Raw genomic sequence first — 105,813 nt, 5'->3', positions numbered from 1 at the left:
CTCACTACACCACGTTCATAATCCAGAAACACCCCTACGTGTCCTAGAGGTCTTTTTACACACTGAGGTAAGAGTGGGGACGAGGTAAAGAGACTGTACTGATTGTTCTCTTTGACACAAAAAAGTAGAAAAATTCCCTCGGAGCTAACCAGCATGTCATTGCTCATTGTCCAAGAATCATTACAAAGTCCAATAACCCCGTTCCAACAGGGCCCCACATCCACCTCCCAGTAATATTTGCCAGATATAAAGGTCTGGGCTCCCCAGGCAAGAAAACTCTTAGATCTTGTTGAATTGTGGTCCACATCGAGATGATCACCACTAAAGACCACACGTCTCAGATCTTCAAACACGGGAACATGGCTAGTGACTATTTCATGGTCCAAGGAAATATGAACTGCAGAAAGAAAAAAAAAAAACAGTTACCAAGTCCTGAAGGACAGGGACTTTACATAGTGTCTTACTTTTAGTGGCATATTTCATTCGGATGATTATGATTGATTACTGTGTAGATACCCCAGTAACACAGTGCTGTGGAATTGATTCCGACTCATAGCGACCCTATAGGACAGAGTAAAACTCCCCCACAGAGTTTCCAAGGAGCGCCTGGCATATTTGAACTGCTGACCCTTTGATTAGCAGCTGTAGCACTTAACCACTACACCACCAGGGTTTCCAGCTTATTAGAAAGTATCATATTTGGCTTTTCCTCAGATTTTATTTAGCTTTTTCTAAAATGGAAATTTTGATTCTAAAAGTTTCCTGAAATGAAACCATAGATGCAGTAATGGAGAAAAAGGACCCGGAGGTGCTATTGCACCAAAGGGCTGTCTGTTACCTTGGAAACGAGTGAGCCTGTTTATCAATCCAGTGATGGGCCACGAACTGATCTCTGGGTTCACCGGCTGGGGCACGTGCAGCTGCACCAACTCACTCCTGCAAAGAAGAAGACTCAGTTACTGTTACTGGGCCCAGAGTTTTCATCCCAGTGATTATGTCAGTGTTCCACTAAAGATGCTTCCTCAGAATCCTCACAATTATGTTCCCTGAATGGGGGAGATGCTGCAAATGGGAATTTATTTTCTGAAAATAAGATCTAATCCCACTAAAATCGAATCTGCCATTCAGTCCTGGTATACAATTACCTCTCAGTCATGACTGTGTCTGGTTACTTCCTCCCAACTACAGGGGTTGGGTGTGAAAAATGACCTGATGACCAGGAGGACATACTGCACAAGAATGCTGTGGTTTTTAATCCACACCAGTCACCCCTGACATGTGTTTATACTTGTGAAAATCATAAGCAGCTATGGAATTGTCATCATACAACTTCTTTGTAGACACCTGCAATTAACACCACCACCCCGCTTCTTCTTAGGCTAGACAACCAAGCCTTCTCTACCTTTTGAGAAAGATAAGTAGACTCTGAGATTATATTATTAGAATAAATAAATTATGCTCCCACTCAGTATAATCACTGTCACAATTCTTACAACTAAAATATAGGTGCAAGCTTACCTTTTCATCAGGTCTGTGAAATGTTGCAAAAGAATAAAGAAAGTTTTAGTATTTATTTAACAAGATTCATAGTGTTCTCACATAAAACCCTATTCCAAAGGATAGGGTAACCCAAACATGATGGCAGTGTTTATCAAAGACATGGAAACAGAATAAGAAAATATATTGTATAGATTCCCAAATTTGTTTCTATTGTCAAATCAAGATACAAATGTAAATATATTAAAATAAGGCTCTCCGTTGTAGTTTTTCAGTCATTGAATGCATATTAGGAGAATTTTTAGAAGAGCACTTTCTCTGGGGTGGTAATGCCTACTTTTTTTACAAAGCTTCACTGGTCCTGAATGAGGCAAGATTGACCCTTGATCTGCAGTATTACTTGGATAGACAGTATCCTTATCGTGTCATCAGAGAGCACATTCCAAGCCAATGATGGAAGACAAAGAGAACGCGGACATCATTTCCAAGCAGCGCCTTGACTCCCCTTCCTTTGTCCTTACCTGGAGCAGTTCCATGTCTGGTTTATGGCACATTTCCTTCAGCTCCTCATACATTCCCCGTACGAGTTACCCCTTCAGCGCCATAGTGTTTTCACTTTCCTGGAGTTGTTGAAAAATCTCTTTGCTTTCCTTTTCTAGCCTCTCTAAATATTTTTGCTCCTCTTCATAGAACAATAGATGCACCTTTCGATATTCAGCATGGATCATCTTCCTGCGTAGATTCACATAACCCTGAATTGGTAGTGAATACATGGAATATTTACTAGGTTGTCTTCGTCCATGTCTTCTAAGCTACTGTTTTGTCTTCTGTCAATTTGCTACGTTTATTAAACCAAAAATTTGGGGGTTTCTTTTCTTTTTCTTTTCTTCCACTTAATTATTTTTTTAATTTCAACAATAGTAATATCTCCAACCACTTCCCTCAAATGTCCACATTTTCTTTTAAAAAAGGAATTTGTGGTTTTATACTTAATTGTGTTATATAATATACTGTTGTTACCGTGTGCCCTGGAGTCTATTCTGACTCATTGAGACCCTACAAGGCAGAGTAGAACTGCCCATAGTACTTTCAAGGCTGTGATCTTTACAGAAGCAAATTGCCACATCTTTTTCCAGTGGAGCAGCTGGTGAGTACAAACCTTCATCCTTTTGGTCAGCAGGTCAGAGTTTAACCGTTGTGTCACCAGGGCTCCTATACATGTAACATACTAAAACCTGCTTACTACTAAGAGTTTTTAGTCTCCTTTATCCTCACATACTCTGTAGAGTAACTCTTCACTTTCAAGAATAGCCAATATTACATCATAGGATAAGATGTGACCTTTCTAAAAATTTTACCACCAGGTCCACAAATTGCATACTAACCAGAACCTTGTCTATCTCTATGTGTTCAATTTGCTCTTTTTATCCAAGGTCACACATGCCACTTAGCCAACTTCCATAGGGTCCTTAGAGGCATTGTTCAACAGACAACCCCCTTTCAGTATTAATTCCCTCCGTCTTATGTTCAGTTTGTTTCCTTACTTTCCTCCCAACTTTTCAAATATGCTTTATTTATGCCGATTGTGTTGAAACAAATCAAAACATCTAATATTGACCACATGTGTATATTTAGTGTACTCATTTGTGAAACTCTGGATCTTTCATCAGTTCAATGAAATCTCTCTTCCATTCCCAACACTTTACTGAAACCAGACTTTTCATCTCATCAAGATCCTCCTTTGTTGAATCCAAACATTTATTTCCATATTACTAAGGCTTTCCTCACAGTTTACCAACCCTTCCTTGTATAAAACCCATGTAACTAGTCTTCATACAAATCCTTTGGTGGTTTTCCTCTATCAGTCCACTTTTACCAGTTCCCCTTTCCTAGCCGGACACATCAGCACAGGGAGTCCTCAAGTTATTTTTTTTCTTCCACCTGAAAAGTTTTTTCTCTCTAAAAATTCTCATCGTGTGGTATCATCTACTCCAAAACCTAGAATATACTGATGATAGTGAAATATCCCGGTCCAGACTCAATCATTCTCATCCAATTGCTTACTACATATTTCAACTTGGATAGCTCACAAAATCTTAAAAGCTAGCACGTCTCATCCTAAATTTATTATCCCACCAAATCCAACCCAGCTTCACCTCCTCCATTACTAACCTCAGGTTGCCTCAGTTTCAAAGCCAAATATGTCACTCATTCTTGATTTTACCCTTTTAACATTGTGCCTCAAACAAATCACTGTTTTCTGGTATTCTCTATCAAGAATCTCTCTTGAATCCTTTCACTTCCCATTGTTGGTGATCAATTTATTTCTGGTCTTTTCTATAAGGATTCTTGCAACTACTTCTACTTGCTTTCTTGGCTTACATTTTGAAATTTTCCAATCCTGTCTCTCTAAACTGCAGACTGAATGAACTTTACAAAAAATAATCCTGATCATATTTGTTTATTTAAAATCCTTCAGAGGAGTTTATTTGTACTCAGAATATACATGAACTTATTAGTATATGCTAGGTGAACTTGCAGTATATGGCATGAACTTATCTTTGTCTCTTAATCTGGGACTCGATTGATCCTCTCTCTTTATACACTCCTGTCATATTAAACTTAAGGCTCCCCAATAAGCAAGCAGTCTGTCTCCTTTTTTTCTGTCTCCTTGAGTCTGGTTCATTCCACGTGCAATTCCATTCATCTGGCATGCTTATGTTAGTATATTTCTCATAAAAAAGTCACACTCAAATTTCACATCAGAACTCAGGGCCTTTACAATAGAGAAGGAAAGGCAAGTTTGGGGCAGGAAAATACATTTAGTTTGAGACATGTTCAATTTCATTCTCTCTACCACATAGGTACCTGCCTCTGTTTCTAACCTCTTAGAAGCCAACAGATATTATGATTTTAGCTCAATGTCTTACTGTATAATTACAATGTGTCCCAAGATGGTTCTGAGGTAAAGAGTCCCTTGCTTATCTCCCAAGTTCTGATTTTGCTGGTTTCTCTGTTAAGATTTCTCTGATTTTCTTGTGTCTTTTCCCATACAGCCCTCATTTGTTTGAGGAGCTTTTGCTGCAAAAAAAACCATGAAGGTGGGCATTAAAGAAGCTAATATTGAAGATGTTGGATCCACTGATGGAGAGGGTCAGAAATGTGAAGTAAATGAGCACTGAAGAGCTCAGAGGAGCTCCTGCATTTTCACTGCTTAATTGTCAAATCTTGGAAACTTTTTTCTAAGTGTAGAATAACGATCTTATCGTGTTAAGGGTCTTCTACCACTGAGATATCTGGCCCTCAAATTTTATGTCCCCTGACCAAGTTTCCTAACTGAATCTTCTTTTCAGATTTAGTTGTCTGATGCTAGTTCTTGCTTCCTTCTCTTGTAGCTTTTAGCTATAAACCAGAGTTTCTAAGTGGATTTCATTAGATTAGGCTGTTGGCAATCATGGTTATAGTTACTAATAATGATAAATGGAATTTAAGGATTTGTTCACCTCAGTCTTACAATGGATTATCATAATTTCAACCACCACCAACATCATCATCATTATTAACACTAGTTGTAAGATGTTAAATGGTAAGAATTTAAGCTATATAAGATTGGTGACAATTTTTCTTTCCTCATTTATCCCTAGTGACTTGCATATAAACCCAAACCAAACCCACTGACACTGAGTCGATTTCAACTCATAGTGACCCTATAAGACAGAATGGAACTGCCCCATAGTGTTTCTAAGGAGTGCTTGGTGAATTCCAACTGCCCACTTTTTGGTTAGCAGCCATAGCTCTTAACCACTATGTCACCAGGATTGGTGACTAGGGCTCAGTAAATATGTATGTTACATGAATGACTAATAATTCTGTTCACTTTCTTCTTCCTAATGTCTCAGGTATGGGATGCCCCAGGTTCAACCTCCTTTGACATCCATTGCTTACCCGGTATTCCTCAGCAGTCCAATCAATGGAACAGTGTCTGTGAGCCTTGTGCTCCTTAGACTTGCAGCAGAGCAAGCAGAGTATGTCTTTGACAACTTCACAGAAGAAGTTCTTTGTTTTCATGTGTATCCCACACATCTGTTGTGCAGAACTTGGTAAGTAGGAGAGTCTTGCTCTTCTGGCGAGGAACACTTGTGTCTTCAAAACTATGTTGGTTTTAAAGCTCATTTCGTATGATGATTCCATGCACACGGGGCAGCAAGGAGGATTTGGGGCTTCCTCCCAGCGGATACAGAGACAGGGCCTGCAAAAGCTGTGCCCACAGCCTATGGTGACTGGATCTATGAAATAACTCATGCAGATGGAGCAGAAGAATTCATTCTGGAGGAAGTTGGAATACTTGTTTCTGAGGAGAGAAAAGAAAAAAAAAGACAGAAAATTATTTTCTAATGGTTTTTTAAAGCAGTGCATTGTCAAAATTGTCCATAATACTCCTGAGCGTGAGATTAGTGTTAATATATTATATAAGACAGAAAACAGATGCTGGGGAACAGAGATTCTTCATGATCTTCAGCTAACGTTAATTTTTCAACCATGGTCTTTACCACCATGGTTCCAGATCCCTAGTAAAATTCCATTTTTGTTTATTTATGTCGTCTACTCTAAATGGACATTGGAATCGGTAATTCACTTCTAGTTCCCACCAACAGAGGGTGGGTCCCATTCTATGTAACATAATCATAACGGTCCTTCTGTCAGTGATTGGTTATAAGGGTCATTTGAGTCTGTTTTCCGCAGTATGATATGGAAGGATGAGTATTAGGAGAATTCTACAAGAGGTTTCCTTGCTTCTAAAAAGAAACTCTGTCCAAAGACAAATGCCTCTGGACGGTGTTTGTATATGATGCCTGGAACTGACATTTTGTGACACAATGTTCACCAGCCTAGAGTCAAAAGCAAACACCCTGATGATAACAGAGAATTGAGAGAACCTGGGTCTTTGACAATGTCCTGGAGGCACTAAATAAACCATCTTAGGCGATGACAGTAAATGTAAGGTGACTTATGGATATGGAAAATTATTTTACAACCCCCATAACGTTAATAATCATTTATTGGGGCAAGAATCATCGGTTGCTGTGAAAATCATTGGGTGAAAAAGTATTACCTCCAACAACTCCTTGTTAATAAGTACCTCACTTTGAAGCACCATCAAGTAATATATTGAATTCATTTTTTTAAATAAAGAAATACGTGCTTTCTGTTAAAATAATTTATGACTAAAAGTTTTGCTTTAATTGCTGGGCTATCATCATCTGAGAAATTGAATGGGAAGAGCAGCATATTTCCAGGGCTGAACACTTACTGTATGGTCCTTGAAGTAAACAATTGCTTTACTGAATAATCATAAACCCAGATTTAATATACCACTTTAAAAAATGGGTAGCAATGTGGTAACCATAACTGTAGGTATATTTAGAAATTAACATTTGTGAGATAATTTATGAACTTATGCATTGAGAACCATAAAATCTTAAGTGATATCAGATATAAAGCCATTTACATAAAGGGAGAATGCCTGAAATGTGAAAGAAGGTTTGAGGGACATGGGAAAAGTTTAAATTAGCTCTCTGTGGAATAGATAAGGCACTGGCCAAGAAGTCATTATTAATGTGGTATTATCTGTATTGACAACATTAATGATGATAACTTTAAAAGGATAGTAGAAGCCGATATTTATTGTTTACTAATTAGAGGCATTTCTCTGATCCCTTTAATCTGGGTTACCTATTCTAATCCTCCCAATGATACTATTCATTCATTTTCTATCCTTATCAACACTTTATAATGAGAAATCTTGACACAGTGTGAATGAATTACTTGTCTAACATCATACATCAAATTAAATTACTGATTCAGTATTCAAATGTAGGTCTTATTGAAAGTAAAAATAAATTCAAATTTTAGTGTCCAATATTAACATTACATCAATCAACATTTACTGATTTCTACATTTTATAGACAGTACTCTCTTGTGCAGATACAATGGTAAATAAGACAATATTCTGGTACTCAGTGGCTCACAGTTTTGTGGGTGATAAAAAATAAGTAAAAAAAAGTAAAAAGGAATTGTTGGGTGAATTCAGAGAGCCCTCACATATCCATCACTTGTTTACATTCAACATTGTTAGTTTTCTGCAGTCCTCGATAGTTTCCAAACACTTTATAATCCATGTCTGAAAACTAAAATTCATATCTGAAAACTGAAGAGACATCATTTTAAACATTCTTGAAGTTTTCAAAGGTTTCATTTTCCTTGGATCCACAAACAACACCCATCGAAGCAGCGGTCAAGAAATCAAACGATGTATTGCATTGGGCAAATCTGCTGCAAAGACCTCTTTAAAGTATAAAGAGCAAAGAAGATGTCATCTTGAGGACTAAGGTGCGCCTTACCCAAGCTACGGTGTTTTCACTCACCTCATATGCATGCTAAAACTGAACATTGAATAAGACAGACCAAAGAATTGATGCATTTGAATTGTGGTGTTGGCAAAGAATGTTGAATATACCATGGACTGCCAGAAGAATAAACAAATCTGTTTTGGGAGAATTACAGTCAGAATTCTTCTTGGAAGGAAGGATGTCGAGACTTTGTCTGACGTACTTTGGACATGTTATCAGTAGGGAATTGTTAAAGAAGAAGGATGTGATGCTTGGTAAAGTAGAGGGTCATCAAAAAAGTAGAAGAGGAGGTGGGGCCAAGATGGCAGACTAGGTAGATGTTACCTCGGGTCCCTCTTGCAACAAAGACTTGGAAAAACAAGTGAATCCATCACATACATAACAATCTACGAACCCTGAACAACAAACACAGATTTAGAGATGGAGAATGAACAAATGCGGGGAAGCAGCGACTGTTTTCGGAGCCTGGAGCCAGCGTCCCAGTCAGGTAACCTTGGCGCCGGGCTTAGGTCTGGGCCAGGGGAGCTGAACTTAAAATCTTGCGATAGCCCAAACAAGGGGCGCAGCTCTACCCCCATGAACTGACCCGGGAGGGGGCCCAGCCGGTCTGCGGAGGCAGCATGGCTACGGGGCTGGAGGGACCAGAAGTCCCCAGGAGCCAGCAAGTGATTTTGGAGCTGGGAGTGCAGCGTCCCAGCAGGGGAACCTTGATGCTGGGCTTTGGACTGGCAGCAGAGGATCTGACCGCGGTTTCAGCGGGACAGACCCTCGGGGGCAATCTCCACACAGCCAGCACACACATAAGTGACACGCCCCTCGGGAATCTCAGATAAAATTGTCATTCCAAGTAAGATAAGCAACTTTGGCTATATTCCGAGGTTCTACTCTCCTATTTCTCTGAACCCTCCCCCACCCTTCCCAGGCGGCTTCATTAACATTGGAATTTCCTGAGCCAGAGGGAGAACGGCTCTGGCTCCACGGCAGCTTGCCTTTTCCCTTTTTTTTTTTTTTTGGTGTTTTCCTTACCCATTCTTCCGGCCTGAGAGAAGGAACCACAAAAAACCCAGGGACCAAAAATCCATCCCTAATTGGACTAAAGACACACAACCAGCTCCAGCCAAGCATATATGATCCAAATCTCGGACTTTCATCCTTACAGGGAACAAGGTGTCGGTACTAATCCTAAGGCAGTTCTGAAAGGGATCTGACTGCATATTTTTTTTAGTGGATTTTCTGGAAAAACAAGTTTCCCAGGTCTAATATCTCTGCTTATTCAACAGAGCCCTAACTGACCCACAACAGGGAACTGAGGGCTGAAGCTCCCCCCAGACCACCTAGCCTCTTGCCTTAGGGGTCTAAGGAGGGTGACACCTACCAATCAGTAGAGGTACTTGCATTGGGGCCCTAAGGTACAGCTGCAGTGCCCTCCCACCAAGGTGCTATAGGAATAGAGACACACCTACATCACTGACACTTGGGGGAAGCCTGTCAGCATCCTGCCCCTCCGGAGGGTAAACCCCAGCTGCTAATAGAATCTGGTGCACACAACTATCACCCCTACTTCTCGAGGTGGATAGGTGTTAGGGTGCAGCACACACTTGATGACCCAAAATCAGATTCTACTCAAGAATAGTGAATAGACTCAGGCATATATATCTGGCAACAGCTCAAACCACCTGGTAATAGGTCATAAGTAAGTCAAGGGCTACAACAAACAAGACAGCACAATCTAGTAGTCCATCCACGTATATTGAAAGAAAACAAAACAAGATAAGTCTCAGTGAGCCCATATAGAATAAACCACGATGGCTTGGAGACAGCAGTCGATATCAAACCACATAAAGAAGCAGACCATGACACCTTCTAAAACCCCCCAAACAAAAGAATCAAAATCTTTCCCAAATGAAGATACAATCCTGGAATTATCAGATACAGAATATAAAAAACTAATTTACAGAATGCTTCAAGACATCAGGGATGACCTCAGAAACGAAATAAGGCAGACTGCAGAAAAAGCCAAGGAACATACTGATAAAACAGTTGAAGAACTCAAAAAGATTATTCAAGAACATAGTGGAAAAATTAATAACTTGCAAGAATCCATAGAGAGACAGCATGTAGAAATCCAAAAGATTAACAATAAAATTACAGAATTAGACAACGCAATAGGAAGTCAGAGGAGTAGACTTGAGCAATTAGAATGCAGACTGGGAAATCTGGAGGCCCAGGGAATTAACACCAACATAGCTGGAAAAAAATCAGATAAAAGAATTAAAAAAAATGAAGAAACCCTAAGAATCATGTGGAACTCTATCAAGAAGGATAACTTGTGTGTGATTGGAGTCCCAGCACAGGGAGGAAGGACAGAAAACACAGAGAAAATTGTTGAAGATCTGCTGACAGAAAACTTCCCTGACATCATGAAAGACAAAAGGACATCTATCCAAGATGCTCATTGAACCCCATTTAAGATTGATCCAAAAAGAAAAACACCAAGACATATTATCACCAAACTTGCCAAAACCGAAGATAAAGAGAAAATTTTAAAAGCAGCCAGGGAGAAAAGAAAGGACTCCTACAAGGGAGAATCAATAAGAATCAGTTCAGACTACTCGGCAGAAACCATGCAGGCAAGAAGGCAATGGGATGACATATACAGAGCACTGAAGGAGAAAAACTGCCAGCCGAGGATCATATATCCAGCAAAACTCTCTCTGAAATATGAAGGCGAAATTAAGAGATTTACAGATAAACACAAGCTTAGAGAATTTGCAAAAACCAAACCAAAGCTACAAGGAATAATAAAGGAAATTGTTTGGTCAGAAAACCAATAATATCAGATAGCAGCACAACACAAGGTCACAGAACAGAACATCCTGATATCAACTCAAATAGGGAAATCACAAAAACAAATTAAGATTAATTAAAAAAAATGCTCATAACAGGGAATCATTGAAGTCAATATGTAAAAGATGACAGTAATCAAAAAGAGGGACTAAGTACAGGTGGCATAGAACTGCCATATGGAGAGGGATACAAGGCGATACAGGACAATACAAGTTAGGTTTTTACTTAGAAAAATAGGGGTAAATATTAAGGTAGCCAGAGAGAGGTATAACAACTCCACAACTCAAGATAAAAGCCATGAAAAACGTAACACTAAACAAACATAAAGTCAAACACTATGAAAATGAGAATCTCACAATTTACTAAGAAAAACGTCTCAGCACAAAAAAGTAAGTGGAAAAATGAAATTGTCAACAACACACAAAAAAAGGCATCAAAATGACAACACTAAACACTTATTTATCTATAATGACGCTGAATGTAAATGGACTAAATGCACCAAGAAAGAGACAGAGAGTCTCGGACTGGAAAAAGAAACACGATCCGTCTATATGCTGCCTACAAGAGACACACCTTAGAGACACAAATAAACTAAAACTCAAAGGATGGAAAAAAATATATCAAGCAAACAATAAGCAAAAAAGAAGAGGAGTAGCAAGATTAATTTCTGACAAAATAGACTTTAGACTTAAATCCACCACAAAGGATAAAGAAGGACACTACATAATGATAAAAGGGACAATTGATCAGGAAGATATAACCATATTAAATATTATGCACCCAATGACAGGGCTGCAAGATACATAAATCAAATTTTAACAGAACTGAAAAGTGAGACAGACACCTCCACAATTATAGTAGGAGACTTCAACACACCACTTTCGGAGAAGGACAGGACACCCAGTAAGAAGCTCAATAGAGACACAGAAGACCTAATTACAACAATCAACCAGCTTGACCTCATTGACTTATACAGAACTCTTCACCCAACTGCTGCAAACTATACTTCTTTTTCTAGCGCACATGGAACGTTCTCTAGAATAGACCACATATTAGGTCATAAAACAAACCTTTGCAGAATCCAAAACATCGAAATATTACAAAGCATCTTCTCAGACCACAAGGCAATAAAAGTAGAAATCAATAACAGAAAAACTAGGGAAAAGAAATCAAATACTTGGAAACCAAACAATACCCTCCTGAAAAAAGACTGGGTTATAGAAGACATCAAGGAGGGAATAAGGAAATTCCTAGAATGCAACGAGAATGAAAATACTTCCTATCAAAACCTCTGGGACACAGCAAAAGCAGTGCTCAGAGGCCAATTTATATCAATAAATGCACACATACAAAAAGAAGAAAGAGCCAAAATCAGAGAACTGTCCCTACAACTTGAACAAATAGAAAGTGAGCAACAAAAGAATCCATCAGGCACCAGAAGAAAACAAATAATAAAAATTAGAGCTGAACTAAATGAATTAGAGAACAGAAAAACAATTGAAAGAATTAACAAAGCCAAAAGGTAGTTCTTTGAAAAAATTAACAAAATTGATAAACCATTGGCTAGACTGACCAAAGAAATACAGGAAAGGAAACAACCCGAATAAGAAACGAGAAGGGCCACATCACAACAGACCCAACTGAAATTAAAAGAATCATATCAGATTATTACGAAAAATTGTACTCTAACAAATTTGCAAACCTAGAAGAAATGGATGAATTCCTGGAAAAACACTACCTACCTAAACTAACACATTCAGAAGTAGAACAACTAAATAGACCCATAACAAAAAAAGAGATTGAAACAGTAATCAAAAAACTCCCAACAAAAAAAAACCCTGGCCCGGACGGCTTCACTGCAGAGTTCTACCAAACTTTCAGAGAAGAGTTTACACCACTACTACTAAAGGTATTTCAAAGCATAGAAAATGGCGGAATACTACCCAACTCATTCTATGAAGCCACCATCTCCCTGATACCAAAACCAGGTAAAGACATTACAAATAAAGAAAATTTTAGACCTATATCCCTCATGCACATAGATGCAAAAATCCTCAACAAAATTCTAGCCAATAGAATTTCAACAGCATATCAAAAAAATAATTCACCACGACCAAGTGGGATTTATACCAGGTATGCAAGGCTGGTTTAATATCAGAAAAACCATTAATGTAATCCACCACATAAATAAAACAAAAGACAAAAACCACATGATCTTATCAATTGATGCAGAAAAGGCATTTGACAAAGTCCAACACCCATTTATGATAAAAACTCTCACCAAAATAGGAATTGAAGGAAAATTCCTCAACATAATAAAGGGCATCTATGCAAAGCCAACAGCCAACATCACTCCAAATGGAGAGAACCTGAAAGCATTTCCCTTGAGAACAGGAACCGGACAAGGATGCCCTTTATCACCGCTCTTATTCAACATTGTGCTAGAAGTCCTAGCCAGAGCAATTAGGCTAGACAAAGAAATAAAGGGCATCCGGATTGGCAAGGAGGAAGTAAAATTATCTCTATTTGCAGATGACATGATCTTATACACAGAAAACCCTAAGGAATCCTCCAGAAAACTACTGAAACTAATAGAAGAGTTTGGCAGAGTCTCAGGTTACAAGATAAACATACAAAAATCACTTGAATTCCTCTACATCAACAAAAAGAACATCGAAGAGGAAATAACCAAATCAATACCATTCACAGTAGCCCCCAAGAAGATAAAATACTTAGAAATAAATCTTAGCAAGGATGTATAAGACCTATACAAAGAAAACTACAAAGCTCTACTACGAGAAATTCAAAAGGACATACTTAAGTGGAAAAACATACCTTGCTCATGGATAGGAAGACTTAACATAGTAAAAATGTCTATTCTACCAAAAGCCATCTATACATACAATGCACTACCGATCCAAATTCCAATGTCATTTTTTAAGGTGATAGAGAAACAAATCACCAACTTCATATGAAAGGGAAAGAAGCCTCGGATAAGCAAAGCATTACTGAAAAAGAAGAAGAAAGTGGGAGGCCTCACTCTACCTGATTTCAGAACCTATTATACAGCCACAGTAGTCAAAACAGCCTGGTATTGGTACGACAACAGGCACATAGACCAGTGGAACAGAATTGAGAGCCCAGATATAAATCCATCCACATATGAGTAGCTGATATTTGACAAAGGCCCAGTGTCAGTTAATTGGGGAAAAGATAGTCTTTTTAACAAATGGTGCTGGCATAACTGGATATCCATTTGCAAAAAAATGAAACAGGACCCATACCTCACACCAAGCACAAAAACTAACTCCAAGTGGCTCAAAAAACATAAAGACTAAAACGATAAAGATCATGGAAGAAAAAATAGGGACAACCTTAGGAGCCCTAATACAAGGCATAAACAGAATACAAAACATTACCAAAAATGACGAAGAGAAACCCGATAACTGGGAGCTCCTAAAAATCACACACCTATGTTCATCTGAAGACTTCACCAAAAAAGTAAAAAGACCACCTACAGACTGGGAAAGAATTTTCAGGTATGACATCTCTGACCAGCGCCTGATCTCTAAAATCTATATGATTTTGTCAAAACTGAACCACAAAAAGACAAACAACCCAATCAAGAAGTGGGCAAAGGATATGAACACACACTTCACTAAAGAAGATATTCAGGCAGCTAACAGATACATGAGAAAATGCTCTCGATCATTAGCCATTAGAGAAATGCAAATTAAAACCACCATGAGATTCCATCTCACTCCAACAAGGCTGGCATTAATCCAAAAATCACAAAATAATAAATGTTGGAGAGGCTGCGGAGAGATTGGAACTCTTATACACTGCTGGTGGGAATGTCAAATGGTACAACCACTTTGGAAATCTATCTGGCATTATCTTAAACAGTTAGAAATAGAACTACCATACAAACCAGAAATCCCACCCCTCGGAATATACCCTAGAGAAACAAGAGCCTTCACACAAACAGATATATGCACACCCATGTTTATTGCAGCTCTGTTTACAATAACAAAAAGCTGGAAGCAACCAAAGTGTCCATCAATGGATGAATGGGTAAATAAATTGTGGTATATTCACACAATGGAATACTACGCATCGATAAAGAACAGTGATGGATCTGTGAATCATTTCATAACATGGAGGAACCTGGAAGGCATTATGCTGAGCGAAATTAGTCAGAGGCAAAAGGACAAATATTGTATAAGACCACTATTATAAGATCTTGAGAAATAGTATAAACTGAGAAGAACACATACTTTTGTTTTTATGAGGGGAGGAGGGAGGGAGGGTGGGAGAGGGTTTTTTACTGATTAATTAGTAGATAAGAACTGCTTTAGGTGAAGGGAAGGACAATACTCAATACATGGAAGGTCAGCTCAACTGGACTGGACCAAAAGCAAAGAAGTTTCCAGGATAAACTGAATGCTTCAAAGGTCAGAGGAGCAATGGCGGGGGTTTGGGGACCATGGTTTAAGGGGACTTCTAAGGCAATTGGCAAAGTCATTCTATTATGAAAACATTCTGCATCCCACTTTGAAATGTGGCGTCTGGGGTCTTAAATGCTAACAAGCGGCCATCTAAGATGCATCAATTGGTCTCAACCCACCTGGATCAAAGGAGAATGAAGGACACCAAGGTCACACGACAACTAAGAGCCCAAGAGACAGAAAGGGCCACATGAACCAGAGACCTACATCATCCTGAGACCAGAACTAGTTGGTGCCCGGCCACAATCGATGACTGCCCTGACAGGGAGCACAAGAGAGAACCCCTGAGGGAGCAGGAGATCAGTGGGATGCAGACCCCAAATTCTCATAAAAAGACCATACTTAATGGTCTGACTGAGACTAGAGGAATCCCGGCGGTCATGGTCCCCAAACCTTCTGTTGGCACAGGACAGGAACCATCCCCGAAGAGAACTCATCAGACATGAAAGGGACTGGACAGTGGGTAGGAGACAGATGCTGATGAAGAGTGAGCTAATTGTATCAGGTGGACACTTGAGACTGTGTTGGCATCTCCTGTCTGGAGGGGGGATGGGAGGATAGAGAGGGTTGGAAGCTGACAAAATTGTCAGGAAAGGAGAGACTGCAAGGGCTGACTCATTAGGGGGAGAGCAAGTGGAAGTAGGGAGTAAGATGTATATAAACTTATATGTGACAGTCTGCCTTGATTTGTAAACGTTCACTTGAAGCTCAATGAAAGTTAATTAAAAAAAAAAAGTAGAAGAGCCTCAGTGAGGTGGACTGACACAGTGGCTGCAGCCATAGGCTCACACATAGCAAGGATTGTGAGAATGGTACAAGACTGTGCAGTGTTTCATTCTGCTGTACACAGGGTTACTATGAGGCGGCCTCAACTCAAAGGCACCTCCCAACAACAACAATCTTACAATGGGTATTTCTTAATTCAACACATCACATAGACCAACAATATATATAGTCCTGTTATACAAACAAATACACAAAGGGCCCTGTTGGTGCTCAGCTGAGAACTGAAAGATTGGACATTTGATCCCTCCCAGTGGCACCTTGGGAGAAAAGCCAGGTGATCTGCTCCCATAACAATTACAGAGAGGAAAATCCTACAGGGCAGTTCTACTCTTCCTCTAGGGTTGATATGAGTCAAAATTGACTCCACAGCACCAAACAACATCAACAACACAAGGATTGCACCAGCTGAAACATTGCAAGCTACCTGGAGATAATTATCTAGTCACACTCACAATATACGCAGACAATCAAGTAATATATAAACTAATAGAGCAAAAATAATTTATCTTATTAATTCATAAAATATATAGGAAGAAGAGACTGCATGTCTTTGGGTGGTACAAATGGTTAACTTGCTCGACTGTTAAACCGCTAACTGAAAGGTTGGAAGTTCAAGTTCATCCAAGCATCCCTCAGAAGAAAGGCTTAGAAATCTGCTTTCCAAAAGTTTCAGCCATTGAAAACCCTATGGGGCACAATCTACTCTGACACACATGAGATTACCATGAGTAGGAATTGACTTGATGGCAGTTGGTAAGTTTAAAGTAATGAAATCATTTCTAGCTACTAAATTCTTAGATTGGCAGACAGGCAGATGAATTAAAATTCCGATTTTTTAAGAGAAAATAGGAGAAGTTGAATTTGTGGAAACTGATTACTCACCTGTGTGCACTGGTAATGGGTTTTCACATTATCGTTCAATGAATTGTTGCTGTTAGGTGCCGTCAAGTTCAAAAGTCCAGCTAAATTCACTTCAGGGATTAGGTGGTCATCTATGGTAGCAGTCAATTTCAGAAGTCTCCACGGCCGAGGCAACTCAAAACACAGTGGATCTGAAGAAGAATGAGTTTGCCTCCTTGGATGATGTTTTATAGACCCTCTGAAGGCCACACCCATTTTCTCAAACTGATTGCTTTTATCAAGCTTTCAGAAAGGGATTGGTGTAGATGATTAGATTTTGTTTTGCATAATAGAGAAACACTCTGATGCCAATGATTGAATTAACTACTTTTCAATCTGCTTAAACAAACTGCCACACTCAATGTCTAGTAGGAAGTCATGCCTTGAGTCAACCTGTGAAAGTCATGAATTTGTTATTTTTTAAATAAATGAACCCCAGAATATGGACTTCAACTCTCTGAACCTACATCCATTCTTTTCTTAATATTTCTTCAGAAAATTTATACAAATTGGCAATTGAATGCTTGCATGAGGGTGAACAATGCATCATCCTCCCATCATCATAGGTATATTGTTGTGGTACCGGGAGTGGGGTGTTGCTCTAACAGATACCTAAAATGTGGAAGTGGTTTTGAAACTGAATGGTTAGAGGGTTCAGAAGAAAGTGAGGAAAACTGTTTACACTGGAGACAGGGCAGATGGTGAGGAGCGGCAACAAAGAACTGGCCAGCAGCAGAACCAGGAGACCAATGCCAGACAGTTCTGGAGCCAACCCACAGAATGAGAGAGCTGAGTGCCTTTGTACAGCAGGCTTCCTGGCAAAGTGTGGTGCCTCTGGGCACTGACTGGTGGAGCTAGGCTTGCCAACCCACAGAGCATGAGAGTTGAGTGCCTTCTGGCTGAAGTTTACTGGCAGAGTGGGGTGCCTCCAGGCACTTATCAGTGGAGCTACAGTGTTTTTGTACACTTGCCCCAGTAGGGCAGATGTGAGAGTAAGGCCCGAGGTGGGAGAGGCCAAGGAACCACGCAAACAGGGCACCTGCAGTGGAATCGGGACAAGATGGTGGACAACGTTGCTGAAGAGAAGATTTTGAAGCCAGTGGCAGTCTCTACTGCCCCAATACCTTTCCACTTCAGACACATCTCCACCCAGAGGTGGGTGGTGGGCCTTAGAGACAGCGTGAGGGCCACCCTGTAGGAGAAATTTTTCTTCAAGACTGTGAAAGGGAGGAAGCTGCAGAATGTGAAGCCCTCAGAAGCCCCAGAATGTGAAGCCCTCAGAAGCCCCCAGGGAATTTGTCATCATCTTGATCCAGAACGGACATTGCAGGCAGCTACTGACCCAGCCACCTGGAGCATCCAGAGATGCTGAGGCCTTGGTGGTTGGGGTGGTAATGTCCCAGGCCATGAAGAAGCTCATTGAGGAATCTGAGAAAACTCTGGAGGAGACAGAGAATGAGGGTGTCAACTCCAGGCTCACTGTCTCCATGATTCAGAAAGGATGCATCCTCAAAGGAGAGGAGGCAGACAGTGAGGAGGCAGATTACGAGACAGTGCCTGTGGAGGCCTATGGGCTAGCCATGCTGCGGGGCATGGACCGGAAACCTAGTGAGGCCATCGGCCATACTTTCAAGCAAGTGGTGAAGCCTTGTGTCAACTCAGAGAGGCCCAAGTCACTAGGCTGGATGACTCAGATGGAGACTGACCTCTGTGACCCATTCCAATCTCCCAGTCTGTTCCCAGTTTTGTACAGTATAAAAAACTTGTTTTCAGTAAGACTGGAATATTATTTTTGAATCTACCTCTTGCAAGTGCAGTATTGATATAGGAACAAGGACAAAGATAAATGGGCCAGAAACAATGCTAGAAACAAACCCCAATTCACCAAAATCATTTCAAATTAGAAAAAAATTAACTTTTCATCAAATGAACCCCCACATACCAGCTTTATAAATTTTTTTTTTTTAACTAAGGATTTTTATTTTTAACAGTTTAAAAAAGGTAGAAAAGACGATGTCACTAGTTTATGATTCTAGCAAATGTCTTGGAAAATTTGGAAATGTTTTGGCTGAGGTTGGCTTTAGGAACAGTTGTATTTTAGTTATTGATTTTATTTTTTCATTTCAATGCAAGAATTTTATGTAAGGCCAGCTTTGACCACCACTACAGAATGGAGATTTCTTTTGCCCTGCGGACTCCAGATCAAGCCTCCAAGGTCTCAAGAACTAGGGTAGGGCCCGGATTCTCTGTCTGGCAGTATGCATCCCAACTCAGGAGAAAGAGGAATGAAAGGCTGAGAAGCCCCAACTCAGGGGGACCTCTTAAACAGGGAAGAGAAAGAGTTGCGTTCAGGTAAATTGGATTTTATTTCTACTTGAAAAGGTGATAATGACAGGTTTATGTCTCCAATCCATTTAGTCCACTATCGATGGGGTGAATTGAGATACAACCTTGGATCCTTGAGAAACCCTCCTTCTTTTACTATTGAATCCAGATACCCTTTGTGGGGTTCAGGAAAGCCAAGCTGTGGATCTGGAGAAGCAGCTCAGAGTGCTTAAAGCATCTCCTCGTGGACACAGAGATTCTGGGGCCCACAACAGCCTGAGCCAGATGAGAGATGGAGAGAGGCTCTGAAGAGCAGAAGTTACCGTCAGGAAGAGAGAGGGAAGGAGGGAGCCCCAGTTTCCCCGATACCCCTTTCATATGTTCAGGAAGCTCTGTGAGCACCCAGAAGGACACCAACGCTTTGCTTTAGTCCTCTGAAATCTTGGATTTTCCCTGAATTGAGCCTTCCGGGAATAGGACAAGAGGCGAGGTCCAGCTCTGGGGACAGAGGGCAGAAACTCAGCAGGCAGAGTGTATCTGCATTAAGGGGACCAGGTAGGCACATGTCTGGCTGCATAGGGGATGGGGGTAGGAGGGTGGGAAGTGACCTTTTGGGACCTGCAAGTCCCAGGGATCTCCTGATCCTCCAGCACCAGTGGATAGAACCAGTCAGATGGGGGAGGGGTGATCTGAGGGAAGTCTGGGAGGAGGGAAATGCATGACTGAAAATCATAGGGAAAAGGGAGCTATTTATTTCTCGAGACCGCTAGACAGAAGAAACTCTCTTTGCTCCAGAAACAAGCAATGGCTCCACCAGAAAGACAAGATTGCCCTTGCTCTGAGGCACCAGCTCCCTGTACTCTTCTTTGAAATACCTTCCTGTTGCTGTTTTTAGGTGCCCTTGAGTAAGCTCCTACTCACAGGGACCCTATGCACAACAGAACAAAACCCTGCCCAATAATGTACTGTCCTCATCATTTTTGCTATGTGTGAGCGCATTGTTGCAGCTGCTGTGTCAGCCCATTTTGTTGATGGCCCGCATCTTCAGGCTTTCTCAAATTCCTGTGCAATGGAGAAAACTTGTTTATGGTTCTTTAATGACGGGGATTCATCTGATTTCTGATAACGTTATTAAGACATCATTTTCTTATTTTAAACCTTATCAACGTTCACATTATTTATCGCGCTTTCTTTTGTACTGAAGGGATTTTGCCAGGTTGGGAGGGGAGCAACATAAGCCTCAGAGGCTGGAGACCAAGGAAGCTTGATCCTGCCCAGTCATCCCTCTCTGAAGCTCATAGTCAAGAAGAATCAGTGAGTCTCGATTTGTTTGTTGTTGTTTGCTGTGCCACAGATTGATTTTGTATGCCCTTTCTTGTCCTGGCTTTGTAACTCCCGCCTAAGTGATTCGGTGGGACTGTGCAAATGAGGATCTCAGAACTACCATGAAAGGATAGCCAGGAGTGGAGCAAGTCCTTTGGACCAGGAATCCCTGTGCTGAGACCCTCCCAGATCCAGGAGACATAGAGAAGGCTTTTGAAGTGAAACGGCAAGACAGTGAGAAGCAGCAACAGAAAAATATCGGCAGTACAGGCAGCAGAACCAAGAGACTGGCAGGAGATCTGCAGGAGAAATTCATATACATATAATATGATATACATATACATATGATATATACTTGGAAATGATAGTATATATATAAAAATGTACTATACATGTTGTATATATACACAGATAAATATGTACCTATGTGTGTATATATATCTATATATACTATATGTAGAGTATATACACTATAAGTATGCTGAAGGTGAGAGTCAGTTGCACCCTGAGCAGCAGAAAGTAGATGGGATTTCTTCCCAGAATAAATGCAAACATTGCCTGGAAAACTAGTGCCCCAAATAAGAGGGCACTGATTGTATGGAGAAGCTCATTCAAATGAACCAGTTAAGTACTAATTTTTAATTTTTATTTTTTGAATTCAGAAATAGAAATAACATTGAAAGCTATGAGTTAAATATACAGACATAAATACTGCAGCCCACATGACTCTGACAACTACTAGGATTGGAAATGACCAACTCCTTCCCTCAAGGAGTGGGTGAGAGAGATCCTAGGAGTTGGATAGTTTCCTTCACGGCACCTATCAAATATTTCTCAACCCAATTGCAGTGCAGGAATTCAGAGAGCTCAAAAGAGAAGGTAAAGGTCCACCTCAGACTACTTCAGCAGCTCCTCAGCCAGGTTCTTATAATGGTCCTTCAGGGTCTGTGGGATGTGCTGCCAGCATCTACCAATCTCCACCCTGCGCTCTCTCATGGGCTCCCTACTCAACCACATATCCTGGTAGAACTTGCGGTATCCATCCATGGGGGGTGCTTTTTGTACTCTCTGTGGAATTTCAACTCCTTGTGAAGTGACCAGTCTCCAGAGAAGACCTCATTTTGTTCACATTTCTCTGAGAACACTTTTGGGTTTGAGTCTGGCACTTCTTGGGGGCATCGGATTTCTTGCAGTTCTGGATGAGATCAGGGTGGTCTTTCTGATATTGAGCCAGTTTTTCTTCACATTCCTTTCTCTCCTTCTCGAAATCTTGAACATATTTGAGTTTCATCTTCTCTGGGAGCTCTTTAAATTTCTTGGATGGAACCTTGGCCAGCTCCTGGTTGCTCAGCTCAGGGTGCATTTGGGAGTACTGGGAACACTTCTTGGGGGAAGTCCGGATGTTTCTTATATTTTTTCATTTTGGAGAGATTTTTAACATGTTCCTCAGCTTCCAGGACTAATTATTTCAAAGTACTAGACTTCCTTAAATTATAAGAAATCTCCAACCCTGTGTTTTTGTACATTTCTCCAGAAAAAACTCTGAAAGCTACCATTTTCCCAGTTCATATGTGACTGAGTTGTTTTGAACTTTTGCTTATCATTAGGAGGGAGGTTATTCTCCACACTTTCCGGTAACATTAGGGCATCTTCTTCAGACCAGTGATCTTGGCCTTTAGGCAACGACATTTTTAAGTCTTTGGGCCACTTTTATGATCCTAGATATCCAGAAACCTCAATAGGAGCTCAATCTTCTTCACTTTCAAGATTCAGCAAGTGAATTATTTCTTGAAGTCCTACAGTGTTTGTGATACTATTGTTCTGAAGAGAAAGAGAAAAAAAAAATTATTCTCTTCCTGGAATGAATGAGAAAAACTCACCCTACTTGAGATATATTCCTTGTGTGATTTAGTTTAACCTTACCGAGAAAACCGAGTGCCGTCGAGTCGATAATTTAGCCTTAGCAATATAAATAAAAATTTGCCCAATCTCTGAGTTTAAATTTACACTTAGTTTTCAGATGCTACATCTGCACTTATCCTCTTATCCCAGCCGACCTTCTATCCAATCTCACCAGAACTACCTTAATTAGAAGCAAGAAAAAAAGATTGGCCACTTATTCAAGAGGCTTGGGATAAGGGGAATTTTCAGGGGAAGGAATAAAAACATTAAAATAAGAGAAATAGCTAAAAGAGAAGTGACTTTCAGTCCATAGTGCCCTGAGGGTGGCCAGCTTCTATTTGGAGCCAGGTAGCCCTCCCTCTCCTCCCAGAAAATGCATGCTGTTGTAAAATATTTTTATGAGTTGCATATCAAAACCTGAACCTGAATTAAATGACTGATTTATGGATTCTTTTGGACCCTGCGCTTGGGAATAAATGCTTTCTGAGGAACCAAACTGATTCTTCCTTCAAATGGAAAGGATTCAATGAGAATTATGTAACATTTAAAATATTTCTCTGGTTAACTGTTACTCATCTTTAAGCCTCAGCCAAAGTTTTACATCCTTTACAAAACCCCATCAAAATACCTGACAGTTACTGGAGAGTAAACAAATGTCAGATCTGATTCCTCCTATTTTTCCTCATCTCAGTGTATCCAACCAGTTACCAAAATAAAATTGAGAGAGTAAAATAGCAATTAAGAGGTTGTAAAAATAGATGTTATCAGTGAGGAAAGTGGGAAATACCCTATAAAAAGGGAGTTTAAGAGATTTTAGTGAAGGAGCTCCTCACAATGTTGTGTGAAAGGTGAAAGGAACCAACGATGGGACAAAGCCCTCGAAGTCTTGCAACATGAGCACATTTCAATTTTATATTTTTGGTTTACCCGAGTATTACATGTAAATCACCAACATTTTGTGAAACACAGAAAAGCAAAAGAATAAAATGAAGTCAGTTTAATCCCGTATTTCCTAAAGAACCTGTATGAATATTTTGGAATGATATTTTATTATTAAATACGTATCTCTTACTTCAGAACAGAAAGGATAGTACTAGGAAAGTTGGTTAAGAAATAAAAAGAAATCCTTTCGGGTGTTTTTAAAAACTGTGGGCCCCCTATGAGTGAGTAGTTGTGCTTCGGAATCTAAGATCACTTTTAAAAGCAGAAGCGTAAAGCCTTACTTGCTGTGTCCTTTAACATTTTCGCCGTAGAATCCTTCAGGATTGAAGCTTGAGGCTTGAATTGTTTCTTCATTTTTTTCAGCTTGAGAAATGCTGAGTGTGTTCTTCTCTTTTGGTTTTCTATTTCCAGGTCTTTGCACATGTCATCATATTTCTTTACTTTGTCTTCTTGAGCCAGCAATAACAACAAAGCCTTACTAGCATCATACTCGAAATATCTGTACATGTATCATGGAAGTTTTCAAAAAATCAAACCCTGTGTGCCATCGAGTTGATTCTGACTCATTGTGGCCCTATAGGACAGAGGAGAATTGTCCCATATTGTTTCCTAAGCTGTATTCTTTATGGGAAATGATCAGCACATCCTTCTCCGGTGGTGTGGTCAAATGCCTGCTGGGTCCACACCGAAGACCTTTTGGTTAGGAGCCTAGTACTTAGCCACTGACCCACCAGGGCTCCTATGCAAGGTTTAGAGGCCAGGTGGTTCCTTGTCCTTCTAAAATCTCTGTATCCCAATCACTAAAACTTTTGTTGAGACACACATTAGGAGAGGAAGGCATATAGGTTTGATTATCAAATTTTAGCAAAATTGGAATATGAGTTATTTATTCTTCAAATATTTTTTCTGTGTCATTTTTTCCATCATTTGGGTTTTGTTATAATGAAAGTTATAAACTAAGTCATAAAAAGAGAGAAAAGTGATCTTTAAAGATGCTGGCCTGGGAATGGGAATATCACTGGCATAGAGCTGACATGATTGGCCCTGGGAAAAAAACACACCAGGGAGGAAATCCTGGGTGGCCACTGATTTAGGGAGGGAATTCTGGGGTCTGGGCCACCAGGAGGCCCTCTAGGATGCAAGAAGCCCTGTAGACCTCTCTGTCTGTGTGGTTGGGCTTAGCTCCACAGAGGGGCAGAGAGAAGAGTTCTACTTCCTTTCTTCCAGAGCACGGGAACTCTTCCCTGGGCAGCCATTGCTTGTTTCTGAAGCTAACAGGGGAGCATGTTCTGTCCAGCGGTCACAACAGAAAAACCACCTCTGCCCCTTTGCAACAGCTATACCCCCCCACCCCTTGCAACATCTAATCTTTCACTTTGCAGGAATGTCTTACTCTGGACATCCTTGAGGCTTGCAGGTCCCAAAAGCTACTCCCAACTCTACCCTCCTCACGCATTTGTTCCCCATGCACCCAGGCACAGGCCCAGCTCTGTCCCTTTCCCATAGGGACACTGTCCTTGCTAAATCCCTACTGTCTGACTCCAGAGCCAGACCTCACCTATTGTCCTATCCCTGGAAGACCGAAACCAGAGAAACTGTAAGAAATCAGAGGAGTCAGACAAAAGGATGGTGGCCTCGTAGGTGCCTACCCAACTACTCACATACTGCCTCCTCCTGGCAGTTCCTCCTACTTCTCAGAACCTCCCTCCATCTTTTACCTGGCTTAGGCTGATGCCAGGTCCTAGTGTCTCTGCACACAAGGCATTGATCTAGAAACTCTTGGGAGGGAGTCTGAGCTGCTTCTCCAGAACCTATCGCAGGGAACTAGCATCAGTAGAGGAACTCTGGTGCCACAGTGGTTAAGCTCTTGGCTGCTAGGCAAAATGTTGACAGTTCGGCCCGCCAGCAGCTCCGAGGGAGAAAAGACCTGGCAATCTCCTCCTATGATTACAGCCTAGGAAACCTTAAAAGACAGTTCTACTCTGTCCTATAGCATAGGTATGAGTCCCAATCCACTTGATGGCACACAACAACAGCATCAGAAGACCCAAATTCTGTGGAAAGATATTTATCTCAAAATTTGCCATGTTACATAAAATTCTCATTTGTCAGTTTCCTTAGGCAAATAATGATACCAAATTTTGTGATTCTACAGCTTGCAATTTCCCAGATTTGATAATTAGTTTACTGGTATGTTTGAAAATCTGTCCAAATCTAGTGCCCTCTTGTTACTTTCTTTTTTTTTAATTTTGGAAACTTCCTGTCTGCCTATTTTTTATTCTTATGAATATTAGTAATACATAAGTAGTGGTATCCTTTTTATGGAAAAATAATTGGGTTTTGTGTATTTACATTGCTCCTATCTTTGTTGTTGTTGGAGGTGCCATTTATTCTATTCTGACTCATAGCGACTCTATATACAACAGAAGGAAACACTCCCAGTTCCTGAGCCATACTCACAATCATTGCGATGTTTGAGCCCATTGTTGTAGCCACTGTATTAATCCCTTTCAAGGAGGCTCTTCCTCTTTTTTGCTGACCTTCCATTTTACCAAGCATGATGTCCTTCTCCTAGGACTGGTCCCTCCTGATAACATGTCTGAACTATGTGACAGGAAGTCTAGCCATCTTTGCTTCTGATGAGCATTCTGCCTCTACTTCTTCCAAGACAGATTTGTTCGTTCTTCTGGCAGTCTATGGATATCGGATATTCTTCCTGAACACCATAATTCAAAAGCATCTATTCTTCTTTGGTCCTCTTTATTCACTGTCCAGCTTTCACATGCATATGAGGCAACTGAAAACACCATGGCTTGGGTCAGGCTCACTTATTCCTTAAAGTGAAATCTTTGCTTTTTAAAACTTTAAAGAGATCTCCTACAGCAGATTTGTCCAATGCAATGCGTCATCTGATTTCTTGACTGCTGCTTTTGTGGCTGTGGATTATAGATCCAAGCCAAATAAATTCTTGAGAAGTTCAATCTTTTCTCCATTTATCTTGATGTTGCTTATTGATCCAGTTGTGAGGATTTTTGCTTTATGTTGAGGCGTAATCCATACTGAAGGATGTGGTCTTTTATCTTCTTCAATAAGTGCTTCAAATCCTCTTCATTTTCAACAAGCAAGGTTGTGTCATCTACATATGTCAGGTTGTTAATGAGGCTTCCACCAATCCTGATGCCTTGTTCTTCTTCATGATCCAGTTTTTCAGATTAATTGCTCAGCATACACATTGAATAAGTATGGTCAAATGATACAGCCCTGATGCACACCTTCACTAACTCTAAACCGTGCAGTATCCCCTTGTTCTGTTGGAACACCTGCTTCTTGGGCTAAGTACAAGTTCCCCAAGGGCATAATTAAGTCTTCAGGAATTCCCATTCTTGGCACTGTTATCCAGCTTGAACTTGAATTTGAGCAATTGATGTTCCATTCCTCAGTGGACCTCTGTCTTGTTTGGACTGATAATATTGAACTTTTCCATTGTCACTTTCCACAAATGTAGTTGATTTGATTCCTGTGAGGTCCACATGTTTAGTCACCATTTCTGTTGTTGAAAAAGGTATTTACAATAAAGAAGTCATTGGGCTACCAAAATTTGATCATGTGATCTCCAGCATCATTCCTATCACCAAGGCCATATTTTCCAAGTACCAATCCTTCTTTGCTTCCAACTTTTGCATTTCAATCACCAGTAATTATCAATGCATCTTGATTGCATGTTTAATCAATTTCAGACTGCAGAAGTTGGTAAAAAATATTCAATTTATCTTTGGCCTTAGTGGTTGGTGTGTAAATAGTCCTATTAACTAGACTTCCTTGTATGCTTATGGATATTATCACTGACAGAGTTGTACTTCAGGATAGATCTTGAAATGTTCTTTTTGACAATAAATGTGACGCCATTCCTCTTCAGTTTGTCATTTCTGGCATAGTAGACCATATGATTGCCTGATTCAAAATGTCCAATACCAGTCCATTTCAGTTCACTAATGCCGAGGATATCCAGCTTTCTGAGTTCCATTTTAGTTTTAATGATTTCCAATTTTCCTAGATTCATATTTTGCACATTCCATGTTCTGATTATTATTGCATGTTTGCAGTTGTTTCTTCCCATTTTGAGTCCTGCCACATCAGTAAATAAAGGTGCTGAAGCTTGACTCCATCCGTGTCATTAAGGCAGACTCTACTTTGAGGACGCAGTTCTTCCCCAGTTGTATTTTGAGTGCATTCCAAACTGTGGTGCTCATTTTCCGGGACTATATCAGACAATGTTTTCCTGTTCTTCATAAGGTTTTCACTGGCCAGTTTTTTCAGAGGTGGACCCCCAGGTTCTTCCTAGTTTGTCTCAGTCTAAAAGCTCTCCCGAAATGCACTAACCACTAATGGCAAAGATGAGGAAATTGAATATTTTTACCAACTTCTGTGGTCTGAAATTGATCAAAATTATCAAGATGCATTGATAATTACTGCTGATTGAAAATGGAAAGTTGGAAGCAAAGCAGAAGGATCAGTAGCTGGAAAATACGGCCTTGGTAATAGAAATGATGCCAGAGATGACGTGATAGAATTTTGAAAGACCACCGGCTTTTTTTGTTGTTGTTATTCTTTTTTTTTTTTAATCAAATTTTAGATGAAGGTTTACAGAACAAACTAGTTTCTCATCAAACAGTACACACATTGTTGTATGACATTGGTTAACAACCCCATGACATGTCAACACTCTCCCTTCTCAACCCTAGGTTCCCTATTACTAGCTTTCCTGTTCCCTCCTACCTCCCAGTTCCTGCCTCAGGGTTGGTGCACCCCTTTAGCCTTGTTTTGTTCCATGGACCTGTTCAATCTTTGGCTAAAGAGTGAACCTCAGGAGTGGCCTCAATACTGAGCTGAAGGGGTGTCTGGGGGCTGTACTCTCAGGGTTTCTCCAGTCTTTGTCAGGCCAGCAAGTCTGGTCTTTCTTTTTCACTTGGTATTTTGTTCTACATTTTTCTCCAGCTCTGTCCGGGACCCTCTATAGTGATCCCTATCAGAGCAGCCAGTAGGCACCATCTAGTTGTACTAGACTCAGTCCGGTGGATGCCGTGGTAGATGTGGTCCATTAGTCCTTTAAAATAATTTTTCCCTTGTATCTTTAGTTTTCTTCATTCTTCCTTGCTCCCCAAGGGGTGAGACCAGTGGAGTATCCTAGATGGCCACTCACAGGCTATTAAGACCCCAGATGCTACTCACCAAAGTAGAATGTAGAACATTTTCTTCATAAACTCCGTTATGCTAATTGAGCTAGATGTTCCCTGAGACTATGGTCCCCACAGCCCTCAGCACAGCAATTCGGTCACTCAGGGAGTTTGGATGTGTTTATGGAGCTACCATGGGCTTGCCTTGTACAGGTTGTGCTGGCTTCCCCAGTATTGTGTACTGTCTTGTTCACAAGTTCACAAAAGTTGCTGCTTGTCTATCGTCTATTAAGCATTTTTCCCTCCCCACCCCTCCCCTCCCTTGTATCCATCAAAAATTATTGTTTTTATGTATACACCTTTTCATGAGTTTTTACAGCAGTGGTCTCATACAATATTTGTTCTTTTGTGATTGATTTATTTCACTCAGCATAATGTCCTCTAGGCGCATCCATGTTATGAGATGCTTCACGGATTCATCGTTGTTCTTTAGTGTTGCATAATACTCCACCGTGTGTATGTACCTCAGTTTGTTTATCCATTCATCTGTCAATGAGCATCCAAGTTGTTTCCATCGTTTTGCTATTGTGAACAATGCTGCAATAAACATGGGTGTGCATATGTCTATTCGTGTGACAAATCTTAATTTCTCTAGGATGTATTCCTAGGAGTAGGATTGCTGGATCATATAGTATTTTTATTTCTAGCTTTCTAAGGAAGTGCCATATCATTTTCCAAAATGGTTGTATCATTTTGCATTCCCACTAGCAGAGCACGAGAGTTCCAATATCCCCGCAGCCTCTCCAACATTTGTTATTTTCTGTCTTATTCATTTGTGCCAGTAATGCTGGGGTGAGATGGTATCTCATTGTGGTTTTGATTTGCATTTCTCTGATGGCTAGAGATCTTGAGCATTTCCTCATGTGTCTGTTGACAGCTTAAATGTCTTCGCTGAAATGTCTGTTCATTTCCTTTGCCCATTTTTTGGTTGGGTTTTTTGTCTTTTTGTTGTAGAGGCATTGGATTTTCTTGTGGATCTTAGAGACTAGATCTTTGTCTGGTTTGTAATAGCCAATTTTTTTTTTCCCCAGTCTGTAGGTTCTCTTTTTACTCTTTTGGTGAAGTCTTTTGATGAGCATGACTGTTTAATTTTTAGAAGATCCCAGTTATTGAGTTATCCTCTGTAGCTTGTGCGTTGTTGGTTGTGATTTGTATCCTGGTAATGCCATGTATTAGGGCCTCTAGTCTTGATCCTGTTTTTTCTTCTATGAACTTCACAGTTTTTGGCTTTATATTTGGGTCTTTGATCCATCTTGAGTTAATTTTTGTATATGTTGTGGGGTATGAGTCCTGTATCACTTTTTTTCAGATGGGATATTCAGTTTTGCCAGCACCATTTGTCTTTTCCCTATTTGGTGGACTTTGGGCCCTTGTCAGAGATCAGGTGACCATATGTGGATGGAATTACATCCGGGTTCTCAATTTTGTTCCATTGGTCAATGTATCTGTCATTGTACCAGTACCAGGCTGTTTTCAGCAGGTTCTGACGTCTGGTAGTGTGAGCCCTCCTACTTTATTCTTCTTCTTCAATAGTGCTTTACTTCTTTGCGGCCTCTTCCCTTTCCACATAAAGTTAATGATAAATGTTTCCATCTCTTTAAAGAATGTTATTGGTATTTGGGTCGATATTGCATTGTATTTGAAAACCACTTTGGGTAGAATTGTCAGTTTCACAGTGTTGAGTCTACCTACCCCTGAGCATGTTTTTTCCATTTATGTAGATCTCTTTTGGTTTCTTGTGGTAGTGTTTTGTAGTTTTCTTTGTACAGGTCTCTTACGTCCCTTGTTAGATTTATTCCCAAGTATTTTATTTTTTTAAAAAATGATAATTGCTATTGCTTTCCTGATTTCCTTTTCATCATTCTCTTTATTGCTGTATAGGAATCCAACTGACTTTTGTGTGTTGATCTTCTATCCTGCTACTCTGCTGAATCTTTCTATTAGTTCCAGTGGTTTTCTCATGGAGTCTTTTGGATTTCCTAAGTATGGTGTCATATCATCTGCGAATAGGGACAGTTTAACTTCCTCATTACCAATTTGGATGCCCTTTATTTCTGTTTCTTGCCTTATTGCTCTCGTTAGAACTTCCAACACAATGTTAAATAGGAGTGGTGATAAAGGGCATCCTTTTCTTGTTCCCGTTCTGAGAGAGAATGTTTTCAAACTCTGTCCATTGAGAATGATGTTGGCTGTTGGGTTTGCATAGATGCCCTTTATTATGTTGAGAAACTTCCCTTCTATGCCTATTTTATTGAGAGTTTTTTATGAGGAAGGCGTGTTGGACTTTGTCAAATGCCTTTTCTGCGTCGATTGAGATGATCATGTGATCCTTTTCTTTGCTTTTATTTATGTAGTGGATTACATTGATTGACTTTCTAATGTTGAACCATTCTTGCATAACTGGTATGAATCCTATTTAGTCATTTTTTTTTTTTTTTGATATGATGCTGAATTCTATTGGCTAGAATTTTGCGGGGAATTTTTTGCATTTATATTCATGAGAAATATTGGTGTATAATTTCCTTTTTTTTGGTGTCTTTCCTTGGTTTTGGTATCAGAGTTATGCTGGCTTCATAGAATGAATTTGGAAGTATCGCTTCCTTCTCTATGATCTGTAATAGTTTGAGTTAAACTGGTATAAGCTCTTCTCTGAATGTTTGGTAGAATTCTCCAGTGAAGCCATCTGGGCCAGGACTTTTTTTTGGTTAGGAGTTTTTTTTAATTACTTTTCCAATCGCATCTCTAGTTATGGGTATGTTCAGATTTTCAACATTTTGTTTTAGTTTCGGTAGGTAGTATGTCTCTAGAAATTTGTCCATTTCCTCTAGGTTTTCAAATTTGTCGGAGTATAGTTTTTCATAATACTCCGTTGTGATCCATTTTATTTCAGTTGTGCCTGTTGTAATGCCCCCATTTCCTTTCTTATTTGGGTTATTTGCATTCTCTTCTGTTTTTTTTTTTTTTTAGTTTGGCCAGTTGTCTGCCGATTTTGTTGATCCTTCCAAGGAACCAACTTTTGTTGATTCTATTGTTTTTCTATTCTCTGTTTCATTTATTTCTGCTCTGATCTTTATTATTTCCTTTTTCTGGTGGCTGTGCATTGCTTTTGCTGTTCTTTTTCTGTTTGTTCAAGTTGTGTAACTAATGTTTTGATTTTGTCCTTTTCTTCTTTTTGATGTGTGCATCTAGTGCTATAAATTGACACCTAAGGACTGCCTTTACTGTGTCCCAAAAGTTTTGGTATGATATGTTTTCATTCTCATTTGATTCCAAGAACTTCGTGACTCCATCTTTGATTTCTTCTCTTACCCATTGGTTTTTAAGCAGGGTGTTATCCAGTTTACATATAATTGATTTTTTCCCCTTACTTCTCCTGTTGTTAATTTATATTTTGATGGCATTGTGGTCAGAGAAGATACTTTGTATTATCTCAATGTTTTGGATTTTGTCGAGGGTTGCTCTGTGGCCTAAGATGTGGCCTGTTCTGGAGAATGATCCATGTGTGTTGGAAAAGAATGTGTACTTTGCAGCTGTTGGGTGGAGTGTTCTATATATGTCTCTGAGATCAAGTTGGCTGATTGTGCTCTTCAGCTCTTCTGAATTTTTATTGATTTTCTTACTGGATGTTCTGTCCTTTACTGAGAGTGGTGTGTTGAAGTCTCCTACTATTATTATGGCACTGACAATTTCTGTTTTTAGTGCTGTTAGAGTTTGTTTTATGTATTTTGGACCCATCATTGGGTATGTAGATGTTTATTATGGTTAAGTCTTCATGGTGGATCAACCCTTTAATAATTATATTCCTTGTCTTTTATGGTGGATTTTGTTTTCAAGTTTATCTTATCTGAAATTAGTATTGCCACTCCTGCTCTTTTTTTGGTAGTTATTTGCTTGATATATTTTTTTCTTTCCTTTGATTTTTAATAAATTTACATCTTTGTTTCTAAGGTGTGTCTCTTGTGGATAGCATATTAATGGATCTTTTTTTTTTTTTTATCCATCCGTCACTCTGTGGAAGACCAACGGCTTTTTTATTACAAATAACTTTTTACAACATAAACCATCACTATATGCATGGACCTTGCTGGATGAAATACATAGGAATTAAATCTACCACATTTGTGGAGAGACTATGGAGAAGCTCAATATCATCACTTAGAACAAGGCCAGTGGCAGACCACTGAACAGGCCATGAATTGTACATGTGCAAGCTCAAGGTGAAGCTGAAGGAAATTAAACAAGTCCATGAGAGGCAAAGTAAGATGGTCAGAATCCCACCTGAATTTAGAGACCATATCAAGAATACATTTGGTGCATTGAACACTAATGACTAAAACCAGAGAAGTTATGGGATGACATCAAGTGCATTATACGTGAAAAAAGCAAAAGGGCATTGAAAAGACAGACAGAAATAAAATACGAAAAGAAGATTTCAAAGGATGTCTTGAGAAGACAAAGTAAAGAATTATAATGAAATATGCAAAGACCAGGAGTTAGAAAACCAAAAAGGAAGAACATGCTCAGCATTTCTCAAGCTGAAAGAACTGAAGATAGAATTCAAATCTCTAGGTGTGATACTGAAGGCTTCTATGGGAGAAATAATGAACCACTCAGGTAGCATTACAAGAAAATGGGAGGAATACACAGAGTCACTGTACCTGAAAGAATTGGTCTACAGTCGACTATTTCACGAGGTAGCCTATGTTCAACAGACCATAGTACCGAAGGAAGAAGTCCAAGCCGCACTGAAGGGAATGGCAAAAAACAAGGCTCTAGGAACTGACAAAATACCAACTGAGATGCTTCAACAAACGGATGCAGTGCTGGAAGTGTTCACTCGTCTATGTTGTGAAATTTGGAATAGTTTCCTGGCCAACCAAATGAAAGAGATCCATATTTGTGCCAATTCCAAAGAAAGGGGATCCAACACACAAGTAAAATTTTGCTGAAGATCCTTCAAAAGCAGTTCCAGCAATACATCCACCGGGAACTGCCAGAAATTCAAGCTGGATTCAGAAAAGAACATGGAAAGAGGGGTATCATTGCTGCTGTCATATGAACCTTGGCTGAAAGCAGAGAACACAAGAAAGATGTTTACTTTTGTTTTATTGACTATGCAAAGGCATTTGACTGTGTGGATCATGACAAATTATGGATAACACTGTGAAGATGTGGAATTCCAGAACACTTAACCATGCTTATGAGGAATCTGTACATAAACCAACAGACATTTGTTTGGACAGAACAGAACAAGGGATTCCTGTGTGGTTTAGAGTCAGGAAAGGTGTGGGTCAGGGTCGTATCCTTGCAGCATATTTATTCAATTTGTGTGCTGAGCAAATAATCCCAGAACCTGGCATCAGGATTGGAGGAAGGCTCATTAACAACCTGCCATGTGTAGATGACACACCCTTGACTGCTGAAAGTGCAGACTGCTTGAAGCACTTACTGATCAAATACTATAGCCTTCTGTATGGACTGCATCTCAGATTAAGAAAACAAAAATCCTCACAACTGAACCATTAAGCAACAACATGATAGATAAATGGAGAAAGGATTGAAGTTGTCAAGGATTTCAGTTTACCTGAATTCACAATCAATACCCAAGGAATCAGCAGTCAAGAAATCAGATGACATATTGCGCTGGGCAAATCTGTGGCAAAAGGCCTCTTGAAAGTGATGAAAAACTAGGATGTCACCTTGAGGATTAAGGTGCTCCTGACACAAGCCACAGTATTCTCAGTTGCCTCATATGCATGTGAAACCTGGACAATGAGTAAGGAATACCAAATAAGAATTGGTGACTTTGAATTATGTCATTGGAGAAAAATATTGAACATATCATTGACTGCCAGAAGAAAGAACAAATCTGTCTTGAAAGAAGTACAAGAATGCTCCCTAGAAGCAAGGATGGTGAGGCTTTGTCTCAAGCAGTTTGGACAAGTTATCAGGAGGGATCAGCCTCTAGAGAGGGACATCGTGCTTGGTAAAGTGAAAGGTCAATGAAAAAAAGTATGACCCTCAAGGAGATGGATTGACACTGTGGCTGCAACAATGGGCTCAAGCACAGCAAAGACTGTGAAGTTGCACATGACTGGGCAGTGCTTCCTTCTGTTGTACACAGGGTTGCTATGAGTCAGAGTCGACTTCCTGGCACCTAACACCAACAAGGGTGAATTGTTGAGTATGATTTTACTAGATCATGATGAGGGGGTAGAATATTTCAGACTGACATTTGCACTGTGGATAACCAAGTTTCCTTATGATGGAAACACTCTGTGTTCCTGCATTAAACTGTTCAGATAGAATCCCAGTCATATACTCTTGTAACTCTAGCCAACTCACAAAGTAGGTGAATAAAAACAGTATGTGTTTCAGGAAAATGACCACGGGACTTGATTTTAATTGAAAGAAAATTAAGCCAACCAATTTTGCATTGCCACACCAGCTTTATAATTACCAATGATAAAACAAAGTTACATTAAAATGGAACAACCTAAGGGAGAGTAAAGTATGATTGATCAGCTTCAACTGAGACAGGCTCCTTCACATATGGAGTTCCCAAGTTCCTCATTTCTCCATGATCATGTGTGGGCTCCTTCAGATATGGAGTTCCCAAGTTCATCACTTCTCCATGATCATGTGTGGCCAGTGCAAAAAAAAGGCCAGAGCGAGTAATTGAAGGAGTAAGCGGGGTATTCCCATATGAGGGAATTTTTGGCAACATTAACAAAACTCACACTTCCACTGTTAAAATCAACAAACACACCAACCTTCCCCAGAGGTTTCTCTATGTACTGAGAAAGCACTGGGGAGGTGGTGAAAAGATGGTAACCATTATCCCCCTTCACACATAAAAGAAGAAATGTGTCCCCAGATTCAATCACTGAGCAGTTCTTCCTTAGCCAAGTATCCTTACAGACCCCTATAGCCCAGTCCCAAGAGCTGTCCACATGCATCTCCCAGTAGTGTTTTCCAGAGCTGAAGGCCTGGGCTCCCCATGTAGCAAAGTAGTTGGATCTTCCAGATGGAAAAGGCACCTCTCGAAGGTCATGTCTAAATATCAAACTTCTCACGTCATCAGACAGCATGATATCGTGACTGCTTGTTTCATAATTCAAGGAAATGTTCACTGCGGAAAGAAGAGAATATTCCAGTCAAAATCAGTTTTTAAAGTCTTACGAGATCTAGAGTGTCATTGGAAAACCGACCAAGACTTTAAGTGCAGCTTGGTTGGAAAATGTCATTAGATTCAGGGGCTACCAGTATATCTGCAGAATTAACAAATACCTAATCTCAATGGAAAAAAATCACAAAGATTTTTTACATTTCACTTCCCATTAGAAACAGAAGACCTTCCCATAAGGCCTAGTCATTGCTATGAAATTAACTTCAGTGCCCCTCTTCAGGGGAAAGATCCTTAGAAATAAATAATTGGTGATCACTTTGCCAGGCATACTATGATACTCCAGTTAAGGAAACAAATTCCAATTAAGAATAAAAAGATCTAAATACATCTTCTTGGAAGAAGTTTTCTACTAAGAATTTTCTGGATTTTACTCCTGGTTTCACCTCAGGCTTGGTCTTCATCTGCATGCCAGTCTAACCTCCCTGGTTTAGGTCTACTATGGAATTCTGTATACTGTCTCATCAACCACCAACTTGTTTTACTGTTGTTCTTCCCAAATTCTTATTTTATGCCTTTCATTATTTTATGTTTATGGACAAAATTTTCTAGCTATATCAACTACAATGTGCATTATTACAAATTCAATTACTAAGAAGCTTTACAGCAAAAATATTTAAAAAATTACAATTTGCCAACTGTTATGGGTTGAATTGTGCCTCACCAAAATATGTGTCGCAAATCCTAACTTCTATGTCCGTGTTTATAATCCCACTTGGGAACGGATTATCTTTGTTGTGCTAATGAGGCAGAATTACTGTAGGATGTCTTGAGTCAATCTTTTTTGAGATATAAAAGAGATTAAAAAGCAAGCCAGCAAGCAGAGGTGGGAGAGGAAAGACACCATGCCAAATGAAGATCACCAAGGAGCAAAGGAATAAGAACTTCCCCAGAGCAAACAGAGGGTAAGCCTGCCCTTAGATCCAGCACCCTGAATTCCAACTTCTAGCCTCCTAAACTGTGACGAAATAAATTTGTATTTGTTGAAGCCCCTCATTTGTGGTATTTCTGTCATAGCAGCACTAGGTAACTGACATCAATCCTATCACCATAACTAACTGTACTTTAGTTAAAACTTGAATGCCCTAACTAAAAATGGAGTTCTATACCACTAAATGAATGAATAACTGGTATTTTATCTCAGAAAGGTTCTAGGAGCCCCCCCTTTTTTTTTCAGAGTTTAAATATATATTTAATTTTTTTTTCTACTGAACATTTTTTTATTGTACTTTGCCTGAAGGTTTACAGAACAAGCTAGCTTCTCATTACACAGTTAGTACACATATTGTTCTATGAAATTGGTTAACAAGCTCACGACATGTCAACATTCTCCCTTCTCGAACTTGGGTTCCCCATTACCAGCCTTCCTGTCCCCTCCTGCCTTCTAGTCCTTGTCCCTGGGCTGCTATGCCCCTTTAGTGTCATTTTGTTTTATGAGCCTGTCTAACCTTTGGATGAAAGGTGAAACTTCAGGAATGACTTCATTACAGAGCTGAAAGTGTATCCAGGGGCCATACTCTCAGGGTTTTTCTCCAGTCTCTCTCAGACCAGTAAGTTTGGTCTTTTATTGTGAGTTAGAACTTTGTTCTACATTTTTCTCCAGCTCTGTCCAAGACTCTCTATTGTGATCCCGGTCAGAGCAGTCAGTGGTGGTCTTCAGGTACCATCCAGTTGTACTGGACTCAGTCTGGTGGAGGCCATGTTAGTTGTGGTCCATTAGGCCTTTGGACTAATCTTTCCCTTGTGTCTTTAGTTTTCTTCATTCTGCCTTGCTCCTGAAGGGGAGGGACCAGTGGAGTATCTTAGATGGCCACTCACAGGCTGTTAAGACCCCAGGTGCTACTCATTAAAGTAGAAAGCAGAGCATATTCTCTACGAACTGTGTTATGCCAGTTGAGCTAGATTTTTTCCTGAGACCATGGTCCCCACAGCACTAGGAGCCCTTTTTGATTGTTTCCTGTCTCTCGTTGTCTAATTTATTACAGGCATGAATCACATTTATCCTTTCACCAGCTTTCATTTAGATTTTTTCATGTTATCCCAGGGCAACTATGACTATAAATGTCTCTTAGGAGGCTGTTCTCTCCTAAATCAAGGGTTAATAAAAAGGGCATAAAAAACGAAACCCATTACTGTCAAGTGGATTCCAACTCATAGTGACCCTACAGGACAGGATAGAACTGTCCCACACTGTTTCCAAGGAGCTGCTGGTGGATTCCAACTGCAGACCTTTTTGTTAGCAGCCAAGCTCTTAATTGCTCTGGCACCAGGGCTCCATATTATCCAAAGAAAACCATTATTGAAGGACAATGCATGGGGTCCCATCATTGGGCTACCACTCACCTTGGAATTGGTTGAACCTGTCTATCAGTCCAGTGATGGGCCTGGCACTGAGCGCTGGGTTCACAGGCTGGGGCATGTGCAGTTGCACGGACTCACTCCTACACGGGGAAAGATTCAGGTAATCTTTCAGGTGCCAAAGGGGTCATCACAGTATGTACAAAAGATGTCAGCATTCAACGGAATAATATGTTTCATCAGAATTCCTTTCTGATATTGTAGTGTACCTCCATGTTCCTGGGATAAGACTGTGCAATTCTAAGGGATTCTTTCTTTTCTTCTGTCCCTGCCTCCACCCCCTTCTTATCATAGATGCCTGCCTCTCCTCTAACGCCTGGAAAAGCTAGTCCATGCACTTTTATATGTTAATGATTTTGAAAACTAAAATCATGCATAGCTGTTTTCTAGTGACTTCTGTATTGAACCCTACAATGTATACCTCCATGAGCACAGAAAGACAAAACAAAACTAACTTCTGATAGAGTGGGATAGAAAATTATATTCAGTAAAACACACACAGATACATGTGCTCACATAAATACACATGCACACAAAGATTTACTATCTCAATAACTTCATTTTGGTAGAAACACTTTGATCTCTTTACTAGCTCTCAAGGTGCTCTAGTTTGCATTGAAGGCCAAACTTACCTCTAGTTTGCACTGAAGGCCAAACTTACCTTGTCAATGTGTCTTCCAAATTCTGTAAAGAGATAAAAAAAAGAAAAACTCAGAATTCTTCAGAAATTCTTTTTTTTTATGCCTAATCAGTCTTTGGATTTGGGAAATTTCAAAAAAATATCAAACCTTCCTTTCCTTCCCCCCCGCCCCCCGCCCCGGATTTTATAAATTTCTTTTACTTTTCCTCTTTAAAGGAAAATCAGAGTACCACGCATTGACAGAAAATAAATTCTCGATGGCTAAGGGCTCTGAGGGTGAACAAAGACAGAGCAGGACATGAGTAGGGACTGCATTACTACAACCATCAGTTGTCTTCAAGGTGGTCTTTTCACAGGGCTTGTTTCCAAAGGGTAATGTGCCTCAGAACAAGCACAACTCAAGCCTAGGACTTCCAAACAGAAGGAGGACATGAATGCTAGCTTTTCCTCTTCCTCACACTGCCGACCTGGAGACAAAAAGGTCTACAAAGAAGTTGTTCCTTTCTGTTGGATAGAAAAGTGAATTAAATAAAGAGAATTGGGAAGGGAAACTACTCTCACAATTCCTCAAAGTTTTGTTGTTCCTGGTTAGGATAAGAGTTGAAGTTTATATCATATTCACTTGGACAATAATAGTCTGGACAGGAGCAGAAGATGCAGAAATAGGATTTTGGTTTGAAATATGTAATGGAAGTCAAAGATGTGAATTTGAACTAATATCCTCATTTCTTACCTGGAGCAGCTCCACGTCTGGTTTATGGCACAAATTCAGCAGCTCCTCAAACATTTCTCTTAGGTGGTTTTGTTTTTGAACCATTGTGGTTTGACTTTTCTTGAGTTGCTGTAAAATCCTTTTGCGTTCACTTTTCAGTCCCTCTAAATGTTGTTTTTCTTCCCTGTGGAGAACTGGATGCAACTTCCGATACTGATCTCTGATCATGTCTCTCTGTAGGCATATATAATCCTGCAGGGACATGGATTTCCTAGATTACACACCCAGGCTGCCTTTATCCTTCACCACTTAAACCTCACTCATTTCTCTTTGATTCATGATCATGTAATCCACCAACCACGTACATACATGTTAAATTCATGTCTTTCCACTTAACAGAAACCATGCTCATCCCTCTTTCCTTACTTTATTTTTCATTCCGTGTTAACTACAGAAACCCATTCTTTCCTCTAAACACTATAATTCACTTCTTAAGTTCCTGAAATTCTGTAGAATTTTTTTTCAGAGTTAATTTTTAAAATACGTTGTTGTTGTTAGGTGCTACTGAGTCAGTTCCAACTCACAAGGACACTATGTACAACAGAATGAAAAACTGCCTGGTCCCAAGCCATCCTACCCTAATGATCTTTTTTATGTTTAAACTTATTGTTGCAGTCACTGTGTAAGTCCATCTCATTGAGGGTCTTCTTCTTTTTCCTGACCCTCTGCTTTACCAATATATGTTCTCTAAAATATGAAAGATTACATGTAAAAAGATAAATTTATGCTTGATTATTTAATACTCTGATCTGTTACTAATTTAGCCTCTCATCTCAAATCTCCTCAATCCTAGCCTGATGATTCACTCTTAGCAGAAATGTTGCCTACTAGTCTGAGGATTAGAAATCATCAGACAAAACCTCCCTAAAATTCCTAATCCCATACCCTCAATCTGATTTCTCCCATCACTATCCCTTGTGGCCATGGATGGGATTCCTTCCTGGTAATGCGTTCTTAAGACTTCAGGGTCTCATTTTGTCTTAACATTACAGGAACATTAACCCTTACTCCATTGCATGACCCCTGCCAATACCCACGTATTCATTCTCTCCTCACCAAGTCCTTTTCTTTCTCTTTTCCCCCAGTTTTACAACATGTTGAAATTTCTCCCAGTTGATCCTATATCATTCTCTAGCCACTACATTATCGCTTTTCACTATCACAGGTACACTTCCTAAATTGCTATTTAAACCTTTTTCTCCCCATGGCCGTCTTTATACTAATCAGTATGACATCCCTGTAGTTCCCCATTATGTACTGTTTAATTTCTGGATTTCACCTTAGTCAGAAATCTCTGCTTGAAATGGCCATGGATTTTTTACACTTGTCCTTTAAAACTCAAATTGATTGTGAACCTCTCTCCAAAACTTTTTCTCAACTCCTGACCAACGGTTTTTGAACTTCTCCAAATCCCTGCATGTGCCTCCGTTTCAGCACTTTTTGCACTTTGTTCTGATGGCCTTTTTCTCCCTAGTCCCTGGTGTACTGAATTCTAGAAATTCTAAGTGTCCTACTCTCCTACATAAAAACAGCAGATCCTTTTTCCTACTGATGAGCTCACTCACGGAATCTCCTGGCAATGATGATTAAAGCTCAAGTTCTTAGTAGGTAAGGTCCCACCATGTCTGTACCAAGCTGGTTATGAGGAAAACGTGGTCTCAGGCTTACCATCCACAGGTTGATTATTCTGCACTCCTCGTTTAGATTTCTCTGATTTTCTTGGATCTTTCCCATAAAGACCTCATTTGTTTTAAAAGCTTCTCCTGTAAAAACAAAAATACTGAATTAAGCACCAACAGAACAAATATTATAGATTTCAGACCCTTACTGACAGCTAAAGACCAGGGATGTTAGATGAACATACTTTCGGGCAAGTGGAAGGGTCATGTTTCACTGGCTACCCGATAGTCATCCCTTCTGGGAGTTTCAGGCTATAGAGCCACATAAAGTAATGAAACAATTTTCCTGAGAAAACTGTCAAATAAAGGCTTTATGTAATGTAATTAAATTTCCTATAAATATCTTGCTAATTCTCTATACTATTATCCTACATGTTTGTCCAGTATTACTAAATATGCTTCCAGTAAAAAAAAAAAAAAAAGCACTTGTTAAACATGTAATTTTTATAGCCAGGGGCTATTTCTAAAAATGTGAGTGTTATGGTGTCCTGTGCTTCACTTTGCATAATCAAATTAATAATAATCATTAAGCGAATTGCCCTGCCACTCGAATACACCCTCTGCGAAAGCAGATTTCCTTACCTATTTTATTCACAGCTTTACCCTTCCCACCTAGAACAGTACCCAGCACATATAAGACTCCCAGTGATGAGTGAATTAATCATAATCATGGTACTCATCTTCCTTATACTCTCTTAGCTCTATTATTCTCCAGCTTTCAAAGGCTTTCAGAAGCATCACTTACCCGGTACTTCTCAACAGCGTATTCAATGGAACAGTGTCTGTGAGCCTCGTGCTCCTGAGAGGAAGAACAGAGCAAACAGAGTAGGTTCTTGCTCTCTTCACAGAACATCTTCTTTGTCTCCTTGTGTGTCCCACACATCTGATCCTCAGAGCTCAGGAACTGGCAGAGACTGGCTTGTCTGGCAAGGGACACCAGATTCTTCACAAGAATATTGGATTTGATGTCTGTCTTCTTTGATGTTTCCCCACATAGAGGACAACGGGTAGTTTTGGCTTCTTCCCAGGAAATGTATAGACAGGGCCTACAGAAGCTGTGCCCACAGCCTGTGGTGACAGGGTCTGTAAGGTAGTTCAAGCAGATGCAGCAGGTGAGTTCCTTTCGGAAGGCTTGGGAGATGTTGGAGTCCATTTTCCTGAGGGAAGAAAATCAGGAGAGTTTGTCATTTGCCCCAGAGAGACAAAAGACTAAGCAAACTTTTATTCCAATTGTGATTCAATACTATACTTACCTCTAGGCCTGATATAGTTTCTTTTGCTAATGACAAAAACTGGAAACTGACACAAGGACAGCTCTAGAGCTCTGTTGAAAACTTGGTTGGCTTCCTGATTAACATGATCTACACCATCAACTCCATGTCTCCTCCATAAAGAACCTGTTTGTGTCCTTTCCTTCTTGGGCTTGTGCTTCAATAGTTTGACTCAATCTCTAGTATTCTGATTGGTGGAAAAGCCAATCATAATGTTCCTAGTGACTGATTGGTTTAGCAAAGCTCATGCGACTAAACTTTTTACCTTTACTATTTCATTTAATTGACAAAACCATCCTATAAGGATGACTAATCCAAAATCATACCGACAGTTAATGTTGGAGCCAAAACTCATACCTTTGACTAAAATTAAAATCTGCTAACCGTTACTCTCCAAGATACCATACAGACAGAATCAAGCAGCCAGGTTCTTATCAACTATTTTAATTTAAGCGAACAGTTCTGGTATTTTTACTCACCAAGACTGTCTCTGAAGTAGGGTTATAATTCTAATACAAAATCCTTAAAGAGAGAATAAAAGTTGAAAATAATAAAACACAGTAATGGGCAGAATGCACATTTGTCTCCTGCCCCTCACCTATAATACAGAAAGTGTCTTTCTTGAAACTCACTGTAAAAAATGCATTAGAAATATGTACATGAAAAACATAGTCACCAAATCAAAATTTCTTCTTTGAAACTCTGTTAATTCAAACAGAATGTAACAAAAATTCAATTTCGGAATACAAAAGTGTTAATAAGAATTTAACAAAGCTTTGTAAAATTGGGAAACTCTGCTGGTATGGTGGTTAATAGCTTTGGCTGCTAACGAAAAGGTCGCCAGTTCAAGTCCACCAGACACTCCTTGGAAACTCTGTTGGGCAGTTCTCCCCTGTCCTGTAGGTTCGCTATGAGTCAAAATCAACTCAATGGCAACAGGCTTTTTGTTTTGTTTTCTTTGGTTGTAAAATTGGATCAGATTTCAGTCAGAATCTTTATATATGAATATGTATGAAGAAGCCCTGGTGGTGCAAAGGGTTAAGCCATGTTGGTGGTTCCAATGCATCCAGTGGCTCCTTAGGAGAAAGACCCAATAATCTGCCAGGAAAATCCTATGGGGCAGTTCTGCTGAGTCATGTGGAGTTACTACATGAGATAATCTACTCATCAGCTCCTAACAACAAGCGTTTAAAAACATCCTTTTATCTACACTAGGCATCTAAAGAAATCAAAAATTAAAGAGAGTAGCAATATCTTCCGCACCCTTTCAAACTATTAGCAACCACCCCTTCACACTGTGAAAAGATGAAAGTATCATGCAATAGTGAAAATCAGCACAAAATAACAAACTGTGCTTTTTAAAATTGATTTAGCTAAAACATTGGGTTCTCATCTTTACACTCAATGAATATAGACGGCAGTCACATTTCTGATATTCCTGCATGGTAACCAGTAACAATTTTCTGCCCAAACATTTCCTGGCTTCTTAAAAATTTATATCAGTAAACAGAATTTTCTAAAGAGACACCAGTATCAAAAAAATTTTTTTTTTTTGTCCAAACCATTCATTGCATTATATACTTATAGTAGAATAGTCTTTTTACGCATTGACTTATGCACTACATTTAGACTACTACATTTATCAACTTCTTATAGAATTAAGTACTTCTATTCCTTTTTCTGAAACCCTGGTGGTGTAGGGGTTAAGAGTTTGGCTGCTAACCAAAAGGTAAGCAGTCCAAATCCACCAGGCGCTCCTTGGAAACCTTATAGGGCAGTTCTACTCTGTCCTATAGGGTTGCTATGAATCAGAATTGACTCATCGGCAGTGGGTTTGGTTTTTTATTCCTTTTTCAGGAACCACACAAAGTACAAAATTACAAGATACCTGGCTACTACTTTCTTAGTCCTTATAATCCATATAAACATTCAAGGCATACATAAAAATAAGACAAAATGCAATCACCCTATTAAATCTAATATATAATAATATTGACAAAACGGATTAATTCATATGTACGTTAAGGAAAGGACTAATTTTTGCAAAGTAGACAAATGAAATCATTTCATAGAAAAACACCTCAATTTCCTGATTGATAAACTAAAATTATTTTTGGTTTGTTTCGGTTTGGGAAAGTAGCGGGAACTCCCCTTCTGTATATTGTACACTCACCTAAGTCACCTAAGGAATATGTGAAGGATTTCGCGAACGCTTGCTGTAGAAGTAGTGTTACGGAAGTCAGTTCTGGGTTCAACTCCTTCCGATGTGGTCACAGGAGCTTTCAGAAGACTCCGCAGGCAAGACAGATCCAAAGGCACTCTGTCTCTTCTGGAGAAGAGTGAGCGTGGTTTCTTGGGTGCCTTTTATTGAGCCCAGAAGACCACGCCCAGCTCTTCCCAGTGATTGTGTTCAGTGGGTCTTCTAATAGGTGTTACTGAGAATGATTAGATTTCTTCAAAACAAAAGAAATGATTTATTTAACACCTTAACACCCTCCATAAGTAAACAAACCTCCACAAACATCATCTCATCAAGAAATATGTATTAACTTTTGGCAAACACAGCACAGGCCTGCAAAGAGGGACAAGATGGCAGATGCTGACACTGAAGAAAATGTTCCCGGCGTGCAGCAGTGTCTACCACCCCAGTTTTTTTCCCCTTCATTTGCATGTCCACCCAGAGGCAGGTGGTGGACCTGTGAGACAGTGTGAGGGCTGCCCTGAAGGAGAAGGATTTCTTAAAAACTGTGGAAGGGAGAGAGCTGAAAAGTGTGAAGCCCTCAGAAACTCCCAAGGAGTTTGTCATCCCTTTGATCTGGAATGAATACTGCAGGCAGCTACTGACCCAGGCCCCTGAACATCCAGAGATGCTGAGGCCTTGGTGGATGGGGTGCTGATATACTAGGCTGTGAAGGAGCTCATTGAGGAATTCAAGTAGTCGCTGGAACACAGAGACAATGAGGGTGTCGATTCCAGGATCGCTATCCCCATGATCCAGAAAGAATGCATCCCCAAAGGCGAAGCGGCAGACACCGAACACCAGGCTTACTGCCAGGGGAGGCAGATTATGAGGCCATCCCTGTGGAGGTCTATGAGCTGTCCATACTGCAGGTCATGGGCTGGAAACCTGGCAAGAACATCAGCCGAACTTTCAGTCAAGCAGTGAAGCCCCATGTCAATTCACAGAGGCCCAAGGGGTTAGGGGTAGGTGCCAGCCCGACCCATGCCAAGGCCCCCACCAGCCCCCCCGACTGCCAAAGCCAGATGAGGTACAAGAGGAGAAGGAAGAACAACCTCACTAACTGGCGCCTTGAGGAACTGTACTGGTCCTGTTTGGCCTCCACTGAGGCTTCCATTGGAAGGTAAAATGCCTCAATCCTGACAATGTTTGGGCCATGGTTCTGGCAGCGGAGAGCCAAGTGGTGACCGTTTGTTAGTACTGCCTGCGGCCTGTCTCCTTGCATAGGTTTGACAAGAACCTCTTGGATCTTAGCCAAGTGAGCAAAGCTTCCTCAGAACAACTGAAAGGAACTGCCTTGTTATGGAAGGCCTTCAGGGATAAAGACCTACATGTTCAGCAGGAGGACTCCGAAAGAAAGCAGAAACACCCTCTGGAGTGACAAGAAGGAGAAAGCAGCCCCCGGGAGCCATACTATTTTCGCAGAGACCTGGGTGTGTGGGTTGTGGACAAGCTACACAAGGGCAGCAAATATTACAACATCCAGATGAGAATTGAAGACATCCTGAGCCCAGATACTTGTGTGTGTCAGACCCTGATTTCCAAGGTCAAGGGAAACTGTGTGATGGTGGTGCTGGGACCATAGGCTGGAAGGGTGGGACGTCTGCTCGGCCAGGACACACAGCAGAGCCGGGCTTTAGTAACAGCCGTGGACAGAGAAATCAGTTGGTCGAGCTTCACTCTGATGCTGTCTGCTGGTACATGGACCCCAGTGATTCAGATGGAGTCTGACCCATGTGACCCACTCCAGTCCCCTAGACTCTTCCCAGTTCTGTACAGTATAAAAAACTTGCTTTTAGTAAGATTGGAATATAATTTTTTGCATCCACACTTGCAAGTGCAGTACTGGTACAGGAACAAGGACAAAGATGAATCGACCGGAAGCGATGCTAGAGACAAACCCAATATTCACCAGAATTTAGTGTATAAAAAAAATCATTTCAAATAAAAACGAAACATTTTTTCAGCTATGAAACCCCACATCCTAAATTTATATATAATTTTTCTTAACTTTTATTTTGAATTGTATAAAAAAGTAGGAAAGAGGATGTCATCAGTTTAGGATTTTAGCAAATGTTTTGGAAAATTTGGAAATGGTTTGCCTGAGGTTGCTTTAATTATAGCCTTCAGGTAGGAACAGTTTGTATTTTATTTACTGATTTATTTTTGTATTTTAATGCAAGAATTTAATGTAAGGCCAGCTTTGGCCTCCACTCCAGAATGGAGGTTTCCCCCACCCTGCACACTCCAGATCAAGCCTCTAAAGGCTCAAGAACAGCAGGAGGACCAGGATTCTCTGTCTGGCACTTCCCATCCCAACTCAGGGAAAACAGGAAAGAATGGCTAGGAAGCCCCAGCTCAGGGACCCATGAACAAGGATGAGAAAGAGGAATCGGGTTCAGGTAAATTGGATTTTATTTCTACTTGGGAAAGTAATAATGACAGGTTTATGTCCCCAATTCATTTAGCCCACTACTGATGGGATAAATTGAGATGCTACCTTGGACCCTTGAGAAACCCTCCTTCTATTATAATTGTCACCAGATATCCTTCCTGGGGTCTGCGAAAGCCAAGCTGTGGATCTGGAGAAGCAGCTCAGATCTCTGCACAAGAGTGTTTAAAGCACCTCCTTGTGGGCACAGAGATCCTGGGGCCCACAACAGCATGAGCCAGCTGAGACATGGAGAAAGGCTCTGAGGAGCAGGGGTCACTGTCAGGAAGGGAGAGGGGACGTGGGAGCCCCAGTTTCCAGGATGCCCCCATTGTGTGTGCAGGAAGCTCAGTGAGCACCCAAAAGGCCACCAAAGCTTTGCTTGAGCCTTCTGAAATCTTGGGTTTTCCCTGAATTGAGCCTGCCAGGGATAGGGCAAGAGGTGAGGTCCAGATCTGGGAGAAGAGACCAGAGGTTCAGCAGCGACAGTGTATCTGCATTAAGGGGACCAGCTAAGCACATGTCTGGCTGCATAGGGGGTAGAGGGAGTAGAGAGGGGAGTGACATGTTGGGTCCTGTGTCTTAGTTGTCTAGTGCTGCTACAACAGAAATAAAAGTGGATGGCTCTTAGAAACAAGTTTATTCTCTCACAGTCTGGGAGGCTAGAAGTCCAATTTCAGGGTGCCGGCTCAAGGGGCAGACTTTCTCCCTCTGTCTGCTGTGGAGGAAGGTCCTTGTCATCAATATTCCCCTGTTCTAGGAGCTTCTCTCACAGGAACCTGGGTCACAACTTTCTTGGTGGCATGTGGTCCCCCTGTCTCTCTGCTGGCTTATTTCCTTTGTGTCTCGAAAGTGATTGACTTAAGACAAAACCTATTCTTGTAGAGTGAGTCATTCCTCATTAACATAACTGCCTCTAATCCTGCCTGATTAAAATCATAGACGTAGGATGTACAACACATAGGAAAATCTCATCAGATGACAAAAGGATGGACCATCACACAATACTGGGAACCATGGCTTAGGCATATTGCACACATTTTGGGGGGGACACAATTCAATCCATAACAACTAGCAACCCCAGTGATCTCCTGATTCTCCAGCACCAGTGGATGGAGTCAGCCAGATGGGGGAGGGTTGGTCTGAGGGAAGTCTGGATGGAGGGAAATGACAGAGTAAAAATTACATGGGGAGGGGGGAGGCTATTTTCTCAAGACCGCTGGTTGGAAGAAACTTGCCTCTTTGTTCCAGGAACACGCAATTGCTCCAGCAGGAGGGGAGGTTGCCCTTGCTCTGAGGCCAAGGCAGTAGAACTCATCTCTCTGCCCTCCTCTGGTGGCTCCCAGCCCAACACCACAGGCAGAGAGAGGTCTGCTGGATTTCCTGCTTTATTGGAGTCCTGGTGACACAGTGGTTAAGAGTTACACTGAGCTATGTTTGCTAACTAAACGGCTGGCAGTTTGAATCCACCAGCTGCTCCTTGGAAACTCTGTGGAGCAGTTCTACTAAACTGACTCAATGGCAACAGGGTTTTTGGTTTTATAATCCTTCCTGGTATCCATACCCCAGAATTTCCTGCCTAAATCAAGGGCTATACTGGCTTTTCTCTCAGATCTGTTTTCCGCAGGTCAGACCATGCCAACAGCACTCCAGGCCAAGGTCTAAATTCCAACTCAGCCTTCCATGTCATTATGAAGGTACATAATATTTCTCAGAATGGAAGGATGAGATATTTATTGACAGTTTGTTAACAAGAGTTAGACATTTTCAATAACTGGACAAACCTACAGAAATGATTATATAATAACAATAAATATTAATGTACAAATATATACATGCTACTCACCATTACATATAACAATAAATATGAATGTATAATTATATGCATTATTTATTGTTATTATATAATAATTTTTGTATATATACTAATTACAAAATTATTAATAAAATATATTTTATTCCAAAATATTGATATTCTCTAGGAATGATAAGATTAAATTGATTTCATTTTTTTCTGTATTTTATAAAATGTTGGTGAGTAGCATGTGATACTTATGCATACAGAATATAAAATGTAAATGTATTGGGTGTACCCTTTGTTTGACGGACAAGGGAATGGCTGATCCTCATACTGGCCACCTTGCTGAGGCAAGGATACACAGCTCAGAGCTCAGAAAAGCCTAGGTGACCAGAACTGGTAGAGCTGAGTTGTGGAGAGAGGGATGTATGAAGACAAAGGGTCACAGAAATCTGTTGAATGCTTTGTCTGTTAACAGATTCTTTCTTTCTTATTTTTGTTTTTGAGCATCTTGAAACTTTTTCAGAAGGCCAGTAATCTTGGGTAAAACATGAGAGATTGAGATGGTGTTTTATGCCCGAAAGCAGGCTTGTTTTCCCCTACAGTAGGCCTTGTGTATGTGGAATGGGAGGGGTATGACTTAATCTAGCCAGCAATGAGTTTGTTTATGGATTTGTTGATCCTATAGTTACTTTCAAGGATCCCTGTTGGTGCAGTGGTTAAAGCACTCAGCTGATGACCAAAAGTTGGACAGTTCAAACCCTGGAGAAAGATGTGGCAGTCTGCTTCCATAACGATTTACAGCCTTGGAAACCCTATGGGCCAGTCCTATTATGTCCTATAGGGTCACTATGAGTTGGAATCTGTAGGCAATAGGTTTGGGATAGTCACTTCAGGTGCACCAAATGTTTTATATTCTCCTAGGGTTGGATGGTTCTCCAGCCAGGTTTTCCTCAATGACTGCTCCCCACTTAAGTCTTCCTTCCATACTTTTTCTGGTCTCCCAACAGAAACTGCTTTTAAGTGTTGTTGTTGTTAGGTGCTTTTGAATTGTTGTGACTCATAGTGACTCCATTCACAACAGAATGAAACACTGCTCCGTCCTGTGCCATCCTCCCAATTGCTGCTGTTTGAGCCCATTGTTGCACGGCTCAAGCATACTACTGTTGATTGAAACTGGTTTCCAATTTGGGGCTATTCTGAGGAGTGATGAAAAGACAACATTTTGCATAACTTTGACTGAGTATGTGTAGGCATTTCCACCAGGAGTACACAGGCATACCTCAGAGATACTGAGGTTTCAGTTCCAGACCATTGCCATGAAGTGAATATCACAATAGAGGCACACGAATTTTTGTTTCCCAGTGCATATAAAAGTTGTGCCTACCCTATACTATAGTCTATTAAGTATGCAATAACATTATGTCTAAAAAAAAAAGTACATACCTTAACTAGAAAATAGTTTATTGCTAAAAAATGTTAACCATCATCTGAGCCTTCAGCGAGAGTCTTAATCTTCTTGCTGGTGGAGGGTCTTGCGTCTATGTTGATGGCTGCTGATTGATCCAAGTGGCGGCTGCTAAAGGTTTGGGTGTCTGTGGCAATTTCTTAAGGTAAAATTACAAGGAAGTTTGCTGCAGCGGTTGACTCTTCCTTTCACAAAAGATTTCTCAGCAGCATGTGATGCTGTTTAATAGCATTTTACCCACAGAAGAACTTCTTTCAAAATTGGAGCGAATCCTCTCGAACCTGTAGCTGCTTTATCAAATAAGTTTATGTAATATTCTAAATCCTTTGTTGCTCTTTCAACAGTGTTCACAGCATCTTCACCAGGAGCAGACTCCATCTCAAAAAGCCATTTTCTTTGCTCATCCATAAGAAGCAACTCCTTGTCCGTCCAAACTTTGTCATGAGACTGCAGCAATCCAGGCACATCTTCAGGCCCCGCTTCTGATTCTAGTTGTCGTGCTATTTCCACAACTGCAGTTACTTTTTCCACTAAAACTCTGGACCCCTCCAAGTCATCCATGAGAGCTGGAATCAACTTCTTCCAAATTCCTGTTAATGTTGATATTTTGACCTCCTCCCAGAAATCACAAATGTTCATAATGGCATCTAGAATGGTGAATCATTTTCAGAATGTTTTCAAATTACTTTGCCCAGATTCATCAGAAGAATCACCGTCTATGGCAGCTACAACCTTACAAAATGTGTTTCTTAATAAGACTTGAAAATTGAAATTATACCTTGATCCATGGACTGAAGAATGGATGTTGTATTAGCAGGCATGAAAACAATATTAATCTCCCTGTACATCTCTATCAGAGCTCTTGGGTGACCAGGTATGTCTCATTGTGATCCGCATCTTTCGTTGTTGCTGTTAGGTGCCATAGAGTTGGTTCCAACTCATAGCGACAGGATATACAACTGAACAAAACAGTGTGTGTTCCTGCACCATCCTCACAATCATTGATATGTTTGCTCCCACTGTTGTAGCCGCTGTGCCAAGTGTCTCATTGAAGGTGCTTATCTTTAGACTTTTTCAAATTCTTATAAAATACAGAAAACTTGTTTATGGTTCTTTTATGATGGGGATCCACCCAATTTCTGACAACTTTATTAAGACAGTATTTTTCTTATTTTAAACATTATCAATGTCCACATTATTTACCTTATTTTCTTTTATATTTATATTAAAGGGTTTTCACCAGATTAGGACTCCTTTCTTCAAAATATCCACTGGAGCAACTTAAGCCTCAGGCTGTGGGGGCCAAGGAGGCTTGATCCTACCCTACCATACCTCTCTGAGACTCACTGTCAAGAATTAGTCAATCTCAATTTATTTGTTGTTGTTGTTTGCTGTGCAATGGATTGCTTTTGTATGGCCTTTCTTGCCATGGTCCTGTAACTGCCACCTAGGTAATTGGGTTGGACTGTGTAAATAAGGTAACTGCGTCCACCAAGGGGATTGGTCAATTTTGATATCTGGCTAGGCTTAAAGTGAGCCATCCCAGAGGTGGAAGATAGATCTCAAAACAACCACGAAAGAGTAGCCAGGATTGAGCAAGTCCTTTGGAACTGGGATCCCTGTGCTGAGAACCTCCCAGACTCAGGAGACAGAGAGAGAGCTCTAACCCTGAAGGCGGCAAGATGGCAAGCAGCAGCAAGGAAATGTTAGCAGTAGAGGGAGCAGAACCAGGAGCCTGATAGGAGACTAGCAGGGGAAATTCATATATATATATATATATATATATAATGCTAAGGTTGAGATTCACTTCTACCTGTAGCAGCAGAAAACATGTGATTTCTGCCCAGGGTAAACACAGATGTTTCCTGGAAACTAGTGCCGAAAATTAAAGGGCACTGATTTTATGGAGACGCTCATTCAAATGAAACAGTTAAGTTCTTATTTTTAATGTTATTTTTTTAATTCAGAAATAAAAATACATTGACAGCTATCAGTTAAATATATAGACATAATCACTACTGCCCACATTACTCTGCCAACTGTAGTATTGGAAATGCCCAACTCCTTCCCGCAGGCAGTGGATGAGAGAGATCCCAGGAGTTCGACAATTTTCTTAAAGGCACCTATCCTACCTCCCATCAAATATTTCTCAACCCAATTCCAGTGCAGGAATTCAGAGATCAACAGGGAAGGTAGAGGGCACAGATTTATGAGTGTCCTCTTACCAACTCTAGCAGGCAGAAGATGAGAACAAAGCTTCACATTTCAGAAATACTGTCTAATCTAGAGAGTTCCCACTCCCTAGCCATCTCATTGTGTATTCCAAGAGCCCCAATTACATGGAATTTCTTGGGAGAGGGATGATATCGAGATGTATGGAGCCTAATACTGGCTAAGTCTTATAGTCATTTTCCCAAAAGGATACCCCCGACCCCCAACTTCAAGTTCCCTTTCTGCCAACTTTTCCTACTTTGTACTGAGGTGGAAGAAGGGAAAGGAAAGAAGAAAAATAGGAGGGAAATATGAGAGATTCATTTTCATTAGGGTCTGGCTCAGTTGGAGTCTGAATCTTCTGAGGAAGATGAGCTGGAGTCGCTGTCTTCAGACCCCTCATCTCTATCCTCATCCTCACTGCTAGAGTCTGAGGAGTCACTGCCTTCCACCACTTGCCCATCTTCCTTCTTATTTTGTGCTGACCCCCATGGAGGATGATGACTGACTTCAATAGTTTCTGGTGAATCTGCGCCTGGAACCTGTAGCTCCCATTCCTCTCCAGGCCCTTCTTGCAAACACTTCACTGATGGGCACTGCAGAGACATCTCTCTGAGTTTGCTCATATTCTTGCCCATAGAATAGGTTGCATTTCTGCATGCTGCATATTCTTCAGGAGACAGGCTCCTGAGCCAGAGATCCAGGTCCACCTTGTACTGTTTCTGCAGCTCCTCAGCCAGGTTCTTATAATGGTCCTTCAGGCTCTGTGGGATGTGCTGCCAGCGTCTGCTAATCTCCACCCTGCGCTCTCTCATGGGCACATATTGCAGCTCCCTATTTAACCACATATCCTGGTGGAACTTGTGGTATCCATTCATGGGGAGCTTCTCGGGCTCTCCATGGAATTTCATCTGCTTGGAAAAGTCACCATTCTCCAGAGAAGACCCCATTTTGTTCCTATTTCCCAGAGAACTCTTTTGGGTTTCAGTTCGGTGCTTCTTGGGGACAACAGATCTCTTGCTGCTCTGGATGAGATCAGGGTGGTCTTTCTTGAATTGAGCTAGGTTTTCTTCAAATTCCTGTCTCTCCTTCTGGAAATCATGAATATATTTTAGTTTCATCTTCTCTGGGAGCTCTTTATATTTCTTGGACAGAACCTTGGTCAGCTCCTGGTTGCTCAGCTCAGGGTGCACTTGGGAGTACTGGGAACACTTCTCCTTGAAGAAGTGGAAATAAGTAGTCAAGGGCTTCTTGGGGAATTCTGGATGTGTCTTGAATTTTTTGTTTTTGGAGAGTTTTTTAACACGTTCCTGAGCTTCCAGGACTAATTCTTTCAAAGTGCGAGATTTCCTCAAAGTATAAGAAATCTCTAACCATTTGTTTTTGCACATTTCTCCAGTAAAACCTCTAAAAGCTACCTTTTCCCAGGTCATACGTGACTGGGGATTGTTTTGAACTTTCACTTGTCATTGGGTGAGAGGTTATTCTCCATGCTTTCCAGTAACATCAGTATGTCCTCTTCAGACCAGTGGTCTTGAGCTTTAGGCAATGACATTTTTAGGTCTTTGAGCCACTTTTATGGCCCTAGCTGTCCAGAAACTTCAACAGGAGCTCAAAGTTTTTCACTCTCAAGATTCAGCAAATAAGGTCTTTCTTGAGATCCTGTAGTGTTTGTGACACGATGGATCTAAAGAGAAGGAGAAGAAAAATTACTCTCTTCCTGGAATGAATCAGAAAAACATACAATACTTGAGATATATTCCTTCCGTGATTTAATAATATAAACAAAAACTCCATCAAACTCTGAGTTTAAATTACACTTACGTTTTCAGATGATACATTTGCACATATTCTCTTGCCCCAGCTTGTCTTCCACCCATTCTCACCAGACCTAGATTAAATAGAAGTCAAGGAGAATGATCGGCCACTAACTCAAGAGGCTTGGGATGAGGGAAAGTTCCAGGGAAAAGGGTTAAAATAAAAAGAGAAATGACTAAAACAGAAATGACTTTCACTCCATAGTGCCTGAGAGTGGCCACTTTCTCCATGGAGTCAGGTAGCCCTCTGTCTTCTCACAAAAAATGCATACTTGTGGAATTTTTTACAAGAGTTCCATATCAAAACTTGAACATGAATTAAATGACCAATCTGTGGGTTCTTTTGCACTCTTGCTTGAGAATGAATGCTTTCTGATGAACCATACTGATTTTTCTTTCAAACGGAAAGGATTCAATGAGAATTATATAACATTAAAAATATTTGGTTGTTACTCATCATGAAGCCTCAAAGTTTTACAACCTTTAGAAAATCCCTTCAAAATACCTGACACTTACTGGAAAGTAAACAAACATCAGATCTGATTTTTCCTCATTTCAATCCATCCAACCAATTACCACAATAAAATTGACATAGTAGAAAAACAATTAAAAGGTTGTAAAGGTTGATGTTATCAGTCAGGAAAGTAGGAAACACACTGTAATACAGAGGGTTTCAGGGGATTTCATGAAGGGGCTCCTCACAATGTTGCATGAAAGGTGAAGGGAACCAATAAGGGGAGGAAGCCCCCAAGATAGCAATAGTAGGAAGCTATGCCACCCTTAAACCTGAAGGTGGCAAAACAACTCTAGGTGAAATTGAGGGATTAGCCAGTGTGCTTTTAAATCCTGAGAAAAGGCTTTTAGGTCAGAGCTTGAGAATGAGTTTGTGAGGGTTTAGTGAAAGGCAGAGAACTACTCAGAATCACTGAGATTGAAGAGAAAGCACTTGACACGAACTTATTTGAGGAAAAATCAGATAAAAGAATTAAAAAAAAAATGAAAGAACCCAAAGAATTATGTGGGACTCTATCAAGAGGAGGAGCCTACGAGTGACTGGAGTGCCAGAACAGGGAGGATAACAAAATACAGAGAGAATTGTTGAAGATTTGTTGGCAGAAAACTTCCCTGATATTGTAAAAGATGATAAGATCCAAGAAGGTCATGAAACCGCACACAGGGTAGATGCCAAAAGAAAGTCACCAAGCCATACTATGATCAAACTTGCCAAAACCAAAAATAAAGAGAATTTTAAGAGCAGCTAGGGAAAAGTGAAAAATGATCTATGAAGGAAAGTCAATAAGACTAAACTCTGACTACTCAGCAGAAACTATGCAGGCAATAAGGAAATGGGATGTCATATATAAAGCCTTGAAGGAAAAAAATTGCCTGCTGAAAATTATATTTTCAGCAAAATTGTCTCTCATATAAAATACGAGGGCAAAATTAGTGCATTTCCAGATAAATAGAAGTTTAGGCAATTTGTAAAACCAAATCAAAATTATAAGAAATACTAAAGGGGTTCCTAGTGTGAGAAAATCAATAACATCAGATAACAACTCAAGACTGGAACACAGGTCAGAACAACCAGATATCAACCCAGATAGGGAAGTCACAAAAAGAAATCAAAGCTAAACACTGAAAATAGAGAAACAGAGAAGTTAAAATATAAATGCTGACAACATTAAAACAAAAAAGAGGGACTAAATAATGGACTCATAGAACTTTCATATGGAGAAGAAGTCAAGGTGGTACCAAGAAATAAAAGATTGGTTTAAACTTAGAAAAATAGTGGCAAATATTAAGGTAACCACAAAGCAAACTAACTGTCCTACACATCAAGATAAAAAACAAGAAAAACATAAGGACTTAGCAAATACAAAATCATCAACGATGAAAAAAGATGAAAGAAAATACATAAAGAAATATGACTGAGCACAGAAAATTAAGTGGGACAAAGAAACTGTCAACAACACATACAAAATAAAAAAATCCATCAAAATGACAGCACTAAACTCATACCTATCCATAAGTACGCTGAATGTTAATGAACTAAATGCAGCAATAAAGAGATACAGGGTGGCAGAAGGGATTAGAAAACAAGATCTGTCTATAGGCTGCCTACAAGAGTCACATGTTAGACTCAAAGACACAAACTAAAACTCAAAGGATGGAAAAAATATATCAAGCAAACAACAATCAAAAAAGAGTAGGAGTGGCAATATTAATCTCTGACAAAATAGACTTTAAAGCAAAATCCACCACAAAGGAAAAGGGAGGACACTATATAATGATAAAAGTATCAGTACACCAGGAGGACATAACCATAATAAATGTTTATGCACCCAATGACAGGACTCCAAAATATGTAAAACAAACTCTAACAGGATTGAAAGAGAAATAGACAGCTCCACAATAGTAGTAGGAAAGGTCAACACACCACTTTCTCTGAATCACAGAACATCCAGAAAGCTCAATAAAGGAACAGATCTAAATGCTACAATCAACTCACTTGGTCTCATAGACGTACACAGAACAGTCCACCCAAGAGCAGCCAAGTATATTTTCTTTTCCAACACACATGGAACATTCTTCAGAATAGACCAAATATTAGGCCACAAAGCAAACCTTGAAAGAATCCAAAACATTGAACTATTACAACGCCTCTTTTCTGACCATAAAGCCATAGAAGTAGAAATCAATAATAGAAAAAGCAAGGGGAAAAAATCGAATACATGGAAACTGAACAACACTATGCTCAAAAACTAGTCTGTTGTAGAAGAAATTAAGGATGGAATAAAAAATTCACAGAATCAAAAGAGAATGGATTAGCCCAAGACAGTAACCATTCCCAAAGCCAACTCCTCAGACAGGGATTGGACTGGACTATGGGATAGAAAATGATACTGGTGAAGAGTGAGCTTCTTTGATCAAGTAACACATAAGGCTATGTGGGTAGCTCCTGTCTGGAGGGGAGATGAGAGGGCAGAGGGGGTCAGAAGCTGGCCCAATTGACGGGAAAATAGAGAGTGAAGTGTGTTGTCTCACGAGGGGGAGAGTAACTAGAAGTATATAGCAAGGTGTATATAAATTTTTGTATGAGAACCTGACTTGATTTGTAAACTTTCACTTAAAGCACAATAAAAAATTTAAAAAAAAAAAAAAAGAATGAGACTGGAAACATATCCTACCAGAACTTTTGGGACACAGCAAAAACAGTGTTCAGAGGTCAATTTATAATAATAAACGCACACATCCAAAAAGAAGAAAGGGCCAAAATCAAAACAATAACCCTACAACTCGAAAAAACAGAAAGCAGGTAGCAAAAGAAGCCCAAGGACACCAGAAGAAAGGAAATAATAAAAATTCAAGCAGAAATAAATGAAAGAGAGTAGAAAAACAACTGAACGAGTTAACAAGACCAAAAGCTGGTTCCCAGAAAAGATCAACAAAATCAATAAATCATTGGCCAAACTGACGAAAAAAAGTCAGAGAACTGAAACTTATAAACTGCAGGGAAAACAAAGATATTCTAAGAAAAAGAAATATAATCGCAGTATAGCCCCTGTCTCATCTATAATTTTCAATTTACGTAGGGAAAATAATTGGTATAATAATAATTATGCACATTTGTCTTCTGTCACTCTCCTATAATATAGAAAATGTCCTTCTTGAAACTCATCATAAAAAATGCATTAGAAATATGTACATGCAAAACATATTCGCAATACCAAACTTTCCCTTTTGAAATTTTGTTAATTCAGACAGAATGCAACAAAAAATTCAATGTCTGAATAGAAAAGTGTTAATAAGAATAAAACTAAGCTTTGTAAAACTGAATCAGATTTCAATCAGAACTTTTATATATGAACATATATGAAGGAGCCCTGGTGGTGCAAAGGGTTAAGCACCCAGCTGTAACAGAAAGGTTGGTGGTTCTAATCCACCCAGACGCTCCTCAGGAGAAAGACCAGGAAATTTGCCAAGTAAACCCAATGGGATACTTCTACACTGTTATGCTGAGTTACTATGAGTCAGAATCAATTCAACAGCTCCCAACAACAAGCTTTTAAAATATGTTATTATCAACACTGGGCATTAAAACAAACCAAAAATTAGAGACTAAACTCTCCATGCCCTTTCTATTAGCAAGCACCCTTTCTCACTGTGAAAGATGAAAGTATCATGTAACAGTGAAAATCAGCACCAAACAACAAACTGTGCTTTTTAAAATGAATTTTGATAAAAAATTGGGTCCTCACTTTTACATTAAATGAATACAGACAGCCTTCTCATTTCTAATATCCCTGCATGGTCAGCAGTAAAATTTTGTGCCCGAGAATTTCCTGGCTTCTTAAAGTCAGTAAACAGAATTTTTTAAAGAGACAATCACCAGGATTAAAACCTTTTTTCTTCTCCAAAACCATTGTATTACATATTTATAGTAGAATATTCCTCTTACATATACAAGCATGCACTACTTTTAGAGTCGTACATTTATGAACTTCGTATAAAGTAAGATAATTCTGTTCATTTTTTAGGAACCATAAAATTCTGTTCATTTTTTTAGGAACCATACCAAGTACAAAATTACAAGATATCTGGCAACTACTTTCTGAGTCCGTATAATCCATATGAACAATCCAAAAAAAAAAAAAATCCAAGGCATACATAAAAATAAGACAAAATTTGACCACCCTATTAATTCCAATATATACCAATATTGACATAATAGATTAATTCATATACGACCGGAGTAGAACTGCCCCAAAGAGTTTCCAAGGAGGGCCTGGTGGTTTGGAGCTGCCGACCTTTTCGTTAGCAGCCGCAGCTCTTAACCACTACGCCACCAGGGTTTCAAATTCCTACACAGGTTAAGAAAAGGACTAATTTTTATAAACAAATGATATCATTTCATAGAAAAATACCCCAATTCCTGATTGATAAACCAAAATTATTTTTAGTTTGTTTTGGTTTCAGAAAGTAGCAAGAAGTCTTCTTCTGTAAGTTGTGTACTCCCGTAACTCACCTAAGGAATATGCGAAGCGTTTCGCCAATGCTTGCCGTCGAAGTAGTGTTATCGGAGTCAGTTCGGGGATCCAGATCCTCCCGGTGTAGGAGCAGCCGTTTTCAGAAGACTCCGCAGGCAGGAGACTTCCACAGGCACTCTTGTCCCTTCTGGAGAAGAGTGAGCTTGTTTCTTGGATGCCTTTTATTGAACCCTGAAGACCACACCTGATTTTTCCCTTTGATTATATTTCATGTGTCTTCCAATTAGAGTTAATAGAATGATTAGGTTTCTTCAAAAGAAATGATTGATTTAACACCTTGGTAATCTCCATAAACTGACTCAACAAACATAATCTCATCAAGAAATAATCGTAACTCTAGACAAACGGGCGCTGAAGACCGGACCGCCCCAAGATCTCCCTCTCAGTCAAATCAATCAGTAAGCTTGCCCCACCCTGGGGTGTTCCTGGGGACCCCAGACCCGACTTACTTTACCCATAAAAACTCCTTGGGCTATTGTTCTGGGAGATATCTTGGCAACCGGGGTCCTGATGTGCTCCTCTACTTGGCCAACTAAATAAAGCTGCTTCTTTTGCTTTCATCTGCTCTGTGTGCCTTCCTAGCCTGGCTGAGCAAACCTGGAAGTCTGGTTACACAGTGGTCTCGGCCTTAGGCAATGACATTTTTAGGTCTTTGGGCTACATTTATGGCCCTAGCTGTCCAGAAACCTCAACAGGGGCTCAAACTTCTTCCCTCTCAAGATTCAGGGAGTGAATTATTTCTTGAGGTCCTACAGTGTGTGTGATACTATGATTCTGAAGAGAAAGAAAAGAAAAATTACTCTCTTCCTGGAATGAATGAGAAAAACATCTTACTTGAGATATATTCATTGTGTGATTTAGTTTAACCTTACCAGTATAAATAAAAACTTGCCCAACCTCTTAACTGAAATTTACATTTAGTTTTCAGATGCTACATCTGCACTTATCCTCTTGTCCCAGCCGGCCTTCTACCCAATCTCACCAGACCTACCTTAAAATCATTAACTAATGACATTTTCTTTCCTAAGTTTTTTTTTTTTTAATTAACTTTTATTGAGCTTCAAGTGGACGTTTACAAATCAAGTCAGTCTGTCACATATAAGTTTATATACATCTTACTCCTTACTCCCACTTGCTCTCCCCCTAATGAGTCAGCCCTTCCCGTCTCTCCTTTCATGACAATTTTGCCCACTTCCAACTCTCTCTATCCTCCCATTCCCCCTCCAGACAGGAGATGCCAACACAGTCTCAAGTGTCCACCTGACATAATTAGCTCACTCTTCTTCAGCATCTCTCTCCCACCCACTGTCCAGTCCCTTTCATGTCTGATGAGTTGTCTTTGGGAATGGTTGCTGTCCTGTGCCAACAGAAGGTTTGGGGACCATGCCAGCCGGGATTCCTCTAGTCACAGTCAGACCATTAAATACGGTATTTTTATGAGAATTTGGGGTCTGCATCCCACTGATCTCCTGGTCCCTCAGGGGTTCTCTATTGTGCTCCCTGTCTTTTCTAAGTTTTTATAAGTTAAAAAATAAAAGTCTTGCTTCAATACTAATTTACAGCGAAAGTCAGCCTTGTAGGTTCATTTTCACAAGAACCATTCTGATGAGTTGATGTTTGCAGAGATTAGTTTATGAAGATTAGCAAAGGCGTTACTTAACCCCATCTTCTCGTTGACATAGGCTAATCATTCCTATTTGAAGACCTGTGAAATGCAATCACTGGGAAGAAATGGGTGTGGTCCAATAAAAGGGACCCAGCGAACCAGGCTCACTCCTTCTTCTCCAGAAGAGGCTTCTGGAGAGACTGCCTTTGCAACTCTCCTGCCTGCGGAGTCTTCTGAAAGCTACTGTAACCACACCTTGGGGACCTGATCCCTGAACTAACTTCCATAACGCTACTTGTACAGCAAGCATTGGGGAAACCCTTCACATATTTCTTAGGTGAGTACACAATTTACAGAAGAGGAATTCCTGCTACTTTCCCCAAACCATAAACAAACAAAAAATCATAATTTTATTTGATTCATTGGCAAACTGAGGTGGTTTCTTGGAAATTATATTGTTTGCCTACTTAGGAAACTGACGTCATCTTTTCTTTATATTTTGGGGGTTAATTTGATGATTAATGTTATTTTTATTAATTTAAGTGTTTCTTGGTTCTTATGTGTTATAAGGAATCAGAATGTAGCTGCCAGATATCTTGTAATTTTGTACTTGGTGTCCAACCCAGGTGTAGATGCTAAAAATGGGTTTGGTTTTTTTTTTTATGTCATGCCTAAATGCATTACTCTACAAGTGGTATATAAATGTATACATAATAGACAGAATGTTCTATAAAATATAAGTAATACATTGTATGATTTAGGGAAAATATTGTTTTTGACTGTGGTGAATGTTGTCTGTTCAGAAATAACAATACTTTGACTTAAATTTTAAAGAAGCCAGGAAATGATCGGGCCTCTAGAAAAGTAACACTGATGACCATGCCGAAATAACAGAAATGAGAGTGTCATCTGCACTCAGAGAGTACAGAAGTGAGAAGTATTTAGCAAAGTCATTTTTTTTAAATAGTTTTTATTGTGCTTTAAGTGAACTTTTACAAATCAAGTCAGCCTCTCACACGTAAACTTACATATACCTTACTACATATTCCTATTTACTCTCCCTCTAATGAGTCAGCCGGCTCCCTCCTTCCAGTCTCTCCTTTCATGACCATTTTGCCAGTTTCTAACCCCCTCTACTCTCCCATATCCCCTCCAGACCGTGTCTCAAGTGTCCACCTGAACCAAGTAGCTCACTCCTCATCAGCATCTCTCTCCAACCCATTGTCCAGTCCAATCCATGTCTGATGAGTTGGCTTTGGGAATGGTTCCTGTCCTGGGCGAACAGAAGGTTTGGGGACCCGGACCACTGGGGTCCTTCTAGTCTCACTCAGACCGTTAAGTCTGGTCTTTTTATGAGAATTTGGGGTCTGCATCCCATGGTTCTCCTGCTCCCTCAGGGGTTCTCTGTTGTGTTCCCTGTCAGGGCAGTCATCGGTTGTGGCCCGGCACCATCTAGTTCTTCTGGTCTCAGGATGATGTAGCCTCTAGTTCATGTAGCCCTTTCTGTCTCTTGGGCTCATAATTACCTTGTGAGCTAGCAAAGTCAATTTTTATAAGCATTATTTGTTTTCCGGTGCTGATCATTCTTGCATGAGAATTATATTTTTTCACAGTGTGAAGAGGTACTTTATAATAGTGTGAATGAATTTGGAAGATATTGCCATTCTCCTCTTTTTATTTCTTGTTCGTTTGAATGTTGTGGTTAGATGCCTTGGAGTGGGTTCTGAGTCATAGTGACCCTACATACAACAGAATGAAACATTGCTTGGTTATGCACCATCCTCACAATTGCATTTTGAGCCCCTTGTTGCAGCCACTGTGTCAATTCATCTCGTGAGGATCTTCCTCTTTTTAGCTGACCCTCTAATTGACTAAGCATGGTGTCCTTCTCTAGGGACTAGTCCCTCCTGATAACATGTACCAAGTACATGAGACAAAGTCTCGTCATCCTTGTATCTAAGGAGCATTCTGGCTGTACTTCTTCCAAGACATATTTGTTGTTTGGGCAATCCCTGGTATATTGAATATTCATTGCCAAAACCATCATTCAAAGGCATCAATTCTTTGTTCTTCCTTACTCATTGTCTAGCCTTCGCATGCATATGATGCAACTGAAAAAAGCATGGCTTGGGCCAGGCTCACTTTAGTACTCAAAGTGACATCTTTGCTTTTAAACTTGTTTGAACACTGTGGTATAAATTATAAAGATAGGGCAAATTCAGCAGCAAGTATATGCACATAAGAAGATTCTGGATGAAGTCTGATCCAATTTTATTATTAAATTAATCCTTGTTAATCCTTATGTATCTAGAAGTTGTTTTAACCAAAAACCGAACACATTGCCATCAAGTCGATTCCTACTCATAGCAACCCTATAGGACAAGGACAGAGCAGAGTTGCCCCATAGGGCTTCCAAGACTGTCACATCTTGATCCTGTGGTAGTTTCAAACCACCAATCTTTTGATTAGCAACCAAGCACTTAAAACCCTGTGCCATCAGGGCTCCTAGAAGCTCTTTAGAGTAGTGTATTTTGTTTAAGATAAAAGAAAATAGATAAAATAGAAAATTTGGTTGTGTGCGTATATCTTGTACATAAGTGTTTCTCATATATTTTTATCCATGGCTTTTCAGAGAGGCATTTTCTGGATCATGGGTGAGGGATAGAAGACAAGTACAGACTGATGGCATTCTGTACATTTCTGCATCTTAAATCAATGACTTATTTTTCTTAATCTTTATTACCTCCCTTATAAAGATATTGTTATATTAACCTTTTGTGAGATGGCAGCATTCCATGGTCTGACCTTCTCATCTAACTACGTGAGAGGGGAGAATCACCATCAGCCCAAAGCTGATCCCTGTGAGGTGGTGGTCAGAAATACCTCCTCTTTTAAATCGTTTTGCCAATTCTGAAACCAGCCATCCCTCCCATGGGACTCTCTACTTTTCTGCTGTGTTCAGTAATTCATTGCAATCGCCACACAGAACTCATAGACCTTACTTACAATTATGGAGTTTATTAGGGATGTAATAGGTTATAATTCAGGTTCAGCAACTACTCAGGATATAGTTCTTAAGTCACAAAAGCTTCTTGGCTGTCCTGCAGGCAGGCCTCTCTCTCTTGGCCCCTCCACCCAGCCTCTGCCTTGCTCAGGCAAGTGTCATAAAGTTCTTTAGCTCCTCAAGTAAGTGCCCAAAGGCACCCCACTCCACCAGAAGCCTCGGCCTGAAGGTACTCAGCTCTCTTGCTCCATCGGTTCACAAGCTTAGCTTCTTTGACAAGGGCCTGGAGGCAACCCAGTCTCTTGAGAAGCCTCCTGCCTCAAGGCTCTCATTTCTCTTGCACCGTGGGTGGCACACCCACTGTACCAAACCAACTGTAGCTGTGTTGCTTCACAGGCTGTGAATCCCACTGCACCATCTTGTATCGGTCTCCTGGTTCTGCTGATTTTTTCTCTGTCACAGCTCTCTCTCTGTCTGTCTGTCTCCTGGTCTAGGAGGTTCACAGCACAAGGACCCTGGATCCATGGGATGTGCTCCACCTCCCAGCTCTTTTTTCTTGGTGGTAGTGAGGTCCCCGCCTTCTGCCTCTGGGATGGCTCATTTTAAGCCCAGTTTTAGGAAGACAAAGGAAATCCTGGTGGTATAGAGGTTAAGAGTTACGTCTGCTAACCAAAAGTTTGGCAGTTGGAATCTCCCAGGCACTCCTTGGAAACTCTATCGGGCAGTTCTACTTTGTCCTATAGAATTGCTATGAGTCATAATCAACTCGATGGCAACAGGTTTGGTTTTTTTGGTTAGGAAGACAAAACTGATCAGTTGCTCACTAAGGTTTCAAACACCTCATTTTTTTTTTAGTAAAATACTGTCTTTGTTTTTGGTAAAAAATGGGGTCGAAGTACATGCCATCTGATAACATCTTCACGTGAGGCATAGTGGCTAAGAGCTACTTCTGCTAGCCAAAACGTCAGTGGTTCAAATCCACCAGGCACTCCTTAGAAACCCTATAGGGCAGTTCTACTCTGTCCTTTAGGATCGCTATGAGTTGAAATCAACTTGATGGCAAAGGGTTTTTTTTTTTTTCTCACATTCTCCATATTAACAATGAACATTAAACATCTTTCTATATTAATATTCTTCTCTATGTTGTTTTTTAAATTTTTATTATGTTTTAGGTGAAAGCTTACATAGCACATTAAGTTTCCATTTAACAATTTTTATACAAATTGTTCCAAGACATGGGTTACGATATTCACAGTGTGTCAGCATTCTCATTATTTCCATTCTGTTTGTTCTGTTTACATTGATCTAACTTTCCTGCCCACCCTTTCATCTTTGCTTTTGGGTAAATATTGACCTTTTGCTCACATATAGTGGATTCTTTAAGGGATTACATTAATTAAGAGTTACATTGTTTATTTTATAAGTCAATCTATTATGGGGCTAAAAGAAGGCCTCCAAGAGTGGCTTCATTTCCAAGTTCCAAGGGTATCTTAGGGCAGTAGTTTTGGGGGTTTCTCTAGTCTCTATTGGTCTAGTAAGTCTTGCGTTTTTTAGGAATTTGAATTTCACACAAGTGTATTTTTAGGTCACAATCAGGGTAAAATTTTACTTAGGCCTTTGTCTCTCCAGGGCAGAATAATAAACTTTTCTGATTTTCTTCCTTCAGGAAAATGGATCCAGCCTTCCAGAAAGAACTCACCTGCTTCATCTGCTTGAACTACCTTACAGACCCTGTCACCATAGGCTGTGGGCACAACTTCTGTAGGCCCTGTCTCTGCCTTTCCTGGGAAGAAGCTGAAACTTCTGCCTGTTGCCCACTGTGCAGGGAAACATCAGAGCAGACAGCATTCAAAACCAATATTCTTGTGAAGAATCTGGTGTCCCTTGCCAGACAAGCCAGCCTCTGGCAATTCCTGAGCTCTGAGGAACAGATGTGTGGGACTCACAAAGAGACAAAGAAGATGTTCTGTGAAGAGAGCAAGAACCTGCTCTGTTTGCTCTGCTCTAACTCTCAGGAGCATGAGGCTCACAGACACTGTTCCATAGAATGCGCTGTTGAGGAATACCGGGGGAGTGATACATCTGAAAGCACTTTGAAAGCTGCAGGTTAGTAGAGCTGAGAGAGTACAAAGAAGATGAGCACCGTGATGATGAGTAATCCACTCAGCGCTGAGAGTCTAGTATGTGCTAGCTTGTGTCCTAGGCAGGAAGGAGAAAAGTGTGAATAAAATACATAAACATATCTGCCTTCACAGAGTTTGCATTCCAGCAAGGAGATGAGATATGATTAAGTTAAGGATTATTCTTTTGAATATGCAATATAATGCTCAAGGTGGTGTGAAGTCCTCATTTTCAGATAGCAAAAGTATATGAGCAAAGAGGTTTTCCTATTGGAAGCATGTTTAGTAATACAGGTCAAATAACCAAAAACCAAGCCCGTTGCTGCTGAGTAGATTCCGACTCAGAGCATAGTGGTTAAGAGTTCAGCTGCTAAGCAAAAGGTTGGCAGTTTAAATCCACCAGATGCTCCTTGAAAATGCTATGGATCAACTCTACTCTGTCCTGTAGGGTCAGTATGAGTCGGATTGACTAGATGGCAATGGGTTTGCATTTTGTTTTGTTTTTTTGTTTGTTTGTTTTTTTTAATATGGTATCCTAGGAGGCCTGGTGGATTTGAACTGCCAACCTTTTACTTAGCAGCCGAACTCTTAACAACTATGCCACCAGAGTTTCAATCATGCTGTATAATAGCAGGGCCTAACATCAGTAGAGGAGCCCTGGTAACTTAAAGATTAACCTCCAGACTGCTAACGAAAAGGTAGGTGGTTCAAGCCCTCCAGTGGCTCCACAGGAGACAAGACCTGGCAATCTGCTCTGCTAAGATTACAGCCTAGGAAACCCTATGGGGCGGTTCGACCCTGTCTTGTAGGGCCCCTATGAGTTGAAATCAACTCAATAACAACACCAACAGTACATCCGAATTCTGAAACAAGTTGTTTATCTGAAAATTAGCAATGTTACATAAAATCCTCATTCCTCAGTTTCTTTAGGCAAAAGATTACACTAAATTTTGTGTTTCCACTGCCTGAAATTTCCCAGAATTGGTGATTATGGAAGGTAAACAAGGGAATATTATCATCCTTCCACTTGCCCTAAAGTACATCGATCTAGTATCTCTTGACTATATCCATTTATTCTGGTATGAAATGCATAGGATTTGTTTCTCTGGTACTCATATTCATGATTCCTTTGTAGGAGAAGCTCCGAAAGCAAATGAGATCTTTATGGGAAAATATTCAAAACAATTGGAGAAATCTGAATGAGGAGAGCCTAATTATCAAGCTGTGGATAGTAAGTATGAGGCTGTTTTCTTTGGAACCAGCTTGTGACAGACTTGCTGGAGATTTGTCCATGAAGAATTTGAGCTGAAATCATGGTGGGCCGTGAGCTTCTGTGAGTGTTTATCGAAAGGAAAGATAACCTGCCTTTTCAGTGTAAGGCTGTATGACACTTGTTCAGATTTGTAAACCCCGGTATATCAGCAACTCAGAAAATAAGCATGTGGCACTTCTCCAGACATTTCAGGAGCTTTTGAAGTGAATGAAGGTGTTTTGAAGGGAGCATGGGTTTGACTTTTGAATGGAAAACAAATGAAGGAATGAAACTGAAGGGTCATTCTGTGGTTCCTGACAAGTAGGAAGACGTGGATTTAGGTTGAGTGTAGTTGATTGGTAGAGGATGTGAGTCGGAGAGAAACAGGTGAGGTTTAAGGGGAAGGGGGTTAACTTGCATTGCATATATGATCTAAGAAATCCATGTCTTTGCAGTATTATGTGTTTCTACTGTCAGAGATTATCAGGTCTGAGTATCAGAAATTGCACCCGAATCTCCTTGAGGAAGAAAATCAACATTTAGAGGGACTGAAAAATGAAGGCAAGAAGATATTTCAGCAACTGAAGAAAAGTGAAGCCACAATGGTTCAAAAGGGGAGGCACCTGAGAGAAATGTATGAGGAGCTGAGGAATATGTGCCATAAATCAGATGTGGAGTTGCTCCAGGTAAGAACCGAGGACGCGCCTGGAAATCATTTGTATTAGCTAAAGTTCACATCCTGGACCTCCATTAGATATTTGGTACCAAAGGCACAAATTTTTTTCCTTTGGTGGTCATTTCCCAACTGAGAATAATAGACATAAACTGTGACTCCTATCTTAGCCATGAACAACAAAGCTTTATGTAATTATGAGAGTAGACTTCCCAGGGAATACTGTATTTTTTGACAAATGAATGCCTTCTACTTTTGTTTGCCAACCATATCCTGCCCTCCCCCCACCCCAGATATTTTCATAAATGTGCAAAGTTAATTTTTTTTACAGCAACATGACAAACCAACATAGAAGGCACAAATTATTTGTGGAAAATACAGTACTTCCTTCTAAAAGTCTTCTTCTCCACCTTGCTTCTCTAAAATCAAGAAAGAAACGTCTTACCCATGAGCATTCCACTTTTGTCTCCAGGCAGGCAATATGGAGAAATTTGGGAAGAGATAACTTTTACTTCCTCCTTCTGTTTTAAAGTCCCCGATTTGAGTTGCCTCTGTTCTGGGGCACACTACCCTTTGGAGACAAGCCATGGGAAAGACCACTTTGCAGACAGCTGACGGTTGCATGGCTACCATCTATACTCACATCCTTCTCTTTATTCATTCACCCTCAGGTTTCTGAATTCATCGAGAATTCAGGTTCTACTCACATGTTGTAGTGGGATCCTACTTAAAAAAAAAAAAATGAATTTACCAAAAAAGTGTGGTGCTGGTTGGTTGGTACTTTTCCGAATATGCCCAAACCTAAAGATTGAATGGGCAGACTCACCAATTTGTTGGAATTCTAAACTTTTCCTCTCTTCACAGGATTTGGGAGACATATTGACCAGGTAAGTTTGGCCTTCCCTGCAAAGTAGAGCACCATGCGGCCTGTGAAAGAGACCACAGTGTTTCTAACAAAGTGCGAACGTAACTTATGGAGATACTAGATATTTTCTGTGTATGCATGCTGTGTATGTTTTGCTGAATATGTTTTCCTGTTCCCTCTATCACAAATTTTGTTGTTGTTAGGTGCTGTCAAGTCAGTTCTGACTCACAGCGACCCTATGCACATCCAAACAAAACACTGCCCGGTCCTGTGCCATCCTCACAATTGTTGCTACGCTTAAGGTCATTGTCGAAGCCACTGTGTCACTCCATCGCATTGAGGGTCTTCCTCTTTTTCACTGAACCTCTACTTTACCAAGTATGATGTCCTTGTCCAGGGACTGGTTCCTGCAGATAACATGTCCAAAGTATGTGAGGCGTAGTCTCACCATCTTTGCTTCTGAGCAGCATTCTGGTTGTACTTCTTCCAAGACAGATTTGCTCATTCTTTTGGCAGTTCATTCGATATTCTTCGTGAACACCACAATTCAAAAGATGTAAATTCTTCTTTGGTCTTCCCTACTCATCCTCCAGCTTTCACATGCATATGAGGTGATTAAAAACACCATGGCTTGGGTCAGGCTCACCTTAGTTCTCAAGGTGACAGCTTTGTTTTTTTGCCCAGCCCAGTGCATCCTTTGATTTCTTGACTGCTGCTTCCATGGGTGTTGATTGTGGATGCAAGTCAAATGAAATCCTTGACAAATTCAATCTTTTTTCCATTTGTCGTGATGTTGCTTATTGGCCCAGTTGTGAGGATTTTTGCTTTCTTTATGCTGAGGTTTTTATGTTGAGGTATATTATAATCCATACTGAAGGCTGTGGGCTTTGATCTTCATCAGTAAATGCTTCAAGTTCTCTGCACTTTCAGCAAGCAAGGTTGTGTCAGCTGCATAATGCATGGTGTTAATGAGTCTTCCAGTGTGAGGATTTTTGTTTTCTTTATGTTAAGATGCAATCCATACTGAAGGCTGTGGTCTTTGGTCTTCATTAGTAAGTGCTTCAAGTCCTCTTCACTTTCAGCAAGCAAGGTTGTGTCATCTGCATAACACAGATTGTTAGTGAGTCTTCCTCCAATGCTGTTGCCCCATTCTTGTTCATATAGTCCAGCTTCTCGGATTATTTGCTCAACATACAGATCCAATAGGTATGGTGAAAAGATATAATCTTTATGCACACTTTTCCTGATTTTAAACTATGCAGTATCCCCTTGTTCTGTTCAAATGACTGTCTCTTGATCTATGTACAGGTTCCTCATGAGCACAATTAAGTGTTTCAGAATTCCCATTCTTTGCAGTGCTGTCCATAATTTGTTGTGACCCACATAGTCGAATGCCTTAGTATAGTGAATGAAAACACAGGTAAACAACTTTCTGGTATTCTCTGCTTTCAGCCAGGATCCATTTGACATCAGCTATAATATCCCTGGTTCCACATCTTCTTCTGAACCTGGACAGACTTTCTGGCAGGTCCCTGTCAATGTACTGCTACAGCTGCTTTTGAATGATCTTCAGCAAAATTTTACTTGCACGTGATATTAAGGATATTGTTGGCTAAGTTCTGCATTCACTTGGATCACCTTTCTTGGGAGTAGGCATAAATATGGATCTCTTCCAGTCAGGTAGACAGGAAGCTGTCTTCCAGATTTCTTGGCATAAGAGTGAGCAATTCTAGTGCTGCTTCCGATTGTTGAAACATCTCAATTGATATTCCATCAATTCCTGTGGCCTTGTTTTTCACTAATGCCTTCAGCGCAGCCTGGAACTCTTCCTTCAATACCATGGGTTCCTAGTCATATTCTACCTCCTGAAATGGATGAAGATCAACCAGTTCTTGGTACAATGACTCTGTGTATTCCTTCCATCTTCTTTTGATGCTTCCTGCGTCGCTTAGTATTTTCCCCATAGAATCCTTCAGTATTGCAACTCAAGGCTTGAATTTTTTTCTTCAGTTCTTTCAGCTTATGAAATGCTGAGAGTGTTCTTCCCTTTTTGTTTTCTATCTGCAGGCCTTTGCACATGTCATCATAATACTTTACTTTGTCTTCTACCTTTTGAAATCTTCTGTTCGTCTTTTTTACTTCATCATTTTTTCCTTTTGCTTTAGCTACTCAACATTCAAGAGCAAGTTTCAGAGTCTGTTCTGACACCCATTTAGGTGTTTACTTTCTCTCCTGTCTTTTAATGACCTCTTGCTTTCTTCACGTATGATGTCCTTGATGTCATTCCACAACTCACAAATTAGCGTTGTTTCTTTCTTGTGAATCAGGGAGGTATGTTTTGCAGGGCTCAGTGCATAAGTGTCTAGAAGATAGCTATCTTTGATTTTAGGTTTCAAACACGTAAACTTAGTGAAGTGAATGGCCTAGTTTGTGCCAGGTGGTAGGTGAGAGAGGCATGTACCTCTGAGAGGCAGGAGAAGGAAGCAAGCAGAGAAGAAAGAATGATTCCCTAAGAGTTGCATAATTCCATCCCAGGATACTGGAGATATACCACAATATTGGTAACGGGTTCTGATGAAACATTTTCAGTTAATGCTGACGTCTTTTTTTTTTTTTTAAATAATTTTTGTTGTGCTTTAAGTGAAAGTTTACAAATCAAGTTACTCTGTCACATATAAGCTTGTATACACCTTACTCCATACTCCCACTTACTCTCCCCCTAATGAGTCACCCCCTCCCTCCTTTCAGTCTCTCCTTTCAGGACAATTTTGCCAGTTTCTAACCCTCTCTACCCTCCTACCTCCCCTCCAGACCGGAGATGCCAACACAGTCTCAAGTGTCCCCCTGATACAAGTAGCTCACTCTTCGTCAACATCTCTCTCCAACCCATTGTCCAGTCCCTTCCATGTCTGATGAGTTGGCTGACGTCTTTTTTACATACTGTGATGGCCCCTTTGGCACCTGAAAGATTAACTGATTCTCCGACTTGCAGGAGTGAGTCTGTGCAGCTGGACATGCCCCAGCCTGTGAACCCAGCGCTCAGTGCTAGGCCCATCACTGGCCTGATAGACAGGTTCCGGCAGTTCCGAGGTGAGTGTCAGCCCAGTGGTGGGAACGCATACAATGTCTTCCAATAATGGTTTTCTATGGGCAATCATTCCCTCTTTATTGATTCTTGATTTTGGGAGGAGAGCAGCCTGTGAATAATCATATTTGCCCTATGATAATATGAAAAATATCTACATAAATGGTGGGAAAAGAGATATGTTATTCTGGCCAGTATTAAATAGTTAATGAGAAAAAGGAAATGATCTGAAAAAGGGCTCCTTGAGACCTAGAACCATTCCCAGATACAATGTCTGTCATTCAGTGAGTCATACAGAAGGACATATTATTTCAGAACATTTCAATTTCAAATTAAGTGCAGTTGCTTATGGTGACAGGGTCCCTGGTATTTTATTTTTAAATATTTTTCATTTAAAGTCTCATAGTAATTGAATTTGTAATAATGTGCATTTTAATTAATACATTCTGAGAAATACATAAATAAACATAAAAAGGTGATATACAGAAAAGCAGAATTTATGAGCAACAATAAAACAAGTGGGTGGTTGAGGCAGTACGCAGAGCTCCATGGTCGACCTAATCAAGCGGGGTTAGCCTGGCAGGCAGAGAATGACTAAGCCTGAGATGGAACCAGGTTAAAGGGCAGGACATTCTGAGTAGGAGACCCCTTCTAAGAAGATGTAAGTCAAGCCCCAAAACTGAAGACATTACCGCCAAGTGGATTTCAACTCACAGCTATCCTATAGGACAGAGTAGAACGGCCTCATAGGGTTTCCAAGGCTTTCGATCTTTAGGGAAGCAGACTGCCACGTCCTTCTCCCTAGGAGCAGCTGGTGGTTTCCCACCACTGACCTTTAAGTTAGCAGCTGAGTGCTTTAACCACTGCCCCACCAGGTCCTCTTCTAAGAAGGCATACCTGGATTTTATTCTTGAATTTAAGCCTACTTGCTTATCTTATACTTGGCAATGCGATCACCATTTATTCAGGTTGGAATTTTTTGCCCTGAGAAGAGACAATGGAGATAAGTCATGTTGCTGTGGACATGGTATCAGTGCAGGTTTCTGATTTTTAATGTGCTGTGAAAAGCAATGAACCAGAAGTTTACATGACCTTCCTCCTCTACATTTCCTGGGATTTGAGGAGTTTTTTTTCCAGTGTATTTAGGTATCCGTTTCTTCGGCACATCCGCTGATAGCCCTCAATCTGATATTTTCTATCCATAACTTCCCTTGTAGTGGTGGCCTGTCTTTCCAGTGATACTCTAGACCCAGTGACCCCCTCATCCCATAGAAATTGAAAAACTGATTTGAACTGAAATATTCTCTTTTTCCACAGTGGAAATTTCCTTCCGTTATGAAATAAGCAGTCAGAATATCATGGTGTTTGATGACGTGAGAAGTCTGAGGCTAAGACGTGACCTTCAAGAGGTGCCTTTTCCTTCTAGAAGATCTCAGTACTTTGCTGCATGGGGGGACCAGGCCTTCACCTCTGGAAAACAGTACTGGGAGATAGATGTGGATGACTCTTGGGACTGGGCTGTAGGAGTCTGTAAGGATACCTGGTTAAGGAAGAATGGCTCACTGGTTGAATCTGAGAACGTATTTCTTCTTTTATGTGTGAAGGATGTTAATCGTTACAATCTCTTGACCACTTCCCCAGTGTTTCCTCAGTATATAGAGAAACCTCTGGGGCGAGTTGGTGTGTATATAGATTTTGACAGTAGAAGTATGAGTTTTGTTAATGTTGCCAAAAGTTCCCTCATATGGAGATACCCAGCCTGCTCCTTCAATTACCCTCTCAGGCCTTTCTTTTGTACTGGCCACACATGATAGTGGTGAATTCAGGAACCTGGAAACTCCATATCTGAGGGAGTCCTTCTCAGTTGAAGCTGATCAATAATATTTTATTGTCTTTTATTTTGTTCTTCTTTAAAGTAACATTTTGTTGTTATTAACTATGAAAAAAAGTTGGAAATGAAAACTTTCGCTAGTTCAATTTTTTTTAATTAAAATCATCTCTTTTGGCACATTACATTGCATATATACTGTGATTATTCACTTGTTTTATGAGCTTGCTGGAGTTAGAAGCATATATAACAAAAACTTTGAAAGCTGGAACTTGAGGGGACTGCCTTGTATTTCGATCTTTGTTAAGTGGATGGAAAATTGTTAAAAACTTCTTGGGGGTGGTGTCTGACCTCCTCCAGCCCCACAAGAGGATAGGGAAACCAAGATCAACAGCGCAAAGTTGACTCCCAGGAGGCAGAGGCCAGACAAGTCTCCTCTCTCTACCATCTTTACTAATTCTGAAACAAACCACCCCTCACACAGCACTCTCTACTTCTCTGCTGGATGCAATAATTCTTTGCAATGGCCACACAGAACTCAGGCTATACTCAGGATTATAGGGTTTCTTATAAGGGAAGTAACAATTACAATTCAGGCCCTGGAACATTCAAGATAAGAGTCTTCCATCAGGATAGCCTCTTCCCAGCCGTGCTCACAAGTTTGATTCTCCTTGGCCCTCAGTCTCTGCCCAAAGGCACTCAACTTTGTCTTCTGTGGATTGGGAAGCTACTGTACCCTCTCCTGCTGCTAGGTCTCTGCTGCTGGGTCTCCCCTGTTTGTCTCTCCTTCCTTGGTGGTGGTGGGTTCCTCTCTGCTCTGGCTCCCTCTTAAGGCATAACTGACCAATCCCCTTGGTAGGCCACAATTAGCCTATCACACAATCAACTGAGTGTGAGTTCCCAGATCATGGCTAGAAAGGCCATACACAAAAATAATTAATCACACAGCAAAAATATTTGATTTTTCCTCCTGACAGGTTTTACACTTATATGGGTTCCAGCTTTCACAGATTTTACTGTATGAGTGTGATTCCATCTTAATGGTGTAATGGAGGAACACAGAGTGTTTGCATCAGAAAGAAACCCGGTTATCTACAATATATGTGTCAGTCTGAAATATTCTTCTCCCTCATCTTGATCTCTTAAAATCCTTCTCAATTCATCCTTAGGGAAAAACTCTTTACAGGGAAATATTCCTGGATCCTCAGGACCAGGACAGGCCTGTCTTTATATAAGTCCTTTATTTTGTCCTTTCCCTTTTAACCGTATGCATTATGAGATAAAGGAAGGGTCTCTTGTATTCACTGCTATTTCCTACAGGTAACACAATGCCTAAGACATAACAAGCTCTTAACAAATATCTGAATGAACAATAAGTGAATGAGATACTTGCCTTGTCTGCAATAGGGTTGACAGTGGGTGCTGCTCCATATCTTTGCTCTCGTGATTCACACGATGCAGTATTTTCACCGAATTTCATTTCTGATAGAAAGGTTATTCTACGACACACGGTTTCAAAGTTTTCTGATTAATAATTAAGAGTATTCATGAAAGTAAATGCCATAGACCATTTAAAAAAACATAAAATATAGGTTAAACCAATGGGATAGGGAGCGCCGAGATCAACATGGCATAAAACAGTGACACAGACCAGTGATTCTGTCTGGTGCAGTTTCCAGCAACATTAGTATCGCTGAACATTGTTAGCAAGGCAAGTTCTTGGGTCAGAACCAAAACTTACCAAACTTATTGCCATCGAATCCATTCCTACTTATAAAGAAAATTATGCACTGGGGAAGGGCCTGTAATCTGTGCATTAACAATTCTGATGAAAGCTGTAAATAAGAAACATGGAATTAATCTGATTTATAGATACAAAGGCTCAGTAAATTTCCTACATCTCGGAACCAAACAAGAGCTAGAAGCAATTTGTTCAATATGGTTGTTTAAGTATGTTGCTTTTAGTGAACAAAGAATAACAGGGAAAGTAAGATCTTAAGCAGACTATTAGGGACTCAAAAACAAATAAAAAATTTTGTATTATAGGTTATTGTTATGAAAGCTACATCAACTCATAAATCTGGAACCATTCAATTACATCAAGAGAGAAAAATCTTTTCTTTAGCTTGCAAAATACAGGGAACAGGCAATAGTCAAGACAACTTTCGACAGGTACATAGCTCAAACAGTTAATGAGCATGCTTTCTTGAGAATTAGTAGGAAAGGACACTGCTATCAGTTTTGCAGGTATATTATTGTTGGATGTATTTAAAACTCTGGGAATACCATCGTATGAGGAGAAGATCCCACGGTGTGGCTTTATACATATAAATTTTTCTACTCGATAGGAATGTAATGTAAGCAATATTAGAGCACCCAAATACCAAAACCAAACCCACTGCCATCGAGTCGATTCCGACTCATAGCGACCCTATAGGACAGAGTAGAACTGCCCCATAGGGCTTCCTTTGTGGGTCAAAATATCAAATATATATTCCAGAAATTAGTGGAAGAGCCAATGGTCTAGAGACAGTGTAGCAATTAAGCTATAAGCCAGTGGTGCAGGGATGGAGAATAAAACCACAAAATTCAAAGAGAAATTCTAAGACTCACTTGCTGTGTGGATACCTGCTTTATGACTGAGCAGAAAGGCATTTCAAATGGATGTAAAAGCGATATACTTTCCTATGCATATGCTGGGGTATTTCCCTCATATTAAAAAAAATCAATTTCAAGTACATTAAGGTTTAAATTCCATGTGACAGGCAAATTCATCGTTTAAAAGAAGTTGAATATATGAATACTTTTAGACACATGTTAGGGTGTGATTTCTTAAAGAGGAAACAAAAAAGCAAAAATACGTGAAATAATGATCAATTTAACTACAAAAATTAAGGATTTCAGTCATCAAAAGACAAAATAATGGAAGTGAAAAGCTGGGAGTAAAATACTGTAACACATATAACCACCAAAGAATAAGCATCCAGAATATATAACAAATGTTTTCAAATATACAAGAAAAATTTGTTGAACCTCCCACCCATCCAAAGAACGAAAAGTCAGGACAATTGCTTCATAGGAGAGAAGAACAGAAACACATGTAAAAAATATTTAGTAATTAGAGAAATAAAAATGAAAGTTATAATCACTACCATCAGATGGATACTTTTAAAAAATATGAAGTTTCGGTGATGATATAGAGCAACCTCAAGTATTATCTCGTGCTACGGGAGTATAAAGTGGTACAACTCTTGGAAACCAATCTCTAGTAAAGCTGAAGTTGTGTGCAATTCCTGGGTAAATAGTCTAGATTAAAGCAAGTCTTGTGTGTGTCAGGTTCGAAAGTGGCTTTAACCCCCCTGTTTACAATCACGAAAATAATTATGATAAAGAAACACCTGAAATCAATCTCAACTCCATAAGTAGTGGAACAGATAAATATATTCAAGTATATTGCTATGAAAGAGTACGTGTCATTGTTAGCTGCTATGAAGTTGATTTCGACGCATGGCGGCCACATGTGTGCAGAGTGTAACTACTCCGTAGGGTTTTCAAGGCTGTGACATTTTAGAAGCAGATCCCCAAGTTTGTCTTCCAAGGCACCTCCGTGTGGGTTTGAAGTGACAACCTTTCGGCTAGTATTTGAGTACTTAACCCTCCTCAGCACCCAAGGTCTCTGAAAGAGTATCAAGTATACTGAAAATGTATAAACTACAGCTACATGGAACAATCTGGATACATCTCAGGAACACAATGTTAAGGTAAAAAAGAAAATTGCAGAATACACACAAGAGTTATTTCTAAAAAGTTCAAAATCTACAAAACTGTGTATTATTGAGGGTTATAAACATAGGTGGTAAATTTAAAAGGTAAGCAATAGTGTGATACAAAAACTTCAGAACAGTTGTCATTGTTTACATATTTACACATCCCATAGATTTTTTTATATATTAATGATTTAATAATGTTCAGCAACATTGTAAATGAATATAACCATAATAAACCAAGCAGACCCGTAGCAGAGGCCCAGGCACTCTGATATTCCCTCTCTGCTCCTGGGCTCTATTGACATGAGGAGAGCGGTCTCCCTCCTTGGCTGAGCAGAAGTGGAGGCTGGGAGTTTGAGCTGAGTCAATATAAGGGTGCTGTAGCCCAGCAGCACTTGGGCTCTGGCTCCTGGCAGCTCTACTGCCCCTTAACCACCACCTCTGAACCTGTGGTGGGGAGACTGGAGGATTTAGCTTCCCACTTTTCACCTTCTCATTTCCTATTAAAAAAAAAAAAGCTCTTCCTGTCCTGGTTTAGAGGCTCCAAATACAGCATCTCCTCCGAGACACACACAGGACCACGGCCCCTGAGACTCACTGTCCATCACAGACAGGAAAGGAACATCTAATGGTGGCAGCTGAAGTGTAAAGTGGCTGCTACTGCCTCAGAGTTTTGAAAGCTACAGATTTCATTTGTTTTTAAAGTGATGGCAACGCTTGGGGTCCTACAGAACCAAGATTTCCAGTCTGGACTGAGCTAACACTTTTTTTCCTATGGATTTTGGAAATATATGGAAAAGTTCTTTTACATCTAGAGTCAAGAGATGGCTACCAGGTCCTCTAGGAACTTCATGGATTGTAAAACTGGAAAGAGGCTTACTTAGACTTTAAAAGATTTTACCTATTTTTCAAATAAACCAAAACCAAACCCAGTGCAGTCTAGTCGATTCTGACTCGTAGCGACCCAATAGGACAGAGTAGAACTGCCCCACAGAGTTTCCAAATAAAAAAATCCTGATTGATTACAAGCTCTCTAAAGTAAATGCTCTAAGAAAAGGGAGGGGGGAGTCTTTTCCCTTTCTCAACAGGGTGAGTTAAGCCTCTCTCTCTTTCCTACTTCTAATTTGTATTTGCTCTTACAGCTTGTCCAGGAATGACCTAGAAGGAGCAGTGAGTTTGGGGGTTAAAAGAAAATTTTAGCAAGTAAGCAAATTCACAACACCAAATCTGTGAATAGTGAGGCTTTATTTACATAATATTACCTGAGGTTTTGAGAAATACGAGGTTTATAAGAGGCATAAAACCATGTGTCATATCAGTTCCCCGGGATTCTGTGATTATATTGCCGGGGAGCTCAGGTCTTAACTGCAGTAGCAGACATCATGGGAAGAGCATATGTGAGACTGTTGGCATTGGGTTGTTGTAGTTTGTTAGTAAGTCCAGACAAGGAGAAATGGTAAGACAGGTGATCCTGGGGAAGCCTCTCTGCTCTGTTACATGAAGGATGACAATCATTCTATCATATGCAGATAGAGTTAAACAACTCAGGGATGCTCCTGGGTTATGGATGTTCAGCTGCCTGTTTTTCCATGCTGCTGAATGTTCTTTCACAAATTCCCTACTTCTTATCTGCAACTCTCAGACCCTTATTTTTCACTCATCAACTAAAAAGAGGGCCACAGTTTAGTATCATGACTATGTGTCAAATGAACTTTTTCAGAACTAGCTTAAAAATCATGGCTCCCTAGCAAATGCCCAGGATTCCAGGAACCACGTCTGCGTGTTGCAATTACCCTGAAATGTTTTAAACACTACAGAGCCAGTGCCACGCCTTAAATCAATTAAAGTACGATCCCTAGGGATGGGGCATAGACATCTGCACATTTTGAAATTCTCCATATGATTGCAAAGTGTAGACAAGTTTGGGTATCACTGTCATCTAGAGCTCTGCACTTGTCATTTCCCAGCCTGGATAGGCACACCTAGTGACAACAGATAACCAAGATAGGTTCTTTGAAATGACTGCTGTAGTATCAATAACAGCCATTTAAGGGAGCATCTAGTTCACACTGTAATAATGTCATCCAAAGCTAACTCACAGGGACTAGGAAACCAAGACAGAAAGGGCTGTTGACACGTCCTTGGGCCCCAATGGAGATAGTGCTGTTCCTCAGCTTTAAAGCACACCTACATTTATCCCAGAAGGGGTAGACTTACCAGACAGAGGCTCACAAGTACAATAATGAGGCCGGAGAAAACATGAAGTGGTAAACTACAAGCAATTGGGTAATAGTGGATCACAGGGAATGAGTGTACTGAACACCATTTAGAATGAGAATCAATGCCTCCTTAAAGGGACTTCTACGTCACATTGAATAATTTGAGTTTTATTTCTACGGTGATGGAGAAAAGTCACAGTAACTGGGTAATAATGTTCAGCTTTGTATTTCAAACATATTCAACTAGAAATCATATTGGAAAGAGTCTGTTCTGAAGGTAAGAAAGGCCATTTAGGCTCCCATTATAGAAACGCAGATGAGAAATGAGAATATTAAATAAACCAAAGGTAGAACACCAGAAAGATGTTTAACTGTGTTTTATTGACCATACAAAGGCATTTGACTCTGTGGGTCATAACAAATTATGGATAACATTGTGAAGAACAGGAATTCCAGAACACTTAATTGTGCTCATACGGAACCTGTACATAGATCAAGAGATAGTCTTTCTCCCAGAACAAGGGGATTCTGCGTGGTTTAAAGTTAGGAAAGTTGTGTGTCAGGGTTGTATCCTTTCACCATACTTATTCAGTCTGTATTCTGTGAATATAATCTGAGAAATTGGACTATATGAAGAAGAATGCAGGATCAGAATTGGAGGAAGACTCATTAACAATCTACAATATGCAGATGACACCACCTTGCTTTCTGAGGGTGAATTGGACTTGAAGCATTTGCTGATGCAGATCAAAGACTTCTTTCTGTCTTCAGTAAGAATTGGATCTCAACATAAAGAAAACAAAAATCCTGACAACTGGACTAATAAGCAACATCATGATAAATGGAGAAAATATTGAAGCTGTCAAGGACTTCAATCTACTTGGATCTACAATCAACACCCACGGAAGCAGCAATCAAGGAATCAAATGATATATTTATTGCATTGGCCAAATCTGCTGCAAAAGGCCTCTTTAAAGTTTAAAAAGCAAAGATATCATTTTGAGGACTAACGTACAGCTGACTTAAGCCATGGTATTTTGAATCACCTCATATGCATGTGAAATGTGGAAAATGAGTCAGGAAGACCAAAGAAGAATCGACACCTTTGAATTATGGTGCTGGTGAAGAATATTGAATATGCCATGTACTACCAGAAGAATGAAGAAATTTGTCTTGGAGGAAGTACAGCCAGGCATACTGTGGACATGTTATCAGGAGAGACCAGTCCCTGAAGAAGGACATCATGCTTGGTAAAGTAGAGGGTCAGTGAAAAAGAGGAAGACCCTCAACGAATGAATTGACACAGTGGCTGCAACCATGACCTCAGGCATAACAACGATGGTGAGGATGGCACGGGTGCGGGCAGTGTTTCATTCTGTTGTACATAGGATTGCTGTGAGTCAGAACCGGTTCAGTGGCACCCAATAACAACAACAACATATTAACGTTGGGAATTGTTTTAGTGAATTACCTAATATCAAAACCTCATCATAATCCAGAAATAAACCAACTAAGTTATGCTGTACTGTCAGTATGACTGGAGTTTAGGCAAACTCTCTGGCTTTCCTATGCCAGGAATATCACATTTTCACAAAACTTCTGGGTATTTTATTAAATTCATTCCCTTTTATCATTTTTGATGATCTAGATTTCAATTTTTTTTTTTTCAGAGTACTAAGATCCAAGGTCAAAAATCAGGACACATACTGAATATTAAATTAAATCGAAGGACATCCCTTATCCTCTTCCCTAGAATATTGAAAGTAAATGTAGTTAGAGGGAGAAGAACCAAGGAATAAAAGATGCTCAACATCATTCTTCATTAGTAACATATATACAAATTAAAACCACAGTGAGATACCACTACACGTTAAAGAATGGGACGGCTTACATAAAAATGGCCGACCATACCAAGCTTTCACGAGAATGTGGAGGAACTGGAACACTCATAGATTCCTAGTAACAAAGCAAAGTGGTACAGCCACTTAGAAAAAAGCAGTTTGGTAGGTTCCTAAGAAATTAAAAATGTATATACCAAATAACCCAGAACTTTTACCCTTAAGTATCCACCCAAGAGAAATGAAAACATATGTCCGCACAAAAACTTGCATGTAAATGTTCATAATATCATTAATCATAAAGGCCCCAAACTGGAAATAATCCAGTATCAATCAGTTAGTGAATGGATAACAAAATGGGATACATTCATACTGTGAAATACCAGTTAACAATACAAAGGAGCAAACTACTGATATGCACGAAAAAAATGGATGAGCCTCAAAAATATTATGGTAAATGAAAGTAACCAGACACAAAAGGGTTATATATTCTATAACTACACGTTTATGATGTTTCTAAGAAAGGACAAAACTACTGAGAAAGATCAGTGGTTTCCTGGGGGTAAGAGTAGGGATAGACTGCAGAAGGGCAGGAAGGGAGGGAAGGAAGTGTTATAAAAATAGATGTTGTGATGGCTGCACAAATATATTTAATAGGAACTTATTAAAAATAATCAAACTGTAGAAACTGAGTTGGTGAATTTCATGGTATGTACATTTTACCTCAATTAAGCTGATAAAAAATTATTGAGAACCCAAGGAACTTTTAAGCCAAAGGGTTTTTAATGTCAATGTTTGCCGTATTAGAAACAAAAATTGAAAAAATGAAACACTTTTTATTAAATCATTGAGAATAATGTTTGTAAAACTACAATATGTAACATAATATTTTAAAAAAAAGCATATATTTTAAAACCATAACAATAAATATATTAATCAGATGAGCAGCTTTTTTTATTTTTTAACTTTTTAACAAATCTCTTTAATGTCAGGCTTAATACAATACCTCCAGATTCTCATATCTGTTTGTCTATCCAGTCTTTTATGACATCTTATGTCATGTAACCCTGTATATGTTTACCCTACTTTCACGAGGGAATAAAAGTCAAAAAGGCAAATAATGCCCAAGTATTAGGATAAAAATAATTCTGATTGTATGTACTTCCAGGGGTCTTAGGACCTCACTTTGAGAATGCCTATCATGAAGACTCATTCCCTGATCTACTCAGGGGTGGTGAAGGGGATGGCACAAGGTGAGGCTCCCTGGGCCCCCAAACATTCCTTTAGTGCTTGGGTCCTGAAAACCATGGGGGTGTGAGGTTGGGTGCACAATAGCCACCACCTCATCCTGCAACCGATGCTGAGGGGTAACTACGGTATGACAGGAAGAGCACATGACCTGGGTGCTGCTTGAGGAGGGGCACTAATGAGCAGCTCCTATCGGCCATTGCCGTTTCCAGCCCCAGCTGTGAAAGATCACTCAGCAATTTAAAACTGCCATGGGTGCTATTTTCTATAAATAGGCCCCTGCCTGGATGGGCAAAAGGGGCTGCAATTCCCTCCACTCCCTTCTGCCCACCACAGACTACAAGAAGCTACAGTGACAAGTCCACAGCCTGGGCTTCCATCCTTGTGCTTTCTAAAAAGATTTTATTTTTCTTTTTTAATCATCCATCCTTCTATAACCTACAAGTCTCATCTTTAATGGACACTGGACTAGATGATACGCTGCATTAAAGGGTATGTGGGTATAAAATTTTGATGGGTTCCTCTGGACTGTGGTGATACAGTGTAGTCTTGCGCTAGCTGGAGTGGTTGATGACTCACCTAATCCTGGGTCCTAAATCATCCCCTGGATGAGGAGCCTAGTGGGATGAATATGACTCAGACTCAGGGGCAATGCAGGGTTCCAGGACTCCTGCAGCCCCCATCACTGGGAACCAGTGTGGCACCACCTACAGGGTATCTGCATCTCTTATGTTCCTGGAAAATTATGAGAACAATGTCCTTACAAAATGGGGACCTGGAGAATGTTGCTATATCCACTAGCGTCCAGCAGGAGGATACAGCATGGCCTCATTCAGCAATGCCTGAGGAGACAGGAAGCAGGACTGAATAGGGAAGAGTGGAGAAGCCCTTAGAAAAGAAACCAGATCCCTGCATGTGCGTGTGTTGGCAGCAGGAAGCAACCCCCATCCAAGTGTTTCCCAGTGTGCCCCTCTGCACACATACACAGGGCAGCTCTCTGTAGCTGGCAGTTCATGTTCCTTTCATGATTGCTGCAGAAGGCAAGAGCCAAGAGTGAGAGACCTGGAACCTTAGCTCGCCACCCACAGATTGTGTTCCCAGAAAAAAAAAAAATTAGAACTTTTATTTTGGCCCAAAGCAAAAAAAAAAAAAAAAACAAGGACAAAAAACAAACCCCATTGCTGTCGAGTGGATTCCTACTCATAGCAACCCTATAGGGTAGAGTAGAACTGCCGCATAGAGTTCCCAAGGAAAGGCTGGTAGATTCCAACTGCCCACCTTTTGGTTAGCAGCTTTAGCTCTTAACCACTTCTCCACCAGGGCTCCAGCCCCAAAGCAGCCACATCAGATCCCCAGAGGACTGACAGGGGTCTATGGCCCAGTATCAATAGTGTCATCTGCTACAGTGAAGTATTCAGGGCTCCTGCCAGTGTCTCCTGGAAACCCTGGTGGCTAGTGCTTAAGCGTTATGGCTGCTAACCAAGAGGTCGGCAGCTGGAATCTGCCAGGCGCTCCTTGGAAGCTCTATCCGGCAGAACTACTCTGTCCTACAGGGTCACTATGAGTCGGAATTGACTTGACAGCAGTGGGTTTGGTTTTTTGGTTTTGCCACTCTCGCCTAAGATAGAACACTTGAGGTTACGGAAAGGCTGTAAGTTTTAGGTGTCCATTGATGGTGAGAGTTTTGAAGGCTATGTGTACTGTTTGCGGATACTATATAAATCATCTCTCAGTCAAAAATGACATGGATTTGCCTCGATTCAGTTCTTAGCAATAGTATTTAGGTCTTGTGCACGAAGTTACCTCTTTTTTTGTGGATATTTAATCAGGGTCATAATGGACTCAAGGGCACACAATAACAAAAGCAATGAACCTGAAAATACTTTAGGTAGTTCTTCTTAGGCATCAAAACCTTGACCAGAAAAAGGAATTCGACTTTACCATTGAGAGCACTGACGTTGGACGTACACAAGCTTATTTCTGCATATCATGTTTTCTCAAAAAGAGAAGGAAAAGAACAGAAATCAAGTTCTTCTGTCTGAAAACAATTCTAGTCTCCTCTTTCAGGAATTTTTAGTCCTGTAATCAATGTCAAAAATTTATTTATTGTTTGCAATTTATATGCTTTGATTTTTTTAAATATAGATAAATTGCACTTTTAAACTATTTTTGTTATCTTTTGAAAATGTAAATCATATTGATTATCGTTTAGCTTTATGAGGTTATTTTACCAAAAATTAAACAAATTAGTAAAAGTATAAGTTGAGCTATGGAAAAAGAGAGTATGAAAGGGTAAAGCTGGTCCTCAGATCAGGCAGTGAACACGCACCGCTGGACTCTGACTCAGAGATCCCGCCTTCCTTGTCCAGGGCAGAGGGCAGCCAAGTTCAAGGAGGTTAGGTTCAGCCCCTGGCCCCAGCATCCAGCTACCCTAGATGGCTCCTGCACCAACAAACCCAGCTCCCAGGCTCGGTAGGTACAGAAGACCTTCTCCCCAGCTTGGAGCAAGCTCCGCCTCTGGAGAAATCGCGCGTTTTCATCCAGGCGGCGGGGCAGCAGCGGGAAGGCATTATTTGTGGTCCCAGCCCGGGGACGATTAAGGGGTTCTCCAGGACGGCAATGCTTCAGACTCAGGCTCTCAGGAACGTGGGGTTCCGTGCGGGCTTCTCACTCTCAAGGACTTAATCTCAGGAGGGTCCAAGGAAAGGCCTTCGCGTCCCTCGGCCAGGAAGGTTTCCCGGGGAGACTTTAGGGCGTGAAATGAGCGGTTCTCTAGGAATTTACAGTCCTGTCCGGAGCGACTGGCGGTGCCAAGGGGTCCTGGAGGCTCTTGAAGGAAATGGTGGTGCTGGAAGGTGGTAGTTCGGGTGTTCGCACAGGTACGTGACCTGCCGGCGGCGTCTGTGTCGGGACTCAGATGCGAGAAACCTGCGGAAACCCTGGGTCAGACGGGGACCAGGCGGAGTTTTGTGGCCCAGATCCAGGCGCTCCCTGCTCAGGCCCGTGGCTGCCCTGGAGCCTAAACCTTAACAGTCCCCCGTGCCCACCTCCAGAGCTCGCTCCTAGGACCCTGAGGCCCAGGCGGGCTGCTTCACCCAGCGCCTCCCGCGGGGAACGCGCGGAGGGAGACCAGGCCCACACGGTGGGTGTTGCTTGATGAGTGCTGAAGGCAAAGGGGCGGTGGCGTGGCCCCCAAACTGCTCCACTTCAGCCTGAGACTCTTGAGTCTGCACCCTTCAGCTCCAGTGCTAGCATTCCCAGGGTCCCATGCCTGGGCTGCCCTCAGCGCTTAGATGAAAGAGCAGCTGGGCCAGGAAAGGTGGGAATGAGAATCCCTTTGGGTGGAAATTGTGGCACTCAGAGTTTCTCCTGGTGTGTCTCAGTGCTGGGGATAGACACTGGCTTTACGATGTTGTTAATCAATCGGTCTGCTTTACAATAGTATAGTTCCATATTGCCAGATTCATTACATACCAGTGTTCACAGTATACTGCAGGTGACAAATATTTTATATTTAATGAACCAATACACCATTTTATAAACTATTGTCTCATGGGCAGCAGGGCAAAGGAGGCTGGAGATTCAAAGATAAATAGTAGAGAATATTATATCTGGCCTGGAGGAGCTTACAGTTTACTGAAGGCCAAGAGACCAAAACATTTCAGTTCAGTGAGTTAGCACTGACTTGGAGGCAGCTATGAGAGGCCCTAGAATGAAGAGAGGGATTCCTACCTGTAGGAAATGAAGCTTTCTCATTGAAAGAAGTGGGGGGAGAGAGGGTGTCAGGTAGTCACTTTTTTACCGGATGAGAAAGAGTCAAAACTTCAATTGGGTTGGGATTTTTGCACCTAATTAAAAAGGACCTTGGCTGTTGAATATTCTGTATTTTTCAAAGCAAAGAGTGAGTTTTACTGTTTATTCTAGTAATTATGTGGTTTAAGATAACTGTGACAATGTCAGTACTAAGAAAGCTCTGTGCTCTTGCATTAACCCATTAAAAAAATGGATCAAACAGCCAGGTATTCTTTTACGTTCAGCTGGCTTAGAAATCCAATGATAGACACAGCATAAAGATTGCACAGTATTCCAGGAGAGTTGTTTTTATTTAAAGAAAATCAAATCAAATTCCTGCACTTAACATTATCACACTTTTAAGAATAATACAACCAGTAGTCTAATAATAAATGTAAATGAGGTTAAAGATAAGCAAGTTGGCACTAGGAAAGGGTCTCAGGTATTAGCATTCTCAGACATGGACAAGTTTCTGAACTGTCCCTGATCCTTGGGGTCCACAGCAAAGGAAAGGCCTGAGAGGGGAAGAGAAGGAACATGAAAGCAAACTACAAATGAGGGTACCATTATTCACATTAACAAAGCTCACTACACCATGTTCATAATCCAGAAACACCCCTACGTGTCCTAGAGGTCTTTTTACACACTGAGGTAAGAGTGGGGACGAGGTAAAGAGACTGTACTGATTGTTCTCTTTGACACAAAAAAGTAGAAAAATTCCCTCGGAGCTAAGCAGCATGTCATTCCTCATTGTCCAAGAATCATTACAAAGTCCAATAACCCCGTTCCAACAGGGCCCCACATCCACCTCCCAGTAATATTTGCCAGATATAAAGGTCTGGGCTCCCCAGGCAAGAAAACTCTTAGATCTTGTTGAATTGTGGTCCACATCGAGATGATCACCACTAAAGAGCACATGTCTCAGATCTTCAAACACGGGAACATGGCTAGTGACTATTTCACGGTCCAAGGAAATATGAACTGCAGAAAGAAAAAAAAAAAAAAAAAACAGTTACCAAGTCCTGAAGGACAGGGGCTTTACATAGTGTCTTACTTTTAGTGGCATATTTCATTTGGATGATTATGATTGATTACTGTGTAGATACCCCAGTAACACAGTGCTGTGGAATCGATTCCGACTCATAGCGACCCTATAGGACAGAGTAAAACTCCCCCACAGAGTTTCCAAGGAGCGCCTGGCAGATTTGAACTGCTGACCCTTTGATTAGCAGCTGTAGCACTTAACCACTACACCACCAGGGTGTCCAGCTTATTACAATGTATCATATTTGGCTTTTCCTCAGATTTTATTTAGCTTTTTCTAAAATGGAAATTTTGGTTCTAAAAGTTTCCTGAAATGAAACCATAGATGCAGTAATGGAGAAAAAGGACCCAGAGGTGCTATTGCACCAAAGGGCTGTCTGTTACCTTGGAAACGAGTGAGCCTGTTTATCAATCCAGTGATGGGCCACGAACTGATCTCTGGGTTCACCGGCTGGGGCACGTGCAGCTGCACCAGCTCACTCCTGCAAAGAAGAAGACTCAGTTACTGTTACTGGGCCCAGAGTTTTCATCCCAGTGATTATGTCAGTGTTCCACTAAAGATGCTTCCTCAGGATCCTCACAATTATGTTCCCTGAATGGGGGAGATGCTGCAAATGGCAATTTATTTTCTGAAAATAAGATCTAATCCCACTAAAATCGAATCTGCCATTCAGTCCTGGTATACAATTACCTCTCAGTCATGACTGTGTCTGGTTACTTCCTCCCAACTACAGGGGTTGGGTGTGAAAAATGACCTCATGACCAGGAGGACATACTGCACAAGAATGCTGTGGTTTTTAATCCACACCAGTCACCCCTGACATGTGTTTATACTTGTGAAAATCATAAGCAGCAATGGAATTGTCATCATACAACTTCTTTGTAGACACCTGCAATTAACACCACCACCCCGCTTCTTCTTAGGCTAGACAACCAAGCCTTCTCTACCTTTTCAGAAAGATAAGTAGACTCTGAGATTATATTATTATAATAAATAAATTATGCTCCCACTCAGTATAATCACTGTCACAATTCTTACAACTAAAATATAGGTGCAAGCTTACCTTTTCATCAGGTCTGTGAAATGTTGCAAAAGAATAAAGAAAGTTTTAGTATTTATTTAACAAGATTCATAGTGTTCTCACATAAAACCCTATTCCAAAGGATAGGGTAACCCAAACATGATGGCAGTGTTTATCAAAGACATGGAAACAGAATAAGAAAATATATTGTATAGATTCCCAAATTTGTTTCTATTGTCAAATCAAGATACAAATGTAAGTATATTAAAATAAGGCTCTCCGTTGTAGTTTTTCAGTCATTGAATGCATATTAGGAGAATTTTTAGAAGAGCACTTTCTCTGGGGTGGTAATGCCTACTTTTTTTACAAAGCTTCACTGGTCCTGAATGAGGCAAGATTGACCCTTGATCTGCAGTATTACCTGGATAGACAGTATCCTTATCGTGTCATCAGAGAGCACATCCCAAGCCAATGATGGAAGACAAAGAGAACGCGGACATCATTTCCAAGCAGCGCCTTGACTCCCCTTCCTTTGTCCTTACCTGGAGCAGTTCCATGTCTGGTTTATGGCACATTTCCTTCAGCTCCTCATACATTCCCCGTAGGAGTTTCCCCTTCAGGGCCATAGTGTTTTCACTTTCCTGGAGTTGTTGAAAAATCTCTTTGCTTTCCTTTTCTAGCCTCTCTAAATATTTTTGCTCCTCTTCATAGAGCAATAGATGCGCCTTTCGATATTCAGCATGGATCATCTTCCTGCGTAGATTCACATAACCCTGAATTGGTAGTGAATACATGGAATATTTACTAGGTTGTCTTCGTCCATGTCTTCTAAGCTACTGTTTTGTCTTCTGTCAATTTGCTATGTTTCTTAAACCAAAAATTTGGGGGTTTCTTTTGCTTTTTTTCTTTTCTTCCACTTAATTATTTTTTAATTTCAACAATAGTAATATCTCCAACCACTTCCCTCAAATGTCCACATTTTCTTTTAAAAAAGGAATTTGTGGTTTTATACTTAATTGTGTTATATAATATACTGTTGTTACCGTGTGCCCTGGAGTCTATTCTGACTCATTGGGACCCTACAAGGCAGAGTAGAACTGCCCATAGTACTTTCAAGGCTGTAATCTTTACAGAAGCAAATTGCCACATCTTTTTCCAGTGGAGCAGCTGGTGAGTGCAAACCTTCATCCTTTTGGTCAGCAAGTGAGAGTTTAACCATTGTGTCACCAGGGCTCCTATACATGTAACATACTAAAACCTACTTACTACTAAGAGTTTTTAGTCTCCTTTATCCTCACATACTCTGTAGAGTAACTCTTCACTTTCAAGAATAGCCAATATAACATCATAGGATAAGATGTGACCTTTCTAAAAATTTTACCACCAGGTCCACAAATTGCATACTACCCAGAACCTTGTCTATCTCTCTGTGTTCAATTTGCTCTTTTTATCCAAGGTCACACATGCCACTTAGCCAACTTCCATAGGGTCCTTAGAGGCATTGTTCAACAGACAACCCCCTTTCAGTATTAATTCCCTCCGTCTTATGTTCAGTTTGTTTCCTTACTTTCCTCTCAACTTTTCAAATATGCTTTATTTACGCCGATTGTCTTGAAACAAATCAAAACATCTAATATTGACCACATGTGTATATTTACTGTGCTCATTTGTGAAACTCTCGATCTTTCATCAGTTCAATGAAATCTCTCTTCCATTCCCAACACTTTACTGAAACCAGACTTTTCATCTCATCAAGATCCTCCTTTGTTGAATCCAAACATTTATTTCCATATTACTAAGGCTTTCCTTACAGTTTACCAACCCTTCCTTGTATAAAACCCATGTAACTAGTCTTCATACAAATTCTTTGGTGGTTTTCCTCTATCAGTCCACTTTTACCAGTTCCCCTTTCCTCGCCGGACACATCAGCACAGGGAGTCCTCAAGTTATTTTTTTTCTTCCACCTGAAAACTTTTTTCTCTCTAAAAATTCTCATCATGTGCTATCATCTACTCCAAAACCTGGAATATGCTGATGATAGTGAAATATCCTGGTCCAGACTCAATTATTCTCATCTAATTGCTTACTACATATTTCAACTTGGATAGCTCACAAAATCTTAAAAGCTAACACGTCTCAACCTAAATTTATTATTCCACCAAATCCAACCCAGCTTCACCTCCTCCATTACTAACCTCAGGTTGCCTCAGTTTCAAAGCCAAATATGTCACTCATTCTTGATTTTCCCCTTTTAACATTGTGCCTCAAACAAATCACTGTTTTCTGGTATTCTCTATCAAGAATCTCTCTTGAATCCTTTCACTTCCCATTGTTGGTGATCAATTTATTTCTGATCTTTTCTATAAGGATTCTTGCAACTTCTCCTACTTGCTTTCTTGGCTTACATTTTGAAATTTTCCAATCCTGTCTCTCTAAACTGCAGACTGAATGAACTTTACAAAAAATAATCCTGATCATATTTGTTTATTTAAAATCCTTCAGAGGCTTTTATTTGTACTCAGAATATACTTGAACTTATTAGTATATGCTAGGTGAACTTGCAGTATATGGCATGAACTTATTTTTGTCTCTTAATCTGGGACTCGATTGATCCTCTCTCTTTATACACTCCTGTCATGTTAAACATAAGGCTCCCCAATAAACAAGCAGTCTGTCTCCTTTTTTTCTGTCTCCTTGAGTCTTTTTTTTTTTTTTGAGTCTGGTTCATTCCACGTGCAATTCCATTCATCTGGTATGCTTATGTTAGTATATTTCTCATAAAAAAGTCACACTCAAATTTCACATCAGAACGCAGGGCCTTTACAATAGAGAAGGAATGGAAGTTTGGGGTAGGAAAATACATTTAGTTTGAGACATGTTCAATTTCATTCTCTCTACCACATAGGTACCTGCCTCTGTTTCTAACCTCTTAGAAGCCAACAGATATTATGATTTTAGCTCGATTTCTTACTGTATAATTACAATGTGTCCCAAGATGGTTCTGAGGGAAAGAGTCCCTTACTTACCTCCCAAGTTCTGATTTTGCTGGTTTCTTTGTTAAGATTTCTCTGATTTTCTGGTGTCTTTTCCCATACAGCCCTCATTTGTTTGAGGAGCTTTTGCTGCAAAAAAAAAGCCATGAAGGTGGGCATTAAAGAAGCTAATATTGAAGATATTGGATCCACTGATGGAGAGGGGCAGAAATGTGAAGTAAATGAGCACTGAAGAGCTCAGAGGAGCTCCTGCATTTTCACTGCTTAATTGTCAAATCTTGGAAAATTTATTCTAACAGTAGAATAAAGATCTTATCGTGTTAAGGGTCTTCTACCACTGAGATATCTGGCCCTCAAATTTTATGTCCCCTGACCAAGTTTCCTAACTGAATCTTCTTTTCAGATTTAGTTGTCTGATGCGAGTTCTTGCTTCCTTCTCTTGTAGCTTTTAGCTATAAACCAGGGTTTCTAAGTGGATTTCATTAGATTAGGCTGTTGGCAATCATGGTTATAGTTACTAATAATGATAAATGGAATTTACAGATTTGTTCACCTCAGTCTTACAATGGATTATCATAATTCCAACCACCACCAACATCATCGTCATTATTAACACTAGTTGTAAGATGTTAAATGGTAAGAATATAAGCTATATAAGATTGGTGACAATTTTTCTTTCCTCATTTATCCCTAGTGACTTGCATATAAACCCAAACCAAACCCATTGACACTGAGTCGATTTCAACTCATAGTGACCCTATAAGACAGAATGGAACTGCCCCATAGTGTTTCTAAGGAGTGCTTGGTGAATTCCAACTGCCCACCTTTTGGTTAGCAGCCATAGCTCTTAACCACTATGTCACCAGGATTGGTGACTAAAATGACTAGGGCTCAGTAAATATGTATGTTACATGAATGACTAATAATTCTGTTCACTTTCTTCTTCCTAATGTCTCAGGTATGGGATGCCCCAGGTTCAACCTCCTTTGACATCCATTGCTTACCCGGTATTCCTCAGCAGTCCAATCAATGGAACAGTGTCTGTGAGCCTTGTGCTCCTTAGACTTACAGCAGAGCAAGCAGAGTATGTCTTTGACAACTTCACAGAACAAGTTCTTTGTTTTCATGTGTATCCCACACATCTGTTGTGCAGAACTTGGTAAGTAGGAGAGTCTTGCTCTTCTGGTGAGGAACACCTGTGTCTTCAAAACTATGTTAGTTTTAAAGCTCATTTGATATGATGATTCCGTGCACACAGGGCAGCAAGGAGGATTTGGCGCTTCCTCCCAGCGGATACAGAGACAGGGCCTGCAAAAGCTGTGCCCACAGCCTATGGTGACTGGATCTATGAAAGAACTCATGCAGATGGAGCAGAAGAATTCATTCTGGAGGAAGTTGGAATACTTGTTTCTGAGGAGAGAAAAGGAAAAAAAAGACAGAAAATTATTTTCTAATGGTTTTTTAAAGCAGTGCATTGTCAAAATTGTCAATAATACTCCTGAGGGTGAGATTAGTGTTAATATATTATATAAGACAGAAAACAGATGCTGGGGAACAGAGATTCTTCATGATCTTCAGCTAATGTTAATTTTTCAACCATGGTCTTTACCACCATGGTTCCAGATCCCTAGTAAAATTCCATTTTTGTTTATTTATGTCGTCTACTCTAAATGGACATGGGAATCGGTAATTCACTTCTAGTTCCCATCAACAGAGAGTGGGTCCTATTTTATGTAACATAATCGTAACGGTCCTTCTGTCAGTGACTGGTTATAAGGGTCATTTGAGTCTGTTTTCCGCTGTACGATATGGAAGGATGACTATTAGGAGAATTCTACAAGAGGTTTCCTTGCTTCTAAAAAGAAACTCTGTCCAGAGACAAATGCCTCTGGACGGTGTTTCTATATGATGCCTGGAACTGACATTTTGTGACACAATGTTCACCAGCCTAGAGTCAAAAGCAAACACCCTGATGATAACAGAGAATTGAGAGAACCTGGGTCTTTGACAATGTCCTGGAGGCACTAAATAAACCATCTTAGGAGATGACAGTAAATGTAAGATGACTTATGGATATGGAAAATTATTTTGCAACCCCCATAACGTTAATAATCATTTATTGGGGCAAGAATCATCGGTTGCTGTGAAAATCATTGGGTGAAAAAGTATTACCTCCAACAACTCCTTGTTAATAAGTACCTCACTTTGAAGCACCATCAAGTAATATATTGAATTCATTTTTTTAAATAAAGAAATATGTGCTTTCTGTTAAAATAATTTATGACTAAAAGTTTTGCTTTAATTGCTGGGCTATCATCATCTGAGAAATTGAATGGGAAGAGCAGCATATTTCCAGGGCTGAACACTTATTGTATGGTCCTTGAAGTAAACAATTGCTTTACTGAATAATCATAAACCCAGATTTAATACACCACTTTAAAAAATGGGTAGCAATGTGGTAACCATAACTGTAGGTATATTTAGAAATTAACATTTGTGAGATAATTTATGAACTTATGCATTGAGAACCATAAAATCTTAAGTGATATCAGATATAAAGCCATTTACATAAAGGTAGAATGCCTGAAATGTGAAAGAAGGTTTGAGGGACATGGGAAAAGTTTCAATAAGCTCTCTGTGGAATAGATAAGGCACTGGCCAAGAAGTCATTATTAATGTGGTATTATCTATATTGACAACATTAATGATGATAACTTTAAACGGATAGTAGAAGCCGATATTTATTGTTTACTAATTAGAGGCATTTCTCTGATCCCTTTAATCTGGGTTATCTATTCTAATCCTCCCAATGATACTATTCGTTCATTTTCTATTCTTACCAACACTTTATAACGAGAAATCTTGACACAGTGTGAATGAATTACTTGTCTAACATCATACATCAAATTAAATTACTGATTCAGTATTCAAATGTAGGTCTTATTGAAAGTAAAAAAAAAAATTCAAATTTTAGTGTCCAATATTAACATTACATCAATCAACATTTACTGATATCTACATTTTATAGACAGTAATCTCTTGTGCAGATACAATGGTAAATAAGACAATATTCTGGTACTCAGTGGCTCACAGTTTTGTGGGTAATAAAAAATAAGTAAAAAAAAGTAAAAAGGAATTGTTGGGTGAATTCAGAGAGCCCTCACATATCCATCACTTGTTTACATTCAACATTGTTAGTTTTCTGCAGTCCTCGATAGTTTCCAAACACTTTATAATCCAAGTCTGAAAACTAAAATTCATATCTGAAAACTGAAGAGACATCATTTTAAACATTCTTGAAGTTTTCAAAGATTTCATTTTCCTTGGATCCACAAACAACACCCATTGAAGCAGCGGTCAAGAAATCAAACGATGTATTGCATTGGGCAAATCTGCTGCAAAAGACCTCTTTAAAGTATAAAGAGCAAAGAAGATGTCATCTTGAGGACTAAGGTGCGCCTTACCCAAGCTACGGTATTTTCACTCACCTCATATGCATGCTAAAACTGAACATTGAATAAGACAGACCAAAGAATTGATGCATTTGAATTGTGGTGTTGGCAAAGAATGTTGAATATACCATGGACTGCTAGAAGAATAAACAAATCTGTTTTGGGAGAAGTACAGTCAGAATTCTTCTTGGAAGGAAGGATGTCGAGACTTTGTCTGACGTACTTTGGACATGTTATCAGTAGGGAATTGTTAAAGGAGAAGGATGTCATGCTTGGTAAAGTAGAGGGTCATCAAGAAAGTAGAAGAGGAGGTGGGGCCAAGATGGCGGACTAGGTAGACGCTACCTTGGGTCCCTCTTGCAACAAAGACTCAGAAAAACAAGTGAATCGATCACATACATAACAAACTACGAACCCTGAACAACAAACACAGATTTAGAGATAGAGAACGAACAAATACGGGGAAGCAGCGACTGTTTTCGGAGCCTGGAGCCAGCGTCCCAGTCAGGTAACCTTGGCGCCGGGCTTAGGTCTGGGCCAGGGGAGCTGAACTTAAAATCTTGTGATGGCCCAGACAAGGGGCGCAGCTCTACCCCCATGAACTGACCCGGGAGGGGGCCCAGCCAGTCTGCGGGTGCAGCACGGCTACGCGGCTGGCGGGACGAGAAGTCCCCAGGAGCCAGCAAGTGATTTTGGAGCTGGGAGTGCAGCGTCCCAGCAGGGGAACCTTGACGCAGGGCTTTGGACTGGCAGCGGAGGATCTGACCATGGCTTCAGCGGGACAGACCCTCGGGGGCAGTCTCCACACAGCCAGCACACACATAGGCGACACGCCCCTCTGGAATCTCAGATAAAATTGTCATTCCAAGTAAGATAAGCAACTTTGGCTATATTCCGAGGTGCTACTCTCCTATTTCTCTGAACCCTCCCCCACCCTTCCAAGGTGGCTTCATTAACATTGGAATTTCCTGAGCCAGAGGGAGAACGGCTCTGGCTCCACGGCAGCTTGGCTTTTCCCTTTTTTTTTTTTTTTGGACTTTTCCTTACCCATTCTTCCGGCCTGAGAGAAGGAACCACAAAAAAACTCAGGGACCAAAAATCCATCCCTAACTGGACTAAAGGCACAGAACCAGCTCCAGCCAAGCATATATGATCCAAATCTCGGACTTTCATCCTTACAGGGAACAAGGTGGCGGTTCTAATCCAAAGGCAGTTCTGAAAGGGATCTGACTGCATATTTTTTTTAGTGGATTTTCTGGAAAAACAAGTTTCCCAGGTCTAATATCTCTGCTTATTCAACAGAGCCCTAACTGACCCACAACAGGGAACTGAGGGCTGAAGCTCCCCCCAGACCACCTAGCCTCTTGCCTTAGGGGTCTAAGGAGGGTGACACCTACCAATCAGTAGAGATACTTGCACTGGGGGCCTAAGGTACAGCTGTAGTGCCCTCCCACCAAGGTGCTATAGGAATAGAGACACACCTACCTCACTGACACTTGGGGGAAGCCTGTCAGCATCCTGCTCCCCCGGAGGGTGAACCCCAGCTGCTAATAGAATCTGGTGCACACAACTATCACCCCTACTTCTCGAGGTGGATAGGTGTTAGGGTGCAGCACACACTTGATGACCCAAAATCAGATTCTACTCAAGAATAGTGAATAGACTCAGGCATATATATCTGGCAACAGCCCAAACCAGCTGGCAAAAGGTCATAAGTAAGTCAAAGGCTACAACAAACAAGACAGCACAATCTAGTAGTCCATCCACGTATACTGAAAGAAAACAAAACAAGATAAGACTCAGTGAGCCAATATAGAATAAACCACTTTTTTTTATATGTTAGTGATGACTCGGAGACAGCAGTCGATATCAAACCACATAAAGAAGCAGACCATGACAGCTTCTACAACCCCCCAAACAAAAGAATCAAAATCTTTCCCAAATGAAGATACAATCCTGGAATTATCAGATACAGAATATAAGAAACTAATTTACAGAATGCTTCAAGACATCAGGGATGACCTCAGAAACGAAATAAGGCAGACTGCAGAAAAAGACAAGGAACACACTGATAAAACAGTTGAAGAACTCAAAAAGATTATTCAAGAACATAGTGGAAAATTAATAACTTGCAAGAATCCATAGAGAGACAGCATGTAGAAATCCAAAAGATTAACAATAAAATTACAGAATTAGACAATGCAATAGGAAGTCAGAGGAGTAGACTTGAGCAATTAGAATGCAGAGTGGGAAATCTGGAGGCCCAGGGAATTAACACCAACATAGCTGGAAAAAAATCAGATAAAAGAATTTAAAAAAATGAAGAAACCCTAAGAATCATGTGGGACTCTATCAAGAAGGATAACTTGCGTGTGATTGGAGTTCCAGCACAGGGAGAGAGGACAGAAAACACAGAGAAAATTGTAGAAGATCTGCTGACAGAAAACTTCCCTGACATCATGAAAGACAAAAGGACATCTATCCAAGATGCTCATTGAACCCCATTTAAGATTGATCCAAAAAGAAAAACACCAAGACATATTATCATCAAACTTGCCAAAACCGAAGATAAAGAGAAAATTTTAAAAGCAGCCAGGGAGAAAAGAAAGGACTCCTACAAGGGAGAATCAATAAGAATCAGTTCAGACTACTCGGCAGAAACCATGCAGGCAAGAAGGCAATGGGATGACATATACAGAGCACTGAAGGAGAAAAACTGCCAGCCGAGGATCATATATCCAGCAAAACTCTCTCTGAAATATGAAGGCGAAATTAAGAGATTTACAGATAAACACAAGCTTAGAGAATTTGCAAAAACCAAACCAAAGCTACAAGGAATAATAAAGGAAATTGTTTGGTCAGAAAACCAATAATATCAGATAGCAGCACAACACAAGGTCACAGAACAGAACATCCTGATATCAACTCAAATAGGGAAATCACAAAAACAAATTAAGATTAATTAAAAAAAATGCTCATAACAGGGAATCATTGAAGTCAATATGTAAAATATCACAATAATCAAAAACAGGGACTAAATACAGGTGGCATAGAACTGCCGTATGGAGAGGGATACAAGGCGATATAGGACAATACAAGTTAGGTTTTTACTTAGAAAAATAGGGGTAAATATTAAGGTAACCACAAAGAGGTATAACAACTCCATAACTCAAGATAAAAGCCAAGAAAAACGTAACGACTAAACAAACATAAAGTCAAACACTACGAAAATGAGGATCTCACAATTTACTAAGAAAAACGTCTCAGCACAAAAAAGTAAGTGGAAAAATGAAATTGTCAACAACACACATAAAAAGGCATCAAAATGACAACACTAAACACTTATTTATCTATAATTACACTGAATGTAAATGGACTAAATGCACCAAGAAAGAGACAGAGAGTCTCAGATTGGATAAAGAAACACGACCCGTCTATATGCTGCCTGCAAGAGACACACCTTAGACTTAGAGACATAAACAAACTAAAGCTCAAAGGATGGAAAAAAATATATCAAGGAAACAATAAGCAAAAAAGAAGAGGAGTAGCAATATTAATTTCTGACAAAATAGACTTTAGACTTAAATCCACCACAAAGGATAAAGAAGGACACTACATAATGATAAAAGGGACAATTGATCAGGAAGATATAACCATATTAAATATTATGCACCCAATGACAGGGCTGCAAGATACATAAATCAAATTTTAACAGAACTGAAAAGTGAGATAGACACCTCCACAATTATAGTAGGAGACTTCAACACACCACTTTCAGAGAAGGACAGGACACCCAGTAATAAGCTCAATAGAGACACGGAAGACCTAATTACAACAATCAACCAACTTGACCTCATTGACTTATACAGAACTCTCCACCCAACTGCTGCAAAGTATACTTCTTTTTCTAGCGCACATGGAACATTCTCTAGAATAGACCACATATTAGGTCATAAAACAAACCTTTGCAGAATCCAAAACATCGAAATATTACAAAGCATCTTCTCAGACCACAAGGCAATAAAAGTAGAAATCAATAACAGAAAAACTAGGGAAAAGAAATCAAATACTTGGAAACTGAACAATACCCTCCTGAAAAAAGACTGGGTTATAGAAGACATCAAGGAGGGAATAAGAAAATTCCTAGAATGCAACGAGAATGAAAATACTTCCTATCAAAAGCTCTGGGACACAGCAAAAGCAGTGCTCAGAGGCCAATTTATATCGATAAATGCACACATACAAAAAGAAGAAAGAGCCAAAATCAGAGAACTGTCCCTACAACTTGAACAAATAGAAAGTGAGCAACAAAAGAATCCATCAGGCACCAGAAGAAAACAAATAATAAAAATTAGAGCTGAACTAAATGAATTAGAGAACAGAAAAACAATTGAAAGAATTAACAAAGCCAAAAGCTGGTTCTTTGAAAAAATTAACAAAATTGATAAACCATTGGCTAGACTGACTAAAGAAATACAGGAAAGGAAACAAATAACCTGAATAAGAAATGAGAAGGGCCACATCACAAGAGACCCAACTGAAATTAAAAGAATCATATCAGATTATTACGAAAAATTGTACTCTAACAAATTTGCAAACCTAGAAGAAATGGATGAATTCCTGGAAAAACACTACCTACCTAAACTAACACCTTCAGAAGTAGAACAACTAAATAGACCCATAACAAAAAAAGAGATTGAAACAGTAATCAAAAAACTCCCAACAAAAAAAAGCCCTGGCCCGGACGGCTTCACTGCAGAGTTCTACCAAACTTTCAGAGAAGAGTTAACACCACTACTACTAAAGGTATTTCAAAGCATAGAAAATGGCGGAATACTACCCAACTCATTCTATGAAGCCACCATCTCCCTGATACCAAAACCAGGTAAAGACATTATAAAAAAAGAAAATTAGAAACCTATATCCCTCATGAACATAGATGCAAAAATCCTCAACAAAATTCTAGCCAATAGAATTCAACAACATATCAAAAAAATAATTCACCACGACCAAGTGGGATTTATACCAGGTATGCAAGGCTGGTTTAATATCAGAAAAACCATTAATGTAATCCACCACATAAATAAAACAAAAGACAAAAACCACAGGATCTTATCAATTGATGCAGAAAAGGCAATTGACAAAGTCCAACACCCATTTATGATAAAAACACTCACCAAAATAGGAATTGAAGGAAAATTCCTCAACATAATAAAGGGCATCTCTGCAAAGCCAACAGCCAACATCACTCCAAATGGAGAGAACCTGAAAGCATTTCCCTTGAGAACGGGAACCGGACAAGGATGCCCTTTATCACCGCTCTTATTCAACATTGTGCTAGAAGTCCTAGCCAGAGCAATTAGGCTAGACAAAGAAATAAAGGGCATCCGGATTGGCAAGGAGGAAGTAAAATTATCTCTATTTGCAGATGACATGATCTTATACACAGAAAACCCTAAGGAATCCTCCAGAAAACTACTGAAACTAATAGAAGAGTTTGGCAGAGTCTCAGGTTATAAGATAAACATACAAAAATCAATTGGATTCCTCTACATCAACGAAAAGAACATCGAAGAGGAAATAACCGAATCAATACCATTCACAGTAGCCCCCAAGAAGATAAAATACTTAGGAATAAATCTTACCAAGGATGGAAAAGACCTATGCAAAGAAAACTACAAAGCTCTACTATGAGAAATTAAAAAGGACATACTTAAGTGGAAAAACATACCTTGCTCATGGATAGGAAGACTTAACATAGTAAAAATGTCTATTCTACCAAAAGCCATCTATACATACAATGCATTTCCGATCTAAATTCCAGTGCCATTTTTTAAGGTGATAGAGAAACAAATCACCAACTTCATATGAAAGGGAAAGAAGCCTCGGATAAGCAAAGCATTACTGAAAAAGAAGAAGAAAGTGGGAGGCCTCACTCTACCTGATTTCAGAACCTATTACACAGCCACAGTAGTCAAAACAGCCTGGTATTGGTACAACAACAGGCACATAGACCAGTGGAACAGAATTGAGAACCCAGATATAAATCCATCCACATATGAGTAGCTGATATTTGACAAAGGCCCAGTGTCAGTTAATTGGGGAAAAGATAGTCTTTTTAACAAATGGTGCTGGCATAACTGGATATCCATTTGCAAAAAAATGAAACAGGACCCATACCTCACACCAAGCACAAAAACTAACTCCAAGTGGCTCAAAAAACATAAAGACTAAAACGATAAAGATCATGGAAGAAAAAATAGGGACAACCTTAGGAGCCCTAATACAAGGCATAAAGAGAATACAAAACATTACCAAAAATGACGAAGAGAAACCCGATAACTGGGAGCTCCTAAAAATCAAACACCTATGCTCATCTGAAGACTTCACCAAAAGAGTAAAAAGACCACCTACAGACTGGGAAAGAATTTTCAGCTATGACATCTCCGACCAGCGCCTGATCTCTAAAATCTATATGATTTTGTCAAAACTGAACCACAAAAAGACAAACAACCCAATCAAGAAGTGGGCAAAGGATATGAACACACACTTCACTAAAGCAGATATTCAGGCAGCTAACAGATACATGAGAAAATGCTCTCGATCATTAGTCATTAGAGAAATGCAAATTAAAACCACGATGAGATTCCATCTCACTCCAACAAGGCTGGCATTAATCCAAAAATCACAAAATAATAAATGTTGGAGAGGCTGTGGAGAGATTGGAACTCTTATACACTGCTGGTGGGAATGTAAAATGGTACAACCACTTTGGAAATCTATCTGGCATTATCTTAAACAGTTAGAAATAGAACTACCATACAACCCAGAAATCCCACTCCTCGGAATAAACCCTAGAGAAACAAGAGCCTTCACACAAACAGATATATGCACACCCATGTTTATTGCAGCTCTGTTTACAATAGCAAAAAGCTGGAAGGAACCAAAGTGTCCTTCAATGGATGAATGGGTAAATAAATTGTGGTATATTCACACAATGGAATACTACGCATCGATAAAGAACAGTGATGGATCTGTGAAACATTTCATAACATGGAGGAACCTGGAAGGCATTATGCTGAGCGAAATTAGTCAGAGGCAAAAGGACAAATATTGTATAAGACCACTATTATAAGATCTTGAGATATAGTATAAACTGAGAAGAACACATACTTTTGTTTTCATGAGGGGGGGATGGAGGGAGGGTGGGAGAGGGTGTTTTACTGATTAATTAGTAGATAAGAACTGCTTTAGGTGAAGGGAAGGACAATACTCAATACATGGAAGGTCAGCTCAACTGGACTGGACCAAAGCAAAGAAGTTTCCGGGATAAACTGAATGCTTCGAAGGTCAGTGGAGCAATGGCGGGGGTTTGGGGACCATGGTTTAAGGGGACTTCTAAGTCAATTGGCAAAATCATTCTATTATGAAAACATTTTGCATCCCACTTTGAAATGTGGCGTCTGGGGTCTTAAATGCTAACAAGCGGCCATCTAAGATGCATCAATTGGTCTCAACCCACCTGGAGCAAAGGAGAATGAAGAACACCAAGGTCACACAACAACTAAGAGCCCAAGAGACAGAAAGGGCCACATGAACCAGAGACCTACATCATCCTGAGACCAGAAGAACTAGTTGGTGCCTGGCCACAATCGATGACTGCCCTGACAGGGAGCACAAGAGAGAACCCCTGAGGGAGCAGGAGATCAGTGGGATGCAGACCCCAAATTCTCATAAAAAGACCATACTTAATGGTCTGACTGAGACTAGAGGAATCCCGGCGGTCATGGTCCCCAAACCTTCTGTTGGCACAGGACAGGAACCATCCCCGAAGAGAACTCATCAGACATGAAAGGGACTGGACAGTGGGTAGGAGACAGATGCTGATGAAGAGTGAGCTAATTGTATCAGGTGGACACTTGAGACTGTGTTGGCATCTCCTGTCTGGAGGGGGGATGGGAGGATAGAGAGGGTTGGAAGCTGGGAAAATTGTCACGAAAGGAGAGACTGGAAAGGCTGACTCATTAGGGGGAGAGCAAGTGGGAGTACGGAGTAAGATGTATATAAACTTATATGTGACAGTCTGACTTGATTTGTAAACGTTCACTTGAAGCTCAATAAAAGTTAATTAAAAAAAAAAGTAGAAGAGCCTCAGTGAGGTGGACTGACACAGTGGCTGCAGCCATAGGCTCACACATAGCAAGGATTGTGAAAATGGTACAAGAGTGTGCAGTGTTTCATTCTGCTGTACACAGGGTTACTATGAGGCGGCCTCAACTCAAAGGCACCTCCCAACAACAACAATCTTACAATGAGTATTTCTTAATTCAACACATCACATAGACCAACAATATATATAGTCCTGTTATACAAACAAATACACAAAGGGCCCTGATGGTGCTCAGCTGCTAACTGAAAGATTGGACATTTGATCCCTCCCAGTGGCACCTTGGGAGAGAAGCCAGGTGATCTGCTCCCATAACAATTATAGAGAGGAAAATCCTACAGGGCAGTTCTACTCTGTCCTCTAGGGTTGATATAAGTCAAAATTGACTCCACAGCACCAAACAACATCAACAACACAAGGATTGCACCAGCTGAAACATTGCAAGCTACCTGGAGATAATTATCTAGTCACACTCACAATATACGCAGACAATCAAGTAATATATAAACTAATAGAGCAAAAATAATTTATCTTATTAATTCATAAAATATATAGGAAGAAGAGACTGCATGTCTTTGGGTGGTACAAATGGTTAACTTGCTCGACTGTTAAACCGCTAACTGAAAGGTTGGAAGTTCAAGTTCATCCAAGCATCCCTCAGAAGAAAGGCTTGGAAATCTGCTTCCCAAATGTTTCAGCCATTGAAAACCCTATGGGGCACAATCTACTCTGACACACATGAGATTACCATGAGTAGGAATTGACTTGATGGCAGTTGGTAAGTTTAAAGTAATGAAATCATTTCTAGCTACTAAATTCTTAGATTGGCAGACAGGCAGATGAATTAAAATTCCGATTTTTTAAGAGAAAATAGGAGAAGTTGAATTTGTGGAAACTGATGACTCACCTGTGTGCACTGGTAATGGGTTTTCCCATTATCGTTCAATGAATTGTTGCTGTTAGGTGCCGTCAAGTTCAAAAGTCCAGCTAAATTCACTTCAGGGATTAGGTGGTCATCTATTTTTTTTTCTGTGGTAGCAGTCCATTTCAGAAGTCTCCACGGCCGAGGCAACTCAAAACACAGTGGATCTGAAGAAGAATGATTTTGCCCCCTTGGATGATGTTTTATAGACCCTCTGAAGGCCACACCCATTTTCTCAAACTGATTGCTTTTATCAAGCTTTCAGAAAGGGATTGGTGTAGATGATTAGATTTTGTTTTGCGTAGTAGAGAAACACTCTGATGCCAATGATTGAATTAACTACTTTTCAATCTGCTTAAACAAACTGCCACACTCAATGTCTAGTAGGAAGTCATGCCTTGAGTCAACCTGTGAAAGTCATGAATTTGTTATTTTTTAAATAAATGAACCCCAGAATATGGACTTCAACTCTCTGAATCTACATCCATTCTTTTCTTGATATTTCTTCAGAAAATTTATATAAATTGGCAGTTGAATGCTTGCATGAGGGTGAACAATGCATCATCCTCCCATCATCATAGGTATATTGTTGTGGTACCGGGAGTGGGGTGTTGCTCTAACAGATACCTAAAATGTGGAAGTGGTTTTGAAACTGAATGGTTAGAGGGCTCAGAAGAAAGTGAGGAAAACGGTTTACACTGGAGACAGGGCAGATGGTGAGAAGCAGCAACAAAGAACTGGCCAGCAGCAGAACCAGGAGACCAATGCCAGACAGTTCTGGAGCCAACCCACAGAATGAGAGAGCTGAGTGCCTTTGTACAGCAGGCTCCCTGGCAAAGTGGGGTGCCTCTGGGCACTGACTGGTGGAGCTAGGCTTGCCAACCCACAGAGCATGAGATTTGAGTGCCTTCTGGCTGAAGTTTACTGGCAGAGTGGGGTGCCTCCAGGCACTTATCAGTGGAGCTACAGTGTTTTTGTACACTTGCCCCAGTAGGGCAGATGTGAGAGTGAGGCCCGAGGTGGGAGAGGCCAAGGAACCACGCAAACAGGGCACCTGCAGGGGAATCGGAGCAAGATGTTGGACAATGTTGCTGAAGAGAAGGTTTTGAAGCCAGTGGCAGTCTCTACTGCCCCAATATCTTTCCACTTCAGACACATCTCCACGCAGAGGTGGGTGGTGGACCTTAGAGACAGTGTGAGGGCCACCCTGTAGGAGAAATTTTTCTTCAAGACTGTGAAAGGGAGGAAGCTGAAGAGTGCGAAGCCCTCAGAAGCCCCCAGGGAATTTGTCATCATCTTGATCCAGAATGGACATTGCAGGCA

The 105,813-nt window shown here is 40.2% G+C and overlaps 1 protein-coding gene and 3 pseudogenes across 1 annotated transcript; 2 read left to right on the top strand and 2 right to left on the bottom strand.

The window, feature by feature from the left end:
- The first annotated feature begins 17,537 nt into the window (after positions 1-17,537).
- On the top strand, positions 17,538-46,551 carry LOC111752976 (G-patch domain and KOW motifs-containing protein-like; annotated as a pseudogene).
- LOC100661131 (tripartite motif-containing protein 43-like) lies at positions 35,296-42,971 on the bottom strand (annotated as a pseudogene).
- A 6,518-nt stretch (positions 46,552-53,069) lies between the features above and the next one.
- LOC100675172 (upstream-binding factor 1-like protein 1) lies at positions 53,070-62,783 on the bottom strand (annotated as a pseudogene).
- Positions 62,784-65,185: 2,402 nt separating this feature from the next.
- Positions 65,186-75,055, top strand: LOC135231750 (tripartite motif-containing protein 43-like). The gene is made up of 6 exons (XM_064288819.1): positions 65,186-66,271; positions 67,458-67,554; positions 68,031-68,261; positions 69,113-69,135; positions 72,106-72,203; positions 73,516-75,055. Exons 1-6 carry the CDS (start codon positions 65,874-65,876, stop codon positions 74,007-74,009), a joined length of 1,341 nt encoding a protein of 446 aa, XP_064144889.1. The 5' UTR covers positions 65,186-65,873; the 3' UTR covers positions 74,010-75,055.
- Positions 75,056-105,813: the final 30,758 nt, after the last annotated feature.

This window comes from Loxodonta africana, chromosome 7, assembly GCF_030014295.1.
Source record: "Loxodonta africana isolate mLoxAfr1 chromosome 7, mLoxAfr1.hap2, whole genome shotgun sequence".
NCBI classification, from domain to species: Eukaryota; Metazoa; Chordata; class Mammalia; order Proboscidea; family Elephantidae; genus Loxodonta; species Loxodonta africana.
This window is presented reverse-complemented; position numbering and strand designations above follow the sequence as displayed.

Excerpts from the sequence above, each read along its gene's own strand:
- LOC135231750 (XM_064288819.1), top strand. The coding sequence starts at position 65,874 with ATGGATCCAGCCTTCCAGAAAGAACTCACCTGCTTCATCTGCTTGAAC. Across the intron at positions 68,262-69,112 it reads CAGATGTGGAGTTGCTCCAG|GATTTGGGAGACATATTGAC; the intron begins GTAAGAACCGAG and ends CTCTCTTCACAG. Across the intron at positions 72,204-73,515 it reads CAGGTTCCGGCAGTTCCGAG|TGGAAATTTCCTTCCGTTAT; the intron begins GTGAGTGTCAGC and ends CTTTTTCCACAG.